Here is a 144,179-nt window from a genome sequence, read left to right on the forward strand (position 1 = left end):
TGATCAGTTTTCGGCCAGAAATTTGCCTGTTAAGGGGGCAAAGTTCAACGAGTTGACCTTTGAGAACTCTGCCAAACTCCTCCGACAATTTGGGGTCTAAACACTTGAAATTTTAGATATAGGTGCTTTGAACATAGATCTAACTTAATAACTTGATTTGAGCCCAAAACAATAATTTTAAGGGGTCATAATAGGGGTCAAAGTTTTAAAAAAATTGACGGCTTTTTTTCTTTTCTTTTGTTTTTTGCTCAGCATACACCTCCAAACACCCGGGCAACGCTGGGCTGAAATGCTAATATATATATATATATATATATATATATATATATATATATATATATATATATCCACTTGTGAGACGATTATCTAGTTTACTCGCTCCAGGTCCTCTCCAGTGACACAAGTATCACACAAGTCTTACTAACAAGTATCAAACAATATTTGCTAACCTGTTAAACACAATGCGGCCGTAAGGTATCAATATATCACCGAATTTTGAAAGACTAAGTATCGACTAAGTATTGTTTTGTTATTTCACTAATTATTTTTGTATCAGTATCGACTTACGATGTACCGCTTTTATGGTTTTAGTATCAAATCTCACAAACAAGAAATGAAAGAGAGAGAAATTCGGAAATAGAAACAATAAAAAGTACTAGCGTGAAATGATCAATAAATCAATAGCATTATCTCTAAACTTTGGAATGTTTCCATAGTTTCCATAAAACTTAGGTATCGACTAAATTATATCTCTCGCGGAATGCGTGTTTCAAATCCATTCAAAATAGGTTTTATTTTAAATACAGCGACACAAGACATAAAAACGTGTTATATCAGGAGATACTATAGAAAACTATTTTTGACAACGATTAGGAAAGCTGAAAATAATTGCTTACAATCGTTTTAATTTATTACTAGCAGGACCCGTGGAAATTCCACGGTAGTTAAAATCTTGTAAAACACATCAATAAGAAATTCCTTATTGTTATATTACAAAAATGAACGTATGGAAGCAAGTAGAACAAACAAAGAACTGTAATTAAAACTTTTATTGATGGCCAATGCGATCGTAACTGATGCTGTTGATATTGTCAGGAAGTGCTGGTGATGATTGAGGCGGTGAGGGACGTTGATCAGCTGCTTGGAGTGAGAATAGTGGTCAGTCAGCAGGTTCAGGGGAGTCAGACTGTGAATTAAAAAAAAACTGTGTGACATTGTTGACATCGATTTTGTGAAAGTTCTGATGACCACAAGTTGTTTAATATTTCAGGACATCTTGGATTACATGTATAGGTAAGGAATAGGTCTGGCTTTCCATATTTACAGAAAACTGCCATTGCATCTTGATACAGTTGTTGAAGATTCCTAGGACTTCCTGTAAATGAAGATGGTAGAATAACTGGTACACCAGAATCGCCATCTTCATTCCTTGCTAAATGATCCATTAAGCCAGAATATTGAGCAGTTCTTGGTTGACTGATAACTTTTAATGAAGTTAAATAAGCAACCGTCAACTTTTACATATGCAATAGACTTTTTATTTATTTTAAATTTTATTCAATGAAGATTTGGAAATTCACAAATATTTTCTAAGTCGAATTAGTGATATAGGTTTCAATTAATGCATCACAACTTCCTGATAATATAAATAGAACACTTTGAATTTTCTTTACAAAAGTTTTTTCCATAAAAACATTGTAAGCTGTTATAATATTCAGACTCTTGTGTATTACATGCATAGAAAATGAAGTGTTTCTGTAAATCTTACGAAATACAGTTAAATTTTGATTTTTCGATAATCAAAATGATGTGAGGTAGGTTAAACAAACTGTACACTACTTTTTCATCAAATTATGAATTTTAAATATAAGGAAAGCAATTTAAAAAAAATTTTTTTCCAAAATCATATTTACATCCAAGTTAATTTTTAGATTCCATAGCTGTTCCTGATTGTTTTCATAACACTTCACGGTAAACAATATTCTTAGTATATGTTACACCACGCTTTCTGCCCTGATTATCATCTCTATGCAGTTGCATTACCTTAAATTTCACACTGTGCTTAGATCGAGCTCTTGAACATGCCACATACAGCTGACCATGAGAAAATACAGGTTGTTGAAGATATATACCAACCTTATCCAAAGTTTGGACTTGTGCTTTATTGATGGTTAGTGAATATGCTAATCGTATTGCAAACTGTATCTGATGAAATGCAAACGGAACATTTGTATCACTTGGCTTTAACTTAATTCTTGGAATGATAACTGTGGAACCTCTATTAGATCCATTAATTAAAATAGCAATGATGCTGTTTTGATGACATTCTTTTATTTTCATCCTAGTTCCATTACAAAGTCCTTGATTTATGGATAAATTTCGCAGTCGCATTACTATTGCCCCTATTTTCACATCAAGTCGGTGAGGTAACATTCCAGATGGAGTTAATGAATTTATGTACTCGATAGGATAATTTTGAAGTTCAGCATCATCATCGGAGATGTAATCTGCACTTAAATATGTATTTATGCCTCCGGGAAGATTATTTAGAATTTCTACATTTACTGTTAAACATTCTGTATTTTTTAGAGTCATGATGATTCAATTTTCCATTTCTTGAGGGCTGCAATCAAATATTTCTGAGATTAGAGAACCATTACATACCGAATAGTCAGGAAAATCTATGGCATCTACAGGAACGTCATTAAGACTGCTCGTTAGTGTACTATTACAAAGATGAAGGAGCCATCTAGAAAACTCCTGTTCATTTATGTTAGTTCTGACGTTTTGTGTTAGTTGTAATTGACTAAAATGATGCCACAATGGGCATCTTTTAAGACAGGTGTCTATAATAGATGTAGGTGATCCATGTGGCACTACTGGTAAAATTTGCCTGAAGTCACCTCCAAGTATGAGAAATTTTCCACCAAATATTTTATCGTTACCCATTATATCTTGTAAACATCTATCTATAGCAAGCAGTGCATGATTAGGTATCATAGAGGCTTCGTCTATGATGAATACCTTTACCTTTCTCAAAAATGAAGCATGCTCTGATACAGGAGAAACGTTACAGACACCGGTTTCTGTCAGAGGTAAAGGTAGTTTGAATATACTGTCGAGTGTTTTCCCTGAAGTTAGTAGCATTGCAGCAATGCCACAGTGGCGGTTACAGTACTGCTGGAGGTGAAGTAATCATATAACATGTTGAATAAAAAGGTTTTTCTGATCCGGCTGGGGCATCTAAATAGAAGCAATTGTTGTGTGGGGCTTCTTTTTCAGTTGCCATGACAGCCTTGATTATAGTATTAAAGACCTCTAATTGTTCATTGTTTAACAATTCAACATTAGGCCCGTTTGTATTTCGAGTCATATTATCCATTGGAGGATCACCTGTTGGTTCAGGTAAACCCATTGCCTGGCAAGAAGAACCATGCTCATTAAATATTGCTTTTATCAAATGAATAACTTGGGGGATATGTATATACACTGGCCCCCGCCCTTTGCGGCCCGGGCGACAAGATCAAAGTGTAGTATCTGTCCGGCAGATACTACACTTAAGATAATTTGTACCAGTCAATGGAGGGGAAACCCTCTATACTGGGACAATTATTATTTTTGGTAACCAGAGTGACCCCTTTTAGGGGAGCTGGTTTTTACCTCACATTAAAAACGGCCTTGTGCCTAATTTGCTCAGTGGGGGAGCAAATAAATACCATCTGTTCCGGCAGATGCTGCACTTAAGATAATTTGTACCAGTCAATGGAGGGGAAACCCTCTATACTGGGAACCGCCTGGGTAATACCTAGGAGGTCCACCCTCCCAGGCCTTGCCACCGGGCTTTCCGGTGGGGCAAGTTTATTGCTTGCTGCCTGAGGCGCCTCGACCGGGGAATGCCGACGGGGTTACTCAGGCAATTTTTAAAATTGCAGGAGTGCCCCTCCTTTAGGGGAGCCTGCGGGGTTCCCACTTTCCGGCCTTGTGCCACATAATGCTGATGTGGGCAGCATTTAAATAAAAACCCTCTATACTGGGACAATTATTATTTTTGGTAACCAGAGTGCCCCCTTTTTGCCTACTTTTAGGGGAGCTGGTTTTTACCTCACATTAAAACGGCCTTGTGCCTAATTTGCTCAGTGGGGGAGCAAATAAATACCATCTGTTCCGACAGATACTGCAAGCTATGACTAGCAAAGACCAGATGTGGGGGCAACCCCACATGTCTGACCTTTAACCAGCTCCCATTTCCCACTTCTCGGGAGCTGGTCCCCCCTTTCCCTTCCCCCTCCCTTCACTCCTCACATTAAAAATTGGCCTTGTGCCTAATTTGCTCGGTGGGGGAGCAAATAAATACCATCTGTTCCGACAGATACTGCAAGCAAAGACCATATGTGGGGGTAACCCCACATATCTACCTTGGTCAATGTAGGGGCAACTCTTCATACCAACAGTTCCTATCCAACTCCCATTTCCCACCCATCGGGAGCTGGTCCCCATTTCCCTCCCCCCTCCCTCTCTCTCTCCACATTAAAAAACGGCCTTGTGCCTAATTTGCTCAGTGGAAAAGCAAATAAATACAAACTGGGGGATATGTATAATATATCCATTAATCCACTACACTTTACCGTAAAATTCGGCTAAAACAGTTGTTGACGAATTACCTCCTTTGAATCGATATCGTCTGCTTGTGACAATTGAAGCGAAAACCTTATTAGGTATTAAATGCTAAAACATTTTAATACAGCTGGCTAATTGGCTATAAAGTAAGTTATTCCGATCTTTGATCTAACAGTTTAATTTAAAAGAAAGAGCTTAACATTTTCTTGTATCTTTTTTTTATATTAAGAAAAATGTAAGCATCATGCTGAAATAAAAATGCCATTCTTAATAAGGGGAGAGGGTTTGACTATTCTAAATCTTCACCTAAATAACCATTTAATGAAAAAAAAAGTTTAAAATGTTCTTGTATCTTTTTTATAATTTTTGTTAAATAAGAAAAATCAATAAACTTTGATAACACTATTGTAAGAATCATGCTGAAAGCCATTCTTAATATGGGGAGGGGGTAACTATTCTGAAACTTTACCTAACAATGTAAAAAAAAAATAAGGGAAAAATATATGTATGAACAATAAATATTTCTTCAGTTAAAAAAATTATAGTGTAAATCTTTAAATAAGGAATAAATATTTATTTAAACCATAATTATTGAAACAGTATTTTACTGCATAAAAAAACGGTTATGGGGAGAAGGGTTAACTATTTTGAACCTTCTCCTAAATAGCCATTTAATGAAAAGAAAATTTAATGGTCTTGTATTTTTTTTTTGTATAATTTGTTTTAAAATAAAAAAAATAAAAACTTTGATACCGCTATTGTAAGAATCATGCCTAAAGCCATTCTTAATATGGGGAGGGGGTTGTATCTTTTTTATAAATTTTGTTAAATGAGAAAAATCAATAAACTTTGATAACACTATTGTAAGAATCATGCTGAAAGCCATTCTTAATATGGGGAGGGGGTTAACTATTCTGAAACTTTACCTAACAATGTAAAAAAATAAGGGAAAAATATATGTATGAACAATAAATATTTCTTCAGTTAAAAAATTATAGTGTAAATCTTTAAATAAGGAATAAATATTTATTCAAACCATAATTATTGAAACAGTATTTTACTGCATAAAAAACGGTTATGGGGAGAAGGGTTAACTATTTTGAACCTTCACCTAAATAGCGATTTAATGAAAAAAAAATTCAATGGTCTTGTATCTTTTTTTTGTATGATTTGTTTTAAAATAATAATAATAAAAAAACTTTGATACCGCTATTGTAAGAATCATGCTGAAAGCCATTCTTAATATGGGGAGGGGGTTAACTATTCTGAAACTTCACCTAACAATGTAATAAAAATAATGGAAAAAATATATGTATGAACAATAAATATTTCTTCAGTTAAATAAAATATACTGAAAATCTTTAAATAGGAAATAAATATTTCTTTAAATAAATTAAATTGTAAGTAATGAAACAAAGTGTTTTATTTCATATTAAAAAAATTGTCGTGTCCATTTTTTATAGTATTTAAATATGTATGCTCTGTCGGTGGGCATTAGAAGATGATGAATGCCTGTAAAAGAAGCAAATAAAACAGACAAAATATAAATAATAACTATGTAAACAACGTGAAGATGTATAAATGTTACAAAATTACTCGATTTGGCATTAAATAACACGAAAAAAGATTGATATGCCGTAAAACAAAAGCAAAACAGAACAAGACGTAAAATATGTTTTGACTATGTTACTCAGTGTATTTGCGAATGGTGACTTTGGTTATTTATTTAATAAAGTCATTCTTGACTTTTGTAACATTTATTTCGAAACATATTTTTTGTTGTGTAAATAAAAAGTAAATAAAAAAAACATAAAGTGGCACAGTAAAAAAAAAAACGAACTCGTAACGTTAAATGTAAAAAATATATTTATTACTGAATAAAATAGAATAAACGTTCCTACAATAATAAACAGAAGGCATCGTTAAAAATGTAAGTAAAATACTATTTAAACTGTGGAACGATACCTTCTATGCATAATTTCCTTTAAAATAATCCGGAACCATAAATAGACAGTTATTATTATTATTAATTTTTTTTTCTGTTCGGGAACTTTTGGGAAATAAAAGGGGTTACTGATTTTTAACTGATAAAGATTAAACAATAAAGGGAGATAATTCACATTAATTAATGTTTGCGATGATGATGACGCGTTTCATTAATTAATGTTTGCGATGATGATGACGTGACACCGTACGTACAAGCAAATTAATATATAGATTAATACGAAGCCCGTTTCAAAAGTAAAGCCTACTATTATTATATTCCATAAATAGGCGTACATATTTAAAAATGACGGGGGCATATATTACGATTATGAGGGAGACATTTATACAGTTCTTATACTCCTTGGGAACTTCGTATTAACCGTTCTTATAACACAGATAGAATGATAATGATATTTATATCAGGCAGGGGAATGTTTTTCTTTAAACATATCGAAGAGAGAGTGATATGATTCACAGTCCTTAACACAGAAAAGGGGAGATGCATAATCTTTTAAGGGTTACACAATGTTCATTATAAGGTGATAAACGCAATTACCTTCCGTTCGTGATGAAGGGTGACACAAGACAACAGTTACAACATAATGATGACTTCTTTATTCATCTGATCGGCCGGTCGGTGACGTCAGGAATTCAAATTTGGATCTACATAATCTAAATGTTCTGCCTTCGCTTCCAAAGGTTCAGCTGACTGACTTAAATCTGAGCCTATAATATGGAGAAATATCCTTTGTCTATGACGTCAGAAGTGTTTTTCAAACGTGAACAATTTCACGTGGCTTTACATATGTTTGTCCAACACACTTTTGACAAACAAAAGAATCCTCAATTCTAATCTAACCTATTTTAAACAATATAATTTAATTTGCATTATTCATTCTTTTACTGACATATTTAATATTCACATTTCTAAAAGAATTAACTCTAACATTCCATTTCTTAACTTTGCCTCCATGGTTCGATTCTAGGCTTATCCTAATCTCATTTTTACTTATCTAATATTCTTCTTATTTACATGGAAAGGGGACAGCCCTTTTCCATGTAACTCTATTTTTTATCTAAAAAGTTGAAAAGCTACAAAGACATAAGTGGTGCATTTTAAACAGGCGATCCTTTGTGCAACGGAAATTATTTTTCTACATAGTTACCATCATTATCAATGCACATCTTTTGCTAGAAATTAAATGACGCATCTCAGTTTCTACTGAACGTTTATAACAGGGGTCGCTTTCGTAAAGTCTGATACCATCAATATCTACAACACAAAGATGATACTTTCAAGTTATGAATGTATAAGTTAAGTCACCATAATAATGCAATGTGGAACCCCCTCTGATCAATTCGGGCGGAAATAACAATACGAGGCATTATTTTGGTACACCCCCTGTATATTTCTTTATTTTATTGTAAATCTTAATTCTTATTTATTGCTTCAGTGGATACTTTATTTGCTCTTAATCTTTATTTGAATCTTGTGTATTTCATTTACCAGAATTTTATCATTTAATTGATTTTGCCTGTTTAATTGTACATAGTATTTGCTTTTAATGTCTTAATTGTATATCACATTCGCTTTTTAATTCTTTTAGTGTTTATTATAATTGATCTTACTTCCTGAATTGTACATTTTACTTCTTCTTATTCCTTAATTCAATATTTTAATTAGTTTTATTTGCTCAATTATATATTTTAATTAATTTTACCTGCTTTATTGTATATTTTATTTGCTTTTATTTGCTTAATAGGATGTTGTATTTGTTTTTAATAACGTAATATACATTTGACACTGCTTTTAATTGCTTAAACGTATTTAGTTATTAATATGTCAGGAATTAATCCAATGATATATAGTGACTTAAAATGAGAAAATATGTATTTTCAAAATTAGGACATAAAATTGAAAGGTAAATACTTTTCATGAATGTATAAATATTTTTTGGAGATAAAAAAATCTCAGTAAGACTTTGGGAATTCTGTCTACATATTTTTCCCGCAGAACCGATATTTTATGCTGTGAGGAACCTATAATAAATAAGACAATACTGTGGTATATATATACAGGGTGACCCAAAAAAACGGATCCCAACTCTAATTAGGCCCGTTTCTTAGTGTTTTGTCCGTATGAAACGTGACTTTGGTCATAACTAATTTATTATATTCAAAACATCACGTCAAAACACTAAGGTCTTTGTCCTTTTTTCTCCGTTGACTGTAAAATGCTCAGAAAAACAATTGAATATCCTCTGTTTTTGGGTCACCCTGTATATATATACATATATATATATATATATATATATATATATATATATATATATATATATATATATATATATATATATATATATATATATATATATATATACACTATATATAAATCTGTATTTGCAAAAGTACAAAATAGTATGTTACATGAAGACGTTTTAATTGCATTTTCACGCCAAACAATATATTGGTTGATTGGTTGGTTGGTTGTTTTATGGCATACCAACCCTTTTGAGGCTATTAAATGCCGAATCCAGTGATCTTAAAAAAATTTCTTTAATAGAATATATCGGTTTAATTGTTTTCAAGTTGGTTTCTATTCAACCCATAGTTGGGGCCCTAACAGGTACAACCATTCCAGGTCAGAGGGGATCTGGAAGCAATGGCAATAAAAAGGTGTCTCCACACTCTCCAAAGAACCAAAACTGGGGCCTCACTATCGGATATATATTAAGGCCATATCCAGGACCACTTCAAACACGACACCGTACTAATTTGATGTAAGGGCCTATTATTTGGGACATAATTTGCATGGATACCAAGTAAGGAGTTGAGCAGTAAGGAGTTTACACTACACTTGAACCTGCATGCCATTACAGTCAGGGAAGCAGAGACCCGGAAGAGAATTTCAAAGTCTAGCAGTCCGAGGGAACAAACTCTTAGAGTGGAAGGATTTCTGGGAACCCCTACTGTGCGGTGGTGGGATTTTACTGATTGTCGGGTTTGACAGAGGTATTTACGTTGAGGGATTACAAGGCCGCATAGTTCAGAGTACCTACTATTAAAATACTTGTAGACCAGGCAGAGGGATGCAACATTTCGTGGAGGTGACAGTTTGAAGCCTAATTGACAGTGCGAAACTTATTAGGTTGGCGACTCTCTTCTGAACCCAGTCTATGAGTGAGAGATTACTAACAGATGCACCAGCTCAAATGTGGCAATACTACTCTATACATGAGCGATTGGTGGCCTTGTAGAAGTAAAGGATACTCGCAAGTGGTGAGTAACTTTCTAGCAGCATCGAAAGAAATCACCTTTGCAGCAGCTTAGCAATGCCCTCAATGTAGCTGTTCAAATTAATGTTCTGTATGAACGTTAAGCCGGATTACTTTTAGGTAATGTATTTGTAATTTATCGTAGAGCTAACTATATGTCTATAAAATCAATATACTAGCCACGGATTAGTACTATAATCATACCCATTTGTTAACCTTGGTTCGTATCGAGTCAATAGTTTTTCCTTCTTTTTTGTTGGAACTGCATAATTAATAACTTATTTGTGTGTGTCGAACGTCCCCTGCAATCTTATTGTCAGCAGCACGTATTTTGCTCATCTGATCCATGTTTCTTTTGTGAATAACCATGTAAATCATCATTGCCATCTATCCGTTTTACAGTAAGATTTAGCATTGTATAATATGAGAAAGAACATTTTTTCTCTAAGTTGGAAGTGGATTTTATGATATATTTTTCACGGCGTTGTTTTCTATGAGTTAACAATAATTGATCAAACACAGTTTTTAATTATACTTACAAACCATGATTATTTGGAAGAACGAACATTATTATACTATATACCTACAAAAGATCTTGAATGAGTTATTCGGGGGAGTACTAACTCTCTTAAACGCTCGTTTTGAATGTTGAACTTTTGAAGAGTTCTACCTGATTATTGCTTTTCGCATGATACGGTAAGATTGTAATATCTTTCACTAAATATAAGACAGAATGAGTGTAAATTCTCTAGACATGGATCGCATTATTTTTTAATACCATGGACGACCAGATCAATGGTAGAATAAATTGAAACACCTATTCTTACATATGTAGTTGTTTTATTTTTACTTATGATATACTATTTCTGTTCATTTCGAAAGACTGTCGCCCATTATTACGTAATAGAAACAAACCATTGAGTCAGTAGTATCTATGTGGATATTAGACCACGGGTGGTCAACTTTCAGCTTATGTTTGATATTTATTGCAAATGTCTTATGCCCTTGTTTATACATGCCGAATACATATAGGTTCTAATGCGATTTCCATTCCCACTGCTGAGACGACATATGAAATTTTTTTCTGTAAAACTGAAGGAATAACTATTGAATCACCGGACGTAACTACTTTATCAACGATTGAATCAGATTCCGAAACATGTCGAAGTCTTTTATTTGACTTTTAAATTAAAAAAAAGTCGTCTGACGCCTATCTTCTCAAATGGCTTTGTGCAATATATCTTTAACTTCTATCTCAGTTTAAATGGAGGCAATGACTGGCCTTAAAGATGTTGAGCATGTTTTGAAATAAATCAAGATTATCCGACAGCGTGACTACCTTTTAACGATGGGATACACTCAATTCTGTAATTATAATTGAGGAGAACGGTGTATTATTTCTACAGATTGTTTACAGTATCTCCTGTATTACTGTAACCTTATCCGATAACCAACACTCTGTGGCCTCAGTCGCAATGTAGACAAAGAATAGAAAAGGACTTCAACTCGCGCTGTCTTTGTAATAACGACATCATGCCCTCATTGTAATGTCCGTAAAACCACTTACCTGATCTCGGACGTCATCTATGTCTCTCACGTGATCTCGTATGTTATCCGCTTGTTATAGATTTTTACTTTACTGGTGTCGTCCGCGCTATGTAACATTACTCTTCTCAATCAATAACACACAATATATTCCATGAACAAATCGATGACATTTGGTGATCAGAAAAAATATTCAGTTCTATTCTTGACAAACTTTTATCTTATGTAGTAGTTATGTAAGAAACCCGTGAGTGATATATTCTAGCGATCCGGGTTAGGATGTATTATACAGGCTCTAATGCATTACGAGCTAGCAGAAGTTGTCCCAATGTTTTCAAGATATGGATTGTACTAGATCGTCTGTAAATGTTTATTCTATTAAAACTATAAATAGCGCCAATGTAATCTGGCTTTATTATATGAGTTTTATTCGTAGTTTTAGGAAGGAGTCGGTTCTTAAGATTTTAGATAGGAAATATCCAGTAGAGGAAAAAGGCATATATGTATATTTACGAGCTTATGCTTGTAAATATACATATATGCCTTTTGCCTTATATGCCTTTGATGAGGATGCACGAACAATAAAGACATATAACTTAATAAAGGACAAGTAAGCACGCATTACTGTAGAGAGGTGTATATAGAAAGAGATAAGTAGAAAAAGAAATAAATAGAAGGCGAGAAAGCTAATGAAATAGAAAAAGGAAACGGAAAAGAAAACTACTGATGTCAAAGCAAGACTATGAGCAAATGAAAAAGGGGGTCTCTATTGAATATATTTGTTTATTTTTTTCAAATGCTTCATCGTATTTTGTTGTCCGAATATAATTTTCTTTTTAATTTTTAAATTCATTTAAAAAAGCACGAAAAATGTGCATATTTTCCACGAGCACATTATTATGATTTGCGAAAAAATATTGTAGTGGTCTTACATTTTACAGAGCCGCAATGTTTTTTTTATAAAACATAGCTGCACTTTCGGTTTCGTCTTCTTCCATCTTGAAATTTGACCAAAGTATTTTACTATTCCATGAAAACATCGCATTTTAACCAATTGTCTTGTATTTTCTTAAATACTTCCTAAGCATGTAATTTGCGCTGCTCTGTGCTTAAACCGATCATTAAAATCTCATCTAGGCTTGAATTCCAGTTCAGTAAGTAAAGAATTTCTTACCTGTTGGAAAACGGCTCGTGCAACCCTAATGAAATATAGTAATCTCGAATCATTAGAATGCCATCTAGGTACAATTGCCTAAATTCAAGTTCGTAAAATATAGCATATATTACTTGTTTGAAAATAGGTGGTGCAAAATTTGCTCATAAAATTAAATTGTATACGTAGTTTATGAAGCAAGTTACTGATACATGCGTTAAGTTTTATTGTATATATTAAAATAATATTCAATATTATATTACATTTTAAAGATAATTTCTTTTATAGAGTGACGTGAAACTAAATATTGATTAAAAAACTGTTTTTAATCTAAGTTAAGTTTCGTCATTATACGAAGAACATCGCCTGAGTGAAGAGATTACAATTCCGTGTAACAGCATAATGTAATATTGTATATATATATATATATATATATATATATATATATATATATATATATATATATTAATTCTTGCGGTGTTTAACTTAAATTCCGATGAAAATATCTCTAGCAAAAGTTTATTGATCAAAATAAGCACCATCAGAATCAATAATTTTACCGACATAACATAAAAAGCTTGTGGTCTGATGGGGATGAAGTCACTGAAGGTGTTTTTTTGATATCGCTTAGGTTTGTGAAGCATTTCTCATGCAGACAGTTTTCAATATGCTTGAGAACGTGGAAGTCTGTAGGTAAGAGGTGTGGAAATTATGGCGGATTATGCAGAGTTTAGTAGCCCAATTGGTTCAACTACTGTAACTTTTCTATTGACTAATGCCAAGTATTTTTGTCGGAGTTTCTGGTGCCTTTAATCCATTTGTTGACAGTACTTCTCCGTCGTAATGGTTTCGCCTGCATTAAAAAAAATGTAAAAGATGTGACCAGTCGCAGATCACTAGTCAGCATGACCTTCTTGTGGTACAAGTCTGGTGTCGTGAAACTTTAATACAGTTTTGTCCTTCCTATCTCTCAACTGGTTGAAAATCGTATATGTTACATCTAATTCAGGAGAAAAGGTACCGTGTATTGGTTTAATCTAATCTTCTTCTAATTCGTCTTCAGAAATACTCGTCACTGCAACGAAATTTCTTAAACAAGCATTGTGCTCTGCGTCCAGTTGTTGTTACTGGGTAAAACGCTTCGTTGATATCGCGAACTATTTCAGCAGATTTTAGGTTTAACTTGATTCGAAATAAGAGAATTGTGCTAATTTGCTTTTTTCATCTTATACTCAACGTTCTGAAAAAAACATAATTGTTTTAAAACGATTGTAATTTAAACGATTAGATACAGCGAAAACCACTCTTAAAATGAAAAGCAAAGGTATTATTACGAAAACCTATTTGAAAATACATCATTTGAAATAAAAAAATATGCAAGAATTCCCCAACGTATATATATATATATATATATATATATATATATATATATATATATGTATATATATATATGCATAAATATATATATATGTATATAAATATATATATATATATATACACATTTACATACACATAAACATACATGTGTACATATATGCATACGTATACGTGCTTATGTACATATATATATACACATATGTATATACATCTGTATACATATATAAACATACACCTAAACACATATATACACATATATATACACATAAATAAAAATGTACATATATATACATGTATATATATATTCACACATATATACATACATATATACATATATATATATATATATAAAAGCGAAAATGTATGTATGTTTGTGTGTATGTTTGGATGTCTGCTAAAAACTTTCGCCAGACGCGACGAAAATTCACAAGCTCGGTATCACAGCGAAGCTCCATCCTTTGCTCGAAAAATATCGAAAAATTGGCCAAAAACGTTCACTTTTTCACCCCGAAATCGACAATTTTCGACAGGGTGGGGGTCAACAAAAACGGTCCTCTAGTGACAATGATCGATTCTACGCATGCGTCAGATGACGTAGGGACCTGATTTACTTTAAATAGTTGAAAAACTTAATGTACGTCGCTTTAGCTCAATTGGTTAAGGCGTTGGTTCATTATCTAAACGTTTTGGGTTCGAATCGTGGTGTGAGATATTTTTTTTTGTTTTTCGATTTTTTAAATTTAAATATTGAATCAGTGTTATTTAAGTTATTTTTCACGTAATGTTCGTTTTTCTGTTTTTTTTTAACTTCGCTTATTCTTAGCGACACCCAAAAACACCCGGGTACCCACCGATTTTTTAAATCTTAATATCGAAACAGGCTTATTTAATCCATTCTTCACGTGTTCTTTTTTCTGTTCTCATCGTTCGTTTGCCTTAGCTTTTTGTGTTTTTTTCCCGCTTAAGTGTTAACGTTGTTTTCGTTTTTTACTTCGCTTATAACAAACGTACGTCGTCGTCGTCGTCGTCGTCGTCGTCGTCGTAACGCATGACGACTTCCGGCCGCGCACCTGTCAATTTGATTCTTACTTAAATAAATTAAAACATCTTTCACTAACTCATTTTGGCTGGCCGGTTTTATTTTCAAACTTCGCCTCAGGGCTTCGGGTTCGATCCTACCCCCGGGTTTTTTTTTATTTAACACCACACACACCTACAAACACCCGGGCAACGCCGGGTACCCCCGCTAGTATATACATATATATATATACATATATATATGTATATATATATATGTATATATATTTATTATGACATCAAGCTCAATATCCTCTTAATTACTTTTTATTTTCTGAAATTCTTCTGTTAATTTTTGTAGAGTTAAACTTGGTTCAATTTTATAAAGGTTTGTTAAAACGCGCATAAATTGTTCTTGTATTTTCAGTTGCTGGACCTGTAATTTAATCAGTTGTCTCTATATATGTCTAACATTTTCGTCCGAGTTTTTTATTAGAACATTTTTGATGATCGATTGATACTACTATTTTTTTTTATCTCTGTTATTCTCTAATTGGTCTAGAGCTTCCAGATGGGGGCGTCCATGGAAGCGGTTGGTATTAATAAAGAACGTATAGATTATATTATATTTAAATAGTGTTCGGTTTAAAGCAAGTTTTATTCGCCCTTACGTCCAATCCAAAAGTTTTATATTTTATAAAAAGAATTTTAAAAAACGTACACGGCACAGAATGGATTTTGAAATATTTAACAGCGAGGCCGATACTAAACAAACACAAAATCTGTTGACTATGTTAAATTGCGTAGACAGAAAAGGAAAAAGGCAAAAAAATATATTTCTCACACCTTTTCTATTTTTGTTACGGAGCAGTTCAAGTTTTATTTATTTTTTGTTTCATCCGCTTTGAAGACAATGACTGTTCTGACATAGAGGTTCACACGTGTTCATTTTTTCGTCATCAGTTCTCTGTGCAATACGAAATGCTTTTTTCCGTTTATTTCCATAATAAACTGCTGCATTGGTTTTTAGAAAAAATACGCGTCTTGGAGATATTTAAACTTGAAATTTCTACCTGTTTTTTTTATTATTCTTATATCGCTAGTGTTGTACACACTAGAGTGCTTGCTTGAGTTTCTTTCGAAAAATCACTGAATCGAGGGCTGTCATTGTTGTGCCATACTGGCTGTTTAAACTTGTTATCTCTGCGATAGTTTTTCGAATTCCCTCGTCGCCACTGTTATGTCCCCGTTTAAGAGCTCACAAGGAAAAGAGAACACGGGAATAAGGAAACAAATGAATTGACAGGAACATGCAAAAGAAAAGGTTGTTCGTTCAAACAACTTTGATCGTCCACCGAAAATCGACTCAATATTTATTCACGTAATAAATACAAAACACATGAAATGTGACACAATGCAAGGGGGGTAAGTCTGGGCTTAACTTGTATTTTAAATTAACTACTAACAATCGGCAAAAGAAAATCTCTCCTACGACTTACTTATAATAGAAAATGATAATATATACTTTATGTAGGAAATTTGGAAAATAAAAAAGTTATATACAACAAACATAAAATATTTACAATGAGAAATATTGTTAATATATGTACCCCCTCCGGTAGAGACTGTGGCAGATTAGTTCTGTCAGTCGGAAAAAATAAATGTAGCTTCCACTGACATGTAAATAAAACAAAACCTTTTTAGAATGTAAGTAACCTTACATTTACAAAATAACGAATCTGTCAGATAATTTAGGACAGAGGTGAGATTTATCAACCAAAAAATAGGGTCCAAAAAGGGGCTTATTACATTACATGCTAAACACGTTAAAATTTGGAAAACTCACCAAATAACTGGGTCAAAAGAATGGATTGCAGTTCTTTTTGGCTACCCATTATTCTGTAACCCACCTCAAAGTACCATTCAAAATTAGATCCAATCAAACGACAGACGCCAAACTTTTACGCACCTAGCGTTGAAATCTGCTGAAGAGAGTTTCAACTTCTCTAGGCATTTATAAATGGTTTTTGAAAAGGTGCACAAACTGGGGAGCAGTAAAGATTTAATCCACGTAAACTTCTCTCGCATCGATAATATCACGCCTCTCATAACCGCTAGTAGGCAAAGAAATGCATAGTATTCTTCATAATCAGTGCCCAATTGCAAGTAACCGAAAAAGCCTTCAGGAAAAAGAATTGTCTGTTCAACATACGAACCGCGTAGCATTCAATTAACCTACACAACAAGCGCAATATAACGCAGTAAAAGAAGTTCCCAGTTCACGTCGAACACAATTCGTTGTCTCTGCTATGCCTGCTGCGTAAAGAGTTTTGCCGACCCAGAGTGCATTTCTTATCAGCCAGATGAGTGATGCCCCATAATTTTGAAAACAACTCATCCCGGACGGCCAAGGTCAACTTACATGGAGCTTTGTCTTCTTAAGATATAGTGCCTTACAGGACAACCGCCGGGTGTCAGAGCGGCTTTCCTTCACACGTAGCATGAACTTCAAGGCACGGCGACATTCGCGATAAAAATCATTCGCCTATGCAAAAAATAACCATTTACCAAACACCGTTTTATTTACTGGATATTTTCCGGTGCAAGGACTCAAGTTTGCCCAGCTGGGCAAACTAGGGTTCTTATGTTTTAAAAGACCACAAAAAGGTGGTGGTCTTGATCGCTTTTAATACTTCCAACACAGTTTTCACCAACTGGATATCTTGATCAAACCAGAGGAAGAGTATCTTGCCCAGCGATTACTTACCATAAACGTTAATATTTTTCGCGTTTGGAAAGTTATCTGGGTTTGCAACGCTTCCTTCTTCACCGTCTTAAATGCAAACAATTTTTTATGGGTGCAACTTTTAGACCCTTATTTTCTAATAGGGTTCCTCTCACGTTTTTGAGAAAGGGTAGGCATAGGCGTGGAAGGATGGCATATTTTGGGGAATACTGCATAGAGTGGAGGACGAGGAGAACCTATAAGAAGTGGTCTCAACTTATTTCTTATTTTAAGTGGAATGGACTTGTTTTTTCTCTTAGGTACAGAATTGACTGGGGAAGAGGTCTCAGCTCTGAAAGACGTAATAAGAGGGATAAACTTAAATACCTTTTAGATAGTGTAGATTTAACAGTAGGAGAGTGTCTATATTTTTTTTATTGGTAAAAAGCTTTGAGATATTTGATGTTAATGGCAAAGGGTTTTTAATCATCTTTTCTGCAGTTGTCTAGCTTATTTTTATAGTATGGTCTTATATTTTTCTTCTCCAGGATGTTCAATATACGTACTCGCATTCGAGACAGAAGCTGTGATATACTGATTGCAGAAGCTTAGAAAAGGTATCTGGTATGGTCGGGCCACCTGCATTGAGGTTTCGGTTCCTTATACTATCGAACAGTACAGAAAGCTTCAACAGGTCCGCCAGAAAAAAAATCTTATTCAACCCGGTTGCATGTTCTATCCAAAGAACTAGCCATACGTCGCAGAGTACGGATTTGTGTTGCGGCTACCGCCGTGTGAGTTACGTGTGTAAAAACAAATAGACTTCAATATGTGTATTAGTGTATACGTTTTGTGAATAAGACACCGTATGTGTTAATCCCGGATTGAGTCATATGCGTTTAAGTGTGCATAAATAAAATAGACATATAATTAAGATGTGTGTACATTAACGTGCTTGTTTTCTTACTGTGCAAAAGTCTTAAAAGTATCTACATTTTTGTCTTGTTTATTAATCTATGAAAGTCTCGCATTATGTGTAGCTTGCGTGCCGAGAGACTTGTCTGTTGTCTTTGAAACAAATAAATAAAAGAGAACCAATGTTTTATAGTACTCACTGTGATACCATCCATCCAGCGCGGCCGTAGCCGATATTGAACTCAGTACACGAGATTCGAATCTTGTCGGTAGCTGAATACTTTATGCTTCGCCACGGTTATCAAGGGTATTTTTTATCGTTACGCCATCACTAGACACGGCTTAAGAGAGTCCAATCTAACCTTGAGAGAAGAACAGACCGTTCCAGTTTTTCAACCTGGTATTTTACCCCGCAGTATTTTACCTCGCTGTGATTACGAGATGAATATATATTGCCTGGCTATTGATTGAAAAAACACTGATTAGATATTTTGTCGTATCAAGAAGTGATGCCTAAATTAAATATTCAGTTCATTTAATTAACATGCGCATTTGTGCATGCTTGAGATCAAGTTTACAACTATGTTGAAAAAAAGTGTCTCTTCAAAAAGTCAATAAGTAAAACTAAACGAAAAGTAAGAAATCGATTAACTGGAAAATAACATTTTGAAAAAAAAAACAATTTGATTATTGAAGTTCAATTCGTGGTTTTATGTCTAGCTGTTGATTGATCGAACACCTGTTTATGAGATCGAACTGTTAATGCCCGAATAGACAAAATTGAACGTAGGAAAATGTCTTCAAAAGATCAATAACAAAACCGTCCTCCACGTTTAACTAATATAATAGAAATGGCGAGATTTCCGTTTAGACATTTGTCTTTGTATCACCTATGAAGGATGCAGAATTAGTTGTGCAAAGTCTTACTCATCTCCAATTACAAGGCACGTATGTTGATTTATACTATGTTTAAATCCGTCGTGTTTGCATCCAATGTGTAACTTGTTGTTTATTAAGCCTACCATCAGGGGTGACTGACTAATCTGTACGAAACGTAGAGCGTTACTAAATTACGTAAAAAATAAATATCACATTCTTTAATAAGTTCAGTCCTGCTAAGCGCACAGCCTTACAAAGTATTTTAGCCAATGATGTCCAACTTATTTTAGAACCTTGAATTTGATCGTAGACTTAGACCATTACGAGTTCGGTTAAAGTCGAAATTTGGATGGAATCTTAATTCAGATATTAGTAATATTGATATATGATTCTCTTTGATGACAATAATCACTAAGCCAACACAAAACTGATAAAAGTTTTTCAGTTGTCGAGATTTTCATATATAATTTCGGTAACTATCATACAATATAACTAAGTAAGGCCAAAATAAAAATTTAGCCCAGGCCTATGTTGACAGACTGAATTAGAGCTTTGTACTCACGTGGAAATATCTACAAACTGAAACCTATTTTAAATACTGTTATTTTAATACTTTTTTGAGAGAGTAATAAAATAGAGTACGAAAAAGTCAATAATAAAAACCAAAGCGATGAAAATGAGCAAACATTTTTAAAGTGCTTTTCATTGTGCTTTAAACTGAAACATTCATTCGGAACGCGCCCCGGTCTTATCAAAGAACCTACTGTTGATGTTATATGTCGCGCTATTAAGCTTGTGTGGTAATAAACCATCTCAAAGGAACTTGTAGTGTTACGCTGTATAAGATATACATTTTGGTCAAAATCACTTGTTTCTATCTTTCAGGAGATTATTTCAATTATAGATTATCGATGCTTATCGAAGACATTCCGAAACAAACAAAAAAATATCTAAGAATCTGCCAGTTAAAAAAAATACTTTCGTGAGAAATTTCATAGAAATCGACCCAGCTATTTTCGGGTCTATAGGGAATGATCTCGCAGACACTCAAACACAGTTACTTTTATATAATAGTAGAAAAATAGATAAAATAATATATATATATTAAAGTTACATGGGTATTAAATTATGGTATGAATTCGATTTTGATGTAGTTATTTGTTATGTTTGAAATTTATGAGAATCGTGTAGTGCGTGTCATATTTCGTTTGTGCTTGCTGCCAAATGTTTTTCACGCATATAAATAAATTATCACAGGAGAGTGAAAATATTGCCAAACACTCTAGAAATATAGAAATGAAAGCAAAAAGTCTAATATATAAAACAGCAATAATCCGTGTTAAAATGAAGCATTATTGTTATTTCTTCACAATATAATAAAACATTTTTTAAAAAGAAAAAGATGGAAATAATTTTTGAATGCACCAGAGACAAAAACGAAATAAAGTAAACAACAAAATAGAGTACACAAAAACTAATTAATTAAATAACGAAACAAAGTAAACAAGGAAACAGAATAAACAATGCCAAAAAGTACAAGTAAGTAAAGTAAAAACGAAAACACGTAAACAACAAAATAGAGTAAAAACGAAGCAAAGTAAACAACAAAATAGAGTAAAAACGAAACAAAGTAAACAACAAAATAGAGTAAAAACGAAACAAAGTAAACAACAAAATAGAGTATAAACGAAAATACGTAAACAACAAAATGGAGTAAAAACGAAGCAACGTAAACAACAAAATAGAGTAAAAACGAAACAAAGTAAACAACAAAATAGAGTAAAAACGAAAAAGGTAAAAAGCAAAATAGAGTAAAAAGGAAAAAGTTAACAAAAATCTAGCAAAAACGAAACATCATAAACAACCAAATAGAGTAAAAACGAAACAAAATGAACAACAAAATAGAGTAAAATTGAAAAAACGTAAACAACAAAATAGAGTAAAAATGAAAAAAGTAAACAACAAAGTAAAGTAAAAACGAAACAAAGTAAACAGCAAAATAGAGTAAAAACGAAACAAAGTAAACAACAAAATAGAGTAAAAACGAAGCAACGTAAGCAAGAAAATAGAGTAAAAACGAAACAACGTAAGCAAGAAAATTGAGTAAAAACGAAACAAAGCAAACAATAAAATAGAGAAAAAACGAAACAACGTAAACAACAAAATAGAGTAAAAACGAAACACGTAAACAAAAAATAGAGTAAAAACACACCAAAGTAAACAACAAAATATGGTAAAACGAAACAACGTAAACAACAAAGTAGAGTAAAAACGGAACAACGTAAACAACAAAATAGAGTAAAAACGAAAATACGTAAACAACAAAATAAAGTAAAAACGAAACAAAGTAAATTCATTATTTCTTCACAATATAATAGAACATTTTTTAAATAGAAAAAGATAGAAATAATCTTTGAATGCACCAGAGACAAAAACGAAATAAAATAAATAACGAAATAGAGTAAACAAAAACTAATTAAAGTAAGCAACGAAACAAAGTAAACAAGGAAACATAATAAACAATCCCAAAAAGTACACACCGAATGAATTAAACAATAGAACAAACAACGGTAGAGAGTAAACAACGGTATAGAGTAAAAGACAAAAAAAGTAAACTACTACATAGAATAAACAATAACACAGAGCAAAAAATAGAGTAAACAGCCAATGAGAGAAAGCAATGGAACTAGAGTATACGACGAATTATAGGTAAGCAACAAAACAGAGTAAACAATTAAACAGATTAAAAAAACTAAACAGATTAAACAACGAAATAAGCTTAACAACGAAATAAAGCAAACAACTAAAGATAATAAGAAACTCACTAGAGTAAACAATTAAATAGAGTAAACAATTAAATAGAGTAAACAGCTTACAAGAGTAAACAACGACTTTAATAAATAAAATAAACAACTAAATAGAGTGAATAACTAAACAGAGTAATCAACGAAATATAGTGAATACCGAGGTAGGGTAAACAATTAAACAGTGTAAACAGCAATCATAGGTACACAAAGATAAGAATACACAACAAAAAAGGAAACAATTACATAGAGTAAACAACGAAATAAGTCAAGCAACAAAACAGAGTAAACAAATAAGGTTCACGACGAAATAGAATAAAGAACTAAAATAGAATAAATTACTAAACAGAGCAAACAACGACATGAAATAAACAGTAATATAAAGTAAAAAACAAAATAAAGTGATTAACTAAATAGTGTCACAAATAAACTTGTTATACACCAAACAGATTGAACAAAGAAAATCAGTAAACAACTTAGCAAAGCAAACAACAAAATAGAGTTAAAACGATATAAAGTAAACAACAAAATGGAGTAAAAACGAAACAAAGTAAACAACAAAATAGAGTAAAAACGAAACAAATTAAACAACAAAATAGAGTAAAAACGAAGCAAAGTAAACAAAAAATAGGGTAAAAACGAAACAACGTAACCGACAAAATAGAGTAAAAACGAAACAACGTAAACAACAAAATAGAGTAAAACGAAACAAAGTAAACAACAAAATAGAGTAAAAACGAAACAAATTAAACAACAAAATAGAGTAAAAACGAAACAAAGTAAACAACAAAATAGAGTAAAAACGAAACAAATTAAACAACAAAATAGAGTAAAAACGAAAGAAAGTAAACAACAAAATAGAGTAAAAACGAAACAACGTAAACAACAGAATAGAGTAAAAATAGGAACAACGTAAAAACAAAATAGAGTAAAAACGAAACAAAGTAAACAACAAAATAGAGTAAAAACGAAACAAATTAAACAACAAAATAGAGTAAAAATGAAACAACGTAAAAAACAAAATAGAGTAAAAATGAAACAAATTAAACAACAAAATAGAGTAAAAACGAAACAAAGTAAACAACAAAATAGAGTAAAAACGAAGCAAAGTAAACAAAAAATAGAGTAAAAACGAAACAACGTAAGCAACAAAATAGAGTAAAAACGAAACAACGTAAGCAACAAAATAGAGTAAAAACGAAACAAAGTAAACAACAAACTAGAGTAAAACGAAACAAAGTAAACAACAAAATAGAGTAAAAACGAAACAAATTGAACAACAAAATAGAGTAAAAACGAAACAAATTTAACAACAAAATAGAGTAAAAACGAAATAAAGTAAACAACAAAATAGAGTAAAAACGAAACAACGTAAACAACAGAATAGAGTAAAAATGAAACAACGTAAAAAACAAAATAGAGTAAAAACGAAACAACGTCAACAACAAAATAGAGTAAAAACGAAACAAAGTAAACAACAAAATAGATTAAAAACGAAACAACTTAGACAACAAAATTGAGTAAAACGAAACAAAGTAAACAACAAAATAGAGTAAAAACGAAAAAAGTAAAAAGCAAAATAGAGTAAAATCGAAACAAATTAAACAACAAAATAGAGTAAAAACGAAACAACGTAAACAACAAAATAGATTAAAAACGAAACGAAACAACGTAAACAACAAAGTAAAGTAAAAATGAAACAAAGTAAACAACAAACTAGAGTAAAAACGAAACAACGTAAACAGCAAACTAGTGTAAACACGAAATAACGTAAACTACAAAATAGAATAAAAACGAAACAAAGTAAACAAAAAATAGAGTAAAAACGAAACAAAGTAAACAAAAAATAGAGTAAAAACGAAACAAAGAAACAACAAAATAGAGTAAAAACGAAAAAACGTCAACAACAAAATAGAGTAAAAACGAAACAACGAAAACAGCAAAATAGAGTAAAAACGAAACAACGTAAACAGCAAAATAGAGTAAAAACGAAACAACGTAAACAACATAATAGAGAAAAAACGAAACAAACTAAACAAAAATAGAGTAAAAACGAAACAATGTAAACAAAAAATAGAGTAAAAACGAAACAAAGTAAACGACTAAATAGTGTGAATAACGAAATGCAGTAAACAAGGAAATGGAGGAAACAAAGAAATCAATTCAACAACGAAATAGAGGAAACAACGGTACATAGTAAACAAACAATTGGAGTAAATAGCGAAATTGACTTAACAACAGAATAAAGTAGATAACGAAGCAGTAAACAGTAGAATTGATTAAATTAACAAATAGAGTAAACACTGAAATTTTTTCAATTACATTTTCACCCCACACAATGCACATTGCCACGTGAATGTAGTGGGCTACTATCAATGGCTAAAGACTGTACATCTTTTAAACTCCTCGGCCTACTGTTCACAGGAAACATGAGTTGGAACACTTACATTGAGAGTATTGCCAGGACCGCTAGAAAGAAGGTAGTTTCTCTCTACCGTGCTAGAAAGCTTCTAAGGCTCGAAAGTATTCTGTATATCTATAAGGCCACCATTCGCCCATGTATGGAGTATTGTTGTCATATTTAGACTGTTGCATCTGCCACTAGTCTCTCGCTCCTAGACAGGGTTCAAAAGAGAGTCGTCAATCTGATAGATTCTGAACTATTATCTAAGCTTTAGCCTCTGTCTCATCGACGAAATGTAGCATTCATTTGCCTGTTCTACAAGTGCTTTAACGGTTAATGCTCCGACGAACTGCAAGCACTTGTACCTCCTCGACGTAAATACCCCGGACAAGCCCGAAAAGCAGCTAAATCCCACCCCTTCAGAGTAGAGATCCCTAGATATAAGAGAGCCTTCTACTCCAGTCGTTTCTTTCCCAGAACTGCTAGACTTTGGAATTCCCTTCCGGATCTTTACTTCCCCAACTCTACTGACATGCAGAAGTTCAAATAAATTAAACACCTACATAGAGTAAAAAAAAACAAAAAAACAAGAAAGTAATCAACCAAAAAGTGTAAACAAAAACAAAACAGCATAATAAACAATCCAATCAAGTTAACCATAGTATTTAGTGAAGCAAAGTAAAAAACGAAATTGAGTAAGAAACTAACCAAAGTAAATAACCGCAGAGTAAACAACGGTAAATAAAGTTTGTGTTATTATTCGTTATGAATTCACTCAAAAGCAAAACGATTAATAAAATAATTTTGTTCATATATTTCCGATTTTTTTTACTTTTCATGATATCCAGAAAATCTTTTTTTCGTTTTCATTTTTATTATTTTTATAATTTATTCTTAATTTATTGGTTCATTTAATCACTGTTTGTGGGGTTTTTAATATTATTATTTGTCTTTTCGCTTAATTCATAATGTTTGTTTGTTGCCTATTAAATTTATATTGTATCGTTATTTTTGTTTCACAAATAAATAATTTAAAATATAATATCTTTTCGAATAATCGACATTATTTTTCGTCCTGGGTTAACGAAGAAATATTCATCTAACGCTGAAATAATTTTAATTTATGCCACAATCCAGTCGTTTATCAGAGACGGATTAAACTTATAACTAACTCACTCATAGTATGAAGGCACGTAAATAGAAATGCATGTAATTTCATACATAACAATAATTTCTACCTGACAAAAAGATTAATATTGTAATTTAATAAACACACCCACCCACATATATCTATAATATTTTAATTAAATATTAACAATTATTTTTATAAATAGAGACACTAATTTTTCCTGATTATATCCTATACTATACAAGTTCTACACATTTGGACGAAGTAGACGAAGCATATATTGACGAATCTAGACGCTTGGCATTCATAGACTGCCTTCGGGCGGATGTGGGCAACAGATCTCTCAACGTACCTTTGGCGGATTTCCAAGCCACAGGAACTCGACAACGGCATGTTCTAGCGTAAGGAGAATTACACACGAGATTGAAAGCACCAAAAGACGATATAGGTTATGGCCATACTGGTTTAAATAATTCCGACGAATTTCTGCAGCTGGTGATCAGGATCAAACCGAACTATTTTAATTAAGGCATTGTTCGTGAAAAGCACTGTCTTATTGTCGGCATAGGTGACGTACGTTTTATTTTAACATTCGACTTAAGTAATGAATAATACAACTCAACTATAAAAGGTTATTGTAATAAGGGGGGTGAAGGTTTATATGACGGAAGTTCGACAGTAAGATGTTTGTTCAAATTACCTTTTTTTGTTTCTACAGCGTGGATGCATGCGAAATGACGTCGCTAGTAATAAAAAAAGACTATAAAAAAGGAGAAAGACGACGATCACGCGAGAGACTTGCAGCACGGAACGAGATAACGTTCGATATCACGTGAGAGAGTAGATGACGTTCAAGATCAGTTTAGGGAAGACAACCACGTGGGTGACGTCACGACCGTCACAATGTGGAAATAAATTTCGTTAATTTTTATTTTATTGCGAACTATTATCCTCATCTTTATTAGTTGTTGTTTCACAACGTTTCGGCCAACTATTCCCCAGGCCTTCGTCCGGTAGTAACAGCGACGGGATAGGAACTCCGAATTTCCTCTGGCCGGCTTTGGCTTATTTGGCAAAAACGTGGTGAGATGATAACAACTACGGAAGGCAGTAATTGCTGTGGATACAGTTAGGAGATTCAGAGTTCTTATCCGTCGCGGTTACCACTTGACGAAGGCCAGAGGAATAGTTGGTCGAAATGTCGTGAAACAACAACTAAAAAAAAAGATGAGGATAATAAATCCGCAATAAAATAAAAATTAATAAATAATACTCATCTCAATCATGAATTCTAATTAATATATAAATTTCATTGTTTAAAAGAAAAGGCGAATTGAAGTACTTTTATATTCTTTTTCTATTTTGCGATTTAGTTTATAGCGTGTTCTAACGTTACAAAGGTTAGAGTTGTCTATGAATTTTGGTTGGTTCTATGTTTAAAATACAACGGAAACTATTAAAAAGATCGATAAACCTATTTTTGTTGCGTATTATTGGTTTTTCTGTTCAAAATTCTAATTTTTGGCGCTGTGATCCAATCAGCCTCAGTGGTAAGGGATAACCCCCAGAGGAGGGGTTAAAGAGAACTTAATTAGAGCTATGGTTGGAAATTACCCCCCAAAATAGCCAGCGAAAGATGAATAAGACCTTTTTTATTTTAAGACAGGTCCAGAATGACTGCGGGTAATCCTGCATGTTAGAAAAAAATGGCGTGGTTGCCGATGTGAAATACATTTTCTTTGTAACGGAAAAAACATCAAAGTTAAGAATATGAAACAATATTGCTGTAAGCGTGATTATTTGGCGATACTTAGCCGATTGTTTGGGCTAAAAATTTGACCCAAGGGTCAAGGACTGAAGCCGCACGGTGCATGAGAAAATCGCCGAGGGGAACCTTTGTTCTGTGGAAATCAACTTAATTGGAGTGTATGGGGAATGCGGTTGATTATCCAATCAAGATGAACCTAGGTGTAACGGATTGGACGATGATTGGTTAGATGGGAAACCCATGTCTGTTTCGACCCACACTACTTCTTTCATAAATAAGGCATACATAAGGCACTGCCGAGCAGAGAAAATCAGTTTTTTTTTAAACTCAGGTTTTGGAGTATGTTTGACTTGAAAGGAAACTGCCCATCACTTCCACACTCCAGCCCGTTCAAGAAAGCACTCGTCCTTTAACCGATTTATAAACAAGAAATCGGTTGTTACTGGAAGTTACGATAGTCGATATTGTTTCTGGCATGAACCCGGACTTGATCTTGATAGACTAAGACCGCGTTCATCGACTATCGTAACTACCAGAAAAAAAGTTGTAATCGACATTTTCATTCTTTTTATTTTTAATTCTCTTGTAAAAAACTGTATATGATCATTTTTATTTTTCTCTTTTTATGAATAATGAATTTCATATGAAAACTACAACCAGAGTCAGCGTCAATTGTTGTTGTTGTTGTTCTTCTTCTTCTTCTTCTTCTTATTATTATTATTATTACTTACTTACTTACCTACTTACTTACTTAAGGAGAAAAAATAAGTTGAATGATCTTTTTTTAGTGAATGAAAGAAGAGAGAAAGGGTCATCAACTGCTACATCCAGCGTCATATCAACCCTGTCTTCGTGAAAGCGATTGAGACCGTGTCGCAGAACTTTTGTGAATGTTCGAGCTGAACAACCTAGGACTACACTTGTACCGGTGTTGACACAGCGGTCTTCTTCGTTTTTTCATCTTAACTGAGGGAGCTCGAGTTTCTCGCACCATGTTATAGCGCTATACAGAAAAAATACGATATTTTTAAAAACATATATACTAATCATATTGCTCACTCTCTTCACTCATTAACCCTTATTCTCGAGTTGACTCCGGCCCTTGATAAGAAGCGATTCCTCTGTAAAAGAAAAGGTAAAATAAATTTGTTAATCAACTATATGTTTTTAATTCTTAAATACACGCTCGTTATATTTTTAAACTACTCCATTCGTGAAATGAGATTTCATTTCTCGACATCACAAAATTAATTTTATTTTCTTTGTTTTTAATTTCTTTGATACAGCAAGTTTTTGACTCTCGCAATCCTTCAAAATTAGCATGTATTTAATGGTTTCATCTTTCCACGCTTAGGTTGTCATAACGGGATTTGCATTATAGATAAATATTTAAGCCTTTAGTAAAATCTCATATCGAATATCGTACTCAGATATTAAAACGATTAATATTAAAAGTGAAATGAGTACAAAAAGAAGTTACTAAACTAATAAAATAATTAATGGGGTTTATTATAAGAATACTAGCAGTGATACCCGTTGTTCGGAATTGAATGAAGATTAACGAATCTTCCACACTTCCAATACTTTTATTGTTATATATATATATATATATATATATATATATATATATATATATATATATATATATATATATATATATATATATATATATATATATATATATATATATATATATATATATATATATATATATATATATATATATATATATATATATATATATATATATATATATATATATATATATATATATATATATATATATATATATATATATATATATATATATATATATATATATATATATATATATATATATATATATATATATATATATATATATATATATATATATATATATATATATATATATATATATATATATATATATATATATATATATATATATATATATATATATATATATATATATATATATATATATATATATATAAAGCTTGGCAGATAAAAGTGTGTGTGCAGGGCGTTTGCTCAGTTGGTAGAGTGCTTGCCTTGCATGCAAGAGGCTCGGGTTTCGAATCCTGAGTTCGGATGTGTCTAACTGATGAGCCCAAATGAGGGCGAAACTCGAGTCTTGGACTTCCGGTTCTTTGACTGTCATGGCTCTTGTGAGCTGCGACGTTGTTTGGCTGTGGAATTTATTATATATATATATATATATATATATATATATATATATATATATATATATATATATATATATATATATATGCTAAAGTGTACGAATACAAAACGTTAATATACAAAAGGGAATGTATTATTTAAAGCCATTAGGGACTGGAAGCATACCACCCTCCACCAGAAACTATGTTCTACATTGTATAACGCAAAAAAAAAAAGATTGACATACAGTATAACGAAATATAACCACGTAGGAGAAAGTCTAATATTTTTTGGAAAGCATTCAGTTCAAAACAAATACGACTGAGATATCGACATCTATTTTATTTTTATCTTTTGCGTTTTTATGTTTCTTTAGTTATATTTATTTTATTGTAGTGTATTTTTGAATAATTACATGAGCAACTGTATGTAGTTATCAAACGAAATGCACGACATCTGTGTTCCGAGTTCGAATCCAGTTCGTTCCACAAAAATCACTTTCACTTAGGATGTTGGCATCCTTCTGGTGTTCCCTCAGGTAAGTACCCAATACATTTCTGGAAGAAGAACGTTATTGTGTAAACCAATGTCAACAATAGTAGAATCTTTGTTTTAATACAATGTGATGATGATAAACACCTCTTATTGAGAACACGGTGAATTTCATATTTTATTTATACTCTATATTGAAATCGATCCAGACAAGGCATTAAGCCACTAGAAATGTCTTATGTGAAGGTGAACTGGCAAGCTTCTGCTGGGGACATCCATATTTTTCTGAATTTTTAATGACGTTTTTTTTTCAAAAATTTTTTTTTTTTTCAGTAGTGTGGAAAGAAAACGAAACCCAATAATGTGGAATTTTATAATGAAGCAAGGGTTGTCTACTCACTAACCGTGTCAATGTATTTCTGTATTAATTTGAAAATACTTCTGATCCCTTTTCCAAAAATGGCATATTCTTTTTTTTAATTATAGTGCCGATAGCAAGGAACGAAAGAAACCCAGTAATGTTGACATTTATAGTGGAGCAAGGGTTGCCTAATCATTAACCAAGACAATGTATTTATGTGCTCATATGGAAATCCTAAAAATGACTTTATTATTATTTTTTTTTTATTATGGTGGCCTTGGTGGGAACAGAAATTATTTCATATATGTTGTACAATAACTGTGGAGAGTATGTTAAATTGTCTCATATATGCATTTAAATTACCCTCCGAGAGTAGGTAAAAATATTTTAAATATGTGTTGTACATTACTCGTCCTAGCAAATTTAAAATTCTTTCATATACGTGCTGTAAATTACCCATCTTAGAGAAGGTACAATTATTGCATACATATGTTATACCCATCGTAGCGTAGGTAAAATATTATTTTGCTCGAGATATGGAATGCACATAGGCATAAAAAAAAATTCTTCAAGTCTAATAATAATAATAATATGATCAGAAATAACATATACGGTCCCGAGGAACGCCGGGTAGCCCTGGTAGTTTCATATAAATCAATGTCATGTCTTCCAATACCATTTATGTGATTAGCGTTGAAAATATATACAGCACGTAGCAATTCATACATAGCACAGCAATTTACAGAGATTCCGAAATAAAACAATTTTAGGCAACAGCCAAAATGGCGATAGTTAGTTATCTCATAGTCAATAGTTGGTTTCCGTAATTATTCTTAGATTTGAAAAGATTTTTATGTAGTATTTTCAAAATAGTTGTATGATAAACTATTTTAAAAATAAATTTAATTCATTTAGAAACAATGGTAATAAATACATCTACAGAGGCATTTCTGAGGACTATTTAATGAAATCTTTAGAATGCTTTGATTCTGATATATTTAATTTTAAATTTCCTATGAGATCAGAGGTTTTGAAGTTGACATAACATTATTGATTAAAACAAGAGTTTCTAAAAGAAATATAAATGCAAATGTTATTCATAATAATATTGGTTGACAGAGTAACTTATGTAATTAAATTCCGCAAATCAAATAATCAATTATCATTCCTCTCGCATCTGGTATTTTCTGCTAATGCTTAGCTGGTTTGTTAGTGAAATAAATTGGTGGTTATCTCATGTTACTGGGTAAAAAAAACTTTACCTAATTTGATATTAATTGTTCCAAAATCGAACGACACGTCAGAAAGAGAATTCTGGTATGATCGAAGCACTGTACTGTATTCTGGTAAGATCGAAGTCTGCATTTTGGAATATGATAATATTTCGTATTGATTTTGTTCGTACAAGGCGGGATCAAAACGTAATCACAGTAGGTCTGTGCATGTGCGTATGTCTCTGTGTAAATAATTAACCACTAAACTTTTAAACTACCAGGCACGTTACAGTGAAATTAATAGGAAACAGTAATCATACACTAGGGATGTTTTATAAAGAATAACATTTTGTTTGTCTGGATAGAAACACGTACAGAAGTTGAAATAAACAATTTCATTTTAACTTGCCGCTAGATTTGTATTAGTTTGCGCATGCGTAAAAGTAATTATTGCTGAAAGTGGATTAATTCTAACATTTCTTCTATCTCTCTGTCGGGTAAGCTCAAAAGATAAGGAGCGCAACTGGGACGCTAAATGTTTTGGTTTCGATTCTAGCTGGTGGCACTCAAATCATTTGTTTTTGTTTTACGTTTTAAATAAGTACTATATATTAGGTACAATATAATATTCAATACACAATAATAATAAATACGAAATTTGTACGAATTAAAATATATTTAAACGTATTTTACGACAAACAAGTTTGGGCACTCCCCTCCTTGTACCTCATATTAAATATTTTTATAACGCGTTTCAAGTCTTGCTTAGCTCTAGATATTTTTTATATGAAAGTTTTTTTTAATTAAAATTTTTGAAATTTCTTCCTGGAAAATATTTTATTTCTGCTAGCACCGATGGTGTTTCTAAAAAGATTGTGAAACACAATCGGTGCAAGCAGAAATAATTTTTATGCAAAAAGAAATCCCATAAACTTTTAACTAAAAAACAAATTATATGAAAATATCTGAAGATAGCTGAACAAGGCTTAAAACGCGCTATAAAACTATTAAAAAATATTCAAAAACGATAAAAGACCGAAAAACCTAGAACCACTATATATATATATATATATATATATATATATATATATATATATATATATATATATATATATATATATATATATATATAATTTTTTTCTCTCCCCTCGCAGTGCTTTTTTAATTGCTTTGTAATGGCTTTATTAAATTAAATTATTGGTTTTAGTTGTCCGTTTTTTGGCACCTTTAGTTTATAAAGGATCCCCCTTTGCTCCTTTTTTTCGTCATTAATATTATTTAACTGTAATCGATTTCTCTTGATGAGATGATGACCAATGGGGCTCTTAAGATGTTTCCGCTTATTTTCAAATATATTTGTAAATTCTGTACCACCAAACATTTACCTATATATATATATATATATATATATATATATATATATATATATATATACTAGCTGTACCCTGCCACGCGTTGCTGTGGCTCAATTTGGTGTAATGAAAAATTCCAATAAAAAGAGAAAATGCATGTTTCTTATATTCTTAGTACAGCAATCCACTCCAAAAAGTAAAAAAAATGAAAAGAAAATAGTACTCTTACAGAATTGGATCCTGATCCTCGGGATTACCGTCAATCATAGCTTGGGCTCAACCAACAATCACTCGATAAAGCTGAACGTAGAAAAAATTTGGAAACGCTAAATGTCTTTTTTTGTTTTCTGTATACAAAAACGTGAATTAGTAATTAATATTTGAGTGATGGGGGGGGTACTATACACAGATTCGAAAAAAGTTGTCCAAAAGCAATTAAATGAAAGCAAAGGTAAGGTAAGTTACGTTTCTACCTAACTGGATAATTGTTTAGTGTTTTTATGTAATGTAAAATGTTTAATCGGCTGGAAAAACAGAAATGGTTGCAGAATCTGTTGAATACGTTAAGTTTGGGAAAGTAAGTTGAAAACTAAAAACTATACAATACAGTGTCAAAAATCCACCGAATATATGTTACCATGACATAGGCTGATATAATCCGTGGGTTTCTGACAGTATTTTGTATAGTTTTTTTTTTAGTTTTAACTCACTTTCTCAAACTTAACGTAATCAACAGTGTCCGCCACCATTTGTATCTTTCAAATACACCGATAAACACTGTTTTTCGAGCTGACTAAACGTTACATTGTTATCAAAGGCAAGAAAAGTAAATGTTCTACCTAACTGGATAAGATTGTAGTGTTTTTGTGTTATGTATAATGCTTAATCGGTTCAAAAACATGCAGTGTTTATCGGTATATTTGAAAAATACAAATGGCGGCAGACTGTATCGAACACATTAAGTTTGGGGAAATTTTGGGAAAATGAGTTTAAACTAAAAACTATACAAAATACTGTTAGGAACTCACTCAATATATGTTACTGTGACGAAGGCTGACATATAATCAGTGGTTTTAAACTTTTGCTCGATACAGATGACGACTTTTAAGAGTCCCTTTTAGTGATTACTTGGTTTGAGGATATTATACAACTAAACAGTAAATCTGCCACCCAAATCCGGTATTATTTTACTTTAAGACCCGTCTTATGTTCGTTTTCAACGAAATATTTTATTGTAGATTTCAGTGGACTAAAAACGAATCTGCGAACCGTTTCCGTCGCAAAAAGAATGTTTTCATGATATGAAGAAATTACTTTTTCGAAAAGTGGGTGATCACTTTTCAATGTAAATTTAACTTAGAATGACCAACTACTTTCCGGCCACCTAAGAGAGGGCCAAAACACCCCCCGCCCCGCCAACCAATTTAAACAGGTAATTTTAAAGGATTTTCCAAGAGTAGAAAGAAAGCCCCCCCCCCCAAAAAAAAATCGTGGCCACAAAGTGGGTGATCATTTTTCGTTAACTTATTATGGAAAAGGGGTTCTTCACTTTTTTAAACTAACATTTTTTCATATTTTGGAAACTTCTCGTTTGCCTTAATTATAAATGTCATTTTCGTTTTCAGCGACATCGAAAACCTAGAAGTGTGGTAATTTTAAAGGAATTTTCGAGGGTGGAGTAATTCTTCATACTTACCTTCTTTTTTTTTCCAATAAGATAAGAAATTAAGAATTATACAGATTTATTTTAGGTGGGCTTCGCCAGGAAAACTTTTAAAAATAAAAAAGTAAGATAAAAAAATGGTGCTAGTGCACTTACCGATTCGCGCTATTTTTTAAATCGTATTTCCAAGTTTAATTAAAGTTTTATGATATGTTTTATTTATTCAATTGTAAGGTTAAAGTACAATATATATATATATATATATATATATATATATATATATATATATATGTATATATAATTTTAAAAATAGGGATTTTTTTACCCATCTATTAAATAGATAGTTAAATGTTGTAATGCGAAAGTCGTCAGCGTGTGGTGCACGTGAAAGGCTCATTTCTACCGAAAATGAAATGGCGGACAGTCTCGCAGTTAAGAAAAATATTTTTATTTTATTTAATATATTTTTTATAATTTGCGATCTTAATGCATGTTAATAACATGCAAACATTCCTTGACTTTATAGATAAATTTTCTGAAAATTTCAATTAAATTGGTAACGTAGAAATATGGTTTTATTCACTTTGAACGAACCAAGAATTACATTTATATATATATATATATATATATATATATATATATATATACACATATGTATATATATATATAAAATAGACGGTTCAATCAGTTAAACATCTTATACAAGATCGAAGCGCTCTATACAAAATCGCACTAGAATTTGGAGATAAACTAAACGACATTTATTCAGTATGTACAACCGATTAATCGAAAACAAATAAAATACAAAGCGAACAACTCTTGCTAAATTTAAATTTCCACAAATTGGTATAATTTAACAGTGTACGATTTATTATGAGGGCTATGACAACGGAATATTCTTATTGTTTTGACTCTTGGGTATAGATCCGACATAATTAATCAACCGAGAACCACATCAGTCTTGATAAAAGCATATAAGATATTAACAGATACACACTCGAGAGTCAAAACAATCAACAGAATATGCTGTTGTCCTAGCCTTATTTATTGTATATGAATATGTATCGTCAGTTTGACCTATCAAAACACGAGTAAATAAAAATGGCGATCGATTTTGTTTGATGATGGTAGCTAATTTTGAACAAAAATAATAGAAAAAAAAATCTTAATATACTATTAACCTAAATCTAGGGTTAAGAGAGAAGTAGTCATTCTAAATATTCATTTAATGAATAAAACAATCGGAAAAGTGCACTCATGGGTCAGCCATATTGCATTTTTAGTCTCTCCAAGACAAAAATGGTATAGATGAAAAAAATATGCATATGGTTAAGAAATAATTTCAGAATGTAAAAATTAGGCAAGTCGATTTTAAATTTATTTTTCTATTGCTTTTAAAATGTCATTCGTTTTGCATTTCGTTTGTTTTTGATTTCTTGGCTGTTAACTATACTGCATGCTTGTTAACTAGAAGGAACGTTCCAAACGCAATGGATCTTATATTTTTCAATTTCGATCGAGTGGATCAGATGAGATTGCAAATTGCATCGCTACGATAATTGAACCTATGCATTGATGTCCTTAAAGTTTCATCTATCTGTTGCAGATATTGGCAGTGCGGGTTTCTAAGAAACCAACTTCTGTTATGAACGTGCGCCAGAAACAGAGATGCGGCATCAAATTCATTCATTCAAAAAGAAAACTAAACCGATGACTATTAACCGATACCTGTTGAACGTTTAGGAAGCCATTACAGCTGATGTCAGTACAGTTAGGAGATGGTTTCCCCGATTTTAGAGGGTCAACAGAGACGTGAGTGACAAAACGCACTACGTTGCCCATGCACAGCCACCACGGCATCGCTGGAAAAAAGTGCATTGAAATAATAAATTCAGAATAAAAACGTTCACTCGTCTTAATGGTACTACTCCAGTCTTTATAGCTCTTCAACATTTTTCTTTTGTGAGTTTAAAATAGGATACATTATTTTGAAATGATATTCGTATTATTGGTAAATGTCAGTAGTTTTGTTTCTTTAAATGTTTAGCGACTAATTACCAACTCTAATGTGACATTTAAAAATCACACAATAAACTTTAAAAATTAATTCTGTCTCGAGAGTTTTCTTTTTCATTCTGGTTGTTTTAGTTATAAGCAATTATAAAACTGATGACCCGGAAAAAAGATGATCATATCCAGACAAGAAGAAAATGATGGAATTGTAAATTAAAACAATTAAAATATGTATATATATATATATATATATATATATATATATATATATATGTCATACTAAAGAGATAAACGATAATGCTTTAAATAACATTGGTCTGCGAAGTTTCAACGGTAAAGCATCTGATAAGTGATTCTAGGGTAATTTGCTATGCAGAATCTAAAAATCACACGCATTTTGTTCAATCAGATCACGTGTTTGAGATACGAGGCGGTAAAAATAATTAAAAGCGTCATTTAATGTTATTAATTCCTTTTAATTTTGAAAAAAAAAATATTGACAAAAGAAATATTTTTCTTGCATAGTTCAGAAGATAAAGAGGATATATTACAGAAAATCTAATCATGGATGAAGGGATTTTTCAGTAAATTTCTCTTGTATTGGGCAGCCGCCACGTCTCGTTTAAAACACTAACTGCAGTCCGCAAAAAAGTTCATCATTCTTTCACGACACGAATATCTCTGCTCCTCACTGAAGTCATCACAGTTCAGAGGGAAATAGTCTAAGTGGGACCGTAGAAAGTGCATTTTGACTGACATGCGGGTCCCTAATTTTTGATAGCTGTTCAAAGTTAATTGACTTCTTTCTGGTATTCAGCACTTCAGCTATTTCCTAGAAAGTTTCTTATCATTGACATTAGCAACCACCAAACGGACAACTCAGCTGCATTCAGTGTATCGTCAAACATTGAGTCTTTCATAAGTTCTCTTATCTGAGGCCCATCAAAGATGCTAGCCTTTAGCTTTTCCAGACTGATCCGAGGGAACTTCTGCTGATGAAAAGTAAATCCCATGCCGTCCTTGTCCATTGCCTTCACAAAGTTCTTCGTCAGTTCGAGTTTGATATGTAAAGGTGGGAGTACGACCTTGTTTGGTTCAACAAGAGAACGAGCCTTAACATTGTGTGAACCATGTTCCAAACGTGTCATGGCGGCCGTTTTTGTTTGATAAAATGTTGATCATCAGCCCGACTATCCCACAAACACAAAATGTATGGATACTTTGTGTACCCACCCTGCAGCCCTAAAACAATTCCAACTACTTTAAGATCTCCACAGATAAACCAACCGTAGACTACACTTTATTGTGGTATAATCACTACTAGGATGCATATGAAGCTCTCCCTGGTGCATCACAGTCAGGTCTGACTAAACCAGGCAATCAATCGATTTTATTGAAAATGGGAGAATTCACTGATTTTGATGATTATAAAAGTATTGGAAGTGTAAAACTTTTGTCGATTCTCATTTAATCCTGGAAAACGTCAGCTTTTCTTGATAGTTTATATATATATATATATATATATATATATATATACATATATATATGTGTGTGTGTGTGTGTGATTGTGTGTGTATACACACACACATATATATATATAATACAAAATAAAATAAAGATCTAGATATTGAAAAGTTATTCAAATTTTCAAAAAACATTGTAAAGCTATGGGGAAAGTATACAAAAGTTTAATTATTCGATGATGAATACAAGCAAAACAAGAAAAACCTTCTCTCATGGAGTTTCGAAGAATGTAATTCTTCTCATCAGAGGGAAAAGGTTTGCAGGTTAATGCATCACAGGGAGATAGATATAGATATAAATAATATGCTGTAGTACAAATATATATTAATAAGTAAGCTACATAAAATCTCATGACGTTAATCCGAAAGAAATTTACTTCATAAATTAACAATTTTTCTGGTAAATTACTTCGACTGCATCATATCTACAACTCGGGCCTCTAGATATTATTACTGATTATACTATTTTTTTACGAGGAAGTCACCAAGACCACTCGAGGGTAAGTGTTTATGAGTGTACGGTAGTCATCGAGAAAACAGTGCAAGGTATATACATATATATTGTTTTTGAAAATAGGTATATTCTTTGAACAGGAATTAACGGATGTAGGTTTTTAAAAACGGAGGTGATAAATTCATCGCTACTAGAGTCAATGAGAACGTCTAAAAACGAGATTTTATTATTTATTATTCATATGTAAAGTTCAGAACTGAATTATTCTGAAAGATATCCTTTAAATATTCTATTTCCTCTGTGTTATTGACAAGAATTAGTATATCGTCTACATATCGAACATAAATAGAAGGTTTAAATTTAATACCTTGTATTCTAGATAAACCATATTTTTTTAAAACCTACATCCGTTAATTCCTGTATTTAAAATTTTAAAAGTGAATGTCCATTCCGTTATAAAACGAATATAATAAGGAATCTTATACACCGTGTAAAGGTGATTAACTCCAGCAAAAAATATTCTTTAATGAATTAAAAAATATAAAACAAGTGTTAGTAAATAATCAATTCCCTTACTCTCTTGTAGATAAAGAAATAAAACTAGCCACTAGTAATTTGAATCAAATTAGTAATATTCAAGAAAATTATCAACCTGTTAATATATATTACCGTAACCAGTTACACAAAAACTTAAAAATCGATGAGACTATTCTTTAAAATATAATCCGTAGATAAGTGGCTCCCAAAAATAATAAAAAAATAAAATTTATTATATATTATAAAAAAAATACAGACAACAAGCCTTGTAATGAAAAACAATATTTCGCAAACAAATGATCTGTTGGAGAGGACCAATGTAGTTTACAAATTTAGCTGCCCAATAGGAGAGGGTATCTCCAATATTAGTAGCTACGTTGGTTCAACAACTAACACATTGTCGCGAAGATTGACTCTCCACCTCTCTGACTCTAGCTCCATTTGAAGGCATATAGCTGCCAACATTCGGAATTTCGAAGAATTATGATATAAAATACAAGAGTATTGCAGAGTGAGAGAAATGTAAATAGGCTAAGAATACTCGAAGCATTGCACATTAAAACAAAGAAGCCTCAAATAAATAATATTAATTATGAGTGCAGCCGGAACGTCTTGAAATGTTTGGGATAAATGTTTGAAAATGTATATATGTGTTTGTATGTATAAATGTGTTTAATATATGCAAAAAAAAAAGTCCGCCCACCTAACTTGTAACAAATTACCAAGTGACTAGGAAAACATGTATGTATAAGTAAATTAAAAACAATCTCTACATTTATTTCTACAATATGCCTGAGGATGATAGAAGTACTTCTGTCGAAAGCGCTGGCAATTATGGATCCAACATATACAATTTCGAGAAGAACACAAAAAGGACTATTCGGAGATTGGAGCAGATAAAAAGGAAAATTTTAAAACAGAATAATTCCGTGTTATTCAATAATATTTGTCTAAATATATATATATATATATATATATATATATATATATATATTGTGTGTGTGTGCGTGCGTGTGTGTGTATTTGTAGTTAATTCCACCGATCGAATTACTGAAAAAAAACAAGAAAAAAAAATGATAACATTTTTCAATAAAATTAGAGATAACAATCCACAGTAATTATAAAATAGTGAATTTTCTAGAGATAACTCTAAATCATAACGACAGCACATGAACCGTTTCACAAACCTAACCTAAAACTATTCTACATTGTTATCTATCGAATCATCCCAAGTGTATGAAGAATGCGCTTACCCCTAATATTTCTAAAATAATATAACAACTATCAAAAAATGGGAATCTTTTGGACAAAAATAAAGACTATACAAATGAAGCTTGAAGGGATACCATGGGGACACAGAATACACGAAGAGGGCAAATAGTATGGATAGCAGGTCTAATTGCACGATATCTTACAACCTTACAACATGGCAATGGGAGCAAGAAATAAATTAAAGAATAAAAAATAAAATAGTCGCTCCCTTAGTCTCCCACCTCACCCCGCGCGTAACATATTTTATTTACTGACGTTGCCGTAACTAAACGATTATCTGTCACATTTACAAACATTTATTTATTTATTTATTTTGAAAAAAGTTTTACTTTTTATGAACATTAAAAGAAAAATGGGTACTCATGCAGAGAGTGATCCATGCTGAAATAATAACGTTATTATTTAAAAAGCCATTCTTAACATGGGGGAGGGTGTTTTGTACCTATTCTGTACTTTAACCTTGCAATTGATTAAAAAAAAAAACACGATTTAAAAAATAGCGCAGATCACTCTCTGCATTAGCACCGAAAAATGTTACTAAACATTTATTAATAATTTCTCACTTTTTACAAACATTTGATTTTAAATTTCTTTTTAAATGACGACTTTTATCGACTTTTTTTTTAAATATCCCCCCAAATGGTGTTTATTCCGAAATCCGTTGTTAACATGGAGAGGTTGGGGGTGTTTATTCTGAAAGCCGTTCTTAACATTTGTGGAGGTGGATCTAATGTAAAAAACAAATAAATAAATTAAAAAAAAACTAAATCATTTACTAATAACTTCTCACTTTTACAAATATTTTTTAATTTACATGCGCAGATGAACAAATTGTTGAATAGTGCGAAAACAAAACATTTAGCTCCACCTCCACAATTTTCTTTTTTAAATGACGACTTTTATTGATAAATAAATTTACTTCTCCGCAACTTTTATTGATAAATAAATCTACTTCTCTGCCACGGGCACTGAACCCCTCCTTTTTTTTTTAAATAGTATTTTCGGGTGGGTATGCTGACAACAAATATCAGTTAAATTTTGCAAATAGCCCCCCCCCCTCCAAAAGTGGTGTTTATTCCGGAAGCTGTTCTTAATATGAGGAGGTTGGGGAGGGGGGTGATTATAAGGTGGACCTAATCTAAAAAAAAAAACAAGTTGTTTATGCGCACATAAGCAACTATTTTTTATTAACTTTTTTTTATTTTTAATTTAAAAATTAGTAAATTTCAATGAATAGAATAATAAATCATTTATCATTAATATGTGTTTTTGGTTTTGTGTTGAATGAAACTTTTTTTTCATTACAACAATAATGAACCAATTTAAATCTTCCGGCATGCGTTTAAGGTTTACGAAATTATCAATAAATCGTTTAGTTACTAAGCCAACGTCAGTAAATAAAAAAAATGTTACATGCGCATGCATTAACATTGACTGGGAGGGGGGATAAGGGAGCGACCACTCAATAATTATGCTGGTCGCCATGGAACTCAACGCCCAAGGAGTACCTAAAGTGGCACTTATGCACTTATGTTACCGTGTTATTTTTTAAAATAGTATTTTCCTGTTAAATTCAAATTTTACAATATTTTTTTCTTTTATTAATTTGTTAAGTGAAAGTACAGATAACCCGGTCGGTTTCTAATGTGTGGAAAATCTAGCCCCCCCCCAAAAGGGGTACTCTGGATAATAACAAAACATTAAAATTGCCTCAGTCTCGAAAGATTTCTTCTCTTCTGAACGAGGAAAAAAAACGGTGAAGTGTAGTTCACCTTCTGTTTCTCTCCCCCTCTCTCAATATCTCTCTCTATCCATCTCTCCCTTTCCCTCTCTCAATCTATCTTTCTCTCTATATCACCCTCTCCATCTCTCTTTGAGCCCCTTTCTCTCTCTAACTCCCTCTATCTCTCTCCTTTCCTCTGTTTTATCCCTCTCTGTTTCTAACACTCCACCTCTCTCTCTGTTTATCTATCAATCCCTTTATCTCTCTATCTCCTTCTCTTTCTCTATTTTCCTCTCACTGTCTCTTTTCTATCTATATATCTTCCTCTATATCTGTCCATCTCTAATCCCTCATCTTATTTTAGTCTCCTAAATTAATTACAGTGAATAAGGCATTGTCAAAACATGGATAAATCCTATTTTAGTCACCTAATTTACTGACTGTGAGAATAGAAATTATTTGGAAATTACTGCTACCTTGAACAGCACCAGAAGTAACTGGTAAAACCTTTCTAATTAAATTGATTTTGGCAGCCATTTTGTAACAAAATGACATAGCCTTAGCCCTTGCTGCATGAGGAATACCTGCGACCTTGCTGCCAAGTAGAAGAATTATTTATTCTACTTTAAAACATTCAACTTTTCAAAAATCTCATCTTCAACATCTCCAAAACATTCAATATGGGGAAAAATATTGCAGAAATGCAAACTTATTGTTTAGGATGAATGCACAATGGTACGCAAAAAATCACTTGAGGCTCTTGGTCGATCCTTGCAAGATTCGCGTGGCAATGGCAGACCATTTGGGAATGCAGTAATATTGCTTGCAGGAGATTTCAGACAAATGGTACCTGTTATTCTTCAATCAACACCAGCAGATGAAATAAATGCTTGCCTCAAATACTCTACTTTTTTGTTCCATGTGAAAACATTAAACTTAACTCAAAATATGCATGTCCAGTTGCAGACTGTTCGATCCACACAAAAACTTTCGCATCACTTGTGGGAAATTGGGTACGAAAAAGTGCCAGCTGATCAGAGTTAAGGGCAAAATTCTTTGACTTTTAACTTCTGTAATTTCTGTAATTTTATTTCATCAAAAGAATAGTTAGTTTAAAAGGTTTTTGCAGATATTCAAATTATAAGAATTCCATTTGACTGAGTGAATGAGCTATTCTTGCAGGTCAATACAAAGATGCCCATGAACTTTACGCTATAATTAAATGTAAAATTCCAAGTGAGGTAGTCAAATACAAATCCATCGACAGTGTTGTGAAAGCAGATAAAGTGGTTAATTATCCAACAGTTATATTTGCCAGGGATGCCACCGCATGTATTGTAACTGAAATTTGGTGTACTAATTATCATGTTGTGAAATATAAACCAGTCCAAGCTTTGCAATGGCACATAACTTGCAGTAAAAAAAAAATAACAAACAATATTATAGAAACAGCAATCTTAACAGGACCTTTCACAGATGAATATATCTTCATTCCATGCATTCCTATGATTCCACCGGATACATCATTACACTTTAGCAAATTGCACTTTCCAATTTTATTGTCATTTGCAATAACCATCAACAAAGCACAGGGAACAATCTTTACAATTGTGGGCCTTACAGTTACACACTGACTGTTTTTTCACATGGACAATTTATGTTACATATTCAAGACTCACCAAACCGGAAAATCTCTATATCAGCTAAGAAAATGGAACAACAAAAACTGTGTACCCATGCAAAATGGAAATTTAAACCTATAAGAAACATGCTTTTTCTCATTTTGGAACTTTTTCACTTGCGCCAATTTGAGCCACAGCAACGCGTGGCAGGGTACAGCTAGTATATATATATATATATATATATATATATATATATATAGCAAGTTATAAAATGCATATGGTGATTATATAAAAACGCGAGACAACCACAAAATTCTTGCATAAGTCTGATGAATCCTAACGTGGTAACGCGGAATATTCTGTGTAGCTTAAACGCCATATATATTTTATAACTGATTATATATATATATATATATATATATATATATATATATATATATATATATATATATATATATATATACTGTACTTTGGGGAAATTGCGCCAAGTCCGGGGTAATTGTGCCAGCTAGATAAAAGTGCTCTTTTGGAAATCACGCAATATAAAGAGCACTTATTTTTAGTTGGCACAATTATTCCCGGATTTGGTGCAATTTCCCCAAAGTACGGTATATATATATATATATATATATATATATATATATATATATATATATATATATATATATATATATATATATATATATATATGTATATATATATATATATATATATATATATATAATTATTTACTATAATAATTATTAAATACCTGACATTAGTGTTTCATCCTTTCGGTAATCATAAGTGCAGGGTGTAACGATTAACATCGGCCAATATATATATATATATATATATAGTAAGTTATAAAATGTATATGGTGATTAAGCTACACTGAATATTCCGCGTTTCATCCACTCTAGGATTCTTCAGGCTTAACTAGTTCAATTAATCACATAAATTAATATACGAATGTATAAATGTATGTGTAAACTTGAAGTATTTACTTCAAGAGTGTTCAATACGTAGGTAGAGCTAGGTACACACACACACACCCACACACCCACACACACACACACACACACATATATATATATATATGTGTGTGTTTGACTGTAATTAATTGATTTTAATTGTCTCCGAAGAGAACAGTAAATAATGAAAATTCGGTATGTTATAATTAAAACAACCGTTTGTCCTTTTACCCTTCGAAACAGCTGTCAGACTAAGAAAAAATATATAATAACATGTCATAAAAAATAATAAAAACAAAAATTGTGTACTACTAAAAAAAAGGTGTTGTTTTTTCTGATTGTATAAATTATATTGCTCTGAATTCTCATCGAGCTAAACCGAGGTTAATATTGGTACAATAATCAATATAATACCATTTAAAAGGTATTAAAATTGATTGTTAAAAAAATCCACACCATATATATATATATATATATATATATATATATATATATATATATATATATATATATATATATATATATATACCCTAGTCTTACATGTTGGTTTCATTTTACTACTATTTCAGACGCCAGGAAATCTTGACTGTCACCTTGTAGAAACTGAACGCCCCTCAACAGCGATACCTTTGTAACACTTCAACAGACAACAGGTAAATGAATGCAATTGTTAGACGAGGGGAAAGATATTGGGAAATGGTCATTTCGTTTCTGATTAATAAAATTTATGAATACATGAACAAAGACAGCAAATGCTGTTAATGCATTAGATTTGCCCTAACCGAAACGCATCAATCTTTTACACTGGGGATAATTGAAGTCAATTAATCGATCATGGCCGTAGCACCAATAATGGCGTATGTCATACAAATCCGCCGTAGTTAGCAAATAAATTCCCGCGAAGACGCATTTGTCAAGGTTCAATTAAATAACAACTAACTATTTATTTCCCGGTCATTATCGGGCGTTACTTGACACATAAATGATCGCGAAATTGTTAGCCTTTGTCAAGAGCAAAGGGAGAAAATAATTGGTACGTATTACAAAGACGGTTATCGGAAAACGCCCGTCGGCGTTACTACGATTATCTGGGGTAAACGTTTTTCAAAAAATGCATACAACTCTTAGGTACAGTCTATCGTATCTATGAATTGTTTCAAGTCTTTTAATTTTTATCAACAGAAACCCATACATATATATATATATATATATATATATATAAAAAAACATGAATTATTGACCTTTCTCTTTGCCAGATATAAACTAGTGATTTTGTTACGATAAAAATATCAGTCATTTAAATAGATTAGGGTTGAACTGAATGAGAGATTGGCTATTAAGAAGCAAATGTGGTGTCGAGTTCTTTCGTGCCTTTACTCAATCAAGCGGCGTAAAACCCAAAATAGGAGGAAGGCCTTTACCAATGAAAAATGCTAAGATAGCAATTAACTAATTTTAAAGAAAAAATTTATAGTTAACAAAAACTGACTGCACTCTACATATTTATTTCAAAGGCAGAACACGCCTAATACCTAATACCTATAGTCTAAACTCAACCAATATTTTATAAACAATAACAACTATTATGTGGGATAAAATGTACCAATATAAACAGATATTAATAAATCTGAAATGTAAATGATAAACATTGAATAGCATTAAATACAATTTAATGTGAAAAATATTACATAGCGTTAAATACAATTAAAGTAAAAAAAATAATAGCGTTAAATACAATATAATGTAACATACTTACTAGCAATAAATGCAATATAATGTAAAAATATTGTATAAAAACAAATACGGTATTATGCAAAAATATTAAATAATATTGAATATAATATAATGTAAAATATTATCTGGCGTTAAATACAATATAATGTAAAAATATGATACAACATTAAATGCAATATAATCTAAAAATATAAAATTACATTAAATGCAATATAGTACAAAATATTAAATACTTTGAATAAAATTTCATGTAAACATATTAAACAACATAAAATAGAATAGAATGTAAAAATATTAAATGGCGTTAAATAAAATAAAATGTAAAAATTAAAAGTAACATTAAATAGAAGAGAATGTAAAATAAAAAATAACATTGCACACAATATAATGTAAACATAATAATAAATGTAAAATGTAAAAATAATAAATAATCTCTATCTTCTTCTATCTTCTATCTATTCTTCTTCTTCTTCTATCTATATTATTATTATTATTATTATTATTATTATATATATATATATATATATATATATATATATATATATATATATATATATATAAATAAAATGAACTCATTTTTCCCGTCTGATTTTGACATTAATAGGATTAAAAATCAAGATATTTCATGCAAATATAATATGCACAAACGGCAGAACAATATCTGAGGTGTGTTATAGGCTTATTATTTCTCAAATTCCTCGATAATCTTTACTTTTTCTGCTGAGAAGTCACGGCCAAAATCGGTTATGATAAATGGAAGTGGTAAAATACTTTCTCTCTAATAAATTCCTCCTCCCCCTGCCACCACTTAACACCGTTTGGGGATCGTTCACAAGGAACAGTTGAGAAGAGAACACCGGTTTGGCTTCGTAGTTCTGTTATGTGAAGTTATTTAAAATCACTAAACTAAGCTGCAGTGCTCTGTGGCGTAGTGGTTAGCGAGCTGGACAATTCACATTATATTTTCACGTTCGCGCCGACCTACCGTAGTCGTTTTTTTTTTTTTTTTTCCTAAACAACTGGAATGGACTTTTCTTGGTGGCCGAACTGTTAACGTTGCAGATGTTTTTTTTGTTGTTTTTTTTTACACTTTATTTTCCTACTTTTACTCATGACTCCGGGTTTGATCCTTCCTACTTACCTACCATAACATTTTTTAAAACTCCCCTCCCCGTACCGGAAACAAACACACGGGCAACGCCGGGTACCCCCGTTAGTATTGAATAAAATATAATGCAAAAATACTAATAAGCGTTAAATACAATATGATGCATTAATTTTAATAGAAAAATTCAGTATAATATAAAAATATGAAATCACGTTAAAGACAGTTTAATATAAAAATATTAAAATACATTTAATATAATATCACCGGAAAATATTAAATTGCGTTAAACGCAATATATTGTAAAAATACAAAATAACATTAAATATAACATAATGTGAAATATTAAAAACCATTAAAGCAATATAATGGAAAAATAGTAAGTATGGTCATATACAATATCATGTAAAAATATTTAATATCATTTAATACAACATAATATAAAATATTAAATAACATTAACTACAATATAATATGAAAATACTAAATAACATTAAATGCCATATAATGCAAAAAATGTAAACAGTTAAATATAATATAATGTAAAAATATAAAATAAGGTTGAATAAATATATTGTAAAACTATTAAAAAAAACTAAATGCAATATAATGTAAAAATATTAAATAGCGTTAAATAGATCGTAAAAATACGAAATAGCATTAAATACAATATAACGGTACAATAGTAAATCGAATTCAATGTAATATAATGTAAAAATATTAATAGCATTAAATATAATATGAAGTACAAATATTAAATAACATTAAATGCAATATAATGCAAAAATAGTAAAGAGTTTAATACAATATAATTTAACTAAAACCAAACTTCTCTCTTTACATCATCAACATTCTGATCCCCATCTGGCATCAATTGAAATGAATGGCTCTCGTCTTCAGGAGGCCTCAAGTTTTGACAAGCTTCTGGGCTTGACCTTTACTCCTGATCTTAAATGGAACACGTACATCAAATTCGTTGCCAGGGCCGCTGGAGAAATGGTGGTATCTTTCTATCGATCCAGTAGATATCTCACTGCTGATGCAATTCTCTATCTATATAAGAGCCAGGTACGTCCAAGGATAGAATACTGTTGCCACATCTGGGCAGGAGCTGCTAGAAAGAACTTGTCCTGCCTTGATAGAGTTCAAAATAGACTTCGTAGCCTCGTAGGAGATGTCCTTTTCTCTTCCCTGCAACCTCTATCTCACAGGAGAGATGCTGTGAGTTTGTCTCTGATATATCGTTATTTTCATGGAAAGTGTTCGACTGAGCTTCAGTCTATGGTCCCCCCTCGCCAAACTTTCACAAGAAACACTCGTTTAGCTGAAAACACTATCAATAATTCCCCCATTCTTTATCTGTGCCTAAATCCAAACGTAGATTCCAAGAACAAAGCTTCTTTCTTAGAACTGCACGCCTGTGGAATTGTCTTCCGTTTTCCCGCTTTCCAGCTGATTACAATATGGTTGTGTTCAAGTCTAACGTAAATAAGTTCTTGATGAGCCGTTCCATATGAGCTAACAAATTTGCCGAATTTTCATTAATAATGATTACTATATTTTCCAATCTCTACTCTACACTCTTTAACCCTTATCCTTGAGTGGCCTCTTGGCCTTGATAATGTGGTGATGCCTGTGTAAAAAAGAACTATATTAAATAACATTTTTTACAACATAATGCAGAAATATTAAATAACGTCAAATATTATATAATGGGAAAATATTAAATAGCATTACATGCAATATAATGCAAACATATTAAATAACATTATATACAATATAATGTAACAGTATAAAATAGAATTAAATTACATATAATGTAAATATATATAATAGCATTGAATACAATATAATGTAAACATATAAAAAACATAAAATTCAGTATAATGTTAAAATTGTAAACAACATTAAATTAAATATAATCAAAAGAGTAAATAGCATTTTATACAATATAATGTAATAGTATGACATAGTATTAAATGCAAAATAATATAAAAAATATTAAATATTATTTAATACAATATAATGTACAAATACTAAGAAACATTAAATGCAATATTATGAAATAATGAACATTGATTATTAAATAACATCAAATACAATTTAATTTTAAAACATTGAATAACATTAAATACAGCATAATGTAAAAATATTAAATAGCATAAAATACATTACAATGGGAAAAATAAATGACATTAAATACAGTATATGTAAATATATTAAAATGTGTTAAATGACACATCTGAAGAACTATTACATGACATTAAATACAATATTATGTAAAATATTAAATAGCGTTAAATACAATATAATGTGAAAAGATTAAATAACGAAAATACAATATAATGTAAAAATACTAAATTTTGTTAAATAAAATATAGTGTATAAATATTATATAAGATTTAAACACTATATATAAAGATATTAAATAGCAATAAATACAATAGAAGGAAAAATACTGAATAGAAATAAATACAATATAATGACAAAATTATAAAAAATATTAAATACAGTACAATGTAAAATATTAAAAGGTTTAAAAACAATATAATGTAACAATTACAAATAGCATTAAATGTAATGTAAAAATCATGAATAGCATTAAATACAATATAATTCAAAAATTATAAATAGCATTTAATATAATATAATGTAAAAACAATAAATAGCAATAAATACAATACAATGTAAAATTATAAATAGCATTAAATACAATATAATGTAAAATTTATAAATAGCATTAAATACAATATAATGTAAAATTTATCAATAGCATTAAATACAATACGATGTAAAATTATAAATAGCATTAAATATAATATAATATAAAAATTATAAATAGCATTAAATACAATATTATGTAAAATTATAAATAGCATTAAATAAAATACAATGTAAAATTATAAATAGCATTAAATACAATACAATGTAAAATTTATAAATAGCATTAAATACAATACAATTTAAAAATTATGAATAGCATTAAATACAATATAATGTAAAAATTATAAATAGCATTAAATACAATATAATGTAAAAATTATAAATAACATTATTTACAATTTAATGTAAAAATTATAAAAGCATCAAATCCAATACAATATAAAATTATAAATAGCATTAAATACAATATAATGTAAAAAATATGACTACCATTAAATACAATATTATGTAAAATTTATAAATAGCATTAAATACAATACAATGTAAAATTAAAAATAGCATTAAATACTATACAATGTAAAATTATAAATAGCATTAAATACAATGCAATTTAAAAATTATGGATATCATTAAATAAAATATAATGTAAAAATAAGAAATGGCATTAAATACAATATAATGTAAAATCATAAATAGCATGAAATACAATACAATGTAAAATTTTAAATAGTATTTAATACAATATAAAATTTTAAATAGTATTTAATATAATATAATGTAAAATTATAAATAGCATTTAATATAATATAATGTAAAATTATACATAGCACTAAATATTATATAATGTAAAATAATAAATAGCATTAAATACGATATAATGTAAAAATATCAATAGCATTAAATACAATATAATGTAAAAATTATAAATATCATTTAATATAATATAATGTAAAATTATAAATGAGCATTAAATACAATACAATGTAAAATTATAAATAGCATTGAATACAATATAATGTAAAAATTATAAATAGCATTAAATACAATATAATGTAAAATTTATGAATAGCATTAAATACAATACAATGTAAAAGTATAAATAGCATTAAATACAATATAATGTAAAAATTATAAATAGCATTAAATACAATATTATGTAAAATTATAAATAGCATTAAATACAGTACAATGTAAAATTATAAATAGCATTAAATACAATACAATGTAAAATTATACATAACATTAAATACAATACAATTTAAAAATTATGAATAGCATTAAATACAATATAATGTAAAAATTATAAATAGCATTAAATACAATATAATGTAAAAATTGTAAATAACATTTATTACAATTAAATGTCAAAATTATTAAAGCACCATATACAATACAATATAAAATTATAAATAACATTTAATACAATATCATGTAAAAATATAAATAGCATTAAATACAATACAATGTAAAATGATAAATATCATTAAATACAATATAATGTAAAAATAAGAAATAGGATCAAATACAATACAATGTAAAATTATGAATAGCATTAAATACAATATAATGTAAAATCATAAATAGCATTAAATACAGTACAATGTAAAATTTTAAATAGTATTTAATACAATATAAAATTTTAAATAGCATTTAATATAATATAATATAAAATTATAAATAGCATTTAATATAATATAATGTACAATTATAAATAGCACTAAATATTATATAATGTAAAATTATAAATAGCATTAAATACGATATAATGTAAAAATATCAATAGAATTAAATACAATATAATTTAAAAATTATAAATAGCATTTAATATAATACAATGTAAAATTATAAAGAGCATTTAATACAATACAATGTAAAATTATAAATAGCATTAAATACAATATCATGTAAAATTTATCAATAGCATTAAATACAATACAATGTCACATTATAAATAGCATTAAATGCAATGTAATGTAAAAAATATAAATAGCATTAAATACAATATTATGTAAAATTATAAATAGCATTAAATACAGTAAAATGTAAAATTATAAATAGCATTAAATACAGTACAATGTAAAATTATACATAACATTAAATACAATACAATTTTAAATTATAAATAGCATTAAATACAATATAATGTAAAAATTATAAATATCATTAAATACAATATAATGTAAAAATTATAAATAACATTTATTATAATTAAATGTCAAAATTATAAAAGCACCAAATACAATACAATATAAAATTATAAATAGCATTAAATAAGATATCATGTAAAATATAAATAGCATTAAATACAATATAATGTAAAATTTATAAATAGCATTAAATATAATACAATGTAAAATTATAAATAGCATTAAATACAATACAATTTTAAAATTATGGATATCATTAAATACAATATAATGTAAAAATAAGAAATATGATTAAATACAATACAATGTAAAATTATGAATAGCATTAAATACAATATAATGTAAAATCATAAATAGCATGAAATACAATACAATATAAAATTTTAAATAGTATTTAATACAATATAAAATTTTAAATAACATTTAATATAATATAATGTAAAATTATAAATAGCATTTAATATAATATAATGTAAAATTATAAATAGCACTGAATATAATATAATGTAAAATTATAAATAGCATTAAATACAATATAAGGTAAAAATTTCAATAGCATTAAATACAATATAATTTAAAAATTATAAATAGCATTTAATATAATATAATGTAAAATTATAAATAGCATTAAATACAATATAATGTAAAAATAATAAATAGCATTTAATACAATATAATGTAAAATTATAAATAGCATTGAATACAATATAATGTAAAAATATCAATAGCATTAAATACAATATAATGTAAAAATTATAAATAGCATTTAATATAATATAATGTAAAATTATAAATAGCATTAAATAAAATATAATGTAAAAATCATAAATAACATTAAATACAATATAATGTAAAATTATAAATAGCATTGAATACAATATAATGTAAAATATTAAATAGAATTAAATACAATATAATGTGAAAAGATTAAATAATGAAAATGCAATATAATGTAAAAATACTAAATTTCTATAAATAAAATATAATGTATAAATATTATATAAGATTTAAACAATATAATTAAGATATTAAATAGCAATCAATACAATAGAAGGAAAAATACTTAATAGAAATAAATACAATATAATGTAAAAATTATAAATAATATTAAATAGAGTACAATGTAAAATATTAAAAGCTTTAAAAACAATATAATGTAAAAATTACAAATAGCATTAAATGTAATGTAAAAATCAGGAATAGCATTAAATACAAGATAATGTAAAAACAATAAATAGCTTTAAATACAATACGAGTTAAAATTATAAATAGCATGAAATACAATATAATATATAATTTATAAATAGCATTTAATACAATATAATGTAAAATTTATCAATAGCAGTAAATACAATACAATGTAAAATTATAAATAGCATTAAATACAATATAATGTAAAAATTATAAATAGCATTAAATACAATATTATGTAAGATTATAAATAGCCTTAAATACAGTAAAATTTAAAATTATAAATAGCATTAAATACAATATAATGTAAAAATTATAAATATCATTAAATACAATATAATGTAAAAATTATAAATAACATTTATTATAATTAAATGTCAAAATTATAAAAGCACCAAATACAATACAATATAAAATTATAAATAGCATTAAATAAGATATCATGTAAAATATAAATAGCATTAAATACAATATAATGTAAAATTTATAAATAGCATTAAATATAATACAATGTAAAATTATAAATAGCATTAAATACAATACAATTTTAAAATTATGGATATCATTAAATACAATATAATGTAAAAATAAGAAATATGATTAAACACAATACAATGTAAAATTATGAATAGCATTAAATACAATATAATGTAAAATCATAAATAGCATGAAATACAATACAATATAAAATTTTAAATAGTATTTAATACAATATAAATTTTAAATAACATTTAATATAATATAATGTAAAATTATAAATAGCATTTAATATAATATAATGTAAAATTATAAATAGCACTGAATATAATATAATGTAAAATTATAAATAGCATTAAATACAATATAAGGTAAAAATTTCAATAGCATTAAATACAATATAATTTAAAAATTATAAATAGCATTTAATATAATATAATGTAAAATTATAAATAGCATTAAATATAGTATAATTTAAAAATTATAAATAGCATTTAATACAATATAATGTAAAATTATAAATAGGATTCAATACAATATAATGTAAAAATATCAATAGCATTAAATACAATATAATGTAAAAATTATAAATAGCATTTAATATAATATAATGTAAAATTATAAATAGCATTAAATAAAATATAATGTAAAAATCATAAATAACATTAAATACAATATAATGTAAAATTATAAATAGCATTGAATACAATATAATGTAAAATATTAAATAGAATTAAATACAATATAATGTGAAAAGATTAAATAATGAAAATGCAATATAATGTAAAAATACTAAATTTCTATAAATAAAATATAATGTATAAATATTATATAAGATTTAAACAATATAATTAAGATATTAAATAGCAATCAATACAATAGAAGGAAAAATACTTAATAGAAATAAATACAATATAATGTAAAAATTATAAATAATATTAAATAGAGTACAATGTAAAATATTAAAAGCTTTAAAAACAATATAATGTAAAAATTACAAATAGCATTAAATGTAATGTAAAAATCAGGAATAACATTAAATACAAGATAATGTAAAAACAATAAATAGCTTTAAATACAATACGAGTTAAAATTATAAATAGCATTAAATACAATATAATATAAAATTTACAAATAGCATTTAATAAAATATAATGTAAAATTTATCAATAGCAGTAAATACAATACAATGTAAAATTATAAATAGCATTAAATACAATATAATGTAAAAATTATAAATAGCATTAAATACAATATTATGTAAAATTATAAATAGCCTTAAATACAATACAATGTAAAATAATAAATAGCATGAAATACAATAAAATGTAAAATTATAAATAACATAAAATACAATACAATTTAAAATTATGAATAGCATTAAATACGATATAATGTAAAATTTATAAATATCATTAAATACAATATAATGTAAAAATTATAAATAACATTTATTACAATTTAATGTTAAAATTATAAAAGCATCAAATACAATACAATATAAAATTATAAATAGCATTAAATACAATATAATGTAAAAATATAAATAGCATAAAATACAATATAATGTAAAAGTTATAAATAGCATTAAATACAATACAATGTAAAATTATAAATAGAATTACATACAATACAATTTAAATATTATGGATATCATTAAATACAATATAATGTAAAAATTATAAATAGCATTAAATACAATATAATGTAAAATTATAAATAGCATTAAATACAATATAATGCAAAATCATAAATAGCATGAAATACAATACAATGTAAAATTTTATATAGTATTTAATACAAGATAAAATTTTAAATAGCATTTAATATAATATAATGTAAAATTATAAATAGCATTAAATATAATATAATATAAAATTATAAATAGCATTAAATACAATATAATGTAAAAATCTCAATGGCATTAAATACAATATAATTTAAAAATTATAAATAGCATTTAATATAATATAATGTAAAATTATAAATAGCATTAAATAAAATACAATGTAAAAATTATAAATAGCATTAAATACAATATAATGTAAAATTATGAATAGCATTGCATACAATATAATGTAAAAATATCAATAGCATTAAATACAATATAATGTAAAAATTATAAATAGCATTAAATACAATATTATGTAAAATTATAAATAGCATTAAATAAAATACAATGTAAAAATTATAAAAAGCATTAAATGCAATATAATGTAAAATTATGAATAGCATTAAATACAATATAATGTAAAATTATCAATAGCATTAAATACAATATAATGTAGAAATTATAAATGGCATTAAATACAATATAATGTAAAAATTATAATAGCCTTTAATACAATACAATGTAAAATTATTAATAGCATTAAATATAATTCAATGTAAAATTATAAATAGCATTAAATACAATACAATGTAAAAATTATAAATAGCATTAAATACAATATAATGTTGAAATATTTTATAACATTAAATACAATATAATTAAAACATACTACATAGTATTCAGTACTAGATGGCTGAAGTCTTTATACAGTAGCATCCAGTTATTCACATGTTTTGGATTTTTCGAACTACTGTTCTCATCTTAGGTATGATTTTCACAACGTTTTTTGTCGATGTAACCCCTGACCTTCTCCAGGTGTATCTAGTTCAACTGAGGAATGTTTTGATCAAACTCGGTAATTCAAACTGGATTTTGAACGGAACCCTTTATTAAATTCACATGGGTAGCGTGACCTCGTTCCGTCAGCTATGACTAGATAGATGTCCTAAGGAATTTGCAATTGTATTTTTCAGACGCCCACACTGATTTCAAGTGAATATTACTTTTACCATTGATTTCTTGCAGATGCTCTTACAACTGTGTCATAGGTCCTTGCGAACAGTTCTATTACGAATTGTGGGAACCTTAAACAGAAACGTTATGAAAATGACATTCAAGATGAGAAAAGTAGTCCAAAAACTACAAACAATACGAATAACCAATCGTCATCTCAAAAATTCAAAAACATAATAAAAATATTAAATGGTGTTAAATAGTAGATATTTTCACTCGCATCTACAGTAATTCATCTTTTCGTTTATTTAGTCACTGTTTAAATTATTAATACAATTAGATGTGTTTCATCTTTTGTAATTCTGTTATACAATAAATGTCCAAACATTTTTCATTTGTCTACCATTCATAAGAATGAAATAACAGTCTGTTGCTCTGTTGTCTTGTAATTTCACAATAACATTTACGTTCGTCTGTGTATTCGTTTGAAATGATATGTCAACCGTTGTATTAGGTTATATACTATTATATATTTCCGACGGTTTCTCATACGTAGGTGTAGCATAGATATTTGGTTGGTCTGTACCGTCAAAGTTCTAAATGCCATTTCCGTCTATCCGTCATGCATGCATCTTGAATGTCAAAAACATTGTTGTTATGGAAACAAAATTGTATTGAACGAAATTCACACTCCTTTCCACAGTCCAACGATATTGGGTACAAATAAACTTATTCTTTTCTAAACTTGTAGAAACTTCAATCATGAAACTATGCGTTGTCACGTTTTGGTTTCGGTTTCGATTCTAGCTGATGGCACTCAAATCATATTTTTTAACTTATGTGTGTTCGCTTTTTCTGTATGTCTACAAAAGGCTTTTTTCAGAGAAGCTGTCAGTCGGTTCACAACTTTTTAAAACTTTTTATATCACATATAAATTGTAATATCTCAGAGTTAACAACGAAGCTCGCCTGTCTATTTAATTTGCTCGGTTTCGGGAAGATAAATATTCAACATTTGTCGCTCGCCGCATGTGGGTTAGTCTTTTTCCTATAACATCTTGGGGAAATAAAAATAAAAAAAGCGTTCCCGCAGTAAAGGAAATACTATCCCGCAGTCAAATTTGACATTAAGTCATTAAAAAGTGCACTTGCCAAATCCAAGTAATTAAATACATTCAAACGTGTTTTGGTTAGCATCTCGCGGTGGCCTAATAGTTAAAACCGTCGCACTTTTTTTTTACACTTTAATTTATAACTTTGCCTGAACGGTTCGGGTTCGATCCTACTTTCCTACCAAAACATATTTTTGATTTTACCCCCCCCCTCTCGGAGTTTTCACACACACCTCCAAACATCCGGGCAACATCGGGTACCCCTCGCTAGTCTATATATATAAAAGCAAAAATGTTTGTGTGTGTGTTTGTATGTCTCGCAAAAACTTTCGACACGGGCCACTGATTTTCGCCAGACCGGTATCATTTTTAAGCTCCAACCTTCGCCCGAAAAATATCGAAAAATGGCCAAAAAACATTAATTCATTCACCCTAAACTGGGCCCTTTTGTACAAGGAAGGGGCCGAAAAAATCGTTCCTTCATTTTCTCATCCTGCTACTACGATAATGACGTAGTAGCACGTTCACGTTAGTTTCAACCACCTGCGAGTGTTTTTAAAGGTTTAATTTGATCCGCTATAAAGTCTATGTCTCTTTGGCGTAAGGGTAAGCTATCGGGCATTTTTTTCCGCCTTAGCCTCAATGCTTCGGGTTCGAGCCTGTCTTTCTACGTAAACTTTTTTTTCCTCTTTTACACCTTTTTTTCCCCTTATTTTTTACGTTTGTTCACCGTTTTGCTTTGTTTTGGTTTTTCCAGTTTTTTTTTTACCATCGTGTTTTTTTTTAATAATATTAAAACAGGGTCAACCTCTCCTACATACACACCTCCAAACACCCGGGCAACGCCGGGTACCCCCGCTAGTTAATAATAAATACGAAATCTGCGTAAATTAGAAGATCGTATTTAAGCGCATTTTACGACCGTCCAACGTCGAGCGCGCTTGCTAGTATTCATTATTATTTTCTTTTAATTGACTATAATATTATAGCGTACAGAGGTTTTGCTAATGTATAAGTTCTGGCACTTATAATGACTTTCATTGTGATGAACATACGACTGTTTCAGCTACATACCTGAAATACGGAACTATTTAACCTGACACAGTGTGAGGAAAATAGAGAAGGCTTACCGTTAAAACGTGCTCGTGTCTATCTGTCCTGCTGGCTGATAAGGAAAGACGAAAAGATCCAAGATGGCGACCTTGATCATTTAATGCCCACAGTCCCGCACAGTTCTCGAAAAATCATGTCTCACACGTGATTGTGAGGTGCGCTTGAGCCCCATAAAAGCAGATTGCTGGGGGGTGAGCAAGAGTGGTCAGACTTGTGTAGAGTGAACACATCGTTGTGCGACTCGTCGGATTTCTTGAAACAACCTGTGTAGAACTTTGTTGTGCGTCTCGTCAAATTTTCCGATTCACGTAGTGATATAGAACAGACAGAGAATGAAGCAACCTTATTTAAAGTAGAAGTCATTGTCCCTAATGACGCGGGGTTTAACAGAGTTGAGATGGAAAAGATAACAAAATACCCAGAGTTTATGTATGATGTGAAAAAATATAGAATCCTAGGAGGATCTCTATCATTTCAGTAATTATAAGAGCAACCGGACAGGCAAAATAAGTCCAAAAATATACCTGCTTAACAAAGTGCAAGAGAGATTAAAACAATCGCACTTAAAAGGACTGTAAGAATCTTAAAACGATCTCTTGGTTGTAATATCATAGATAGCTGGTGAACTTGTGGCATCTAGTATGCTGCTTCATTCCAGCCAGGAGAAAGAGTAAGAAAATTGAAAAAAAAAAAGTGACAACTCTTACTTTTCCATCTTTTTGTTGTCTGAAAGACAAGACAATTTTTACTTATTTTCACGTATCAGAAATGAATCTACGTAAATAGCATAAATGGTTTGAGTGTATGTCGAATATGGAGTGAGCTGTGTCGAGTTCACATCGTATCTACTCGGTTGCGTCTAATTTCGGGTTAATACCGTAAGAGAAACCGTACGAACAGGTAATTCGTACAGATAAGGATAAAAACGTACGGCCCAATCACGTTGACACACCAGTTATCTCCAAATCAGCGAAATTAAGAAAATTTGAGCCTAGCCAGTACCAGATGAGTGACGATTTGGGAAGGCTAGGCGCTCTAAGTACCTTCTGGGAAGGTTGGGCGTAGGGTCAGCACCCTCACCCCGCTACAAAAGCATCTACAAAGTTGTGGATAGCCTATGCCTCTGCAGAGGCTCAAGGCTGTGGGTGAATGGAAGGATAAAAAAAAACTGTCTGCAGTGAAGAAATCCTATACAATAACCACTAATCTTACAGAGTGAATGATCAGAAATACCGATGCGATTTGTATAGAAAATGAGTGAATATGCGATGACTCCGTTCAGTCTCGAAAGACAAAGGATACCCTCGTAGGGGCAGCTGCGCGTGTAATTACGAGGCAAGGGTTGCGCAATATCCAACTACACCTCTCCTTAATCGGCACTGTATGAGTTCATTGGCAAGGAGAAGTCCAAGACGACCGGAAACAATGCCGAGATAAGTGGAAAGCACATGCAGCACCTGAAAGTCCCAAATGGTCACCCATTTAGTACTGATCATGTTCAACGTTGCTTAACTTCGGTGTGCCAAGGTGAATATGATGAGTGAATATGAGGCACTACCCATATAACGGTTAATAGAATTTAATATAGGAAAACTAAGCATTAATGTCATTTGGATAGACAATGAAAAGACATTAATCTGCCTTCTGCGGTCAATGGAAATAATACACGCATATAATACATTGTGTGTAATTAACTGAACACAAGTTGTTATTTTATCATTCTGTTACTGTAATGTTACAAACTTTTACAAACGCGGTAACATGTAGACACTCGGATCACAACACGTTGTAGACTCAGTCGCAAAGATGATAAAGGCAAGAAATAGGAAATAAATTCAACTCGCTGTTTCAGATTTTAAGAAAAAAAAACTTTATTTCTCGTTCTCCCGCCTGACTCCCGTTACAGCTGTGGCATCACATATGTCTCGAACGTGATTGACATAGTCCTCTCTAATCTCTGTCCTCTAGAACGTCATCGTCGGTCTTTGCACACGTTCTTTTTATAGTCTTTTTCTTTTTCCCTACCGTAACGTCACTTCGCACACGACTCAGCATTTGCATACAGTCACCATGCGCGCCGCGGCGCTCTGTTACATTATATCTAGATGTGAGTGTGGAAAGATAAGAGAAATGAAGTTTATACGGTTTTTAAGTGCGTGATTTTTTGTCTTAACAGTTTTAACTTTGAAATAAGGATGTTGCTCTCTATCTGACAGTATTGTAGAAAATATTTTGAGTGGAATACAAAATAGATAGTATATTCTCCTGAAATGAAGAGATGACGGGTAGCTAGGATTTTGAGGATCCTATATTTGCGTCAATGCATGTTAGCTCGTCTTGTGTCCCCCCCCAACACCGCTTAAAGACACGTGCAGAACTCAACAAACTTTTTTGACATGCTTAATTATCTATTTCCCTTGTTTTTTTAGTAGTTTCGTTGTCCAATTCATTCAACATCTGCAGCGTCGGCTTAGCAGCATGCGGCTTCATTCACTACAGTTTTAATTTTTAATGCAGGCGAAACCATTAAAGCGTAGAAGTACTGTTAAATGGATGAAATGCATCAGAACCTTTGACAAGAACACCACGCATTCGTAATAGTGATTCTCCTTCGCGACAATGACCGACCGCACCTTACCATGCAGAAGTTGACCGAATTCATTCACCATAGTCTGCAGACCTCTCACCTACTGCCTATCACTTTATCAAGCATCTTGAAAACTTTTCTGCGTGAGAAATCCTTCAGAAACCCAAGCGAAAGCAAAAAAAAACCCTTAAGCGACTTCATCGATAGTAAAACGCAAGATTTTTAACACTTGTTTTGTATTAGTCAAGTGTGTCTATTCTGATGGTCCTTATTTCGATCAATAAAATTTTGTTAGAGCCGAGATATGTTCATCCGAATTACAATGTTAACAAGCGCAAGAACTTTTTTGTCAACCTGCTTATATATATATATATGTGCGTGTGTGTGTGTGTGTGTGTGTACACAACATTAGCCGCTCATATTTTTATTAATAGACATACATTTATGCAAATTCATCAACAATAGCAATATATTATATAAAGGAAACTTCTATTCTCCACGTTTCTTTGTAATAAAAGTACTTTTAAGAATTTTATTAAAAAGAAAATTTTCACCTGTAAAAGAAGTTGTCAATTCAGTTTTGTAATCCAAAATCCAGTAACTAAACATCTTGAGAAAACATCATGTTGATCAAATTAAATGTTAAATTATAGGTATGAAAAGGGCCGAAAAATTACTAAAAGTTATTTCATGGTTTATAGAACTTCCATTTCCTACTGTCAAAAACTTAGGTGGAAATGGAAGGTCAAAAAATCCGACAATTATGGAAATGTTTTAAATAAGGTAATCACAACTGATAAATCTTCACCATTTAAAAAATTCTTTCATTTATATCTAATTTGTGGTCGGCTTTATGTTTTATCATTTTATTGCCAATTTTCGATTTTATTATAACCCTCAAGTTCTCTCTGGAATTGCAATCCAGAGATTGTGCTGGACAGATTTCGATTGTAATGTAATATTCTCTAAATAAGATTTGTAAATTATTTGTAAGATTGCCAGCGGGTTTTTCGCCGTTATCCTAAACTGAAATGTATTTGGAAAAAGACAATGTGCCAAATTTTCTTAGGGAATTTAAACAATGAAAAACTTAACATGTTGCAGTAATAGGATGCGTCCATTTTAACATCTAGGAAAATTGCTTTTTAGACGCCATACTCTCAGAAACCCACCCAAATAAAAACAGACTCTCCTCCAAATTTTACATTTTCGGGAATAGTTTTTTTCATTTACCTGTCAGCTATCTTCAGCTATATTTTTTGTTTTCACCAGTATTACAGAGATTAAATTTAGATTGATCACTGAATACCACGGTGTTATTTTTATCTTCTGACATGTTTATCCACCTCAAATTACCTCAAACCTATTAGTAAAATGCTATAGTTTTAATGGCGGATTTTCGAAAACGTGTCAAATATCAATTTAATAATTTTTAATAGCTTAATGAGAACACTTGCCATTCTGTTCTAGTTGAAATAATTATTAGCAGAGATTTCCATATTCAAAAAGGTTCACTGGTCAGCTATTTTCGCCTTCCTAAGTAACTGGTGATGCCAAATTTTTCACGTTTTCTTATAATGTTTTGAAAGTAGAAAATGGAACCTCCTGTTTTTATCATGCCGATAATTTGATCTTTAACTTGATCAGTATGTATAGTTAATCATTTGAAAATATTTTGTATGTATTGGATTTTGGATTCCAAAATTGAATTGGTCACTTTTTGAGAGAGGAACATTTCCGTTTTCCTAAAACTCTTTTTAAGATTATATTCCAAAGAAAATATATATAACATATGGGAAATAAAAGTATATATATATATATATATATATATATATATATATATATGGAACCACGTTTGTTTAGCCTAGGCTAAAGATTACAACACCCGGTGTCTTATGAAATATTGGTTATAGCGTTGATTTATCACAAGCAATGTCCGTTTGTTTTCTCTGAGATTTGAATAACACTGAAAATCTCCAATATTATAATACATGCCACACTCTATGTGCACATGCGGCTGATTTTGTTGTATAGGAAGTGTACATATTTATAGTAGGAGATAGATTATAGAGGTGAAGAGACGTGTAATGAACAGTTCTTTTTAAGCATAGTTGGGAGATACATTATTGATGAGGGGGATCCAGTCAACACTTTGGAAAGTGTTTCATATTATGTTCATTATACAAGACGAAGACAAAACACCTTACCTTACAGTTTATGACAAATGAACACAAACGCTTTCTTAACGATATGAAGACATTTTTTCCAGCTGGAGATGAAAATGATGAGAATTCGATGCATAGCGAAATTACTTCATTGTCTCGTCTTCCGCCCTCTTGCTTCTAAAAGTAGCTTCGGCTAACTTTCTCTACAACTCGAACTGAATTCTGTATTTCGTGGGCAAACATGTGAATGTGATTCACATGAACATTGCATATGCCTCCAACAACACTTCTGGCAACACAAAGAACATTCCTTGATTGCATTGTCCCATTAGTCCTCTAACCTAACTTTATTTATATAGTTATTTCTAACTATAATTGATAATTCCACCGCATTCCTGGAATCGTATCTAAATGACAATAATGTATGCATTTTAGCTTTTGATACTAAGTTGGATTCCAGCGTTCGCTTGAAATAATAATTATCTTCGACGCTAATTACTTCCGTTCTAACTAAAAATCGGGAGCCATCCCCTTAAATATACCAGAGTTTTAGGGAGGAGCAAGGATCAGTGTCTGGTTGTTTTTGATAGATTTTGTTACCTTCTGTTCGTGTGCTTTATTTTATGCTTTCCATTTCGGCTCCTGGGTGTCTGGTTAAATTTCGATTATTATTATCATTATTATTATTATTATTATTATTAGTAGTAGTAGTAGTAGTAGTAGCAGTAGTAGTAGCAGTAAGATTGTTGTTATTATTATTATTATGATTAGTAGTAGTAGTAGTAGTAGTAGTCGTAGTAGTAGGGGGTTGCGGCAATTTATTGATGTGTTTTCATGCAACCACTACCATTAAAACTTGCTATTTCATGAGCATTTTCTCCCGCCGTTTCTTACGCTCAAAATAACCGTAATACTTCAACTGGCGTCAGTTGTCGGGATTTCTTGGTCTGATTTTGGCACGAACGTAACTAAATGTACATTATTTGACGCCATGAGCAAATATTCCGCGTAAATTTTGTTTGTTGTCATTTCAACCATTTTCCCTTCCTGATTTATGAGATGTTAATTCATTCCAAAAGGGTGAGCGATTGTTCAAGCTGTAATATAAATACTACACAAAAATGGTATACTTTTACTCCTGTTATAAATTGACATCTGCGATATTAAGATTATGTTATTCTCATACTAGTTGTAATACACACACACACACACGCATATATATATATATATACATATATATATATACAGATCGATAAATAAACCTATAGATCTATACACAAAACATCATAAAAGATTGAAAAATAAAAAAAGTTTAACTACACGTCTTATCTTTAATAATGTTTTGATTTGAAAAAATGCTGCCTAAATATATACTATATACATATATACACACACATATATATATATATGTTATATATATATATATATATATATATATATATATATATAGAGAGAGAGAGAGAGAGAGAGAGAGTAAAATTCCTTTAATTTGAACTTCCTCTAAAGTTGGACTTCCTCTCATTTGGACGTCTTCTAAACCTAGACATTCTCTAAACTTGAACTGTCGCGTCATTGAAATTGTATTAGCATATCTGATGCAGAGTTGCAGTAAAACTGTTTACATTGTTTAGCCAGATATTGCGCAGAAATGTTAATATTGGTACTATGTAATTAATGTAGATAAGCTATTGATAATTAATTTACACTAACTGTAGATTTTGTTTTCAGATTGCTATATTCCAATAGTGAAAAACAACCCATCACAATAGCTTGCAACTCTAAAATCAGAAAATACATCTGATCTAGAATAAACTCTTGAAACCAAATGGTTACCGGCCAACCACGCTGTTCTTAAATCACTTAATGCAAAGGATGTTGAAATGTGGGTGCAACAAAATAAGGAAACTACTGATCAATATCTTGAAGGCAGAAATGGTGATGAAAATAACGGCAGCTCCCATTCTCTAACCCTAATGTAAATACCAAGAACACTCTAATGAAGCAATATGATGGGATGATGCAGAAAAGTCTATGGAGGCGGTTATAAAATTTCTAGAAAAAAGCCTAATTTTAGTGACAGCTATGTTTTGCAAGCAATGTCACTCCGAAGAGATATAATCATAAAGAAGCTACAGAACAAGGAAATTGTAGATTTTCGTGATCGCTTACGGACTACAATGGCAGCGCCCGAGATCTCAATCGATGAAAATAGAAACTGCAATGAGACTCATTTAATGAATAAATAAAAAAAAACTGTATTTAACATAAATGTATAATTTCTGTAGATGATAACTTAGGTAATAAATACCTAACAAGTAAGAGTAGATTTAATTTATTTTCAATGTTTTGTTCCTGGTAATAATATTTAACAATCCTTACTTGCAATATATCGTAAACTCAACTTAATATACACTTGAAGTATCATATAGCAACGAATTTCATTTACTATTTCTTAATTCTTAGAAAATTGAGATTTACTGCAGCACATTTTTTTATCACGAAACTTGAACAGCATCCTCTAATTTGAACGAAGCGGTTGTTCAAATTATAGAAGTTATACTGTATATAACATATGGGAAATAGAAGTTTCTTTAATATAATATGTTGTTATTGTTAAAAAGTTACATAAATTATAGAAATTAAGTATCTTATATATATATATATACATATATATATATATATGTGTGTGTGCGTGTGTGTGTGTGTGTGTGTGTGTGCGCGCGTATGCACATATATGTATATATGTATGTACATGGGGATTCGGCGTATAAAGCGGCCGACAGATGAGATGAGGTACAAAATTGAAGCAATTTTTCATAAATTTATCATATATTGGTTGTATAAAACGACTACTAAATCATGAAATAATGTTTGAAATTGCAGCACTCGTTGTCTTATGAAATATTGGTTATAGCATTGATTTATCACAAGCTACGTCCTTTTGTTTTCTCTGAAATTTGAATAGCACTAAGAATCTCCAATATTATAATACATGCCACACCCTATGTGCACATGCGGCTGATTTTGTTGTATAGGAAGGGTACAAATTTATAATAGGAGATAGATTATAGAGGTGAAGAGACGTATAATGAACAGCTCTTTATAAATATATATATATATATATATATATATATATATATATATATATATATGACAGACATTAGAGACATTTAAAAAGAAATTTTAAATTTCAGCAACATTATTTCGCAGTTAACGTTCGCCGCATAGATTAGCACCTTGCTAATGCAGCCAGAGATTGCTTCTGTTTCCGGGTTCGAATCTATCGACCGGTGTTAATCGTGAGACTTTGTACTGATAATTCCCGAAATGATGAAACCCTAGTGCCTCTCGGGGTTTAATAATTATTATAGTAAATAATTTTAATATATATATCGGTATGCTAGAAAATTTTCATCTTAAATTCTACGCAATTATGCAGACTGTAGTAACTATGCATAAACGCATTTAGCATACTAGTTCAATTAACCTAATCATTTAATAGGAAATCATTAAATATGAATAATTAAATAATTAGTGAGTTTTTTTCAAAGGAATATAAAATTATTAAATCTTTATGTAGTCGCTCGCATATCAATGACTGAGTGTATTAAAAAGTCTGATTTAATAATTTCGATCAGTTGGCGTTAGGGACAAGATCAAAGTGTAGTATCTGTTCCGGCAGATGCTGCAAGCTATGACTAGCTATGACTAGCAAAGACCAGATGTGGGGGCAACCCCACATGCCTGACCATTAACCAGCTCCCATTTCCCACCTCTCGGGAGCTGGTCCCCTTTTTCCCTTCCCCCTCCCTTCCCTCCTCACATTAAAAACCGGCCTTGTGCCTAATTTGCTCGGTGGGGGAGCAAATAAATACCATCTGTTCCGGCAGGTACTGCAAGCAAAGACCATATGTGGGGGAAACCCCACATATAAGACCTTGGTCAATGTAGGGGCAACTCTTCATACCAATTGTCAATATCCAGCTCCTCTACTCCCCGGGGAGTTGGTCCCCATTTCCCCTTCACTCCTCACATTAAAAATCGGATTTGTGCCTAATTTGCTCGGTGGGGGAGCAAATAAATACCATCTGTTCTTCAGATGCTGCACTTCAATTTCTTGTTCTCTGACATCCTTCACGACTGAGACAATTTTTATTTTTGTTCCTTTTCTCCACGTTAAAAAACGACCCTAGTGTCTAACTCTGTCCCGTGGGGAGGCATTGTAAATAGGAACAGTAGGGTTTTTCTATCAATGTAAGAACGAGGAGAAACTCAAGTTTATTATATTACTGTTTATTATACTGTTAAATTAGCTTCATAATATTAAATGTGTTATTCAAGGCTATTTTTCTCTTTCCCTTTTATTGCATTTCTTCTTTATCTTTAGGAAAAGATTATAGTAGATCTATATACTATCAATGTTATTTTATTTATATTTAGTACCGTTTTAATTTATTTGTTCATATCTTCTTTATTTCAATAATTAATTTCAAATCTCGGTCTCTTTGGACTTGTGTCGTGCTGCCACAACCAGGGTCTGCTAGTGCCACCTGGATTCACCAAGAGATCACTCTTCAGCACATCTAGGTACACTTTGGCGTCGACTTTCAAGCTGACTTTGAAGATGTAATGTAACTGTTTTCATCACCCTTGGCACGTCCCTGTTATTCGTAGAACTCCAGCGATGCATTTTAAGGTTGCTGGCAATGGTCCTGTTGTCATAACTTGAATCGGTAGTGAGTATGAATTGTACAGCGGCGCATCTCCGCTCTCACTCGTTGAACACTGTGTCACTTTCAGACATGATAGAAGGCTGCTATAGCTCTTGGGATTTGTAAACAACGGCCACCTAATGGATGGTCTGCAACAAAAATGAAAACCGGTTTTCATCAAACGGAAATGGAACCAGTCGTCTTTTTATCGTTCCACCCTAAAGCATTTGATAGAATCCAGCTTACGTCTTTTTCGAAACTTGTAATAAAAACACAAATGTAAACGAACAGTGTATGACCTATGCTAATGTTGACGGTGGTATCAGCAATCGCTCATAACGATATGCAAATCACCGAACTGTGTGCGAGGTGACGTCACAGTGAGGACAAACGAAAGAAAAATTTATCACAATAGAAAAACGTGACTCGAGAAGGGCAGAATTAGATATGTTACACACGTCGTTCGCGAGCCAAAGGAAAAGGCGTGTCCGAAACATGGCCGGACAAAGACAAAATACCACGTGATCGACACAGCAGTCTGTTTAAGAACATAGAAGTACGGGAAGAATTTGGAACAAGACAGAAGGTGTTATTCTGGATACCTGTAAAGAAATGTTCTTTCAACTGAAAAAAAGTCGTATTCTATCTTTGTCTTAGTTTCCTTGCGACTGTTTGCATACAACGTGTTGGTCCCGAGTGTTCACATGTAATGCCTACGTTACATTACGCCCAGTCTAAATTCTCACGGATGTAAAGTGACGTAATGCCATTTAAGTGCCTCTATTCTGATTCATTTTGCCATCAGTTATTTGGAAAATAAAACAACCTTTCTTGTTTAATTGATCATCTTTTCTATTTAATCTAAACTATGTAGATGATCACAGAGCTGCAATAAAAACTCCAGCTTGGATTGCCATCTTAGATAATTATATTAGAAGTCGACCACGCGTCTAAACAATAAAATGGAATATGCAGTGAATAAATTACGCTGCACTTGTAAAACAAGTGCAGATAAAGACCACCTTCACTAAGTAGTGAAACCAGGTGTTTGGGCTGAAACTAATTGGCTTCAGAAGTGCTACAATTTTGTATCCTTCTCTTACTACCCCCTCTACTACCCCGGCCTGAACCCGCTTGACTACTTCGTTTGGCCATATGTCGAAAACATCACCAACATGACTTTTCACAACACCAAAACCAGCCTGATCGCCGTCATCCGCGCCGTATTCGCCGAACTCCCGCCGGCGCTTGTGGAGAAGGTATGCCCCTAGTTCCGGACCGGTGTGGAGGCGGTGATTGAAGCTGAAGGCTGCTACATAGAATAGATTTCAGCTCTTCTACATAATCAAGTAACCTGAATTGATTTTTGAATAAAAGTTTTAAAATAAAACTGTAGTGATGTTTACTTTACGATGACAAATTTACTGTTCCACCTTGTAAAACCAATAAATATACTATAAAGCAAATTATCGCTTAAAATATGTTAATTGAGAATTCTGTGGAATTTAATAACCGTGTGTTAATTTAACAAACGGTTATTAAATTCCACAGAATTCTCAATTAACATATTTTTAGCGATAATTTGCTTTATAGTAAATCTCACTGGTTTTAGTGCAGTTTGAGAAGTTGAGAATGATGTATAAAGATATATTAGAAACGTTTTGTTCGAGTGTAAAAAGAAATTTGCCATAGTCGCGAGCTTTTTCGACTTCCATGAGTTGTTTTTAGGCGAATGATGAATTAAAGATTCGTTTGGTGAATTTATTGAAACAATCGATTAAAATCGTTTAAAATCGTTAAAGGCAAGTAAGCGTGTCCTCCGACTCATATGAATGGTAGTCGGTTTGTTGAGAATATGTAGAGCTTCAATGATTGGGAGGCGCAGGTTACAATATGAGACGGCTAAAATGGTGGTGTTTTTTTATTAATATGTTTCTAAATTCGTTTTGGGGGGTGTCATGTTCTACGAACTGTTTGTAAATGGAGCTCTTAGGAGAAGACTGGTGACATGTAAGCCAGCGAGATATATTGGTTCTAGTCATGCCGATGCACGAGTTCTTTGTGGAGACACATTCCTCTATAGTCCATTTCAAAAACATATTCGGCAATGCTAGTTTTAATAAGTTGTCGTCGAGTATCGAGTTATTGCTTTTTATTCACTGAGTCGTTTTAATTATTTTATAATACATGATGAATATATTTTATAATAAATGATGAATATATTTTATAATAAATGATGAATATATTTTATAATAAATGATGAATATATTTTATAATAAATGATGAATATAAGTTTAGACATTTTTTCATTGGTGGAAATGTGTTTATATGTAAGATATTTCTTTTTATTTTTTCATCGATTTCATAATTAACGTGCATCTGGTTACAAATCGTTAATATCATTTCAAAACTAACCATCCCCGTTAGATACGTTGAGAACATAATCGTATCAAAAGAAAATTTAGATAAACTAACAAAAATCAAACCGCACTAAAAATAATTCCGTACTAAATTTCACGCATGAAATAAATATAAATAACACGATTCCCCTCCATGATATAGAAATTAAAACCGACACCAATAGATTTATTACCTATCCATAGAAAAAAACCAATAGATTTATTACCTATCCATAGAAAAAAACCAATAGATTTATTACCTATCCATAGAAAAAAACCAATAGATTTATTACCTATCCATAGAAAAAAAACCAATAGATTTATTACCTATCCATAGAAAAAAACCAATAGATTTATTACCTATCCATAGAAAAAACCAATAGATTTATTACCTATCCATAGAAAAAAAACCAAGAGATTTATTACCTATCCATAGAAAAAACCAATAGATTTATTACCTATCCATAGAAAAAAAACCAATAGATTTATTACCTATCCATAGAAAAAACCAATAGATTTATTACCTATCCATAGAAAAAAACCAATAGATTTATTACCTATCCATAGAAAAAACCAATAGATTTATTACCTATCCATAGAAAAAAACAATAGATTTATTACCTATCCATAGAAAAAAACCAATGGATTTATTACCTATCCATAGAAAAAAACCAATAGATTTATTACCTATCCATAGAAAAAACCAATAGATTTATTACCTATCCATAGAAAAAAAACCAATAGATTTATTACCTATCAGTAGAAATAAACCAATAGATTTATTACCTATCCATAGAAAAAAACCAATAGATTTATTACCTATCCATAGAAAAAAACCAATAGATTTATTACCTATCCATAGAAAAAAACCAATAGATTTATTACCTATCCATAGAAAAAAACCAATAGATTTATTACCTATCCATAGAAAAAAACCAATAGATTTATTACCTATCCATAGAAAAAAAACCAATAGATTTATTACCTATCCATAGAAAAAAACAATAGCTTTATTACCTATCCATAGAAAAAAACAATAGATTTATTACCTATCTATAGAAAAAAACCAATAGATTTATTACCTATCCATAGAAAAAACCAATAGATTTATTACCTATCCATAGAAAAAACCAATAGATTTATTACCTATCCATAGAAAAAAACAATAGATTTATTACCTATCCATAGAAAAAACCAATAGATTTATTACCTATCCATAGAAAAAAACCAATAGATTTATTACCTATCCATAGAAAAAAACAATAGATTTATTACCTATCCATAGAAAAAACCAATAGATTTATTACCTATCCATAGAAAACAAACCAATAGATTTATTACCTATCCATAGAAAAAAACAATAGATTTATTACCTATCCATAGAAAAAAACAATAGATTTATTACCTATCCATAGAAAAAAAACCAATAGATTTATTACCTATCCATAGAAAAAACCAATAGATTTATTACCTATCCATAGAAAAAAACAATAGATTTATTACCTATCCATAGAAAAAACCAATAGATTTATTACCTATCCATAGAAAAAAACAATAGATTTATTACCTATCCATAGAAAAAAACAATAGATTTATTACCTATCCATAGAAAAAACCAATAGATTTATTACCTATCCATAGAAAAAACCAATAGATTTATTACCTATCCATAGAAAAAACCAATAGATTTATTACCTATCCATAGAAAAAAACAATAGATTTATTACCTATCCATAGAAAAAACCAATAGATATATTACCTATCCATAGAAAAAACCAATAGATTTATTACCTATCCATAGAAAAAAAACAATAGATTTATTACCTATCCATAGAAAAAAAACAATAGATTTATTACCTATCCATAGAAAAAACAATAGATTTATTACCTATCCATAGAAAAAACCGGTACTCCTGCAGTATTTTACCCACCGATTTCACGATCTTAGCCGAGCGTTGACGAACGCTTTCGGCGTTAACGCCGACGAAAGCCGAGAATTCGGAGCTCAGCTACGGTGCAAGAACGCTAAAAGTATGTGAATAATAGCAACAACATTACAAGGAAAAGATATTATACACACACAACAAAATGGATAAAATTAATACAAAAAATTTGGATAAAATAAATCACAAACACTTACCGTAAGTTTTTTTTTAAAGTAAAATAAATTTATTTTGTTGAATATTTACTTTTTTTTTTTTGGTTCATTTTGTTTTCCGATAGCTTTTTTTTGGGGGGGTAAGCAACAGTAATAAACACTTCAATGTTTTTTTTTTGTTTGTTTGTTTTTGACAAAACGTTATTAAACAGTAACAACAATGTTTTTTGTTTGTTTTTTTCCCCCCAGTAATGTTTGTAGGGAGGGGCAACAATTACTGTTTATCTTTAGTTCCGACTGGAAGATTTTCTACTGACTGTAGAGGCAAAGTAGGGAGCAAAGGGTTTTCAGAGGATGTGGAAAGAAGCTCCTTCCCAACCGGGTAGCCTTCCGCGATTTGATTTATTATGGAGACAAAAGGGTTGTGTCCAAATTTTTGTCTCCACATAAATTCGCATAAATATGTTTCCAACAACTCCCGGTTTTTTTTTTATCGCTAAATAAAATAGCTGAAATGAAAGGCTGTGTATTTTTACTTTGAACAATAAAATAACTGAAATAAAACGCTATGTGTGTAATTTCAATGAAAATTATTCGTCTGCTGCGAGTTCGTTTGAAGCGCCCTGATTAGCTGATAGAATATCGTACCGCTCGCCATGTTCCGGCGTTTTCCGACGGATGTCGATCAACGCTCGGCTAAGATCGTGAAATCGGTGGGTAAAATACTGCAGGAGTACCAAAAAACCAATAGATTTATTACCTATCCATAGAAAAAAACAATAGATTTATTACCTATCCATAGAAAAAAACAATAGATTTATTACCTATCCATAGAAAAAAACCAATAGATTTATTACCTATCCATAGAAAAAACCAATAGATTTATTACCTATCCATAGAAAAAACCAATAGATTTATTACCTATCCATAGAAAAAACCAATAGATTTATTACCTATCCATAGAAAAAAACAATAGATTTATTACCTATCCATAGAAAAAAACCAATAGATTTATTACCTATCCATAGAAAAAAACAATAGATTTATTACCTATCCATAGAAAAAAACAATAGATTTATTACCTATCCATAGAAAAAAACAATAGATTTATTACCTATCCATAGAAAAAAACCAATAGATTTATTACCTATCCATAGAAAAAACCAATAGATTTATTACCTATCCATAGAAGCAACCAATAGATTTATTACCTATCCATAGAAAAAAACAATAGATTTATTACCTATCCATAGAGAAAAAACAATAGATTTATTACCTATCCATTGAAAAAACCAATAGATTTATAACCTATCCATAGAAAAAAACAATAGATTTATTACCTATCCATAGAAAACACCTATAGATTTATTACCTATCCATAGAAAACAAACCAATAGATTTATTACCTATCCATAGAAAAAACCAATAGATTTATTACCTATCCATAGAAAAAAACAATAAATTTATTACCTATCCATAGAAAAAAACCAATAGATTTATTACCTATCCATAGAAAAAACCAATAGATTTATTACCTATCCATAGAAAAAAACAATAGACTTATTACCTATCCATAGAAAAAACCAATAGATTTATTACCTATCCATAGAAAAAAACAATAGATTTATTACCTATCCATAGAAAAAAACAATAGATTTATTACCTATCCATCGAAAAAAAACAATAGATTTATTACCTATCCATAGAAAAAACCAATAGATTTATTACCTATCCATAGAAAAAACCAATAGATTTATTACCTATCCATAGAAAAAAACAATAGATTTATTACCTATCCATAGAAAAAACCAATAGATATATTACCTATCCCTAGAAAAAACCAATAGATTTATTACCTATCCTAGAAAAAAAACAATAGATTTATTACCTATCCATAGAAAAAAAACAATAGATTTATTACCTATCCATAGAAAAAACCAATAGATTTATTACCTATCCATAGAAAAAACCAATAGATATATTACCTATCCATAGAAAAAACAATAGCTTTATTACCTATCCATAGAAAAAGCCAATAGATTTATTACCTATCCATAGAAAAAACCAATAGATTTATTACCTATCCATAGAAAAAACCAATAGATTTATTACCTATCCATAGAAAAAACCAATAGATTTATTACCTATCCATAGAAAAAACCAATAGATTTATTACCTATCCATAGAAAAAATCAATAGATTTATTACCTATCAATAGAAAAAAACAATAGATTTATTACCTATCCATAGAAAAAAACCAATAGATTTATTACCTATCCATAGAAAAAACCAATAGATTTATTACCTATCCATAGACAAAACCAATAGATATATGACCTATCCATAGAAAAAACCAATAGATTTATTACCTATCCATAGAAAAAAACAATAGATGTATTACCTATCCATAGAAAAAACAATAGATTTATTACCTATCCATAGAAAAAAACAATAGATTTATTACCTATCCGTAGAAAAAAACAATAGATTTATTACCTATCCATAGAAAAAACCAATAGATTTATTACCTATCCATAGAAAAAACCAATAGATTTATTACCTATCCATAGAAAAAAACAATAGATTTATTACCTATCCATAGAAAAAAACCAATAGATTTATTACCTATCCATAGAAAAAAACAATAGATTTATTACCTATCCATAGAAAAAACCAATAGATTTATTACCTATCCATAGAAAAAACCAATAGATTTATTACCTATCCATAGAAAAAAACAATAGATTTATTACCTATCCATAGAAAAAACCAATAGATTTATTACCTATCCATAGAAAAAACCAATAGATTTATTACCTATCCATAGAAAAAAAACAATAGATTTATTACCTATCCATAGAAAAAAACAATAGATTTATTACCTATCCATAGAAAAAACCAATAGATTTATTACCTATCCATAGAAAAAAACAATAGATTTATTACCTATCCATAGAAAAAAACAATAGATTTATTACCTATCCATAGAAAAAAACAATAGATTTATTACCTATCCGTAGAAAAAACCAATAGATTTATTACCTATCCATAGAAAAAACCAATAGATTTATTACCTATCCATAGAAAAAAACAATAGATTTATTACCTATCCATAGAAAAAAAACCAATAGATTTATTACCTATCCATAGAAAAAAACAATAGATTTATTACCTATCCATAGAAAAAACCAATAGATTTATTACCTATCCATAGAAAAAAAACAATAGATTTATTACCTATCCATAGAAAAAAAACACATAGATTTATTACCTATCCATAGAAAAAACCAATAGATTTATTACCTATCCATAGAAAAAACCAATAGATTTATTACCTATCCATAGAAAAAAACAATAGATTTATTACCTATCCATAGAAAAAAACAATAGATTTATTACCTATCCATAGAAAAAAACCAATAGATTTATTACCTATCCATAGAACAAAACAATAGATTTATTACCTATCCATAGAAAAAACCAATAGATTTATTACCTATCCATAGAAAACAAACCAATAGATTTATTACCTATCCATAGAAAAAAACAATAGATTTATTACCTATCCATAGAAAAAAACAATAGATTTATTACCTATCCATAGAAAAAAACCAATAGATTTATTACCTATCCATAGAAAAAACCAATAGATTTATTACCTATCCATAGAAAAAAACAATAGATTTATTACCTATCCATAGAAAAAACCAATAGATTTATTACCTATCCATAGAAAAAAACAATAGATTTATTACCTATCCATAGAAAAAAACAATAGATTTATTACCTATCCATAGAAAAAACCAATAGATTTATTACCTATCCATAGAAAAAACCAATAGATTTATTACCTATCCATAGAAAAAACCAATAGATTTATTACCTGTCCATAGAAAAAAACAATAGATTTATTACCTATCCATAGAAAAAACCAATAGATATATTACCTATCCATAGAAAAAACCAATAGATTTATTACCTATCCATAGAAAAAAAACAATAGATTTATTACCTATCCATAGAAAAAAAACAATAGATTTATTACCTATCCATAGAAAAAACCAATAGATTTATTACCTATCCATAGAAAAAACCAATAGATATATTACCTATCCATAGAAAAAGCAATAGCTTTATTACCTATCCATAGAAAAAAACAATAGATTTATTACCTATCCATAGGAAAAAACCAATAGATTTATTACCTATCCATAGAAAAAACCAATAGATTTATTACCTATCCATAGAAAAAACCAATAGATTTATTACCTATCCATAGAAAAAAACCAATAGATTTATTACCTATCCATAGAAAAAACAATAGATTATTACCTATCCATAGAAAAAACCGGTACTCCTGCAGTATTTTACCCACCGATTTCACGATCTTAGCCGAGCGTTGACGAACGCTTTCGGCGTTAACGCCGACGAAAGCCGAGAATTCGGAACTCAGCTACGGTGCAAGAACGCTAAAAGTATGTGAATAATAGCAACAACATTACAAGGAAAAGATATTACACACACACAACAAAATGGATAAAATTAATACAAAAAATTTGGATAAAATAAATCACAAACACTTACCGTAAGTTTTTTTTTAAAGTAAAATAAATTTATTTTGTTGAATATTTATTTATTTTTTTTTTGGTTCATTTTGTTTTCCGATAGCTTTTTTTTTTGGGGGGGGGGTAAGCAACAGTAATAAACACTTCAATGTTTTTTTTTTGTTTGTTTGTTTTTGACAAAACGTTATTAAACAGTAACAACAATGTTTTTTGTTTGTTTTTTTTCCCCCCAGTAATGTTTGTAGGGGGGGGGGGCAACAATTACTGTTTATCTTTAGTTCCGACTGGAAGATTTTCTACTGACTGTAGAGGCAAAGTAGGGAGCAAAGGGTTTTCAGAGGATGTGGAAAGAAGCTCCTTCCCAACCGGGTAGCCTTCCGCGATTTGATTTATTATGGAGACAAAAGGGTTGTGTCCAAATTTTTGTCTCCACATAAATTCGCATAAATATGTTTCCAACAACTCCCGGTTTTTTTTTTTATCGCTAAATTAAATAGCTGAAATGAAAGGCTGTGTATTTTTACTTTGAACAATAAAATAACTGAAATGAAACGCTATGTGTGTAATTTCAATGAAAATTATTCGTCTGCTGCGAGTTCGTTTGAAGCGCCCTGATTGGCTGATAGAATATCGTACCGCTCGCCATGTTCCGGCGTTTTCCGACGGATGTCGATCAACGCTCGGCTAAGATCGTGAAATCGGTGGGTAAAATACTGCAGGAGTACCAAAAAACCAATAGATTTATTACCTATCCATAGAAAAAAACAATAGATTTATTACCTATCCATAGAAAAAAACAATAGATTTATTACCTATCCATAGAAAAAAACCAATAGATTTATTACCTATCCATAGAAAAAACCAATAGATTTATTACCTATCCGTAGAAAAAACCAATAGATTTATTACCTATCCATAGAAAAAACCAATAGATTTATTACCTATCCATAGAAAAAAACAATAGATTTATTACCTATCCATAGAAAAAAACCAATAGATTTATTACCTATCCATAGAAAAAACAATAGATTTATTACCTATCCATAGAAAAAACCAATAGATTTATTACCTATCCATAGAAAAAAACAATAGATTTATTACCTATCCATAGAAAAAACCAATAGATTTATTACCTATCCATAGAAAAAACCAATAGATTTATTACCTATCCATAGAAAAAAACAATAGATTTATTACCTATCCATAGAAAAAACCAATAGATTTATTACCTATCCATAGAAAAAAACCAATAGATTTATTACCTATCCATAGAAAAAACCAATAGATTTATTACCTATCCATAGAAAAAAACAATAGATTTATTACCTATCCATAGAAAAAAACAATAGATTTATTACCTATCCATAGAAAAAACCAATAGATTTATTACCTATCCATAGAAAAAACCAATAGATTTATTACCTATCCATAGAAAAAAACAATAGATTTATTACCTATCCATAGAAAAAACCAATAGATTTATTACCTATCCATAGAAAAAAACAATAGATTTATTACCTATCCATAGAAAAAAACAATAGATTTATTACCTATCCATAGAAAAAAACAATAGATTTATTACCTATCCATAGAAAAAAACCAATAGATTTATTACCTATCCATAGAAAAAAACAATAGATTTATTACCTATCCATAGAAAAAACCAATAGATTTATTACCTATCCATAGAAAAAAACAATAGATTTATTACCTATCCATAGAAAAAACCAATAGATTTATTACCTATCCATAGAAAAAAACCAATAGATTTATTACCTATCCATAGAAAAAACCAATAGATTTATTACCTATCCATAGAAAAAACCAATAGATTTATTACCTATCCGTAGAAAAAACCAATAGATTTATTACCTATCCATAGAAAAAACCAATAGATTTATTACCTATCCGTAGAAAAAACCAATAGATTTATTACCTATCCATAGAAAAATAAAATTTAAAGTGAAAGTCCCTATAGACATAAAATGGCCGTAGTGAAAATTCCATCTACCGAACCAACCGCAATTCATCCGCTCACACACTATTTTATAAGGCACTCGCTAGCATAAAACAAAACCTTAATAACAACTTCCCGAATTATATCGTCAATCGACAAATTAAACACACTTTAGTCGCCATTACCAAAACACTAATGGAAGCCGAAAATGTTCGCGACTATACAAATGTCATTTTACACTCGAACAAAAATTTCGAACGTTGACCCGCCAAATGGAATAAAAACAAAACAGATCGGAAGTGAAACGAACAGGAATTATCCTTGTGTTCCAATGAAGCATCCATAAGAGAAAAATGCTGCCCTATATGTATATATATATATATATAATTATATATATATATATATATATATATATATATATATATATATATATATAGAACTACTTAATTTACTCACATAAAATTAATATACGAAAGTATAGATTTATGCGTAAACTTTAAGTATTTACTTCAAAAGTGCTCAATACGTCCATAAAGCTAGTTAGTAATTTATAAAATATATATGGCGATTAAGCTACACTGAATATTCCGCATTTCATCCACTCTAGGAATCCTCAGGTTTATATTCCGCGTTTCATCCACTCTAGGAATCCTCAGGCTGAGGAGTCATAGAGTGGATGAAACAAGGAATATTCAGTGTAGCTTAATCGCCATATATATTTTATAAATTACTATATATATATATATATATATATATATATATATATATATATATATATATATATATATGTGTGTGTGTGTGTATATGTGTGTGTGTGAATCCAACATGAAGCGAAATGAATCTAACAGAAAAAGAAATGAATAGTCAAGCAGTGTGATAAGAACGATTGCAAAGGATTGCGAGAAATAGACGTATGTGTCAATATTATTCCTTGTTTACTATTATAAGACTGTGTCTGACTTCAAGAGAGCTGGTGAAACGTTCACAATCTTAGGTTATGAATGACATAAGTAAATTAAATCTGATGTTTGTGAATAAATAATTTCAGGATATCAAACTAATTTAAATCGCCACAATGTCGTATCCGTTTGTACTACAAGTACATCACTTAAATGTAGTTTAAAGAACTCATGTCACTTGTTGACTCTCGACGTACATGCCACTGACTGATCCGACAAGGATGAAACTCTCACCAATTCACTGTTGAAGTCACTAGATACTGGGAAAATTCTACTCTAGTTGTCACTTTCCTCAGAGACTAGACTTTGAAATTTCTTACCTGTTTCTTGCTTCACTGACTGCAGAAGTTTACATGTAATCTTAACAAACATCAGCTAGTCAACTCCCTAGAATTCCCTGTTAGTCCAAAGAGAAACGTCGTATGTTTCAGTATAAGTTGTTTTCAGTAAAAAAAAATTGTTATTAAATATCAAATGCAAAACATTTTTTAAATGTTCAGATAAATAAAGGCAGAGCAATTATTTCGCATCTTGTCGACCGTAATGCCTCACGTACTGAGCCACGTGCTTTGATTGAATGCAGGCACATATTCAGTGTCGAGAAAAAGGACGATCTATCGGTTTCTCTGATTAAATTGATTTGTACCGTTCAGCTTCTTCCAATTCTGCCGATATTCAAGCCATGTTCCTGTCTCCCCGAAACATGCCAACCCTGTTCGAATTTACAGCGACATCGGCCGATGGTTATTGAACAAGATCTCGAGGAACGTGTACCCAAACGTTACATGATGTGAGACTGCATCTGCTCTTCCGTTTCAATATGAATGTGAACGTGTCTGCAAATAGAGTTGCTGTATTTTTATCTATTGATTTTTTCGTCTATCATTATTTCTCAGAGGTTTAATATCTGTCATCTATGCTTAGCAATAGCCTATTCATATATTATATTTTTCTTTAATCAATAATCCCATTTGAACATTTACTGACAAAATGTATAAATACAAGCTGATATATATATATATATATATATATATATATATATATATATAGAGAGAGAGAGAGAGAGAGAGAGAGAGAGAAATGTATGTATGTATGTTGTGGGGTTCGAATCGTTCGGCTGGTGTTAATCGTGACACCCTGCACTGAAGAATCCCGAAAGGATGAAACACTAGTGTCTGTAGATATTTAATTAGTATAGTAACAAAAATAATTATGACAGCCCCTTTAAGAAATTCATTTCTGATCGTTGAGCACTTTCAGTGAATTAAAGTCGGTCAATTTAGCGCTTATGCATAGATCATCGTATAACGATTAGATCAGTCTCTGACTGACGTAATGAACATTTAAAAATTAAAATGTTAAAATTCAACGCTATTTCACGCGGTTAATGGTAGCCGAATGGATACGCTCTCCGCTAATCGAGCCAGAGGTCTCATGGTGCGGGGTTCGAATCGTTCGGCTGGTGTTAATCGTGACACCCTGCACTGAAGAATCCCGAAAGGATGAAACACTAGTGTCTGTAGGTATTTAATTAGTATAGTAACAAAAATAAGTGTATATATATATATATATATATATATATATATATATATATATATATTCCCGTGTGTTTGTTTTTCACAACTTGGTTAACATATGCAAAAGGTACACGGTTTCAGAGACTGTCACTGAATTTCTTTTCACATGATTTCTATACATACTATTAATTCAAAAGGAATCACAATTCAAGAGGTTATCTCATTTGCATGTTACGTTAATGACACTCTGTTTTAATAATTAGCTCGAAATTTTAAATGAAAATTAGTAATAGAATTGTGTTACGTGTTCTATTTAGAAGTATTATATAATGCTGACTTATCTATTTTAAATTTTATCATAACCAATATCACCTGCGTTTAAAAACGAAGGTAAATTTTTATTTAATCTATGAGTATTTTTTTTTCATTTAAGCTATGCGATTTTATTTCCCTGTTTGAATTTCATAGATGAAGATTGCTATGTCTTTTGCTTCCAAAATTCCAAAATATGGTCAACTAAAAGGGAAATCATTGCACATAAGGATACTTGATGCATCGTAAATAGTACGTGTACGTGACTAAACATTTCGCCCGGTAAAATATATATATATATATATATATATATATATATATATATATATATATATATATATATATATATATATATTACCTCGTAAGGTCGGTTATTTACTGCTTATATATTTTGTTTGAAATAATAAACCATTTTCAAGGAAGGACTGGTTGAATGCAGCATTTTTTCCCTGCTACTCCTGCACATTCTCTCGATTTGACGAGCATTTCTCTTGATCCCTGGTGGCAAATTTTAAATAAACACACACACGGTTTTATTGTTCTTTTTTTATTTTTTTAAACATGTCAAAAATCTATATGTTTTTGCAGCAATCGTTTTGTTAGGTAATATCAATCAGTAATTTGTATGTCAATACTGAATTTATTCATGCGATACTCCTCAGAAAACGGGAAAAGAACAAAAGAAAGGAATTTGGACATTTCATTCGTCAAGCCGAAAAAACTATTGCGAAAATAACATACATATTTTTTGTCTCTATTTTGAATATATATATATATATATATATATATATATATATATATATATATATATATATATATATAAATGTCTGTATATATATATATATATATATATATATATATATATATATATATATATATATATCGATTGATTTCCTAGATGTAAATCCAACGAAACTCGCGTGATTATTAAAGACTGCTCAATGCAGGACAGAGCTAGTATATAGTCTGTTTATTAAACACACTGAAATCATTTTTCTTTTTTCCCTCGTTCCCTCTGCCTCACTACTTTTAAACTCTTGCCAAATCTGCTCTATGGCTTACTTGTAGTTTCATTAAATACTTTGCAAGCAAAATCCGATTCCGCATTTTGCTAATTCCTACCCTCTGATGAGAAGGAAAGTATTTCTTTCAAAACTCTGCGGATTAAGAAATATCCACTTATTTTGTGCTTCCTTTTTGAAAATTAAACATGTTTTTTTAACTCTTCTTAAAGTGTTTTAACGTGTTTTATTAATTGTTTATATATATATATATATATATATATATATATATATATATATATATATATATATATATATATATATGTACAGTTAGACACTCAGTGTTGCTCGGTTGAACAATACGCTTAAACATGATATTTTAATTTATGCATATTACATATGTATTGTTATAGAATCAATCCTTTATTGAATATTATATATTATGAGGAATAATTTACCGAGTGGACGAATTTATTCGATCTGTAGTCGAATGCTCTACCACCGAGATATATTTCAAAATGTAAACAAATCTGTTTTTTTTTATAAAAAGAAATTATTTTTTGAGATTTTATCATCTCCCTTGCCGGTACAACCTATAATATTTACTTGTAAAAAAACATTTTTTCTCTGTAAGAAAGAAAGAAAGACTATTTTTAGGATTGTGCTTTTCGATTATTGATACTTATCGGATGAATTTCTGTACGAAATATATCTAAGAACATTATCAGACATTTAAATTACCTTTGTGTGAAATTTGCAAAAGATAGGATTAGCCGTTTCGGAACATATACGAAAGGAATTAATACACCCTCACCCACACAAAGTAGCCTTACTTCTGAGACCAAAAGTGATTTTTTCTCATTTTTTCTTGGCAAAAAGTATTTATTTATTAGAAGATTTATTTTTAGAACATAAGAGGCACAAGACTTAATTTTAAAATAATGGACTGGTTCGTTCTCTTAGAAAATAATCTTTTTTATTATTTAAAACATGTTTTTTTTTCTTTTTAAATAAAGTAAAGGGTAGCAGTGCAAATTGTATTGAAACTTTTGAGGGGAATATGTCCTGTTAATTATAATGTAGAAAAATAATAATTAAATTCATGTCTTAAAAAAGTAACAACGTTTGTTTTAATTCTATTTTATCGAAGTCTATCTATCTATTTTATCGAAATCTATCTATCTATCTCTGTATGTATGTATGTATGTATGTATGTATGTATGTATGTATGTATATGTATGTATATATATATATATATATATATATATATATATATATATATATATATATATATATATATATATATATATATAGGATCATACAAACTATTACCAAATATAACGAGTGATGCTCGTAGTGTAGTTAATGATATTGATGACTAAAACATTCGTTGCTTGAAAATGATTAAGTACGCCACGTTTTCTCCTGCATAGTTTGTACTTACTCTAATTTAAAAATTTGATACTATAACCAAGATAAGATTAAATAAAATAAAGGAAAGCGTTGTCCTTGACTTTTTTGTTGTTTTTTTTGTTTGTTTTTTTACAGATGTCACATCTAAAGTATCCGAAGCAGAATTCGATAAAAATATCAAACTTACAAGCAGTCCCCACTCCCCGGTCGCTTGTATGACGAGAATTCATAAACCATTAATAAAACCATTTAATAAAAAAAAATAAATAAACAACACTATTGAATTCACATAACAGATTATTGGAGTAAAGATGTATCTGCTCTTAATATCTTGATTTTTATTTTCAATTGCATTCCGGATATACATAAATACCTTCATAAAAGAAACCAATATTTTATATATTTCATAAAGCATAACCTACAATAGCACTTGGCTCTGATTCCAAGGGAAATAACTCTAAAAATATTGATTGAGTTACTTCCCTTAGACAACTTATTTATACTAGAGTTTAGGTTTCATTTACGCCGATTTACACCAGGCTCTTTTCATTATTTTTATTGTTATTTTTTTTTGTTTTAATATTATAATTGATATTATAGCTGTCTTTTAGCAAGAGAAAATAAATATACTGTGCTATGCTAAAAATCTGTACATATTTGAAACAGAAAGAATGCTAGTAAATATATTTGTATTGTATTTTAATGGAATGTATACAACTTGCATTTTTAAGGACTGATGATATCTCTTTCTAGTTTAAAAGATAATGTCCCTTTTAAGAATGTCTTCCAGACTTATTTCGGAATATATGACGCCATTTTTTCTTTCTTTCTTTTTTTTTTTTTTTTCGGTTTAAAATTGTTCGGTATTTCCGTACGTAAACACATACGCTAAATAAGGTGTATCAGTTTTTTTTTTTAATTTTTGACACCCCCTAACAGAAAACTGCGAATAAAATATATATATAAAAAAAAAACTCGTAATTTCTCTTTTTAAAATGGGTTGTTTATTTTCTGTATGGAATATACTTCCAAAATAAACTATTAAAGTTGTTTAAAAAATAATAGAAATATTATTTTTTTAGTACCCCCCCCCAAAAAAAAATCCCCCCAAAAACAGTGTTTACAAAGTGCCGGTGTGCGTTCAAGCAGCCATTTTTTTTTTTTACGTATGAAATCAATTGAATTTTACGAGTGAAATGTTTTTCAATTTTTATCTTTAAAAATCTATCAACACTTTTCTATTGGTTCAATTTTTACGATACTTTCAGGGTCAATGTGAAATTTTACGGTCTTGCCAATGCACCGAATATAATGTTTTAGACAAACGTTTTGTTTTTTAATTCACCCCCCCCCATTTTGAAATGTCTATTAAAATTTAAATTAATTTAAATCACCAAAGTTTTATATATCACAAATTGAAGATAAAAGGTCAATAAATAAAATATTCTAATTTAAAACAAAAAAAGTGTTTTTTTTTAAATTTACCTGAAAAATCCAAAATGAAAACCTTTTTTTTTTAAAATCACGTTGATTTTTTTTAAATGAAAGCTCATGTTATGCTTATATCGTCAAGTAAATACCGGACGTTGACGACAATTTTTCTATTGCATTCAATTTTTTCTTTTTTTAGATATTTAAAAAAAATTCACTCGATAAAGTAGAAATAAAATATAGTAATCAAAACTCGTGTATTTCATTAAAAAAATCGGTCGACGTGTTTTTTTGTTGAACGGCAAAAATTTATAAGTGAATGTGTGTGTTTTTTTTTTCATCTACAGAGGCCCCAAAATACTAATTTTGGTTAACAGCACGCAATAAAAAGAGATATTAATTATGGCGTTTATAAGTAACCGTAAGATAATCGCGAAAAATATCAGAAATTTGTCTCCCTTTATTTGAACAGTCAAAAAATCTGAGTTCGCGTTTTTTTTTTTGGGGGGGGGGTCCTTGTTTAAAAAGTATTTTATTTAAAAAGGACATGGACTATAAGTATAAATATGGATAAATTCTTAACAGTGAACAATGGAAGTACACATTGAATAGAATTTTTTATAGGTAAGTGATTTTTTGGAATATATATATATATATATATATATATATATATATATATATATATATATATATTTATAATCGAAGTAAGTAAAATTTCGTTGTTTTTCTTTTAATCTTATTTAAAGAAAACCAATTTACAAAAACAGATATTGCAAAATTTGCTATTAAACTTATTATTTATTTTTTTTAAATGTGGTCTTTGCTCTTTTAATTGAAAAAAGAATTATGGTTTGCATTTCATTTTTCAAGTAGAAAGTTGATTTACTCAAGTTCATATACGACATTTTTAATGCCCGCTTCTGATGCACCTAACGCTAAATATGGCAGTTTAAAATAGCATAGCCGGAAAACTTAAAGAATTACATGTTGTGATGTTAGAAAATATTTCAATCGATGATTAAATCCTTATTTTCCATTTCTTTTTTTCTTAGTCTTTTAGTGTATACATTTTTTTTCCAAAGAAGACTTGATTTTTTGTTTCACTTCAATTATCTGGTTGTATTAACTGCGAGAGGTTAGCCCTTCGGGGAAATAGATAAATGTATTCCTTTTCAGAGGTCTGATCAAGTGAAAAAGTTTTTCGATGTATATAATAAAAAAGGAAATGTGTTTCGTTGTTCTTCTGATAATCTCAGCACCCTAAATCGTCCTAAATTAACTGCAACAAAATAATATTATTTCCATATTAAATACTAGTTATCTCCCTTATAACAAGTGCCAAATTCTGACAAGAAAAATATCGGAGGGGGTGGGATCAATGTCAATAATAGAATATTCGGATTCATACGATAAGATGATAAGCTTCTTCCATTCTATAGTTGCGATAGATTTAATAAAAAAAAAAATCTGTGTTCTGTAATTGTCCTTAGTTCAAGGGAGGAAACTCCATTTTTTACGAATTAATTCAATTTTTCATACGAGTTGTGACACTAAAACATTTAGCATTACAAAAAACATTAATAAAAAGAAGGAAAATGCAACGCCAACTGCAGAGGAATAGTTATGTTTTCAACTACATTGATATATATATATATATATATATATATATATATATATATATGTATATATATATATATATATAACTATTTCATTTATTCACATAAATTTACTATACGAAAGTATAGATTTATGCGTAAACTAAGTATTTACTTCAAAAGTGCTCAATACGTAGGTAGAGCTAGTTAGTAATTCATAAAATATATATGGCGATTAAGCTACACTGAATATTCTGCGTTTCATCCAACTATAGGATTCGTCAGGCTTATGCGCGAATTTTGTCGTTGCTTCTTGTTTTTATACATGTTGAGGATTACTAGTTGGCCAATCAGCTTTCTAGTATCCACCGCGCCCCTTCCTACCAGCCAATGGGCATGCATTTTATCAAACAAAGGATCCAATAACCTAGCTCTAAAACAGATCCTTTGTTTGATAAAATGCATGCCCATTGGCTGGTAGGAAGGGGCGCGGTGGATACTAGAAAGCTGATTGGCCAACTAGTAATCCTCAACATGTATAAAAACAAGAAGCAACGACAGAATTCGCGCATAAGCCTGACGAATCCTATAGTTGGATGAAACGCAGAATATTCAGTGTAGCTTAATCGCCATATATATTTTATAAATTACTATATATATATATATATATATATATATATATATATATATATATATATATATATATATATATATTGAATTGATTAAAAAAGTATCGTAAAAACAAGCAAACAAATAACATCTACATAAAAATCGCGATTCATTTAGCAGCCGTGCGAGATAGTCTAGTAGTAGATAGTTGGTTGGTTGTTTTTGTTTTACAGCATATGAACCCTTTTCAGATTATTTAATGCGAATCCAGTGATTTTGAAGAAACATTTTTTAATAGATTTTTTTTTCCAAATCGATTTGTATTTAACCCATAGTTGGGACCCTAGCAGGTACAACAACTCCTGGTAAGAGAGGACCTTGAGAGCTATGCCAATGAAGAGGTGGCTCCATACTCCCCAAAGCCCGCAAACTGGCGCCTCACCATCGGATATAGTTTAAGGTCATATCCAGGACCCCTAGTAGTAGAGGTTTACTAGGTACGGGCAAAAATGGGCGGATATAGATAGAGGGACCTTGTTTTGAAAGCCGATGTATCATAATTTCTTTGTAGGTTTCCGACAACTCTTTGATTGTATTTGAAAGATTAGAGACTAAATTTTATTTCCTAAAGGAAAAAATATTTGTACACGTGAAAAAAAGTCATGAAAAATGTTGTCACGGCGAGCTAACCAATTCAGCTAAATTTTGAAGTTAAATAAATTCATTGTAAAAATCCTTTAAAAGATAAATATTAGTTTTCTAAGTCTATTTCAAAGATAATTAGTAAAGTAAAGTCCTAAGATATTGAATTAAATTTTAAAAAATACCTTGTTTGTGCAAAAATAACTTAATTTGCCCTCAAAAAGCAAGTAATTTACCGTTCGCCAAAAACGCAACAAACTAAAATTTTGTAAAAACAATTATAAGAAGGCCCCAAATTTCAGCCAATCGAAACGCTGTTTCACAATGAAGTCATGATAGTAAAAGGGGGTACGAGTGTCAGATTTCTTTCTTTTTCCCAGACGTGCATCCATACATTCCTATTCTGAACGTCTGTATCAATTTTTATCATTTTTTAATTTAATTATTTTTTATGTTCCTGTTTTTAAATTATTTTTTTTTAATTACTGTTCGAGATTATATAAAAAATATGTTACGCCGAAAGTTTCAGATTCTTGCGAGCAAGGAAATTATTAAAATCTTGCATATAGAAGTTATGCGAAATCTATAACTAAAAAAACAAGTAGAAACATTTTTGCTATTATATTTTTGTGTGTGAAAATATTAAATAAGCAATACTTAATTCAATGGTAATATCGGTAGTTTGAGAAATTCAGTTATATCGAATTCATCAATTCGGACAGTAGGGGCTTTTTTCGTAATGTTCCTGTAATTTTTTTTTTTTTTATTGTTACAAATTACGATGCTTTATTTATATAAAAAAAGCAAAAATAAATTCTTTCATTTTTTATTTAGTACTGAAAACCATAACTTTAATAAAGGTATTTTTTGTTTAAACGAAATAATAAATTTCGACTCAGATTTAAATAAGAATAATTAATTTATTATATTCCGCGATCATTATTTGATAAATACCGAAAATCTTATTAAAATTGGTTAATTTCCTAATTTTTGGCGAATTTTTAAGTAAAGGGAGGGGTCAAAATGTTTATTAATTTTGAGCATGGTCATTCACTTTGCCTGTACCTAAGGTTTACGAAGTCTCGATTTCGAATCTTGTTTTAAAAATATAATTATGCACCGACACGTGTTTCGTCATCTACAACTCATCATAGTGGCTGAATGTATTGCGTTTGTTTTTATGTAGATGTTATTAGTTTTTATTTATTTATTTATTTATTTATTTTAATTCCTCATTCACTGCGCTGATTACGGGCCCCGATCCCAATCACGAGGTTTCCCAATCTTCTCGGGCCGGACAAAATACCTTCAGTTTAGCGCACGTGCGACCCCGGCCCTATAATGGCATATCAGACCAGTTATCGCTCCACCCCGTGTGACTTTCTGCCACCCGTCCCTCTAAGAAGTGCGTGAGAAACCGACCCGGACCCGAGCACCACAGAGGACTCCGAGCCCGCTGTAAAAATCACTGACATCGACGCACTAGTTAGTAAGCTAGAGTTGCGTTCGTTATCGGAATCAACCAGATGGATCGCTCCACCAACTAAGAACGATCACGCTCTACCACCCACCGAATTGAGGAAGAGCTATCAATCTATCAATCCTATACATGGCTGGACCGGGTAAGTTTTCCCGTGTTGGGGGTACCAAATTGATCACAGGGGGAATTATTCTATTTTAGGTAAAAACGCATTTGCGTATAAATAATTGAATATATATATATATATATATATATATATATATATATATATATATATATATATATATATATATATATGTATATGTATATATATATACACACATACATACATACATACATACATATATATATATATATATATATATATATTTCTCGTTATAAATACCATTATTTATTACTAATTATTTCTATATATTAACGCGTATCTATATATACATATATATATTAGTAGTTCACTCATTACTTGTATATATTATCTATATTTAATGGTTCCCATATTGTATTAAATTGTATACTAGGTTTACTTATTAGTTGGTTATTCCCCAGCATATGTGCTGCTTCTTTCAGTCGTCTTACTCTTCACCGTTCCTCTTTCTCTATGATTTTTACTTCGTCTTATAATGGTAGATGGTTTCCCTTTTCCTCCCAGATATGGTCAGCTATACCTGATTTTTCAATCTCTCCGCGTACTACGGCCTTTTGCTGTTCTTCTAACCGTACCTTTAGTGGACAACACGTCTCACCTTTGTATAGTTTTCCACATTTACATGAGACATTCCGTCCAAATTCTCGGGTTCGACAAGGTACACATGAAAAAGGTCGGAGGTTACATCGACAGAAACGTTGTGAAAATCGAACTTAAGATAAGAACAGTAATCTAATGAATCCAAATAATACGAATAACCAATCCTTATCTAATAAAGAAAAAATCAGAACTACATTATTTTTTTGTAAACAAAAGCACCTTTGCTAAAATTAAAGTTTTAAGTACTAACAAAAGACGCATGATTTTAAGTTTTTTTATATATAAAAATAAGGTATTGTAGATTTTAAGAATTAAAAAAAATTAATATTTCAGGAACATTACGAAAAAAAAAATTAAAGTCTGTCTTAATGAAATCAATTAACTTGAAGAAAAATGAATTTCTCTGATAAGCACTGTTTAGTTTCACCCCAAAATAATATAATTGAAAAATATTTCATATGATTTTAATAACAATTCTCATAAAAATTTCAACTGTAATATTTGTTGAAAAAAATCATATAACTGAGAGTAGCTAACCTGAAGTGAGGTTGCCAAAAAATACAATCGTCTTCGCAACCTTCTTTTCAGGTCTTGTAACCATAGTAACATAAAAATAAAGGAATTAAGTAACTCTTCACAAAGGAGGGAGGTTTTTATAACAATTACCTTACTCTATTAGTATAAATAACCACAAGGTTATTGTTCTTCTTGACTGTTGGAAGAGCATCCTCACCTTCGGCAGCTACACCCAGGTAAGTTATGTATTATTCACTACATATTATAATATTTTTCTTGTACGCATGACGGTGTAATCATTAGCGTAATTTTTAGATTTATAATCCTGAAAAACTGAAAAAATTGAGATCCACGATCACTAGGAAAAAATAATTAAAACTGGTAGTATTAATTTAGACAAATTAGGATGAGAAAAATTGTAACAAAAAAACAAACAAACAAACAAACAAAGCAGGATCTGCATCCTATCCGCCATATTCTCTTAAATTATTAAGAAAATGTTCTTATTATTTCAATGAACAAATTGTCAGTATAATCAGTGATTTTAATTGACTTTTGCACACGTAAAATGCACTTTTTCTTTATTTTAATAAAGGATTAATTTTATTTACTGTTGCAACATGTTTGCGAATGAATCGAGTCATCCTGTAAAAATGTAAATAAATATTCTTAATAAATAAGCCCTTTTTTATTACAACAAATAGAATTATGTAAACTAATGAATATTTTTTTAATATCTTAAAAAGTAAAGAAATACGGGTGTGATAATGTTTCACTTCCTCTATAAATTTTAAAATAAAATTGACTTTCTGACAAACTTCAGCGCGACACCTTTCTGCTTGTTTTGATTATGCGAAGCCGAACGTGTTTTTATTTCTAATTAACCTTTTTTTTTGTAGAAACAAAGTGTTTTTTTTTAAATTCAATCCAATATCGTAAGACTTTATTTTACTAATTTTCTTTAAAATAGTCTCCAAAAACTAATATTCGTCTTTCATTTATTTTTACTTTGAATTTATTTAACTCCAAAATTTAGCTGAACTCGTTAGTTTCCGATGTTGCCGTGAAAACAATTTTCATTTTAACTTTTTCCACATGTAAAATTATTTTTTTTCCTTTTAGATATTAACTTTGAGCTTTAATCTTTCAAATACAATCAAAAGGTAATCGGAAACCTGCGAAAAATCATGGTAACCAGGTTTTGAAAACCATGTTCGTTTCCGCCATTAAACTGCACCTACCTAGATAACACTTTCTTGTATTAAATAACGCAAATGAAAGCGGAGAACTTTTCTCTCGAATGTTTTGTTTAATAAAAATAACTATTTCTTTGCAATTTGCGTCGCCTTTTCCTTTTTTATTGATGTTTTTTGTAATGTTAAAACTTTGTTACATAAAATAAAATACTTGGAAAATTCAGTTTTCTCCCTCGAATGTTTTGACCATTATGACGCTTTTGTCATCATTGTCATTAGTTCATGGGAGATAACTCTATTTTACTAAGCGATTCTGGCATTCATTGTTAAGCCGAAATATCAGCTGACGTGATATTGTAAACTAGTTACGTTTTCTGAATATAAAACGTAACTTTGCAATTAACGTCCCAACTCATCATATGAAAATTTGTAAAGAATCACGTAGTAAAATAGGATCACCTCCCAAGAACCAATGGCAACAATTGCAATGACGCCAAAATTACAATAATGTCACAATTTTCATTTTTGTATTTATTTAAAAAAAAAAAAAGCAACAACAACTTATTAAATAAAGTAGTTTAATGTTTTACTAAAATCTTTAATAAGTCGTTGATATTTGAGATTATTTAATAAATGGTATCGTCGCATTTTTAAATAGTCGCATTTTTTTTATATATAATTCCTCCAAGTTGTGTTTTCTTAATAAAATATAGTCGAAAAATAAAGTAGTCGAAAAAATAACAATTCCGCTATAATTAACAGCCTATTAGTTAAATGAAGTTATCCCCCTCAGCATAACGGTGCAAAATTAAAAACAAAAACAAAAACAAAACAAAACAAAAAACAAAAACGTCTTTGTAATAGTAACAAATTCGATAGTTCTCAAGAAAACTGATAACATACAGAAAAAAAATCGCTATTCACCGCCCGTTTTTACTGCACTGCAGTCCACACGACAGGGAGAAATTTCCCCGCCTTTAATATTTCCTAATTTAACCCTATTCAATCAAATTCGAGAGACTCCCATGAAAATAGGGCGCTTATGTCAACGGATCATCAGATCTAAGGGAGATAACCAGCATAAACATAGTAAAAATAAGCATATTTTGCAAGATATAATTTGGGACGCTGAAATAATCAGAAGAACAATGAAAGCATGGTGTGTGTGTGTGTGGGGGGATGATTACACCCCCCCCCAAAAAAAAATTGTTTTTCTTTATTTTTTAGGTAATCAGTCAGCGTCAGGATGATTAAAACTTTTTTGAAGGAGGTTTTGAAGTATTAAAACCGCCAATGATTAACGTTTAATTAATTAATTAATTAATTTTTTTACTATTCTGTAGTTTCATTTTGTAAGATATAATTTGGGGCGCATAATAATTAACATACACAAAACAACGAAAATAGAAACCATTTTGGAAATAGATTTTGAAGTAAAATGTAATATTTTTAAAACGAAAAGAAAAAATTAAAAAATAAGAAATTTGTTTTTCTTTATTTTAGGTAATCAGTTATTTCTGTCGATGATTAGGAAAAAATAACAACATTCAAAAATTCTGCACAAGATAAAGTGTTCTGTCTTATTTTTTTGGGGGGGCGGTTCTTAAATAAGGGAAGCATTTTTCTTTGACTAATTGGACAACAACTTCTTCATTAATTAACAAGTTTAGTTAATTTTTGTTGTTGATTAATTAACATAGTTTCATTGTAACAGGTTGTTTACTTTTGTTTTGTGTAATACGTTAATAATAAGTTTATTTTGCTACTTAACATGTTATATTTTTAAGTTCGTTGATTATCTTCGTAACTTATATCCTTTTCGTAAATTGCTTCAGCAATTTCCCGAACTCGGCTACAGTAATCGTGTCATCTTTTTTTAATTTTTTATTTTATTTTAACATTCTTTCAGTGTTCTACAGGTTATTTCAGCGTCCCAAATCAGACGTTATAAAATATGCTTATTTTTTACTATGTTTATGCTAGTTATCTCCCTTAGATTTGATGATCCGTTGACATAAGCCCCGGAAACACAATATGCAAAATATTTACCAAATTTCATCCCTCCTCCCTCCATATCGGATTCAAGAAAATAAAATACTTACAGCTTTAGATCAGTAGAAGTTTGGTTGTTTATTACGCAACGTTTGTCTCATCTCATTTACTAGACACCATTCTAAGAACATATATAAAATATATATGTTAGAAAAAATATATATTACAAAAGTCACCAAATCATAACACGAAATTTTATAGTTACGTACGGCTAGTCTAACCAAGGGAATTAACTCGCAAATAAAAATCGGGAGTTATCTTCCATAGTAATACAAACAGTGTTCTCTCTTTATTGTTTGTTGATCGATATTCAACTTTTTGACTGGATCTATTCGGGACATTCTCAGGATGTGCCGGGAACGCCGACTAGGTTACTAAATTTTACATCTATCCAGAGTTTTCCTCTCTTTCATGGCGAAAAAGATGAGAGGGCTTCATTTTCCTTTAAATTAATTTTGTATCTGCCCTAGTGCCCTAGTATGAGGCAACAAAATAAACTATATTAAACTAGCAGGTTCCCGGCGTTGCCCCGTCGTAAAATACGCTTAAATATGGGATTTTAATCCACGCCGATTTTCATGGCTAGAAGTAAGGTTGCCAGTAATTTCTCTATTGATTATTCTATTAGACCCAGTATATATAGTAAGGATTTCAAAAGTAAAAATAAAACTAATAAATAAAATAAAAAATAACTCCGATACAATTATTTGGGAAGGAACACATTTTGTGCTCCAGTTATCTTTGTTACGGTCCAATCCATTGTTAGATAGCTAAAAAGGCTAATATTTAAGCAACTTCAAGTTAAATCTGTATGTACGTATGTTCTGAAGTTATTTATTTTAACTTTTTTTTAAAATTTTGTCGCTTGACCATCTATTTTTACACGCTAAAAACAACTTTTTAAGTGTTACCAGGGTCCAAATACTCTATATATCAAATTCAAATCTCTACACTAATATACAAAAGGAAGTTGTGTAGAGGCTTTCAGCACACAAAGACAAGGTCATATATATATATATATATATATATATATATATATATATATATATATATATATATATATAAAGAGAGAGAGAGAGTGGTATAGTGATATATATATGCATATATATATATATATATATATATATATATATATATATATATATATATATAAAGGGAGATAGGTATATAGTGATATATGTGTATACACACACTAACACACACACACACACACACATATATATTACATTTTTATACTTAAATTTCATTCAGAAAAATATATTTTCAAAGAAACAATTTATTGTTGCGACAAAAAATACAATATTTATATTAATTTTCTTAATTCATATATTTTCAATGTAGATTCATCTCCTCAGATGAAAGTCATTAGCAAAATATTAAGCGTGGAACATTTGTTGATCCTCATTCTGTCCCGAGCAACGTCGGATCTCCTTGCTAGTTCTCGATAAAGTTTACGCACATATTATTCTCTCTTAACCCTTTCAGCCAGTTCATTCATATATTTCAAGCCAGTAGTGAATGAGAGGTTTTCCTAAATTAAAGAAACAAAAAGTTCGCACAAATAATTTCATAAATATTATAAGTAATTATAATACTTCTACAGTGTGAAACAATCTCATTCTTACGTTTTTAAGATTTTGAGATGAGGATTAGTTATTTGTATCATTTAGATTATTCGGACTACTATTCTCATTGTGAGTGTTATTTTCACAACGTTTTTGTTGATATAACCTCCGACTTTCTTCAGGTGTATCTTGTCGGACTCAATAATTGTTGTGTCTGTATCAATAACAACACGAACGCAGAAAGTAAAGGTAAAACAAATATATTAAGACGAAAAGATAATACATATTTACAAAGGTGCAGTTGTACTGCAGTTGGAAGATTGTCCGGCAGAGGGCGTGTTAAAGTCTTTCATGGTGCAACCGGCACATGCGTCTTGCCTATCCGGCGTTCGAACACAGCTCTCCGGTCTTGCTGGCTTGATACATTTATCTATATCTTGTTCACCCACGTATGCTAATTAATGGGCGTCTCCACAACAATAATGTTTCTGTCATACTTGGGAATCTGGATGGAATTGCGAACAGAACCTTTTATTTACTTCATCGGGTAAAATGCTCTCGTTCCGTCAGTTATGCGTAGATCAAGATCCTAAGAAATTTGCAGTTTGGGCGACCGAAAGATACAATTGTGAATTACTTAGGATTTTTATCTAGTCAAGGTTGACGGAACGAGAACATGCTACCCCATGGAGTAAATAAAGGGTCCCGTTCGTAAATCCGTCCATATTTTTGAGTTCGACAGAAACATTGCCGAGTTCGACAATATACACCTGAAGAAAATCGGATGTTACATCGACCGAAACGTGAAAAATAAAACTCAAGATAAGAACAGTAGTCTGGAGAATCCAAATAATAAGCTCCTTCTTCTTCTTCTTCTTCTTCTTCTTTCTCTGTTCTTTCTTTTTTATTTATCTTTCTATTATTCTTGTTTCTGATTTTATTCTCTTTTCTTTTGCCCCTTTCTTCTTCTTCTTCTTCTTCTTCTTCGATATGGTCAGCTATACCTGGTTTTTCAATCTCTCACGGACTATAGATTTTCGATCTTCATCTAACCGTACTTTTAGTGGACGACCTTTGTTTGACCTTTGTATAGTTTTCCATATTTACATGGGAAATTTCGTCCAAATTCCCGAGTTCGACAGAAACATTCTCGAGTTCGACAAGATACACTTGAAGCAAATCGGAGGTTACATCGACTGAAACGTTTTGAAGAATGCCACTCACAACGAGAGCAGTAGTTCGAAGAATCCAAAGAATAAGAAGCTATTTCTTCTTCTTCTTCTTCTTCTTCTTCTTCTTCTTCTTCTTCTCCTCCTCCCCCTCCTCCTTCGTCTTCTTTTTTATTTGTTCTCTCTTTTTTATTTCTCTTTCTATTATTCTTATTTCTAAGTTTCTTCTCTTTTCTCTTACCCCTTTCTTCTTCTTCTTCTTCTTCTTCTTCTTCTTCTTCTTCTTCTTGTTCTTGTTCTTCTCCTTCTTCTCATTTTAGTCTCCACCATCTTAATTTTCTTCGCTTACTTATTATTATTCTTGCACGACTGAAAACGTCAATATATTAGGAGATGCACTTCTAAGCGCGATTTGATTTATTTAACAAAAGTAACGTCGTATTTTCATACACAAGCCAACGAGCATCAATAGTTTGAATAACAAAATTTTCAAATGCTCAGACTTGAAGGCCGTGTGAAGGTCGAGTAGTAATGTTTGGCAAATCAATACTTTCAGCTAAATTCTATCGAACCGATCATTCTGTTGAATCAACTTTCGTTTATGGTAAACTATAATCTATTAGAATGGCAATTTTATTATTTTTAATATTTACACATCTATATAAAAATACATGTATGTATGGGTGTGAGTAAGTGTACTACGGCATAATCACGTTGATCGTCAGATCATCGAAGTTAAGTAACGTTGAGCCTAGGTAGTATCAGATGGGTGACCATTTGGGAATTCTAGGCACTGTACGTGCTTTCCGTTTACCCCGGCATTGTTACCAGTCGTTCTGAACCACCACTTTTCACTGGTATTCAATAATGTCGACTCAGGAGAGCTGTGGTTGGAGATTGGGTAACACGCACAGGAACCCTTACAGTGGGTATCATAGTCTGTCAAGACTGAAGGAAGCCAGTGCGAATATATTTAACCAATAACCTCTTAAACTACCAGTTACATAACACTGAAATTATCAGGAAAAGTAATCATACACCAAGGATGGTTTTTAACGAGTAAAATCTTACTTTGGAGTGATGAATAATAAATATGTTGACAATTTAAAATGCTGAATATTCATTTCAACTTGCTGAGATATTTTAAAATCTGTCTACGCATGTGCAAATTCATTTATAGCTTGAGGTGGTTTAATTTTGAATCTTTCCCTTTTACCTGTCGACAGCTCAAACGGTAAAGAACGCGAATAGAGCGTTAAATGTTATGGTTTCAATTTTAGCTGATGGCACACAATTATTTTTATAATCTTTTGAAATCAGTACTCTCTCTCTCTCTTTCTTTCTTTTGCTCTCTCTCCTTCTCTCTCTCTCTCTCTCTCTCTCTCTCTATATATATATATATATATATATATATATATATATATATATATATATATGTAGTTTTTGTTGTTGACTTTTTAAACGATATTAAGGTTAACGTCTCCACGTTGGAGATCCGGCGTTTTCTTAGAAAGTCGCCCATTTTTTATTTGGACGTATTATTTTTTATTTATTATTTTTTTAAAAGTATTATTTTTTAAAAATAATCATCTACGTTCCATTTTCTTAGCTGATGTAGAGCTTTTCTGGTTTGGTGACTCTTGAATATGTAACATAAATTGTCCATGTAAAAAACAGTCAGTGTGTAACTGTAAGCCACACAATTGTAAAGATTGTTCCCTGTGCTTTGTTGATGTTTATTGCAAACGACAATAAAATTGGAAAATGCAATTTCCTAAAGTGTAATGATGTATCCGGTGGAATCATAGGAATGCATGGAATGAAGATATATTCATCTGTAAAAAGCCCTGTTATGATTGTTGTTTCTATGATATTGTTCGGTAATTTTTTTTTACTGCAAGCCATGTGCCTTTGCAAAGCTTGGATTGGTTTATATTTCACAACATGATAATTAGTACGCCAAATTTCAGTTGCAATACATGCGGTGGCATCCCTGGCAAATATAGCTGTTGGATAATTAACCACTTTATCTGCTTTCACAACAGTGTCGATGGATTTGTATTTGTATACCTCACTTGGAATTTTTCATTGAATAATAGCATGGACGTCTTTGTATTGACCTGCAAGAATAGCTCATTCACTCAGTCAAGTCGAATTCTTATAATTTGAATATCTGCAAAAACCTTTTAAACTAACTCTTCTTTTGATGTAATAAAATTACAGAAGTTAAAAGTAAAAAAAACTTTTGCCCTTATCTCTGATCAGCTGGCACTTTTCCGTACCCAATTTCCCACAAGTGATGCAAAAAAGTTTTGTGCGGATCGAACAGTCTGCAACTGGACATACATATTTTGAGTTAAGTTTAATGTCCTCACATGGCACAAAAAAGTAGAGTATTTGAGGCAAGCACTTATTTCATCTGCTGGTGTTAATTGAAGAATAACAGGTAACATCTGTCTGAAATCTCCAGCAAGCAATATTACTGCATTCCCAAATGGTCTGACATTGCCACGCAAATCTTGCAAGGATCGACCAAGAGCCTCAAGTGATTTTTTACGTACCATTGTGCATTCATCCTAAACAATAAGTTTGCATTTCTGCAATATTTTCCCCCATATTGGATCTTTTGGAGATGTCGAGCATGGGATTTTTGAAAAATTGAATGTTTCAAAGTAGAATAAATAATTCTTCTACTTGGCAGCAAGGTCGCAGGTATTCCTCATGAAGCAAGGGCTAAGGCTATGTCATTTTGTTACCGAATGGCTGCCAAAAATCAATTTAGTTGAGACGCCCACTAATTAACATAGGCGGTGAGTGAAATATATAAAGGTATCAATCACCAATACCGGGAGAGTTCGGCAACCGACCGACAAATAGGCAAGACGCCTTTATTGTCTCCAGTAAGACATGCAACACGCCACCTGCCGGAATATGTCCAACTGAAGTATATTTGAAGACATGTAAATATGTATATAACTTTTCTTCCTAATATATTATTGTATACCTTTACTTTCCGTGTTCTTGTTAATTATTTATGCAGACACAACAATTAGAAAGGGTTTACCAGTTACTTCTGGTGCTGTTCAAGGTAGCAGTAATTTCCAAATAACTTCTATTCTCACAGTCAGTAAATTAGGTGACTAAAATAGGATTTATCCATGTTTTTACAATGCCTTATCGACTGTAATTAATTTAGGAGACTAAAAAGGTTAGGGATTAGAGATGGATGGATAGAGAGGAAGATATATAGATAGAAAAGAGAAAGAGAGAGGAAAATAGAGAAAGAGAAGGAGATAGAGAGAGATAAAGGGATTGATAGATAGACAGAGTGAGGGGGAGAGTTAGAAACAGAGAAGGCGAGACAGAGGAAAGGAGAGAGAGATAGAGGGAGTTAGAGAGAGAAAGGGGCTCAAAGAGAGATGGAGAAGGTGATATAGAGAGAAAGATAGATTGAGAGAGAGAAAGGGAGAGATGGATAGAGAGATATATTAAGAGAGCAAGAGAGAGGGGAGAGAAATGGAAGGTGAACTACACTTCACTGTTTTTTTCCTCGTTCATAGATAAGACATCTTTCGAGACTGAGGCAATTTAAATTTTTTGTTACTATCCAGAGTACCCTTTTTTCGGGAGCTAGATTTTCCCCACATTAGAAACCGACCGGGTTATCTGTACTTTCACCTAACAAATTAATAAAAGAAAAAGAAATTGTAAAATTTGAATTTAGTGTGAAAATACTATTTCAAAAAATAGCACGATAACATAAGTGCATAAGTGCCACTTTAGGTACCCCTTTGGCGTTGAGTTTTTTATTTACTGACGTTGGCTTAGTAACTAAACGATTTATTGATAATTTCGTAACCCGTAAACGCATGCCGGAAGATTTAAATTGGTTCATTATTGTTGTAATGAAAAAAAAAAGTTTCATTCAACACAAAACCAAAAGCACATATTAATGATAAATGATTTATTATTCTATTCATTGAAATTTACTAATTTTTAAATAAAAAAGTAAAGAAAATGTTAATAAAAAAATAGTTGCTTATGTGCGCATGTAAAAATGTTTGTAAAAGTGAGAAATTACTTTAATCATTTAAAAAACTTGGTATTTTCTTTTTTAGATTAGGTCCACCTTATAATCACCACCCCAATCTCCTCATCTTAAGAACAGCTTCCGGAATAAACACCATTTTTGGAGGGGGGATGAAAAATAGTTTCAAAATTTAACTGATATTTGGTGTCAGCATACCTACCCGAAAATTCTATTAAAAAATAAAGGAGGGGTTCAGTGTCCGTTGCAGAGAAGTAGATTTATTTATCAATAAAGTCGTCATTTAAAAAAGAAAATTGTGGAGGTGGACCTAAATGTAAATATTTACCCCCAAAATTACCCACTCATGTAAATTAAAAATGTCTGTAAAAGTGAGAAATTATCAATACATGGTTTAGTTATTTTTTAATATTCATGAAAAGAGTTAAGCCAACGTAAGTAAATACATGAATTACAAATGTTTGTAAAAGTGAGAAATTATTAATAAATGTTTAGTAACTTTTTTTCTTTTAATATTCATAAGGAGTAAACCATTTTTTCCAATATTCATGAATAGAGTTAAGCCAACGTAAATAAATAAATATTTGTAAAAGTGCGAAAGGCAACGCAAGTAAATAAATGATAAATGTTACGTGCGCATGCGTTAGCCTTGACTAAGGGGCGCTAAGTGAGCGACCATTAAATAATTCTGCTGGTCGCCATAGAACTCAACGCACAAGGAGTACCCCAGTTTATTTTAAATATTTATTTTCCAAAGGACTGTTTGAATAAATCAACAATGACTAAAATGGTGCTTCTATCCTTTATTGCCGAAATTGGAGACACCATTTTTTTCACGCACTTGCTATCCAAATCTAGGGGAGACATCATTATATGGTCGAACGATTGCTTCCAGAAAGGGAAAGAATAAATTTACCAAAATTAACATTTATTACTTCCGGAAACGTTAAATTAAACTAAAATTATCATTTATTACTTCCAGAGACTTGGTAAACTGATATTACTGGAGAAAATGAATCTTGACAATTCAAAAGAATGCTTAAAATTATTTATTTGTTCGAAAAAAAAAACTTCCGGAAAGAACTATGAAAAAAGAAAATAAAGAAAGTGAAAAAGAACATATATCCATAATTGTTTTATTGGAAATGTTTCGATTTAATTAATGAGAACAGGAAAGTTTTTCATGGAACATTTTTTTTTTATTAAAAACAAAAAATTGAAATGACATATTCATAATAGTTTAAATTGGGTGAGCGCCATTTGAAAACCAAAACATTTATTAGTTTTTTGTTTGTTTGTTTATTTTTTCGTTTGTGTGTGTGCGTTTTTTTTTTTCGAACAAATAAATAATTTTATACATTTTTTTGAATTAAAGCAATTTTGAAAGGCCAATAACAAATTAATTTAAATGATTGTTTTGTTTTGTTTTTTTTTACGGAGAAGTGGGTTGTTTTTTATTTTTATTTTTTTTACTAGGAATCGAAATATAATTGTAAAAACATTGATTGAAAAGTTTGCGTAAAAAAATATAATTTCAAGGAAACAATTTTGAAATGAAAACAACATTGGACTTTTATAAAATATTTTTTTGTTTATTTTTTCGAACACATAAATAATTTTAAACATTCTTTTGAATTGACAAGATTTTTTTGTCAAATAAATAAATTTCAAGCAATTTTTGCAATAAATAATAAATAACTACTTCGTTAATTTTACGACTCGCCCCAGCATATTATAAACACCCTAACCTCCCCATGTTTAAATGGCTTTCGGAATGAACACCCCCCCAACCTTCCCATGTTAAGAACGGCTTTCGAGATTTGTGGAAGGGCGTGTTTAATTTGAAAGCCGTTTTTAACATGGGGAAATTAGGGTGTTTATAATACGCTGAGGCATGTCGTAAAAATGAAACAGTTTAGAAAAAGTTAAAACAAACTTTTGTATGTAAACAATGCCATGAAAGAAACTAAACAATTAAAACGTAATGCTTGATGAGTGAAAAGCCTTAAGATAAACAAATAAATTTAAAATTAAAAAAAATGGTAAGATACATAGATGTATTTAAATTTAAAAAGTAGTTTTTTGTGCTAATGCATAGAGTGATCCGCGCTATCTTTTAAATCGTATTTCCAGGTTTAATTAAAGTTTTATATGTTTTTTATTCAATTGTAAGGTTAAAGTACAGAATAGGTACAAAACACTCTCCCCTCCCCATGGTAAGGATAGCTTTTTAAATAATAACGTTATTATTTCAGCATGGATTACTCTCTGGATGAGTACCCTTTTTTTTTACTTATCTTGTAATTAGAGAGTTGTTGAAACGGAAGTTATCCGAAATAAAACCGGGCAGTCTCGCAGAAACGACTTACGAAAAATATTTTTATTTTAATTAATATTTTTATAGTTCGCAATATTAAATTATTTTAATACCATGCAAACATTCTTTGACTTTACAGATAGATTTTCTGAAAATTTTAATTAAATTGGTAATATAGAAATATGGTTTTATCGATTCAGAACGAACCAAGAATTTCATTTATATATATATATATATATATATATATATATATATATATATATATATATAAAGAAAGAGAGAGAGAGAGAGCATTGGTTCTGTAATAATAAATACGAAATGAGTATGCATTATCACGGAAAATTCAACTTTAACTTTCATATTTAGGTGTAGTCTACGACAGGGCATAAAATTCTATAGCCATTTTTGTATTGTATTTTTCAGTTTTTGCAGTTGATCAAATTATACGAAGATGGTGAATGGTGGAGATGCGACTTATCCAGTATAGTTTTCATCGTACTGATTCGAATTGATCGTAAAATAGAGTAGTAATATTCTACCTATTGTAACAACTCTCATGAATAATGAGCATGTAAATAAAGTAGTATTTTATTTGTACTTTGTAAATCGACCTATATTTTATGAGTTCATGTATACAGTGTTTTAATAATCTGCTTGTTTCTTTCTTGGTTTATTCGTCCATTACGCTTTGAAAAAGTCAAATATAATTTTTGAATGACAAACTGCTTTACAAAAGGCCACGTTGGTCAAAATTGGTTTTAAACAACTGATAACCCTCAACGAATATTAGAGAGACCTCCCTTTGATGTAGCCTCGTTTTTTAATATCATTTTAATAACACATGCTCATTGTTGTGAAAAAGAAGTTGACAAAAAAAGAACAAGTACGGATGACAGTAATTGCTGCGAATGCAGTAAGGAGATTCGGAGTTCCTATCCTGTTGCCTGTCGATACTAAACGTAGGCATTATAAGTCTTATACACAGATAACTTCTACACATTTATATATATTAACTAGCATTTTGCCCGACGTTGCCCGGGTGTTTGGAAGTGTATGCTGAGCAAAAATAACAAAAAAAGGGTTACTTTTTTGAAACTTTGACCCATATTATGACCCCTCAAAATTTATTGTTTTGGGCTCAAATCAAGTTATTAGGTTAGATCCATGTCCAAGGAAACTATATCTAAAATTTCAAGTGTTTAGACCCAAAATTGTCTGAGGAGTTTGGTAGAGTTCTCAAAGGTGAAATCGTTGAATTTGACCCCTGAACAGCGAAATTTCTGGCAAAATTAAAAAGTGTGACATCTAAAATCTCAAGTGGTTAGGCCCAAATTGGCGGATGAGTTTGGTAGAGTCTGCAAAGGTCAACTCTTTCAGCCATGACTTATTTGCAGACAAATTCTCGCCCCAAAACTGATTAAAAAGCTTGGTGCATGTCTGAATATCTTTTTGTAAATTTTTAAATGTTTAGACCCAAATTGGCAGAATAGTTTCCTAGAGACCACAAAGGTCAACCCTTTTGAACTTTGACCCCTTGGCGACCAAATTTACGGTAAAAGAAAAACGATTTAAAACCTTGCCCTATCTCTGAATACACTTTATTTCAAATGTTTAGACGAAAAATTAGCTGAGTAATTTGGTAGAAATCGTAGAGGTCAATTTTTTAAAACTTTGACCGCAATTTTGACCCTTAACATTTATTGTTTTAGGCTCAAATCAAGTTAAAATATTTGATCCATGTCCAAGTAATCTACACCTAAAATTTCAGCCAAATTTCTGGACAAATCTCAATACCCCTTATGCCAAATCTCGCGTCTTTAGACTGAAAATTGACAGAGTAGTTTGGTAAGGAAATGTACACACACAGACTTACTCAGACAATTTCAATTTTATAAACATATTAGCATTTCATCCCGGCATTGCCCGGGTGTTTAGAGGTGTATGCTAAGCAAAAAAAAAAAAAAAAAGACCTGGCCAATTTTTTAAACTTTGACCCCTATTATGGCCCCTTAACATTCATTATTTTGGGCTCAAATCAAGTTATTCAGTTAGAGCCATGTCCAAGGAAACTATATCTAAAATTTCAAGTGTTTAGACCCAAAGTTGTCTGAGGAGTTTGGTAGAGTTCTCAAAGGTGAAATCGTTGAACTTTGACCCCTTAATCGCCAAATTTCTGGCCGAAAACGGATTACAAAGATTTTCCCAAATCTCAGTACCCTGAATATGAAATTGCGAGTCTGTAGACTTAAAATTGACAGAGTTATTGCCTAAGGAAATGTACACACACGCAGGCACACACACATACACACACACACACGTTCAATTTTATAGATATATAGATAGATTAATCATTTAACATTTGAGATATTATAATATGCTTTGCGAATATAACATAACAATTAACTGCACACGTTCCAGAAAACTATTTTGTTATGAAAATTACATTAAAGCAAAGGACTGAAAACATATACGATTTTCTTCCTCAGCATATTAGATTTTATCAATGTCAATATCAAGTAACATCAAATAGATACATTTGAAATCGTCAGAGCAATCTTATGTCGACATAGGAAAACGGATAAAACGCATGTTTTTGGAAATATTTCCCTATTTACAAGATCTAATCCTACAGTCGTTTAGTAAAGTATAGTCATTCTACATTAAAAAAATACATGTGAAAACAGAAGCGTTTTGTGCCACAAACGTATCGTTATCTCTACAATCATATAAATACAACTTTGTGTGTGTGTGTGAGTTCGTTACTTATAGACTCCGAAACGGCTGTATATACATATATATATGTGTATATATATATATATATATATATATATATATATATATATATATATATATATATATATGTATAAACATATATGTATATATATAGTGGCAATGTAGATACATATTTGCTCATAAGTGTGTTTTGACAGGAGTGGATTCTAAACTGGAAGTAACACGCATATATATATATATATATATATATATATATGTATATATATATATATATATATATATATATATATATATATATATATATATATATATATTGGGAAATGTATCTACCAGAATTCCTGTCAAATATATCATTGCTAACTGTAACAAATTATATGTAAGCAATACTATGTAATAGCAACTCAGAAGGGAACGTTGCACGATCATTTTTTCACTAATTGGTGGTTGGAATACGAACAAATCAATATCCGTCCCTTTGAGGGTTGATGGGATTGCATGTCTCAATAATAGGCGTGTTCCTCTCAGCATTCCTATCTGATAGTTTATACACGATTCAATTACTAAATGGTAATAATGTTTGTTAAAAAAAAAAAAGTTCGGTTGTCTATTTGTTGTTATTTTTATTTTGGATGGAATGCACATGGCCACGATCGTAGAAACACGCATATACATGCGTATAAATACATGCATAACTGTTAAACATGAAATTCCATTTCAGATTAAATAGCATAAGCAGCATAGATTCCAGAATTACAGAATGGACGGACAAGCGTGTAACAAACCAGTTGACATAATGAAATTACTATATTTCTAGCTAGCTTGTGTTCCCGGCGTTGCCTGGGTTTTTGGAGGTTTGTGTTGAGCCAAAAAAATAAAAGTGGTAAAAAGCATGCAGGCTCAAACCCGTACAGCGAAAGAGGACAAGAACGTAAAAAAAGCGTGACGTTTTTGCCGTTGCGTCAATCGCCAAACTGGAAGTGGCGAAGGTTTAAATTAAGGCTAGTCAGTCGAAAAGCGGAGATGAATTTCGAAAATATCGGCGAAAGAACCGATCCCTCCATGTAGAAAGTGCCCAGTCTACGGTGAAGGAATTACAGTTTTTAGCAAATCTTTCGATATTTGTCGTTCGAAGGGCCAAGCTTCAAAACGATATCGATCTCGCGAAAATCCGTCGCCTCTGTCGAAAATTTTAGGCGTACATACATACATACATACATTTGAACAGACTGGTGAGATTTACCTTATAGAAGTCATTAGAATGTCTGTAGTTATGAAGAAAGGAGCGCGTTATAGCATATTCTGGGTAAGTCAGGTAAAACGCCAAGAGTCACACGAAGAAAAACTTGTCTCTTTTGTTTTTACTGAAAACGATCGCCAATATTTAAAACGCAAGCAAACAGTTAAAGCTTAAATATACCTCATATAACTGTAACAAAGAACAAACAACGTTTAGTAATTTCAAAAAGTAAAAAGGTTATTGTGCAATTTACGGATCATGCTAAAACAACGTTTTTATTTAGAAAGCAATTTTTAACATAGGAGGGGAGCATTTTCATAACTATTCTGTACTTATTAATTTATTTATTGCGGACTATTATTCTCATCTGTTAGTTGTTGTTTCACGACGTTTCGGACAACTATTCCTCTGGCCTTCGTCAGGTGATAACGATTCCAGGTGAGCATTGTCGGAAAATAGCGGTTTCAACACTACCCAAAGCCGGACAGAGGGTTTGTTGGCCAATATGTGGTGAGAAAAAAACAACTATGGAAGGCAGTAATTGCTGAGAATACGAAAAAAAAAAAAACGCCACCCGAGTATACACAGATATCCAAAGAAACACTCTTACATACCTTTACACACACGAATAAACGAAAATACTCGCAAGCGCATACATACAGAGACAGAAATGGATGCTCAATCGATACACATATACACAAAGACTCAGAAAAACACGTACACATGCACGGATATACACGTGCCTCACACTGACTGTCCTACTATTTAATTGGTTGTCACGCTACGCAAATGTTATAACTTTTGTCTCCAACTGTTAACCAGCGATTAAGCGAGACCATCATCTTGTTTGTTACGTGTAAATTATGGTTGCTGTTATTGAATGTAATATATTTTAATGAGTGTCGCCAGACATGTGGAGAGCGCCATTTTGAATCGACCCTGTCGTCTCAATCAATTTGCTTGTAATATCATGCCTGTTTGAACTGTAAAGAGGCGTATGAGCATGCATGATGGAAACTGTCATAGAACCATTTATTTATCAAAATCAAGCTGTTATGTCCTGTCAGTATCTCCAGTGTTTTTCCATATCTCAAATAGTAATAAACCATCAAGAATGATAGTTTCCCACACACACACACACACACACACATATATATATATATATATATATATATATATATATATATATATATATATATATATATATAACATGTATAAAAAGACAAGCACGTCGTAAAATGAAGCGCAATTACGAGATATAGAAAAGTGCAGTAAATGGTGTGGAGATGGAGATGTTACGACTAGTCGGTGGCCCCAGACATCCAAATTGGTCGGAGGAATTTTATTGCTTAGGTGACGGACAACGCCGGGAAAATATCGCAAATTCGGGATCCGGGCAAACCAGATTTTAAATTCGATTACTGCACACTGACGTCAACGTTACATTCCGCTCAAAGACTTACATTTCTAGAAATATGGGAAGGCATATATCTGAAATAGAATGTTTACCAAAGACAGGATATTCCAAAGGAATAAGGAGAATTCCGATCAAGGAATGTGATTTGATGCCAATATAAGACATTAAAAACAAAGACACGGGCGATCAGTCAGACAGAGCCAGTAGTTACATAGTGACATTCGTACCGTCGCCCGGACCAGCCGGGCGAAACCACACCACCAAACCCAGATACTCACCGCACTCTCTTTTCTCATTTGCTATTAGTAAAATGCAAATAAATTTGTATGTTGACTTAACAAGCCTGTTTGATTTCAAAAACGACTAAAATGTAGCAGCGTGTATATACTTTAGCATAAAGTTGTTAAAAGTGCAACCAATAAATTGTATAGACCGGTTATATAACAAGCTATTTATATTGAAATTAGCTCCCTTTCTAATAATATTTCTCCATACACAAAAACTTATACTTGTAGTGTTGTTGGCCAATGATTATCCAACCATGTGTGCGCACTGGATTCATCTAATAGCAGTTTACTTGCATTGGCAAAGTAGAAATTAACTTAACAATCTAGTGGGGCAATATCTCTTATCTTCTGTAGATCCTCTCTTTCAGGTTGTGAGCCTTTATCTGAGCTATCTGTATTTTAGTTGTAGTTGTTCGATTAAGGTTCAATCCTTATTTGTCTCTCCCTGTCAAACATTTACTGCGAAGACTTCTACTTACAACCTTGCAGTTTCATTTCTTCCCCTGTGCAGCTAAATTAAATTGGAATTTACATGAACAGAGTTTCTTTCATAGAACTTCCTATGTGTGGAACAGTAACACGAGTCTGTTTCCAAACTGACTCCAGCATGTGTTATATAGTCAGATCTATATAACTGGTATAAATAATAGTTTTAACAGTCTAAAGCATTTCTAGTCGAACTTTTGTCCATTGCGAAAGAAATTATGTACACTTTGTTCCTTCTTTTTCTTGGTTTTACATTCACGACAACGAATCATTTAAATAAAACCATACAATTTATTTATACTTATCGACTCGAGACAAACGTAAGCGAACGAACGGTATGTTTTGGTCGGCTGTGGATGCGTTGGCTGTGCAGCGTGACTCAAAGATGTTACTCACTGCTCGCCAACACTTGGCCCAATGTGTTCATCTCTGTGTTGCTCTCTTATATTGATATTCTTTTAATTAGGAATATCCATTGTCTTCAGTTGATGTTCCAATCCAGGTTAGAATGTAGGACGCCCCATTGTTTCTGTTTTAGGTAATGTTCCAGGACTCCAATTCTCTAAGGACTGTAGAGTGATAAAATTGCTCAACAATAAGCCGATATCTGACAATGCGTGTGTTCACATTCATCCGATCTTTCCCATGTCGTCCGGACAATATTTAACCCATCGTTATTTATTAATGTTAATCTTTACTATTATATAACAAGAACTTTAGCTGTTTGTCTGCGTGTCTGTGCGCTCTTTTCCTATGAACTCCAAAACCGCTGGGACGATTTTTATGAGATTTAACACAAAGGTACTTGATGTACCTGGCAGTGTTTTTAGATGGGGTTTATAACGAGATGCCTCCGATAAATATCGAAAATCGATAATTAAAGTAATCCAATGAAAGAAAGAACAGGCGATGTTAACCAAATGTACACTTTACACAGCAGGGGAAGTTGAGAAATCCAATTAGCTTACAAACCGTAAGGTGCGACAGATAAATTCAACAGTAGGTTATTTGATATGACAGGGGCGCGTTTGAAATTAATATTCTGTTGTAAGCACAATTGCACCATGACACCTGAAAATTTACATTACATTTAAAATTTTCATTCAAGCTATTATATATAATATTTAAAAAATCCACATTAGGTTCTCCATTGTGTAATGTAGACTACAATGTATCATGGACTAATTCACTGCTGGGAGGCATGTGAAGCTTTCTTTCGGTGCACCGCGATGGGCCCCTAACTAAAGCAGGCATTAGATCGACTTGATTGTAAAATAGGCGATTTAATCGATTTTGATAACAAAAAAATATGGGAGTGTGAAACATTCGTTGATCATCATTCAATCACTGTCAACGTCGGGTATCCCTGCTAATAAATACTAGAAATGTCGTCCTGAAATAATCAAATTCTGTACATTCCCCTATCGTTTCCAATCCTCTCATTAATCATCATTCAGCTGACAATCTCATTAATCCTTATCATCGAGTGGTTTTTGACCCTGGTAAGTTGCGATGCATAGGTATAAAACGAAAATAAATAATAGCAACCCACAGAGGTCGTTGTAAAATATGTACTCTATTATAATTTACGGATTGAATAACATAAAACATAATATTTTAATAACATACAACATAATATTTTAATAACATACAGCATAATATTTTAATAACATACAACATAATATTTTAATAACCTACAACATAATATTTTAATAACATACAGCATAATATTTTAATAACATACAACATAATATTTTAATAACATACAACATAATATTTTAATAACATACAACATAATTTACGGATTGAAGTAAACTAGCAGAATCTGTGTAAATTCCACAGCGCTGTCTTTCATATGTACTACATTGCTGCTTGGCAGTCTGCAGACGTTCAGCGTGAATGGAAACTGCGATATTATAGTAGCCCTTTTGTTAAAACTGCAAAAGTGTTTAGCTAAGTAATCTGGTTAATGTAGTGTCAGAATATATCTGCTTATTATGATTTTATTCTAATATCGCTATAAGAGTTAGTGACATATTTCCATCGTATGGACACCCGGCACGAACAAAAACTCCACGATATCTTTATACCACCGTTTAACAGAACAGATACTACCCTTGGATTATAGCCAGGAAACCAAAAAGGTGTATTTTGGTTCCACATACGGCCCAAAAGCGACATCAAGTTATTTTAATTTAATTTTTTTTTTACATTACGTCTTCGGAGATCGGGAGATCCTATTTATTAAAAAGACGGATAGAAGGTGATGGCATATTACGGACATTAAATTATCATATTTATATACTAAATAATTGTTTGTAGTGTGTTATCAACTTCTATCCTTCTTTTCAATAATATAATCTCTCGATCGAAACATTTATTATCAGGAACCCGTGATACACGTACGTAGGTAGGATAAAGTTACTACAGTATTATATAAAATTAGATGATGCACATACAGATGTTAGGTAGCAAATAAGGAAAAATAGAGTGAAAAGTACCGAAATAGGATATTGAAACACTATTTATATTTCAATGAATCTATGATTGCCCATCTTTCCAGCTATCTTTAATCTCAGAATCACGGACAGCATAAAGAACTAAAGTGTATGCGCGATCTTCATAAATACATTCCTCTACGATGATTGAGAGGATCCCCATATCCTCTTTTTCTTTTTCTTAATCGTCTTCTTCGTTCTTTCCTCGTCTATTTCTTCTATTTCTTCTGCTTTAGATGTTTTTAAGAAGAACGAAGGCTCCTATCGCTCCTGGGATTTATACACAACTGGCCAAATAGTAGATGGTCTGCAGGAAAAAAAAAAAGGAAGGAAACCCGCTTTTCATCAAACGGAAATGTAACTATGTCATCTTTTCTAGGGCGACAATTTTATCGTTCTACCATGTACGTTATTTTTTATTTCCAATCCTGACTTTCTATAAAAACAAAAACAAAACGGTATTTGTATTCCTCCTCACATTAAAAATCAACATTATCTCTAATTCTGAAGCTTAATTAATATGGTTTAGATCGAAACATTTGAATGTGAGGCCATCACAACTTACGCGAAGAAGACAGGAGAATTCAGCTACCGAAACGTAAAAAACAAACAAGTTTAATATAATATACTTTAGTGTATAAATAATGTCCACAAATCTTGATATGATGGAAATTATCGTATTCTTTTCTTTGTGCTCAGAGAATTTTTCCATTTATTAAAACATAAGAATTCCTGTCCCGCTGTTGCCCAGGAAAATTGAGAAAAGGATGAATCGCAAACTAAAAAAGTTAAATTGACTGGAAAGGCGATTTTCTGATCGCATTCTAAGTCTCTATGAACGATATAAAACTAATCGAAAATATTTGAATGGAGGTACTTACTGAATTATTTGTTTGGCCACAAAGTGTTTGTACTTTGAGGGGTTTGTTGATACTGATACAGAATCTGACACAAATTCGCATCGGCATCTTCCGGAAGTTTACAGCAAGCTACTTGAAAAAAAGACGACGCGGACACCGTATGACGATAATTTCAAAACGTTAAAAACAAAGCCTTAACACAGTAAGATAAAACTTTTCATACCTTTAATTATGTGTCAGAAATACTTTCATTTTTATAAAGAAAAAAATATTTTTTTGCAACACATGTTGCTAATTAATACTTTAAATTAAGAACGAAAACATAAAAAATCTATGAACGAAAATTGAATGTTTTTCCGTAATAGAACATATCTAATAAGAAAAGTTTCAATAAAGTGAGTGTTTTTTTTAACGAAGAAAACGATATTTTTAATGAAAATAACTCGAAAACAATTTATTTTTCGAAAACAGTATCAGATATATATAATTTTTTGCTAGAAAAGTTTCGGAAAAAACTTTTGTGTGGAAGGGGTGAGAACAGAGGAGGGAATGTTCTTGTTGTTGCAATGAATTGATTTAATTAAAACTTGTCATCTGCTTATAGCTGATTACTGATTGGCTAATCGCGTCGTCTTATTTCGGTCACTTTACCGGCAGCTTACCGTACGCAATCGGAAGATATCGACACGGCCTTGTGCCCAGTTCCAAACAGAACTGAAGCAGCACTCACACTAGGCGAGTTGAATATCAATTTCACAAGTAGTACCCATTCGCAGATATATTCCAGTCAAAACAGATGATGACGTAAGGATTTTGCAGCTATAGCAAGGTGCCGACATCCTCCTACATACAGCGCCTATTTTTTTCTAATAGTCACCTATCTGGTACTGTCTATGCTAAATGTTTCTTAACCTCAGTGATCTAACGAGAATCGTGTGTCAACGTAATTATGCTGTACGATCTTGTGTCAAGTTTAGTATCGCTTTGTTTTCGATTCATAATTAAACAAAAAATTGAATTATTGGGTTACAAAATAATCGAAATGCATTATGATGAAATTTAATTTCGTGAAGATTAAAATGGGGGTAATACTAACTTGCTTGTTTGCTCGTGGTGTAAGGGTGGTATAAAATAGAACCATGTGTGATAAAAAAATGAAAAGCAGAATAAGAAAAGTAGAAATAATAGTAAATTAATGAGATTTCATTTTGCTCTCGGATGTGGACCGTATACACTTGTTTAGAATAATATAAACACTCTATTCATGCTATTTGGATTATTCGAACTTCTGTTCTCATCTTGAATTCTATTTGCACAACGTTTTGGTCGAGGTAACCTACCTTTATCATGTGTATCGCGTCGAACTCGGGATTCTTTGTGTTGAACTCAGAAATCTGCACGGAATTTCAAAGGAAAACTCTTTATGTAATCCACGGTGGTAACATGCTTTTGTTCCGTCAGTCATGACTGAGTAGAAGTCTTAAGAAAACTACAATTGTATTTTTGGTCACCCACAAAGAGGAATAAGCATTTAATATACAGGAGTCTAACATTTGCAACAGAATTTTAGCAAGTGCTTTATCCACTGCGCACTTGCAAACTGAAGAAGATTGGAATATACATCGATTTAAATATTATGCAAAAAAAAAACACTCAAGATAACAACAGTAGTCCGAAGTATCCAAATAATACGTTAATCAATCTTAATCTAAAAAAATCAAAACCGTAAAAAAACATCTTATTCTTTTATATAACATACGATTTTACCCCTTAATTTCATTGTTATTTATGTAAATGACTTATCACCTCGATTGCGATCTGACCTGAAGTAAAATACTTACATCAACTTTGTTGCCAAGGTCCCTGAAATAAAAATAGCCGAATCATTTTACTTCCAGAATGTCTGTCATTCTTGACGCAATCTTCCACTTATGCCAGAGTCAAATATGTACCAAGATGGAGTACTGTTGCCGCATCAATTCACAATGTCTTCTTTTCCCCACGACAACTTTCTCACAGAGACGTTACTAGACATTCTCTACTATATCATTAACATTTATGGAAGCTGCGGTTGTCAGCTTCAATCAGCGCCTACCTGTCAAACAATAACAACAAAACCTCGTCTAGTTACAGCCACTGTAAATATTATCCCTTTCTTTTCTGTGCCTACAACTAAACGATAATTTCATGCGCAATGTTTCTTTCTAAAACCACCCGCATAATACCGGGAGACTTCTAACCAATTGACTACAGCGTGTTTGTTTTCAAGTCTAATGTAAACAAATATTTGCTGAGCCATTTTCTGAAATAATCAAATTCTGACCAATTTCCACTATTATTATCGATCATCATCGTGCTGTTTAATCGTCTACCTAACACTCATTAACTTTTTTGTTGTCCTCGAGTTGTCTCTGAGCCTTTGTAAGTGAGGAATCGTTAGTAAAATATACAAACAATCCATTCGTCCTTACGCTATGTGGGGCGGCGGTTTGCCCACCTGAGCATTTTTACTTAACATCAAATCTGATGCCTGTTCATAAATGCATTTAAACGTCAACTAGTAAAACGGGAATGAAAACTATTTATCGTCACAATCAATTGCATCTGCAGTTAATTTACTCCGCGCTGACATGAAAAAAATTAAAAAAGAACAAATCTTTTGGTTAACTCTTAAAGGGACAGCAAACTTGCAGATGCTGTTTATAACAAAATTAACATAACCAAGGATTGTTACCATAACCAAGGAGTGTTACCATTACCAAGTATTGTTTCAAAGATCTAAAAGTAAAAAAATCAAATATCGTTCGGGAAAGCTTGTAATCGTAAGCCAGCAAAACAGTTCATGCCAACAAGCAACGGTTAACGTGCACATGCATTTTATATTAAAAGCATGTTTGCTGTTACTAATCTATGCTCTCGTTGCCTACGGGATCACCTTGCTGAATTGAAACCTTATCTGCTACAGTGCATTCACTTAAGTTTTAACCATGCTATATGATTTCCCTCACGCTCTATCTGTACCTAAATCTAAAACACAACTTTCATGAACAAAGCTTCTTTCCCAGAACTCTCTGACTGTTGAATACTGTTCCGCTGACCTGCTTCCTGGTTAAATCCAACATGGTAGCCTTAAAATCCAATATGAATAAGTTATTGTTGAGCCGCTCGGATAAATAAGCAAAATCTACCCAATTTACACTAGTAACGATGCATCTTACATTCATTAAACCTTATCCTCGTATGGCCTTCTGGCCTTGATAAGTGGTGATTTCCAAGTAAAATGAAAGTACATATTTTGTTAAAATAAATATGAATACACTGATTTTTCTTAGCCATGAACCAGAAAGTAACGTTTCATGCACTAATCATATACAGTGTTATTGGTAGAGCTGTGACTAGAGAATGGTCTTTTCATTATTTTGACTCTCGAGTATATATCAGTTAATATTTTAGATGTTTTTAGATAGAGTGATGTGGTTCTCGATTGATTAACTGTGTCTAACTGTGTTAGATATACACCCGAAAGTCAAAACAATGAAAAGAATATTCTCTTGTCATAGCCCTAGTTATTACTAATATTATTTTTGGCGTTTTGGAATGAAACTACCCAAAAAGGGTTGACATATCGTAAACAAACTTCAAACCAACCTTATTTTTGATCCGTTTATGCATTTCTATGAGCATATACGTATGTAGAGATTCATGAATATTTGTGTGCATTCTATTTCTGTCTTTCTTTATCTATCATCTCCTCTCCTTTGTTCTCTGTTGATATCCGTTTGATCTCTAATGAGTTCTTCAAAATCACAGGTGCTTGCAATAACTAAAATACACGCATCTACAAAACTCTACATTTATTCTCTCTCTAATTCGATTTGTAAATTGCCCACTGATTCCATTAGTCCGCATCGGTAAGCCTGGCAGCCACACCTCATTTTCAGATCATGTGCATATATGTATTTATACTTGGATATTAGTGTTTGTACGCGTATGTCTGTGTATATACGTATGTTTGTCCATATCTGTACGTGTACGTGGTTTTTCATGTAATTTTAATGTACATACAAAATCAAACGTTACAAAACTTAATATGTCCGCTATTTCCTGAAGCTTATTTGGAATGATTTTAACCCCGGAGAAGACGAGGGAATTATTTCTTTATACATTTTAATACGACTGTTAAAGATCTGAGCATGAAAGATACCGGTATATGTCTGATTATTTATTTTCCCCCGCAGGATAAAATCGTATATTTTCTAACGTCAGCAGTATACCTGATATACAATTACAACTTTTCTTATGGCAAACCCGCAAAACAAGGGATAGGCAAGATAACCTATATAATCAGCCTGTAAGTAAATTCGGTGCATGCATGTTAACTTCGCCTCTTGTTGATTCAGTAATGTGTTCTATTAAAGTTTCTCTGCCTAAGGTTTCTCATCAAAGATTTATTCAAAATATATATCTTTAGAGCAAAGATGGTAATAAATTTCCCCCAAGTAAAATTGGCGTAGGACATATATGATAATCGTGCGGTTTACCCATCTAAAATGTTTCAAGTTAATCCCTTATTGGAATCACCTTAACCTTTACTGAAGTTAATCTTTACATATTATGAGATGATTATATATATATTAGTCTCGCAAGTAACTGCGAGACAAACAAAATGTTACTTAGAGACTACTATTGTGTAATCCAGCGTAGGGTACCGGTAGAAAAAATAAAAAATTAATTTACTTGAGACATACTTATTGAACATTTTCTGAAATAGTACAATAATTACCTTGACATTCTTCTGTTTAGTTTAAGATATCATTTTCAGATATTTTGATACTAATACCGTTATTAAAAAAATAAAAATTGCCGGATTTTAGTTTCATTAGAGTTTTCCACGACAACCTAAACAAACCACTATTCGTACTACCATAATAACAGCAACACAGAGAGAGAGGGAGAGAGAGACAGACAGACGGACAGAGAGGGGGGCTACTGTTCAGTATTTGTGTAAAATATTACATAACTGATTTTTCCCCTATTTTTGATTATCCGTTACATTACTACCGGTGATTTTGTGGCCTGTCAAGAATATATTATGAATATATTATTATCATTTTTAATTTTGTAACTGGCTGTAACATTTTCTTGCATTATTTACAACTTTTTGTAAATAATGCAAGATATATTTTCAACTACAACGTAAACAAACCACTATTCGTACTACCATAATAACAGCAACACAGAGAGAGAGGGAGAGAGAGAGACAGACAGACAGACAGAGAGGGGAGGGCTACTGTTCAGTATTTGTGTAAAATATTACATGTAACATTTTCTTGCATTATTTTCAACACGTAAGCGTACTATTTTTTTGTTGTTGTTTGTTTACAAATACTGTGTCAATAAAATTCTTACTTTCTTTTATATTATTAAGAAAATAATAGCGTGTTACAATTAGTGCATGCGCACCAACATTTTTACTATAAGGGACTTACGTAGGACCCCCCCCCCTGGAGTGAATGTGGTATTGCGGTGATTTTGTGGCCTGTCAAGAATATATTATGAATATATTATTATCATTTTTAATTTTGTAACTGGCTGTAACATTTTCTTGCATTATTTACAACTTTTTGTAAATAATGCAAGATATATTTTCAACTACAACGTAAACAAACCACTATTCGTACTACCATAATAACAGCAACACAGAGAGAGAGGGAGAGAGAGAGACAGACAGACAGACAGACAGACAGAGAGGGGAGGGCTACTGTTCAGTATTTGTGTAAAATATTACATGTAACATTTTCTTGCATTATTTTCAACACGTAAGCGTACTATTTTTGTTGTTGTTGTTTGTTTACAAATACTGTGTCAATAAAATTCTTACTTTCTTTTATATTATTAAGAAAATAATAGCGTGTTACAATTAGTGCATGACCACCAACATTTTTACTATAAGGGACTTACGTAGGACTCCTGGGCCTTACGTAGTACCCCCCTGGAGTAAATGTGGTATTGCGGTGATTTTGTGGCCTGTCAAGAATATATTATGAATGACGACAATAAAAAAGTATATGATAAAATTGCTGAAAAAGCTAGAAAAGCTGAATATTATTGAAAAAATAAAGATAAAATAAAACAAAGAGTTCAGAATTATAAAAACAAACTCAAAGCGGTAAATAATGATACTTATAAAAAAAAGCAAAAAGAGTCAAATAAAAAATATTTCAATAAAAATAGAGAAAAAATGCATGCGAAAATGGCCCAGTATTATAAAAAAATAGAGAAAAAATTTGTGCAAAAGCATATTATAACAAATATAAAAATAAACATAGAAAAAAAGCATCTAAATTTACTTGCAAATTCGAAATGTCAAGCAAAGATGCTAATTTTCATCGACACAATGAAAATCAAATTAATAACAGTGACTACAGAATATCAATGACTCGTCTGTGTAGAATCGAAGATGGCTGTCCAGACTCAGCTCAGAAATTGGAATATGCTAAAAGATTGCATAACAATTTGTCTGATTTGATTCCGAATTTGACAATTGCTCAAATGAGGAAGAAATTGGATAGTTTCCAAAGTTGCAAAGGTATGCATTCTGATAGAATTTATTGCTGTGGCCAAAGTGATTGCACGGACAAGCTGGCCCTGCTGAAACTCTTGTCACCACACTCGCAACACCTGAGAACAGTGATCAGAAAAATATATCGATTATTGTCGATTGGAACATGGCTTAACAAATATGACATCGCAATACTTGAAGGGGACTGGTCAATATATAGTGAGTTAATTTACCAGGTTAGCAGGGATGCTACTATTTCTGACCTTTACAATGAATCCTTTTCAAATGAAAATGAATTTCACACTGAGGTTTATGTTACAACAAAATATGCCAATTTGTAATCTGTAAATCATATGAGCAATCATTACATCAAAATGCTCCATATTTGTCTGAAATGACAAATTATGAAAGTATTAAGAAAAAAATTAAAGATGCTATTGAAATAAGCAAAAAATAGAGCAAAAATCTAAAAATTATGAAAATGAAAATAACGCTGATGATGATCAAATTGATTGCGATCCTAATATGGCTAAAGAGGCAGATAAAAATGAAGCTGATTTGAATATGCCTCAAATCAGACATGTCACTGAAGTTAAAGTTTTAGAAAATGATCAAAAATTGAATTTCATTCAAAAAGAAATTTATAATGAAATTATTTCCAAACTTGAGCAACAAAATCTTCATTGGAATGAGGAAAACCCTATTCACAGGTGCAATTGTGACGATTGTCCACAAATTCTCAAATTTATTAATGGTTTTGTGGATGTGGGCAAATCTTTTCTGATCAATGCACTGGCAGATAAAATTACTCTCACATATCCTGCCATCAATGGACCCAGTGTAGTTATTTGTGCTCCAACTGGTGTCAGTGCTTACATTTTGAAAGGATCTACATGCCATAGAGTCTTTCAACTAAATGTGCAGCATTGTTCTACACCTAAATATGAACCATTATCAAAGGATAAAATAAAAAGTTTGAGAACCATGCTTGGATATGCGAGATTATTCATTATTGATGAAATAAGCATGGTTAGTCACTTGCAATTAGCATTTATTCACCAACGTTTGCAAGATGTTTTTGGTGATATTAGGAAACAAGTGTATCCATTTGCAAACATGTCAATTGTTGCATTTGGTGATTTATTTCAGCTTCCACCTGTTAATGAAAAACCTGTATTTTCCAAAATATCTATTCAAGATGCTAGAAAATCAAATTTGGGAATTGCTGGTATAAATTTGTGGTCAAATTTCGATTATGATGAATAGACCATAAATGTGCGACAAAAAGATGACAATGAAAACTTTGTTAATATTCTTAACAGAATAAGACTTGGGTCACCAACTGATCAGGATATTGAGAACTTGAAAAGGCATCGAATCAATCCTAAACAAAAAGCAAATATTGATCAAGTTACTGATCTTTTGCAAAATTTGCAAAAGAAAATGCATATTATTTGCATTGTACCCACAAATGAATCTGCTGAGGAAGTGAATTATAAAATGTTGAAAAAAAATAATATTCATATCATTGAAATTTCAGCAACTGATTCCAACTTAAGACAAAAAACCGTAACAAAAAAAAAATCAAAACAGACACCAAAAACTTAAAAAGATTTCTGACACAGCTGGACTTGAAACTGTGCTTAAAATTGGAATTGGTGCTAGATGCATGTTGCGTCGAAATATTGATATTGAAAAAGGACTTTGCAATGGTACAATGGGTACAGTCACTGAAATACAAATGAAAGATGGCAAAGTTGTTGCTGTGACTGTAAAATTTGATCATATGCAGTCAATGTTGAATTTGTGCAAGCTGACTATGAACTTTCTCCTGGACTCTTTGTGACTAGATCTCAAATACCTTTGTCACTCAGCTATGCTTTAACTGTCCACAAAACCCAAGGTATTTCAGTCGATGGTATCATTGTTGACTTGGGATCTGATGTCTTTTCAGATGGAATGGCCTATGTAGCTTTGTCACGTGCTAGAAAGCTGTGCAATGTCTATTTGATTGACCTTGACCCTCATAAATTGACCATGTGTAACAAAAGTGCATGGACTGAATATAATAGATTGAGGGCCAAAAGAGACAGGGTTGATTTGCCACCGCTTCCTCCTTGTTCTGTTATGCCTCAAAGTTTGTCATTGTACAAACAGACTTATAAACGAAAAAAAACAATCGTTATAGATCATGATTTGAAGTAATAACATAATAGTCCAAATAGAAAATGGCTGAAAATAGACAATTCAATTTCTCAAAATAATTTGGACCTCAAATTGATCAATGAAAGAAATGCTTGTTTTGCTAACAGTATTGTTCAGACAATTTACCACCTTCCTTTGTTGTCTAACATCATTAAAAGCATTCCAAACATTGATTTGCCAATTCAGCAATTAAAAAGATTGCTTGTCCCTGGCACTCACAGTGTTGCTGATCTTAGAGAATCAATCGGAGGCGTTTTTAATAGTGGCCAACAAGAATGTGCTATTGCATTTTGGGAATTTTTGATAAACAAGTGCCCTGACAGTGCCAAACAATTATTCACTTTTGAAGAAAGTAAAGTGATGAAATGTCTTAGAATACACAAACAAAACTGCCAAAGACTACAAGATAGTGAATGTAATTGCACCTTTAAAGTTGGCTGTGGGTTCCAAACCTTGCAGATTGCTGGAATACCACAGAGATTAGTTATTCAACTTCATCCTACTGATAGTCGACAGCAATTTAAAAGTTTGCTCAAAACTGATGCTTCAGTGCTCAAACATTGTATCAAATGTCAGCAAAATACCGAGCACTTGGAAAATGTCACTAGAACGTTTCCTACTGCAATGAAATATTTGTGTGTTCAAATAAATAGATTTATGTTTGAAAATTATAATCCTCGGCGAATTAATGCTGAAATTATGAATTTCAGTACAAAAAAACAAAATATTTTTGGAACAAATTTCAAAGTAAAAACAGCTATTCTGCACACTTTGAATGAAGTCGATTTTGGGCATTATACTTGCATTGTTAGAAATAATATTAAGTGGAATATTGTCAGTGACACTAACTTTTCTAATAATGTCAATTTTCCTTCCAAAATGTCCAATATTGTTGGCATTTTTTTTGAAAAAATATAAAGGAAGCAAACATTTGATAAAAACAAGGTCATACATTCAATAGAAATAAATAGTGGTGGTTTTCGCTTTTAAAATTCAACCATCACCTAGGTATGGCATGGGGCTGTAACTGTTACTCTGCAGGCGAACAATAGCACTGTTATGAATCATAACTAAACTGGAGACACGATTTCTGCTTCAAGAGATAAATGTAATATAAAATTTTAACCGGAAAATTATTTTACTGAAAACTATTGATCAGTATTACACTCTAAAAAGGAAGATACTAGAGTTAAAAAAACAACAATTTTATTTACACTCAAGCAATTCAAAATTTATCTCAAAACTGACTCTTCAATTCGCAAATATTGTCAACAAAATACTGAGCATTTGCAAAAAGCCACTAGAAATAGAATGTTTCTACTGCAATGGAATATGTGTGTGTTCAAACAAATAGATTTTTATTTTAAAATTACGATCCTCAATGAATTATTTCCGAAATTATATATTTCAATAAATTTTTTTTGCAGAAATTTCATTGTAAAACCAGATATTCTTCACTTTTATGAAAGTCGATTTGGGTATTTTACTTGCATTATTTAGAATAATAACAAGTGAAATATTATCAGTGACACCAATATTTCATATAATTTTAATTTTCATTCCAAAATGTCGTCCATCAATATTGGCATTTCTTTTGAAAAATATAAAAGAAACAAATAATTGAGAAAAATCAGACCATATATCCAATCGAAATAGCAAAAACTTGAGTGCTAACCTCCCAATCGGCGTGGTATGGGGCTATAACTGTATCCCTGCAGGCGAACGATAGCACTTTTATGAATCACTTAAATTCAGAATTTAAAACAAATTTCTGTAAATTTTTTCTATGTAATACTTTTCCTGTGATCATTAGCATGTTCTATTAATTAATAAATATAATTCTATTATTTTTATTGTTGCTTACGTTGTTGATGAATAGAATTTTAAAAAGTTAGGTATTTTCTTGAAGAAGGATTTGCATAAAAAACATTAGAAGACAAATTTTTAAATCATAAGATAAATCTAAAGTCACTAAATTATCAATAAAGTTTGTCATAATAATACATTTATTAGATTAATTTTAATTTGGAAAGATAGAAGTACAGTTAAAACATCCAGAATCAGCGAATTCATTAAATTTTATCATAACAAAAACGATTGTTTTATTTCAATGCTATTGATAAGAAAATATTTTTTTTTACTTGATTAAAATTAATTAAACATAGATTATATCTGTAGTATATAAATATTTTTTTATAATGAAACAATTTATTAATTTTTGCTGATTTACGATTTTTTCATTGCCGGTTTTTATTTTGCAAATTAAAAATAATCCAATAATCTTTTTTGATAATGAAAAAATGTGCTGACAATTAAGTGATTTAAAATATTTGAATATTTTTTTAAATGAACAATAAATTAAAATCAATTTACTAAATAATCATTTTTTTTCAAGATTTATTTACACAATTTACTAATATTTATTGATATAATTGGATAATTTTGCATTGTTCTTCTAATGTTTTATATTCATTTTATTTCTTCTGTCAAAAAATTATAATCAATATAATAATCGTTTTTTATAATGAGAAAATTTATAAATATTTAAAATCTTAAAAAGTTCAACAAAATCCCAATTGCATTTTTATTAGTGCATAAGGCACATCTGATTGAGTTGAAATAAAATATTTTTTGATTAAATTCTAGTATCTTTCTTTTTATAGTTTAATATTAATAGTTTTTGGTAAATTTTATGGTTAAACATTTTGTTGAATATCTTTCTGTTGAGGCCGAAATCCTTTTTCAAGAAAATATATATATATATATATGAGCAAACAGTTAATAAAATATGTTAAAAAACACTTTGAAATGAGTTAAAAACATATTTAATCTGAAAAGGAAACACGAGAGAAATGGATAGTCCTTAATCCGCGGAGTTTGGAAGAAATACTTTCCTTCTCATCAGAGGGTAGGAATTAGCAAAATGCGGGATCGTATTTTGCATGCAACAGTATTCGATGAAACAACAAGTAAGTCAAAGATCTTACTTGAAAACAAAACGTTAAGTAGAGGGAATATAGTGAAGAAAAAGGTGATTACACATGACTGGATAGTCTAGTGGAAGATAAAAAATCCAGTGACGGTAAAATCCAAATGTAAAACTTCAAGAAAGTTAAAAGAATTTCCATTTGTACAAGTAAAATCCAAGGAAATCCTGTAATTGGAAGAAGATGGTCCATAATAATCCAAAGGCAGAAATCCATGGAATAATTCACAAAAATGTGTACAAGGAAAAAAGAAAAGATTCCAATAATATTAATAAAAGAAAAATAAGATATGCTTTTCACTCTACTTCCGAGACACAAATATAAATAAGAAAGATCAGGGAAGAGTAAGAGGAGAGAGAAAAAAAAGGAGGGGAAAGAGGAGAGAAAAAATGATGATAAAGTTCAATATAAAATATAAAATAAAGGGAAACAAAAGTAAAAATGACCCAGACAGGAAATTTTAAAGGCTCGAAAAAATATATAGGGCAAAATAATATAGGTCAACTGAAATGTACAGGTCATCACTTACAAAAATGTCAGCAAGAGTTATTAGACGACACTAAATGGAAAATAAATAAATAAATAAATTAATAAATAAATAGAAAATAAATAAATAAATTAATTAATAAATAAATAGAAAATAAATAATAAATAAAGAATAAATGAATAAAAACTAAATAAAAAATAAAAAAAATAATAAAAAAAATAAAATGTAAAATATAAAATATAAAATAAAATAAAAATAAAAAAAAATAGAATAAACATTATTTAAGAGGAGAGGTTGGCCGGTATATGCAAATTCAGGAAAAAGCAAGAAAAAAAGTAAGTAAATGCATATAATGAAATATAAGAAAATATACATACAATATATGACAGTGTGGGTAGATTAATATATTAGATAGATAGGAAAGTTTAAAGAATAAAGCAGAAAATGCAGATAAATAACCGGCCATGCAAAGAAGAGATAAAGAATTAAAATAAAGGATTATTAAATTACAAAGTATTAAGAAATATGTAGAAAAACGATAAAGTTAAAGAAAACATTTTTTTATATCTATATAAAGGGTAAAAATAATAACTATGTAATTTCAAAATTGTCATAATTAAATTTGGACTTATGTTTACAGGAAGAGATCAGTTCAATTTTAGAATTTATTATATTGTTACTTTAAGGGGAAGTAATTATAGTTATAGCTTCGGTTGTACAGAGGCGATATGGCTTAGAGCCTGGAGTATAAGACTTAACTTTTTATGATAGTCCATTTGACTGAGAAGGGGGCATTGTTAGAGTTAAGCTTCTTTAATTAAAGTGGCTAGAGAAGTTCCTTGGTTTTTATTAGAATTATGGTTGTTAAAAAGAAATGTGGATTGATATTCTTTTCTTAATTAATGTTGAAGTAGCGCCGATATATGTATGTACTTTATTAAAAGCTCGAGGTCTGGTATTAATATTAATTTGCTGATTTGTATTAGTTAAATAGTTTTAATTTTGTTCATAGTGTTCAACAAATGGTGGGACAATGTCTGTATGAGGACTATTTGGGAGGGGATAATGACTGTTGTTAGTGTTAGGATGGCTGTTAGGAGAAATATTATTATTCTCATTAATATTATGTATATTATTATCATTATTACTAGTTGTATGATTGCAGATGGAGGGGCTGCTCGAGTGGGTTAGTAACTATATCAGATGGAGGATGGGAAGAAGAATAACTTAAAGACGAAATATTAGTGTCTGTTATGGGAGGATTGCGTGGGAGCTCAGTAATAGTGCAAGAATATATAACATCTTTATGGATGCAATCATTATTGAGTGAGCAAATATGTTTGTTATTACAATTACAGTTAGTTTTGGGTTTAATTGGGAAAGGGATTTTTTGGGCTGATTTATTTTTTTGTTATTAAATGTTAAGATTCTTTGTGCTAAATTAGGCATTGTTGAATAAGAAATCCGGATTGAATTTTTATTGAAAATAGAACTATATCTGTGTGGGTATTTGAAAGAGTTTTGTAGAATGTTGAAGAGTTCCTTAGGTATATTAGTTTTGACATTTAGGCTAAATGAAGGATTAAACCAAATGTTTTTCTTTCTCCTGATGCGATTAGGTGGGTTAGAGGTATTGCGATTAGTATTTTCGTTTGGATTATAAATGTAGACTGGTTCATTGTTATTGATAGCGGCAGATCTTGTTACTTGAACTGGTTTCTTACGAGTCATATTGTGTGTGATTACAGATTAAAGGCGGCCTTCAGGAGGAGCGTCATTGTTGTATTTAATCTTTTCCTTGCGTCCTGAGTTCCATAAGGCATTATTGAAGAAAGTAGCATTTTGATTAAAAGTTTTTTTTTTATTAGCAGAAAGAGCAGAAATTCTTCTAGATACATATTGTACTATGTATTTTATAATTGAGTAGGGATGGTTAGAAGATTTATGGATGTATAAAAGCGTAAGATTGGGTTTATGATAGGGGGTATGAGTTTCGGTGTAAAGACTAAGTGTAACATCTAGAAAATTTGAAGTTTTTTGTTTGCTTCGATAATTATAGAAAGGCCAAAGTTATTGAAGACGTTATGTAATTAATTGTTTTTAATTTTATGTAATTAATTGTTTTTAATTTTAATTGTTTTGTTGTACCCTCTTGGCCTGGCTGTTGTAGTAAAAAGGACATCGTCTCTATAAAGACCCCCTTGGATATGTTTAAAGTGGTATTTAAGTTCTTTCAGTAAGAAGAGTCCCATTAAATCGGTAACTTCTGCAGTCAGCAGCACCCATCAAGATGTCAAAATTATCAGGGGTATCCTTTCTAGTCCAAAGCTTATTGTTAAATTGTATAAGTGACTTTCTCGCTAGGAGAATTAATTTTATTTCTAAATTAGTTAAGTCAGAATTTATTTTAGCAAAGATAAGAGCCTTATTTAAAAGGATTGGAGAAATTGATTGGAAAAATTGATTGATAATAATTTTGGATTTCAAATGTTATGAAGTTAAGGAGGTGTTTTTTTTTAGGTAAACAAACCAATTAATTACGGAATCTGAATTCAGCCAAAGAGGAAAACCTACTTTATCTTTAATAGAAGGGATAGCTCTATCTAAGATATTTTGCTTACAGCTCCTAAGTCAGAGTTAGATGGGCAGATCAATCTGATGGGGGGGTGTCATAGAAATTAGGTTTATGATCTTTGAAGGTGAATCTAGGAGTACCCGGAGAAATTATTTCAGTGATGTTATGAATGTTCATAGAAGTCAGTAAAAGTTTAGCTTCAGAATTAATGGAATCTAAAGTATTATGACGGACTATTTTATAAGATTTATCAAGTTCTTTATACAAAAGTTTTTTATATGTAGGATAGTCAAGTTTATAATATTTTTTTTGTCTTAGGAATTAGCTAGATGTGGGATCGGATTTTGCATGCAGAAGTATTTGATGAAACAACAAGTAATCAAAGATCTTACTTGAAAACAAAAAAAAGTGAAGCAGAGGGAATATGGTAAAGAAAAAGGTGACTGGATAATCTGGTGGAATATAAATAATCCAGTGACGGTAAAATCCAAATCTAAAACTTCAAGAAAGTTAAAAGAATTTTATTTTATATATATATATATATATATATATATATATATATATATATATATATATATATATATATTTATATATATATATATATATATATATATAAAGCTGAATGTCTGTGTGTGTGTCTGGTCAGGAATAGGCTCCTACATGTTTGACTTAAAAAAAAAACTGATTACATATAATGATAGAGAATGTATCGAGACACAGAAATGTGTATGTTTGATCTGGCAGAACGGTGGGTCATTCAAATTGTGGGGTCTGCGTACGCGTCTGGTCCACAAAGTATGGAAATAAAAAAAATTAAAATAGAAGTGTTTTTGATATAGATGCACATAAGAATATTTTGATAAGTATGTTTTAACTTTAATAGGGTTGGTATAATAAAACTGTAGCCTTCATAGAATGGAAATAGGCACAAAATTTAATAAAGACTTTTCATATCTATCTGCGTAAGTATACTTTGATAATTATGTTGCAGTTTGAAAAAATATGCTATAATAAAATTATGGGGTGTTTGTTCGCCCCTGACCTCCGTAGAATGGAAATATGTCACAAAGCTTAATAAGTATTTTTTTTAAATATAGATCCACAGGATATTGTGATAAGTATTTCAGTGTGAACAGGTATGGTATAATAAATTATTGGGTTTATCTATTTTATTTTTTCTTTCATCATATTTTGCTTTGGTTTTGATACCCCCAAATTCGAAGCTATCTTTTTACAATCCTTCCTTTCATAACCTATTATCTATAAATATAAAAGCGAAAATGTATGTATGTATGTATGTATGTATGTATGTGTTTCCGCTTTTTCTGTATGTCGACAAAAGGCTTTTGTTAGAGAAGTGGTCGGTCGCTTCACAACTTTTAAAAACTTTTTATATCATATATAAATCGTAATATCTCACAGTTAACAACGAAGCTCGCCAGTATATCTGATTTGCTCGATTTCGGGAAGATAAATATTCAAGATTTGTCGCTCGCCGCATGTGGGTTAGTCTTTTTCCTATAACATCTTAGGAAAATAAAATCCCGCAGTCAAACTTGACCTCATTAACTCATTAAAACGGGCACCTGCCAAATACAAGTAATTAAATAAATTCAAACGTGTTTCCGTTAGCATCTCGCGGTGGTTAACGTCGCACGTTTTTTTTCACACTTTAAGTTACAACTTTGCCTCAACGGTTCGGGTTTGATCCTCATACTTACTTTTTTTTATCCCCGCCCCCCGGAGTTCCACACACACATACAAACACCCGGGCAACGCCGGGTACCCCTGCTAGTACTTTCATAAATCAGAGTCCATTTTCTATAGGCTGTTTTTAAACCTAGTCAACGACGGGCACTTTTGCTAGTATATATATATATATATATATATATATATATATATATATATATATATATATATATATATATATATATATATATATATACACTACACAATTTTATTTATTAAAAACTTGTGCGTAAAATTTTATCCATGGACACGTGTTTCTCGGTATCAGCCTTTATCGACAAAAATCAACCAGGATCGAACCCAGAACGGCACCATCAGAAATCTAGCGTCATACTAATGAGGAATGGAATCCAAGATTTTTTAATCGCTTTAAACGTAGGAGCTGCTTTATTTTATTAGTGATATATAAGACTTTACATTTAAAGCGATAAAAATTGTACATAAAATCTGTCCCGGTTTCGTGGTTCATTGATAAAAACTAAACTGCTCATTGTACGTGAGTGAGTTCGATCTTCGTTAATGCACGTAGAAATGTTTTTTTTTTTATATTTTAATAAATAAAATACAGTCGAGAAAAATAAAAATGAAAGTGATGCTCGTAAACAAAGTGGAAGTAACTGTCCCTGTCACCGCTTGCAAAAGCGAAAATTTAATGCAAAAGTAACTGTTAAAACTGCTTATGTTACGCTACTAAAAAGAAAAGATCATATATATATATAGAGCCGATGTCTCCATGACGCGACCGGAAGTCGAAAGTGTTGAAATTAACCGAAGTCAATCCAACTGTGATGATGTCTTGCTAAAACGTCGGCGAAAAAAATTCGACCTCTCCTTGTACAAAACGGCTGAGTTCAGGGTGAAGGAATTAATGTTTTTGACCAATTTTTCGATATTTGTCGTCCGAGATGTCGAGCTTCAAAATGATACTCATCTTGTCGGGATCCGTTGCCACTGTTAAAAGTTTATGCGAGACATGCAAGTATACATACATTCGTACGTACATTCATACATATATTTCAACAGACAGATGAGATTTGTAGGCTAGATGTTGTACATACATTCTTGCCTGTTCACAATTTAGTAAAAATATACAAAAATACACTTTTTCACAAATTGATTTTCATACTGAAAATCTATTTTATACAGTCTTAGTCCAGCATTATGCCTATATATACTACTTATTGAAAAGGATATCTACATTCAAGAGATTATCTCATGCTACGTATATAACATTACATTTTAATCATTGGTAGTAGCATTGTTTTAATTATTCAATATAGTAAGATTTTTTTAAGTTTATTTATTTAAAAAAAAAATAATGCATTTTATTTTTTACTACTAGACATCATTTGCGCTTTAAACGGAAATAAGCTTTTATTTAAGCCATGCGAGTCATTTCCTCTATAAGCTGTGAGATTTCAATTTACCCTTAGTTTTCATAGATTAAAATGGATATGTTTTATGCTTCCAAAAACCCAAAATGAAATCAATTTTCAAGAAAATCGTTGCAAGTTTCAATTGTCAGAAAAATCGTAGCAAGTTCGGATATTGGCTGCATCTTGAAAAGTATGTGACGAAACCCTTTGCCCAACAATATGTTTGTACTTGGTAATGCGGGTAAATATAACTTATGTATGTATATATATATATATATATATATATATATTATGAGGTATATATAGTATAAAGCAGGGAGAAAGTGCTCAATACGTTAGTAGAGCTAAATATGTTTTTATTATTTCGACCTCGGGGATTTTTACTTTAATCATTACAACTTGTTTCAATAGACAGAGCAATAAAATTATCCTGCCAATCTCGTCAGACAATCTAAGCCAAAATAAATTATAGATAGGGGCGAGGGAGAAGTGAGAAAAAAGAAAGATCACTTTTTGTCTGGTTTCTATTCGTCGACCTTTCTGGCAAGGGTGGCCCTGCCAGGAGCTTTCGCTCTCGCCAGAATAGCTCTAAGGATCATTGAAACATTCTAGCTCCTTCACTACGACAAGGTGGTAATCCAAGACGGAGTTTTTTTATTATAGTTTTTAGTATAATACTAACATTATCCGTGAATATGTTTGTCTGTAATATCTTGGAGTTAGTGAACATCTCTAGCATCGACGTTGTATTCACGGAAATTAGCCGGGCGCACGAGTGTGATATTCGTTTAAAAAAAAATATTTGAGCCAATGCGGTTTAGACAATCAAAACTGTTATAATGACACGGCTAGTTCAGATTGGATAACCGTGTGTTGTCATTGCTGTTCTGCGTTGTCCGAGAAATTATTATCTGGATTTGATAGGCGAATAATGGATAAGGCGGGATATACGTATGAGCTATTCAATAAATTACTTTTATGAATATCGTGCCCGGTTCTTGTTTGGAAAATACATTTTAATCGATTGCATTTTATCAGCTGCTACATAATTTGCCTGTAACTCAGTCGGGTTAGTTCGTCTCAGACACGTATTTCTTTAATTTGTGGCAACTGCAAAACTTAATAACCACCCCGCCACACTTAATAGAAGGAAAGGCTGTCATTGAAAATATACTAGTCTTCTCTCAGACTTTAGCCAAACCTAAAAAAGTGACCTTTGGTTAACCATTGAAAGCATTCATATAAAAAAATATCATAACTCGAATCATTTGACCCCGAATACTCATTACATTAAACCAAAGAAAATCATAAGAACTGGCACTGATAAAACATAAAACCGTTAAAAAAATGAATGTATATTTGTTTGGACAAATACACAAACAGTTTTTATCGGGTCGAGCCATCTGAGAATTTGCATCGATTTTTTATTGTTTTCTGTCTTTCAATTATTTATATTCGTCTAATATTTTGTGTTTTTCTTTGTTAAACAGATATACACATTTCTAATGGCATTGTTTATCGAAACTGAGTTGAGAAAAATGTAAGAAAACACTTGCATTTCCTTTAGTGTTTGACAAAAACAAAAGACTAATTAGTATGCAATGAAACAACAACTATTGATATCCAATGCAGTTTTGTTTTATTGCTTTTCTTTTGCATCGATCGCTTCTAACAAGAACTTGTCGCGTAAGTTCCTTTTAGATATCCACGAACCAGCACACGTTGTGTGCAGTTCAGTCTCAAGTATGACCAAGACAAAGAATAGGAAATAACCCCAACTCACCTGTTTTTTTGCAGCAGTATGTATTTCCTCATTCTCTCGTTGCTGTTGTCACGCCCTTCACGTGATCGTCTTTTGGATCGTCCATCGGGTCTCGTAACCGCAAAGGTTATCCACGTATCTCACGAGATCGCGAACGTTATCTCGTCTCTCTCTTGATCGTTCTTTTTCTCTTTTTTGTATAGTCTTTTTTCTTCTCCGATGACATCACTTCGCACGCATTTACATACGCGCTATGTACCAGTGAAAGATATAATATGCAAACACAAATAAAATGTTTTATTTTTCTAAATGTATGTGGACATTTATGAAAATCTTAAGTTTAGCTATTTATTTGCTTCCCCACTGAACAAATAAGGCGCAAGACCGTTTTTTAATGTGGGCAGTGAAGAGGAGGGGGACCAACTCCTCCGAATGGGAACTGGATAGTGAAAATTGGTATGAAAGATTTCCCTTACATTGACCAATAACTGTGTATTTATTTGCTTCGCCACTGAGCAAATTAGTCACGATGCCGTTTTTTTAATGTGGCGAGTGAAAAGGCGGGGGGGGGGCACTCCCCCGAGGGGGAATTGGATAGTGACAATTCGTATGAAGCGTTTCACCTTAATTGACCAATGACTGATTGCTATAAGAGCAATGGTGTGATATATAGGGTTGCTTCCGCATATTACTTTTAGTGCAGCATCTGCAGAACAGATACTACACTTTGAGATATTAAATCCTTTATTAAGCAAAAATAATCACGAAAAAAAACAAACTTAGGCACAAGGCCAGCTCAAAAAGGGGGGGTTTGGAATTGTTGGTCATCCTTGTCACTCTAGAACTAAACAAAAGTTCCTCTTAGCTAGAACATTCTTCCACCATAATTCGCCCTTTCGTACTTGGGGACGTCCTACTAAGCACCCAATTTTAAAAACATTTTTATTAGAACGTAAAAACAAAAAAGATAAAATAACAGTAATACAATAAATCATTTGTATCGAGGGCGGGGAAGAAAAAATACAAGCAGTAGTTAGTAGGACTTTCCAAACCCGTTTAGTTAATAGAATGTCCGTTCCACATTGGTTTGTAAAGAAACCTCAGCCCTTGCAAGACAGTCTCTAAGTGGGGGTGCCCTCTAGGTGGGACGAAATGGAGAAAAGAAAATGTTGTGGGTCAGGGATAAGGGGTTAGTTATTGATTTTTTTTCTTTTCAAGATGGGTGAAATTTAGAGGGAGGGGTGAAAAGAAAAAATGTACTTAGGAGGGGGTAAGGATCTTGGAAGCTCCTAGTTGGGGAGGGATGGAGCACTTTCTCGGCTGGCTAAGAGGCTTAAGATTAAGTTATACTTGACGGAACTACGTGTTCCACACCTAGGCGGGGAACACGTATTCAAATTTGGCTCCTTTTTGCACACATGGACTTGCTACGTGTATCCATCTTCTGTCAAATGCTGCGCAATGCAGCCTTCTATCACATCTGATCTTCACCCATAGTTGGTCTTTAAAGAAAGCGATCAGATCCTTATTAGAAAAAGACAACACCCTCCCAGCCACCTCTCAGACGCGACGTTAAAATCACGATTCTCACCACGACCAGGATCGTAATGTAGACCATTTGTCTTTCCCGGTCCCATGGCGGCTTAGATGCAAGACTTTGGTCTTTGATCTCGGGCCAAGAAGGCCAGGCGGCGTATCTTAAGTTTACTGAAAGAAAACTGATAATGTACTGGTATTACGCCGTAATTGATAAACTGGTATCAATTATTAGATCCAACAACTAGAGTAAAACGCGAAGTAACAACGAACCGTAACGGGTTCGAACTCTGATCATCAGGGGTTTACTGTCTCAACTAGAATTGGAAGAAGTTCCTGTTCACTTCTAAAATATTAGGTGGCTACCCTGCACGCTCTTAATTTATAGAAAAGATCTGCCTTTGCTCTTAAAACAGTTGCTTCTATCCTCGGTTCTTCTTCGGTTTAAAATAATCAGTTTTGATATTTGATACACTTACAATATTTACCTCATAAGTACAATATACAATCTTTGTTTTTCAAAAATGTAGAAATGATTTACTTGGCGAAATAAAATAGAATTTCATCGAACAAGGTAAGGGGTGAGATGTATCGTAGTACACACGTTTACACACGAGACCCAGACGTTTTATGCAGTCTACGTCGTAAGGAAGACCAGGGGGAAAATAACGCGAGTTCTTTTGTTTTTAAACAAGGATATTTATTTCCGAGTGCCTTCTCGAATGAATCATTATCATGCTTCTTTTCCCAGACCCCTGTCTTCTCAAACGTCTCTAATGTGATCGACTCTCTTACGACCTGTCTCTTCTTTTTCATAGTATTTTTTCTTACAGTGACATCATTTCGCATGTTGTATGCATTTGTGTACGCGCGTTCGCGCTCGATTACAAAAAACAAACAAACAAAAAACAACCAAAAAAGAACAGTTGAAAGGAAAATGCAGTGAAATATAACGATGAAATAAATATATAATTAACGGAAGTTTTTTTTACCTTCTGATTTTATTTTTAATTAATAAAAAAAGTTTCATTTATAATAAAATGAAAAATATTCATTTACAATATTCACCGAAATAGTGAAAAAATAATAATAAAACGATAAGATATAAGTAAAACAACGATAAAAAAACGCGTAAACATGAGTACAAATCTATTTTGTTTGTCGTCTTTTCAGCACTCGAAAGATGAAAATTAAAGAAAATCCTTCTTCTGAACATAGTAATCGTAGATGAAATGAAATATAAGTTAAGTTACAATCTATTTCATCTATTAAAAAGAATGCTATTTAGCTTTATACATATTAAAGAGTCAGATTTTAATCATTGTCTCCAAATTTGCTCATTTAAAAATATATTCATGAATTAGGTTTTGTGTAAAAAATATTAGCGGATATATTTTTGTTTACCAGGTTTGTTCAATAAGTAATGGATCTGACCTCTTGACAATTAGTTGAGCTTGCTGAAATTTTGCACATGTCTATAGGTTATATGGCAAATTACAGCACTGAACTACGTGTGGATTCTGATTCACTGATGTTTGAAGTGAGTTAGGTGTGAAGTGCCGAACAATGACCCATTTGTTTTTGTATATGAAAGGACGCACACCACACACGTATGCCCTATCATATGACTTTACAAAATGTTGTCATAGTTAATTTAAACACGGTCGGAAGTTTGTTAAAAGACATCGCAGACCTGATCACCATCGGCGGCATCTAAAATGGAACACAAATATCAAATCCATTGCCAAGCTCGCTGGAAAATGGTAGGATCCTTCTATCGCTCCAGTAAAAATCTCACTCCTGATCCAATTCTCTACCTATATAAATGCCAGGTACGACCAATGATGGAGTACTGTTCCCACATCTGGGATGGAGCTGCCAGAAGTAACTTATCCTGCCTTAACAGAGTTCAAAATAGACTTCGTAGCTTAATGGCGAATGCCCTTTTCTCTTTCTTGCAGCCCCTTTCCCGCAGAATAAACGTTGCGAGCCTGTTTCTGCTTTATCGTTATTTCCATGGCAGGTGCTCGTCTGAGCATCAATCTATGGTCCACCCCCGCCAAACTTTCACGAAAAACACCCGTCTAGCCAAAACCACTATCAATAATTTCCCACACTCTTTATCTGTGCTTAAACTTAAACGTAGAAGCCATGCACAAAGCTTTTTTCATAAAACTGCACGCCTATGGAATTCTCTTTCATTGGCCTGCTTTTCGGCCGACTACAATATGATTGTCTTCAAGTTCAATGCACACAAGTTCTTGATTAACCGTCCCCCTAAGTAATCCAACTTACAAAAATTCCACTACGCTATAATCACATTGACTAATGTATACCCATTAACATTTATACTCGAGTGGCCTTCGGTCCTTGATAAGTGGTGATTCCTGCGTATAAAAAATATGTCAGTCAAGCTGAAACTATTATTTTGGAAGCTTAATTCGTGTCTATTTCACAACTAGCCCAAGAGGTTGAGATTAATACAAGGTTTGTGGAAACTGCGATACATAAGTCGACTGTCAGATCGATTGCTGAGTTAATGTCACGTTTCCGGAATACGTCAAATGCTGAAGGATTAATTTTGGGATGTGCCAAAAAGATAAGTAAAAAAAAATTAAATTAAACTGATATTTTTACTCACCTTCGCCCCGAACAAGGCGTTTCACCACTTAGACATATGGGACTACTAACTGTGGCCTTGCCCAAGAAAGATTACCAAGATGCTGGTTTACGTTCCATTTCGACATTGCATATCAGTACAGTATGGGAAGCAGGCAGAAGGAAGGAAATTCTAAAGTTTAGCTGTCTGAAGGAAGAAGCTATTAGAGTGGAAAGAGTTCTGGCATTTAGGGACCTCAACAGTAAAGGGGTGAAGTTTTATTGCTAAGCGGGTTTGTCAGGGATATATACGTCGAGGAGAAACAAGTGAAACGAGTTCATCCGATCACATTCCATTAAAATACTTGTAAAACAGACACAGGGTTGCAACATTGCAGCGATGGGACAGGGGTTGAAACTTAGATGATAAGGCGGGATCTATTAGATTAGAGACACTTTTTTGGATCCAATCCAAGAGGGAGAGACCAGTTGTAGGTTCACCATTCCGGATGTGGCAATATTACTCAAGGCACTGGAGAATTGTGGCCTTACAGAGGTAGAGGATACTCTCAGGTGTGAACAGTTTTCTAGCACGATAGAAGGAGCACACTTTCCTTGAAGCAGCTTTCGCAATGTCCTCAATATATTTTTCTAGTTCACATTTCCTGTGAATTTTAAGCTGAGGAGTTTGAAGGAAGAATTCACAGATATAGCGTTATTTGTCATATATATCGGTGGTTAGAGAGGCTTTTTGCAATTGTTAAAGGAGAGCAGCTTAGTTTTACGAGCATTAAATGTTACTATTCATTAACAGCCAATTCCACGACGGTCTAGAGGTCATTTTCGCAAGGATTTAGCAATTATCTTGGATTTGTGTCATCTGTTCGCCTCTTGTGCATATTATAAAGCGTGGTATCATCAACAAATATACCCATACCGGGCACAATATTATCAGGGAGCTCGTTAATGAATATCTGGAATAATAGTGGTCCAAGGAAGCGACCCCTCGTCACTTTCGCATTAATATTGTCTTGTTTGGATGATGATCCATCAATGACGATCTAGATAGTCATATTGTCTAAGAAGGATCTCATTATATTTAGTGTTCGTCCAGTTATACCGTATTATTTAATTTTCTTTAACAGCCCTTCATGCCAGACATTGTTAAAGGCCTTGAATATATCAAGGGCTTTAGCCCTGGCTTCGCTTGTCTTATTTAGTGCATGATGCATGAGATGACTTAAAATATCTGCAGTAGAACGACATTGCCTAAGTCTATAATATTTGCCAGAAGGAAAATTTGCTTTTGCAAGATGGGGGTGTTTGATTGATTAAAATCTCAAAGATTTTAGAAAAAAGAGGGGAAAAACTGATAGGGCGATAATTGCGAGGTCGTTTCACCAGAATTCTTATACACTGGTACCACAGAGGCCATGTTCGAGATATTAGGAAAGCAAGATTCAAAAGGCATATGTAGTAGAGTTTGGAATGTACGGGATGTAGCTCAGCTGAGAATATTTAATATGTATAGCATGAATGGAAATAGGCTCACACGTGTCTAAGTGTTTTATGATATCGCGGAATTATAAGTGACTTTCTTCAAGAGTGACTGATGATCATCAAATGTGGCTTTAGTCATCATAGGAAAATTTGGGAGGGAGTTGTATGTTGGCTCTGGGGTGGAGTTGGAGGCGAATCGCCAGACAAGCAGTTCCGCTATGTCGGTGCCGTGTATGCAACCTTCTGGGTTATGGATAGTGGAGGGGATTACTGATCACCTTTTATTCACTATACTATTATAAAATTTCCAGAAATCACAAGTTCCTATCTTCTGCGATTCTATGCGTTCTCTGGTTATTTCAGCATGCCTTCTTTTGGCTGTGGCTATCTCTCTCTCTCATAATTATTTCTAGCATCTATAAATGTTTGCTAATTTTTTTTTTACTTAAATACCTGGGTTTATAAAAAAAGGCCCCATCAATTCAATGGAAGCTCTTGAGCTCACCACCGCCAAGAAGACACATGTTCAGCACTTTCGTCTGCAAGATCATACTCACAGTCTTTTGTAGCGATGAAACATTTCCTGGCAAAGCGTACTACAATTACAGAGGCTTATTATGCTTGACTTTTAAGGAAATTTGAGAAGCCATCAAAATCAAGACTCGGATAAAATTTTATGCATATATATATATATATATATATATATATATATATATATATATATATATATATATATATATAACATCGTCGTTACTGTATTTGAATTGAATATGCGGCATGAACGCAGGCACTATGGTATGATTTCTCAAGCAAGCATGAACAAAAGATGGAAGAACAGATCATACGATTCTGAAGAAAATATATCATAATAGTATTTATAAAAAAGACTAAGACTAGCAACATCGCATGTACCTGAAGGAGGTCGCCCAGAAGGGTTTATCAATATAAAAAAAATATCCAATCAAAAGAGTTACTGAGGGAATAATTGAGAGTTTAGAGATAAAAGGACTTATGAAAAGAGTGAGTATAATTGTTGGAATATACCCGGTTCGAATACTTGTGGAGACGGTTCATGAACGGAAAGTGTTACCATTGGATTTCGAAACTGCCATCGTATAATTTAGAAAGAAGCAGTCCTACGGTAATATGTTCCAAAGTCCGAAAACTTTCTCAAAGAATCTGTTAGTTTAAAATTCACCATTGCACTAGCATTACGGAGAAGAAATTGGTTTTTAGTGTGAAAGGATAATAATTTCGCACTGTTATTTCCTGATAGGATTATAACAGAGATTAGAGCTCAGTCTGTGTTATGGAATTAACATAAACACATTCCGATATGTTACAGAACCAGTGAGTAGCTAGTTTAAAGACAGGAAAAAAGTGGAAACATTTTACTGCTCTTACAGAAGAACAATGATCCGAAATAAAGAAAGACATAAAGGAGCTGAATGATTACCATTATGATCGTATTTGGCGTTGTAAAATAGAATATTAGAAAGAATGTATCAAGATAAAAAGATAGGGTAAAAATATTTATGCTAGAAATGAAAAAGAATGTTATTTTTTTATAATTATAACAAACAAGATTATTAGCAAGATAAACAAGTGTACGTGACAAAGCTGGATCATCCGATTTGCGTTTTTGGTCACGTGGAGTTAATGACGTAACGAGATAGATTGGTAATACACGTAATTAGAGTCAAGAGTTGGCTGCCAGAGAGGAAAGTCGACAGTCATCAGTCATAGTAATTGTTCGGAGCAGGAAAGACTGTCAGAGAATGTTGATAGCAAAAATGTAGGACCAGTGCTGCAGCTTTCCAATGTGGAAACATCCGGAATAAAGTTGCTGAAAAGACCACTATACATTTGGTAATTCATTAGGATGCTATAGCAGGTTCTTGTCAAACAAGACCAAAGATTGACCAGGTATGTTTTTTGGATTGGCTTTATGTAAATCCCCAGATAACTGTTATCCATTTCTTTTTTTGTTCTGTTATATGTCCTATTCATACTCTCATGACGGCATAATCACGTTGACATACCGGTTCTCGTCAGATCACCGAAGTAAGGCAACGTTGAGACTGTTTAGTAACAGATGGGGGACCATATGCAAATTCTCGAAGCTGTATGTGCTTTCCGCTTATCTCGGCATTGTTTCCTCTCGTCCTGAACCTCCACTTGCCACTGTTATTTAACAACGTCGACTCAGAGAAGATATAGGCAGAGATTGCGCAACACTTGTCAAAAAAGTTTTATGCGCAGGTACCCTTACTGCGGGTATCCATAGTCTGTCAAGACTGAAGACTCTCATCACTACACGTATATGTATAAATATATAAGTAAAAGAGTATGTCTGTCAAATTTCAGTCTACAGACTCGAAATTTGATATACGAAACAATAAATCTTAAAGGGACATAATAGGGGTCAAAGTTAAAAACAATTTGACTTCTGCGGTCTCTACTAAATTACTCAGACAATTTAAGGTCTAAACATTTGAAAGTTTACGTAAACATTACTCAGAGATAGGGAAAGCTTTTTAATCGGTTTGAGTCGAAAATTTGAGCCTCCAATATATAAATGTATGTATGTATGCATGTTTGCCTAAAACTTTCGACAGATGTAACAGATTTCCACAAAATCAGTATTGTGTTGAAGCTTGACCCTTCAGACGAAAAATACCTAAAAATTGGCTTACACCATTAATTTTGTCACCTTCAACTGGGCACTTTTCTACAGGGAGGGGTCGCTTTTTTGCTGATATTTTAGAAAGCCATCCCTTATTTTCGATTGTCTAGCCTTAATTTAAAACTACATTACTTCCGGTTTTGCGGTTGTCGTAATAGCAAAGACGTCACGGTTTTTATGTTGTTTTCCTCATTTACAGAGCGGGTTCGAGCCTGCCTTCCTACTACCACTTTTTTATTTTTGCTCCACACACACCTCCAAACACCCGGCAAACGCCGGGCGCCCATGCAAGTATATATGTATATATATATATATATATATATATATATATATATATATATATATATATAAGTAGCCTTCGTACTCGCGTGTGTGTGTACAACTCTCCTACATCGCACACCACTATATATATATATATATATATATATATATATATATATATATATATATATATATAGAGAGAGAGAGAGAGAGAGAGAGAGAGAGAGAGAGGGAGAGAGAATAGCTAAAATCTCAATACAAATTGTCTATATATAAATACTGGTATTTATATTAGATTGAAGTTTACCATTACGTATATCGGGTAAAAGCTACATCCTTTTGATTTCATTACTGTATATATATTTTTTTCTTGAAAAACATGTCTTCCTCAACAGAAAAAAATATTCTTAAATTATACGAAATTACTTGCATATAAAACATTAGAAGAAAAATGCAAAATTATCCAATTATATCAATACATTTTGGCAAATTATGTAAGTATATTTTCTAAAAAATAATTATTTAGTAAATTGATCTAAAATGTATTTTATTTTAAAAGAAAAACATGGATGGAAAATTTTTAAATCGATAAATTATCAATATATTTTGTCATTATAAAAAAGCATGATTGAATTTAAATAAAAAAAAACAGCTATAAAATCCAAAATCAGTTAATTATCAATAAATTTTGTCATTATAAAAAGATTTATTCATGAACATTCCACATAATTTATGTATATAATTTTATTTTAATGAAATAAAACATTTTTCTGATTATAATTATTAAAAAAAACAACACTCGTTTTTATGATAATATATTGATAATTAGCTGATATTGATTTTTGAAAACATTGTTATGTTGTTTTTTCTTTTGCAAAAAAAAGATCTAATAATCATGTTTTTTGACGACAATATTTATTGATAATTTCATGATTTTAGATTTTTCTCATAATTTAAAGTTTTTCTTCTAATTTTTATATGCAATTAATTTTATTTCTTGTGTCAAAAAATTATAATCAATGTAATAATCGTTTTTTTATAATGAGAAAATTTATAAATCTTAAAAATCTTAAAAAGTGCAACAAAATGCCAATTACATTTTTATTAGTGCATATAAGCGTAAATAAATAATTTGTTTTTTTTATTATCTCCCTTTTTTAATATTTTATTATCTTCCTTTTTAAAGTTTAATATTAATGGTTTTCGGTAAAATAATTTTCCGAATTAACATCTTGTTGAATATTTTTCTGTTGAGACAGAACTTTTTTTAAAAAATGATATTTATCAACAACATTAGTTAAAAAAATAATAAAATTATATTTATTAATTAATAAAACAGGTTCAGAATAACACGAAAAGAATCATCACATAATGCAATATTTTGTTATTATTCAATAATACAAGTTTTCTTTTTTTGTTTCGTAATAACACAAGATGTGTTAAAAAATAAAGTATTTTTTAAATAAATGTATTATTTTGTTTTTCGAGTCTTGATTCCTTGACTCTGTTCCATTCAGTTGCGTTATATAATCAATCGTATCTCTTACGATAGTTTTATTTTCTACCGAACACTGGTCTTGGACATTACTTTAAAAATATACAAATTTATTTTCTTTTTGGAGGGGGAGTCTATTTTCTTTAAATTTCTATTTTTGAGAGATTATCGGGATTCTCGAGACGTGATAAACTCATGTCGAACGTCTTTTTTTTTTCTAAACACTACTTTTTAAAAAAATTAATAAACGATTTAAAATAATTCTAACACTACTTTTTAAAAAAATTAATAAACGATTTAAAATAATTGAACCATTTAAAACTCACAAAGAGGTAAAAAATGAACACTTAGAAAATCAATTTTAGATATTTTAAAGCAACAGTAAACAAGTAAATATAATTTTTATAATGTACATTATGGGAGTGTAGTCTCTTTTAAACAATACCCCCTTGAAGAACTGTCCTAAAAATGTGTTTCCAATCGATATGTATTCAATAATGGAGAGTTTTCCTACCTATCAAAAATGGACAAGTTTTCCTAAATTTTACGCTACATCCAATTTATGATTAATTCTAAGAATAATTTT

Source organism: Euprymna scolopes, chromosome 14, assembly GCF_053919585.1.
Source record: "Euprymna scolopes isolate OS-2025 chromosome 14, ASM5391958v1, whole genome shotgun sequence".
Classification (NCBI taxonomy): Eukaryota; Metazoa; Mollusca; class Cephalopoda; order Sepiida; family Sepiolidae; genus Euprymna; species Euprymna scolopes.